The 101,929-nt window shown below is 37.7% G+C and overlaps 1 protein-coding gene across 4 annotated transcripts; it reads left to right on the forward strand.

Annotated features, from left to right (window-relative positions):
• The first annotated feature begins 10,055 nt into the window (after positions 1–10,055).
• Positions 10,056–89,135, forward strand: COBLL1 (cordon-bleu WH2 repeat protein like 1). Of its 4 annotated transcripts, none has more exons than XM_066190036.1 (14): positions 10,056–10,360; positions 53,430–53,609; positions 58,482–58,683; positions 59,573–59,801; positions 61,498–61,536; positions 62,400–62,494; positions 62,619–62,858; positions 70,913–71,057; positions 71,999–72,067; positions 77,338–77,599; positions 80,082–80,167; positions 81,498–83,110; positions 83,742–83,924; positions 86,662–89,135. In XM_066190036.1, exons 1-14 carry the CDS (start codon positions 10,287–10,289, stop codon positions 86,746–86,748), a joined length of 3,504 nt encoding a protein of 1,167 aa, XP_066046133.1. In that variant the 5' UTR covers positions 10,056–10,286; the 3' UTR covers positions 86,749–89,135. The 4 variants fall into 4 exon arrangements, with proteins under 4 accessions (XP_066046133.1, XP_066046135.1, XP_066046134.1 ...); XM_066190037.1 differs by lacking the exon at positions 10,056–10,360 and adding an exon at positions 10,387–10,477; XM_066190039.1 differs by lacking the exon at positions 10,056–10,360 and adding an exon at positions 15,937–16,027.
• The last annotated feature ends 12,794 nt before the right edge of the window (positions 89,136–101,929 follow it).

Below are 101,929 nucleotides of genomic sequence, written 5' to 3' on the forward strand. Positions count from 1 at the left end.
ACCTGCTTTTGAGAATTTAAAGGGCAATAGAGATTTCAGTATCTGCAGCCTTTGAGAAATTAGACTTTCAGCAGCCTTTAAAACACTTCTGCATGCACCTTGAAACATCACATAGATTTGCATCCTTAGGAATCATAGAGGTTCTTGATCTTGGCCTTGAAGCCAATAGGCTGGAGTTCACCCATGGTGGTATTTGTTCTGAATTGGTGAGTCAGTAGAATAGCGCAGAAGAGGTTCTGTTTTGCTACAAGAGTAATTTCTATTATGTTTAACTGGAGAGGCATTACATGTTTCTGTGACATGACTTGGAATAGAACAAATTTGCTTTTGTTGTTTGCTTTGCTTTCATCGGAACACATACTTAGTGTGAGTTGCAATTCAGAAGAATCATAATAACTGTATAAATTGTATCCAGGTTAACTATCACTGGTTTAAGTCTTCATTAACTAGAGTGTACTTTTTGCATTTCCTTTTTACAACAGATACAATTTTTATCATAAGGTGTAAAAATATGTTATTTTATTGAAAGTTATGGGCAAAAATAATTTAATTTTATACTTACTAAAATTCCAACCAGAAATGACAGTTGTCTAGATATAGAAATTTTGTTGTTTCTGCTGTTTCAGTTTGAAATACATAATCCAGATTCAAATTCAATACCTTTCAAGTTTACATAGGAATGATAGCTACTTGATACAGCTGCATCACTTTCTTCCGATTTTTTCATACATTGAGACAGTAACAAATCTGATTTGCTGCAGACTTGATCAAAGTCGTTGGAGCACAGATCTTGAAGAGTACTAACATTAAGCTCTTTCAGTCCTGACAAAGGATGAAGTTGTGGCAAAATTCAATTGTGATTTTCTTTATGCACTCAGCAGTTTTTTTCAACAGTGGCACATGAAGTGGAAAAAAGTGTGATTTGGAAAAGTTTAGAAAAGGAACAGGTATTATTATAGTTGTTGTTATTGCTGTTTTTGTTGTTTCTTATATAAATACTATGATAGTTATACAATCTATCCTAAGAGTCGTTCTGATCTAAAGAGGACAGAGTGACTTGGGGATTAAAGCCTCAGTAAGCAAAGTTAACCATGTGTCCAGCTCAAGGACATTACTTTTACTTGTGCCATGAATTTATTCCTATACCTTTGTATTCCTTAACCATGTAATCTGGCCTTGCCAGACATTTTTACCTGTTGATTCTCCCTCTCATCTCAGTCTTCATATTTTATGCTGAAAAATGTCATGTTTCCTTTAAACCTTGATAAGCACAATCTGTGTTTTAAAACAATTTCCTTCAACCCTCACAGAAATCTAGCTTCTGAGCCACTGTGCAGCTTTTTCTTCCCATTCTTTTTCATTCACTTTAAATGTTTCAAAAATTTTCTGCCCTTGGGCCAAGGATTTTCTAAGGTGCATCTTGAATTACTTAAAACGAGTTATGCAGCAGTGTTCTGTCTTTAAAACCAGGAGACAAGAGTTCACTTAAAACGTGGTTGTGTAACTCAGCTCCAATTGGTATAATTTTGATCAGAGTCTACAATTCCATATTTCTCAAATGCAGTTTCATAAGTGGAAAAATAATAAAAAAAATACAAAATATTTAGGGTGACTATTTACCCTTTCTTTTCCCCTTCTTTCTCCTGATTCTACATCTGGGCAGCTCAATCCTGTTTCAGTCTTTTCTCTTTAACTGTTTGGCCTAAATACACTGTGATGCATTAATTAGCATATACATGTTTATCTTTGTGAATCTTAGTCTGGAATGAAGCCCACGAACTTGTATTTGCCTATAATGGCCTGACTTTTAAGGTTCAGCCCAGTCAATAAGCATTTCATATCCTGCTAGAGAGAGATAAAACATCTCCTTGTCTTGGTGCCATCTCTCAGGCACACTGACCTCAGAGTTGTTAATGAAGCCATTCAGCAGCGCCACTTTACACAGCATCTAAAGTCAATACCCAAGTAAGTCATTCAGCGAAGCTGTAATTTACCTTCTAACACCACCAAACTGCCTTCACCAGCTCTTTGAATGCTTAAGTGCTTGAAAGGTGTGGTGCATTATAATGTAAAAAATAAGACCGAAGGCAAAATCTTGAAATAATAATTACAGTAGGTTCAAAGAATCTGCATACATCTATGCACTGTTTTACCTTTATTATAAAAGGAGATCTTGCTGTTTTAAAGTCAGACTTCCAAATGTATCTAAAGAACCACAAAACATGAGAATGGCCTCTCAGTGTCAGACTGAATGTCTTACCTAACCTGGTATCCTTTCTCAGGCAGTGTCCAAAAATGCATGTTGAGGGGACACTAAAAAAGGGGAGGAAAACGTATATACTCCCATAAATATTCCTATCATCAAACAGTCTGTGGTTCAGGAACTTCCTGAGCCAGAGATGGTGCTTTGTATTTAAGAACTCTTGATGAATTTCTTTACTGTTAACGTTCCCGGTCTTCTCTAGGAAGAGATAGGGGAGATAAAAATAGTGCTCTTTTCATTTTCTAACCTTTATTTCTGAGAAAAACACTGACCCTATTCCACAAAGTCAGACGTAGCTATAGTGCTGTTATAGCAGCTCAGTGGCCTATAGCTTCAGTTAAAATGATAATGGTAATTCCACGTCTCCTTGCACAAATGCATGACACTGGAGCTACACACTGGTCATGGAGTGGGACTGACTGATACATTAAAAAATCCTTTTGCTGCATTTAGTTGGGTTTTTCTTTCAAAGGAAAAGCTTAAAAATACCTTTAATGAGTTACTTAAAAGCTGAATCTTCAGATGTTTTAATTGTGCAGTCATACTGCTATTAATAGAACATCTCACAGTCTTCTAAATCTGGTCTAATGCCCAAGTCAGATTGGGCAAGCTAAGGGTATTTCTTTTGCAGATTCCATATGGAGCATTTAAAGCCCTATCCTAGCTTGTTTATATTTCTACTTTATTTTTTAATGAATATATTTGGACAATTTCATGCAACATTTGTTTCTGATTAGTACACAGTACTTACCTAGAGTGAATTGATAGATGTTAGTGTACAGTAAAAAGCAATGTAAATTGCTGCCTGTTGTCCTGGGTTGAAGTATATTCTATCACCATCTTCATGAACTGTTGAAACCAGGTGAGGCAGTGCTCCCTGCCTCCTCCACTCTGGCTTATCTTCTGTTAATGGGCCCATCAGCACCTTTGCTACACAGCTCACAGATAACCCCCTCCTGGACTACCTCCTGTTAATGGGCCCATCAGGCCTTATCACATGACTCACCATCCCATTGTGGGATGCTCCGCCCAGAGGGAGAAACCAAGCATTCCAGCCTGGATATAAGCTGAGACTCTGAACACCAGAGGGGCGCTTACCCACTGGATTCCCAGAGGACCCGAGCTACCAGACCTTTCTACAGGATCACTGCTTCAGGAAAACCACCTCATCTGGACTGCTTCCATCACTACGCTCAGGTTGTATTCTGACTCTGTCAGTGGTCTTTTGTATTATTGCATCTATTTTATTTTACTTTCTTTCCTTTTTTTTCCTATTAAATTGTATCTCTGACTTGGAGCCTCTCATTTGTTTTGCTTTCAAACCACTACTCCTGTATACATAGTAATTAGCACATGAGAACATTATATTCGTTTTTATGCCATAATAAACAGAACAAATCCAAACTAGATTGTTAAGCTTTTTTTTTTCCCCTACTGACTGTGGCAAGATACAAATGAAACTTTCCAAACTATGCGTTACTCAGTGGATAGCAAGCAGTGATTTTAGAATAGCAATTTGGAAGGTAGGAAGTTTGAAAGAACATCTCTGGTATCAGGAAGAGTGCACCCTATGATGTATAGACACAATTCCTCCACTAAAAACAAGTGGGGAAACTAGTGCTAGAAAATGCTTCAAACATTTCTTAGATAAAATTAAACTTAGCTAAAACTCAACTGCTTAAATTAGAAGCATTTAATGATGCTGAATATATGCACTGCAGTTTGGTACCTCAATAGCAAATAGGTGGATACAGGTTCTGTTTTTATGCAACATCTCACAAAGGCAAGACAGCTTTCTCAGTATGTGTTGCCAAGGGCACATTGTTAATTGCAAGACTGCTTTGCTGCTTAATTACCATTTTTTGTTTACAGGGCAGATACAATGATATATATACTGGTGATTCGTACCAGAGAATATACCTTGAGCTATTCTATCCTGTGTACTGCTGCTCAGCATAGCCAAGGAGAGAAATAATTTCACTTCTACATTCTCCAGAAACCTGGCTCTGAAACTGAACTGTTAGCCTGAGCTGAGCTTCATGCATATGCTAATTTAAAATTGTCTTTGACATGTCTGCACAAGCCCTGTTGACTACGCATAGATGCTCACTAAAAAGGTAATTCTACAAGGAGACAATGGCAAACTGCAAAAAAGAAGCAGTCAAAGCTGGGCTTTGAAATTACTAGAAATTATTTATGCAAGCTCTCAAACTCAGAGCAGTAATAATTTTCATATTAAAACCTCAAAGAATTTCTGTAACTAATGTTTCATCTCCCCGTGATGAAGCTTACACTAGACTTAAAGCCACATTCAGTTGTAATACACAGCCTTGGGCTCCTGTCCAGTGTGTTTGAAAAGGTTGGTGAACTCTGCCAGGTACTCTGACTGAAACCTTTGTGTAAGTCTGTATTTATGACTTTTATTCAAATGTTTACTGGGGGAAAAGAATCCAGCTTTCTAAAAGCTTAGAACACTAATAATTTCTGGATCTATGAAGCAGAATATGTGCCTGCATTGTGACTTAAATAAAACTTGGTGCATTTGTATTCTTGAAACTGCCAGCATACGAAGGTGAGATGAGCTTTTTCCCCAACAAACACATTTCCCCAGGTCCTTAGAATTCACTATGTGCGCATATGTGATGAAGACTATCTTTGATTTGCCTGTGCTGAACATCCCAGTATCATCCTGTGTTTAAAACAGACGTGTTGTGTCCCTCTGGAGCTCGGCTGTGGGTCCTGTTCCAACCGTAGGTCCCTAAAGCACACCTGAATAAGCACAGTGCACGCAGAGCAACTTCACTTTCTTGTTAGCATTCCAGAGGAGGAGCATCTCTTCCCTCTCTCCTCCCCATTTATTCAGTTGTCTAATCAAAGTACACAGTTCATATCATCCAAGTGAAGCATTTAACTCCTTTTCCATGCTTCCAAAGCATCTTAACATATGGCATTAGATGCCACTATATGTATGTAGCACCTCTGGGGCTGTCCAGAAAGCATGAGGGCTGTAAAGTTACCCAGGCTAGTTCTGAGCAAGCCGGCTAAGTACCAAGAGATAGAAATTTGTGCAGCATAAGGCTTCTCCTTGGCTAATATATATTGTTTTCATGCCACAGTACAACCATAGCAATATAGATTTTGGAACCTAAGATAACTCATCTGCTGATGGCTTTTGCTACATTTTCTCTATCTCTGTAAAAGAAATCCCCTGTTCCCTTTGTATCTAAGTGTATTTTTCTAATAGAAAAAGGAGATTGTGTTTCTTGTAGTGCTATGGTATATGATACAATAAGCCATAAGCTAATGAATTACTAATCAATTGAACAGATATTATGAATGTATTTCTTTTCAGAGATGATTTTCTTCAGAGATATTTTTTACAGTTTAGACTTTGCAGACTTCAGTGTTGAGTATTTTGAACACTATGTGCATTCTAAATGTGGAAATTTAGTGCATGAGAGCAATTTAGTGAACTTGTAGTTTCTTCTAAACCCCAGCTAAGATTAACATTTAAGTTAATTCTCATCTATCTTTCATTGCAACTACTGTGGCTAACATGGTTTGAAAGAATTAGACAAAACTGTTTTAAAAATTAATTAACTTTGCAAGGATACTTCACAGCATATGTGATTCTACACCTTATATCGCTCACTACTCAGCATCGTCTGAAGCTTTCTACTATTACTCAACTGCAGTGTTAATCCACATGAATATCTCACTAATTGTTATTTAATGCACCCCTAAAAATACTGCTCGGCAACAAAACAACTTAGAAATCATGATTTGTGAGCAGTAAAACATTTGCTTTCATGATCCAAAGGCAAAAATAAAATATTATCAGAGTGAAAACACAATGGTAGTAACGAGAGTACATTATAGTATCATTATGAAGGTCTTAAATATGACCTAAAAGGACAATGCATCCCTAATAAAATAAATGCCTGTAATGTCCCAATGCACATTAGGATCAAAAACTATTTAGGGCAGTATTGACTATTGGGCAAACCTTATACAAAAGGCAGAAATTACTTAGTCCTATATCTGAAAGTAATATGGGGTATGTTTTTGTAGCCTTATTTTTAGTCTGTCTATCAGGCCAAAGCCAGATATGCCCCAGCACGTCAATGTCTTTCTTGTAGTTCAGAACAGAACACAGGATTCGAGGTGTTGCCTCAGCAGTGCTGTGTACAGGGGACAGTGCTCTTCAGTTAAGTGCACAGTTTAAATGGGCTCCCAAACCTGTCCCCGTGCCTACAGCAATGCTTTCAGTAGCTGTGTACATGTGTGTGCACGCTTCCAAAACCTAACCCGCATTCTGGAATGCAAACACAGAAACAGCAACTGTTCAACAGGATGCAACGTAAGCTGATCGACTGCTCCATAGAAAAAGAATTACATATGGATTTAGTTTTCATTTAAACAAAATGAAGAATCATTCATTTCCTTGCTTTATCTTTATAGTATAAAGGTAAAAACCTGATTTTTATCATGTCTACTATACATGATAAAACATATAGAATAAACAGCTCAGCTTTAATGCATTTAATTATGCATCAGAAAAGTAATTTTACAAGGAAAACATCTTTCAGTTCCATAATCTGTTTAACACCTACTTTGCACAATAATATTCAAAACAACTATAGTGTGCCACAGGATGATTTTCAATGTACAAAACCACATTAGGAGTGAATTCAGGTTACATCCTTAAATCACAAAACGTCACTATAACCTGTTATGTATTAAGAAATTTAAAAAGACCTTGTAAGTAGACCTTTACAATAGTGAAAATTATTGTAATGCTGCTGTGGTCTATTTAGCACTTAAAAAAGCTTTCACCTTATGCAGTAATGGGCATGCCTCTTTGAAAAATCATGCTGTCCACTACATTCTAGAGCATCTCTCATTCAAAAATATTTGTATTCAGGTTTCTGGCAATCTCTTGAACAGAGGAGAGCAACCAGAAGTACTGAAGCCACCTAGGACAACTTCTGACTGTTATGAAAAATGCCATGGGATATTGCTGCTTTTTTAGAACAGGCAAGGCTTTGTTTTTAGTAATTTAACTTGTATAAAAATCCCATAGTTAGTAATATCCCTGGAACTTCATATCTCTACCTAAGACAGAAGTTCTCCTTCAAATATCACTTGGAATTAGCTGTTCTCGCTGCCTGCATAATTTGAATGTTATGCTAACAGTAATCAGAACTGGGTATTAATCTGCAAACATTTACACTAAATATACAATAGCACTGAGTACATTCACCAAGTGCAGCAGGTGGTAGCTTGCCACATGGATTAATACCTCCAGATAAATGATTGTTTTACCTCAAACCATGGACAATTGCAACAGTGCAATTAATAACCTACCACTTCATTAAATTGTTACAATGATATCTTCATGGATCAGCTTGAAAAATCTAGGGAACTTTAAATGTTTTGTTGGTCCCCCCCCCCCCCCCTTTGGCTATTCAGTAGAAGGGACAATGAATAGTGTGTTAACTTGGTATTCTCTGATGCAGTCTTCTGTTTATTGTGTATGAGAGTTATGTTTGATTTGTATGAACAATGTCTTGAGCTCAGGACAACGTTGGAAACTTTATAAACATAGAAAAATTTAAAAATGAGCATTTGATTCTGTCAACAACTTTTGAAACTCAAACACAGAACTGATTTTCTATTGATAAAGAAACAAAGTGCCATAGGAGTCCAGAATCTGTCCCTCAAAACTGAGACCTTGAAGAGAAATGGTATCTCCAGAACCTCACAAACTCAATTATTTTAAGTCTAGTTATAGTAAAACTGCCACTGCAGAACATGGCCTGCAGGCACTCAAATTTAGAGCCTACAGTGTTTCTAGTGATGAGAATTTCAGATGTGTTTAGTTAACAACTGAGATAAGAGGAAGACATGTGGTAGTGTAAGACAAGCGTAACCTCTCCCCTCTTAAAGTGAGATTGGCATTATTTGGTGAACTGCCTTTTTAGATAATCTCCCAGGCTCCATTGGAAATTGTCACCACTAATAATTTTTTGTTGTTGTTGTTATTTCCCTAACTTTTCTGCCTGGCATTGCTGAGTTTCTATTATGAGCCCATGTGAGCCATTCAATAGATTTCAATCTTTGTGGCATTAATACTTGCCAAAAGAATTAGACTATAGCATATGTTGGTTTTCAAATGAGATTATAAAGGGTGTGGTACAACAGCTCCTTATCTATTTGTGGTGAAACAAAGTTTATTAGAAGGGATGACAACATGACACGAATATGTGTAATTATTCTAAGTAATACACAATCAGCTACAGGGTCTTCAGTGGAAACATCATGAGACTGTTTAATCATCTCACACCTTTGCAGCATCGGAGTTTAATTAGTGTTTAGAAGGTGCTGTCACATAATGGTTTTGCCCAAGAAGTAGCTGGTTGGAAGCAGAGAATTCTTTCATACTTAAACTAATGCTACAAACTGAATGCACGAAGTTACTGTGCCCTGATTGCAGGAACAGTCAACATACAAAAGAATTTATTAACCTTCATCTCTAACCTAGGAAGTGGCCGAACAATTTGAGGAGTGTAAGAATAGAAAGTGGACTGTCAAAAGAGAAAAGGCTCCAAAATTTACATAAGGTCCTCAATGAAATTGTTTCTGAGATTCCTAATTGATCAATTCATTGAACAGTGCCTCTCTGAAAACTGGACCATGGAAAATGCATCTGACTCACCAGTGATTAATTTTTTGGTTTAAGAAACATGCACAGATTAATGGGGTGTGCCTGATAATGGCATGTAGTTATTCAGGGTGTGAACAACCTTTAGGGTCTGTCAAAACAGGTGGCTTCAGGGTTAGTCTCCAGTGAAAAAGCAGAAAAGCAGAAAAGAATCTTTATTGAAGAAGCACACTGCAGATGAGAAGGCCATATTATTAAAGTACAGTGTCTCTTCAATGCTATATACAGTATTGCACTAGCTATGAAGAATATTAACATCGAGTGTTATGAATATTAACATCGAATGGTCAATTATACTGTTTTCCCCCAGATATATAATCTTAGAACTAGTCAGAAAAAGGACTTCTATACTTGAATGCAATGTTCCACTTTTTTTCCTAAGGAGAAAAAAGAGAAAGGTATAAATGCTTTGATGTTGGTTATTTTTCAACTTTTGTTAAACACTGGGCAAAATATTACCTGTGTAAAGAGCTGTATGTACTGGGCCAGACCATCTGGTCCCACAGCACAGCAGGAAGGGCGCTCTGTGCTGGCACAGGTATGCGGCGCGTTAGTGCCCCGTCTGCTCGGTGGCTAGTGCACAGAAAAGCTGAGGTGCCGTCATGCTCAGCGAGCAAACTTCAGATCAGCCTGAAGCCGCTCCTGACGGCGGGAGCTCGTCACCCGTGACACGGTGGGGCTCGGCCGAGTCCCGGGCGCGCCGGGCAGCGGGCACAGGGCGGCCCAGCCCCGATGGCCGGCCAGGACAGTTTGCCCGAGGGTGCCGGACCCCACCGCGGGGTTCCAGAGCATCCCAGCCCCGGGCTCTGCGCCTGGCTCTCCCCCACCTGTGGGGATTTCGTCTCGCACCCTGGTGGCTGGAATGGGAAAGGGCTGAGCCCGAGGCGGCCGCCGGGACGCTTCCCTCGGGGAGAGGAAAATTCCAGCCCAGAGGAGCGGCCCTGCCCCCGCTGGCCGCTGACAGCCCGCGGCCGGGGCCGAGCGGAGTCCCCGGTCCGGCCGCAGCTGGAGGGACAGCCGGGTGTGTGGGGGCGGGAAGGAGGGAGGGAGGCGCTGGGATGGGAACAGGGAGTCTCTGTGTCTCCGCGCGTGCCCGAGCGGGGAAGGTTCCGCGTTTCAAGTTTCTCGCCGCGAAGCTCAGTTTTGCTTTTTTTTTTTTTTTTTCTTTCCCCTTGCTTCTGTGTTTTTTTCCCCTACGCCCAAGGTGTGGTTCCGCGAGCGGCAGGAGCCTGGCGCAGCCGGTGACCTCGGCCGCCTCCCCAGGCAGGCGCCCAGCGTCCGCCCCGTAAACAGCGGGGAATGCCCGAGCTCGGGGGCGAGGCGGCGCCGGGGGCTGCGGAGCGGGGCCGCCCTCCTCAGCCCGCCCCGAGCAGGTGAGGCGGGGAGCCGCGGCTGTGCGGGCGGGTCCCCGGCTTGCGCCCGCCCTGCGCTCCCTTGGCCGCCGGCATGGACGGCCGCGCTCGGCCGGCGGCCGCCCCGCCACCCTCCGGGTAAGCACAGCTCCGGGCGCCGGCGGGAGCGCGGCCGCCCCCGGCTCTGGAGCGACAGCCGGCGGGAGCCGGGGCCGCGCGCGGGGCTGGGTGAGGTGAGGTGAGAGCGAGGGGGCACCTCGGGTCGGGGAGGCCGGTGCCGTGCGCGTCCGGCTGTGAGGTGCGGCGCTTGGGAGGCAGCCAGCGGCGAGAGGCGGCTCCCCAGCGCCGGGGGTGGGCGTGCTCCCTGTGCCCTTCCCGGGGCTCCTGCGGCGGGGGGAGGCGGAAGCCCCGGGCGGGACCGCGGGCAGATGGAGCGGCGCCGCCGTTAAACGGCTGCGGGAGCGGCCGCGGCGCCTCGACGGCACCTCGGCCCGTTCTCCTGGCCGGGGCTGCGGGACCGGCCCGTCGGCCGCCGCCCGCCTTGGCCGTGCCCGACCGAGCTGCGGCTGCAGCGCCAGCCCCGCGGGCAATTCCCGCGGGGACGAGCCGCAACCCGCCCGCCGGCGTTGCCGTCCCGGTGCCTCTGCCGGACCGCAGCGCTGCCGGGACCTGCCGAGTGCACGGCACTGCCGGGATCGGCGCCTCTGGCAAATCCTTGCAGGTCAGCACTTGCCGGTCGTAGCATCCTTTGGTGTGCGGAGTCAACTTCCAGCTCTCTGGGCGGGAGTGGTGGCGGTTGGAAGGGCTGCGCCCTCCTCGGTGCTCTGGGAACTGCCGACGCTGGGGTAAAGAAAACAAACAAGCAGCATCTGTTTGGAGTAGTAAAAGCGTTGGCTTGTTTATTTTTACGTGTTAGGCCCCTCTGTTTTTATTTTGCTCATAGTAGAAAATCTAACGTTAAGGAGTATCTTTTTAAAATCTTAAGTAAAACTACCCCAGTCATAGATCAGGAGTAGGAGGATTTTTCCTTTACGGGCCAGGTACGTTTGAAGAAAGTTAGTTTACTCAGTGACTTCACTAGGAACTAGAGGGAATCAAAATACTGGTAAGACTGCTGAAGTTATGTGTAAATAGAATGGACAAAATGCCTGGTGGGTGTATTTTTTAACACGAACGTTTTTGTGAAGCTTCCATACTATTTGCAAAAATGGATTACTTGGATTGCTGACCAAGTGGCTACAGGATAAACAGGTGCAGATGATGGCAATTTACTGTAGTATTTGCAGTAGTAATCTAACCAGTTTGAAGTCATGACTGTAGTGAATATGGAAGACTCATAAAGGGAGGGGTATTTATTCACTGAAGGCCTTGTCACCATTCTGTATTTATATGTAGTCGTTGAGAAATAATATCCTTAATCAATATAGAAGGTATAATTATGGTTTAGATAATTATTGCATTTTTAAGACTCTGTGTACTTAAGCAGAGTGGGAAGGACTGAGTGTAGGATAATAGTGTTTTTTTCCAGGTTAGGGAGTGGCAAAAACAGTATGCCTTGGAAGTCTTCAGTTTTACTTGTGAGCAGGCACATAAAAACAAGCAAAAAGACACAATTAAAACTTTGGCTGTTCTGACAGTTCCTCTAGGCCTGTTGCCTGCCATAAAGCTGTTTGGTATAGTGAATTTTGGCTGCTGCTTGACATCTGAGTTCTTTTTATGTGACTTCAAGCATCTGCCAGCATCCACTTCTCAGTTTTGAGAAGCATATAGCTATCAGTAGTGCTCATTGCATTAGCCCTGCAGAGAGATTTTCAGGCCTTTTATCAGCTGTTCACATATAATTTGGTACTTAGAAAATCAAGTTGCCATGCCTTTCTTACTATAAAAGTTCTTTATTGACAGTCTTAACTATTTCTGTAAGATGGTCTCATTTGCTCATGAAATGCTGGATTTGAGGAAAAAAATGTGGATATACCAGAAAAGAAGACAACTCCCAGTTTTACTGAAAATGGTCCACAGATACATTTTTGAATAGTATGCAGTTACTGTTTCCTCTCTGAGATTATAGGAAAATTTGTGCAATCTGGGAAGAATTTCAGTTGAAATAGTATTTTTCTTTAAATGTATTACCAAATGATGTAATACAGTGCATTACAGTTCTTCTTTACTTGTCTAGCCAGGTTGAAAATGTTGTTAATCTGCAGCTGAAAACTGTTTACCAGCCAATGTGTTCCTAAATCACTGTTTGAAGTTCTGTGGAGTAATTGCTGTTAACTCTTAACAGCTGAGAAAGTTGGTTTATGCTAACTACTAAGAAGGTAGTGCTTTGTAAATTTTCAAGCACTGATGTTAGTTAAAGCTTGGAACTCCTACATTACTTGATCTCTGGTGGCACTTTAATACAGAATTTTGTTATCAGATATATGGGGAAAAACTTTGGGAAAGGATGCTGTCATATCTTCTTTTTTTGCATGCAGGATTATGCTTTTCTGTTGAAAATTCGTTTATTAAAACCGGTTGTGGATAAAAATATTTGTCTAAATTCGGTGAGAAACATGCCCATGTTATTCTCTCTGTACATTCAAGGTAAATAAGAAAAGAATTTTTTAAAAAATGCCCTCTGCTGGATTTTTTTTTTTGTTTGTTTGTTTATAATATGGTGAATAGAGAGTGTGCCCAGCAACTGGCTGGAATATTTTGGAATATGATGAATAGGAGGTGTGCCCACTAACTGGCTGGCCATGACACATAGTTTCTTCTCCTGGCAGGAGAAACTTGGCTGGACGGTTAGGCAGTTTTATAGCTCATCTATTCTACCCTGAGTCTGAGCAGCACTCAGGGCATAGACCTCCCCCCAGGCCAGTTGCCAAAGTCTTCTCCTGTTCATCACAGAGCTGAATTTGCTTTATGAAATGATAGGAAAATGTGTGATTTCATATTTGTAAATAAAAAAAGAAGTGGCTGTAGTTGGTATCCTACCTTCTGAACACAATTTTCCTACTGTTGCTGGACAGCAATCCTGTAATGTGGAGCTTTTTTACATTACAAGTAGATGTCAGTAGCTGACACAGGATTTTACCATGAAGAACTGTATTATGGCTTAATATGCCATTAGAATATTGGAGCAAGTGTGAATTTTAGTAAATGTAATATTGATATCCTTTGAAATACCAACCTTCATGTTGACATCCACCTTTAATTCAATTGTGATGTTTCTGAGAATTTAGTGTTATTTCATTTGTTCCCATAAATCATATTTAAAGCTATATGTTTGCATACAGAATAACAGCTTCTGACTTGCTTTACGCAAGCAAACCCCCTTTGTTTTTTTTCATTTCCATTATGTGTAACAAAAACATGCTGAGGAGATGGAGCTACTCTCCAGGGCCTGGTCCTGTGGGGAGAGGGGCCAAACAGCTTTGATTGGCTCAGTGCACTTCTCATGTGTGTCTTCAGGTTCTCATTCACTGGTGCTTGTTGTAGTGGATGTAGCTGAAAAATTTAAGGAGAACAGGAGAAAAGCCTTTTTCACATGATTTTCAGGGCTGTCTCAGGAATTGAGAGATGTTTTCAGAAAACCCAAGAAATTTACCTTTTCTCTTGCACGTAACTGAGTTTTTGTCAAATCATTTCAGTCACATTACAGAGACATCAGCTGTGGCACAGTGTTGGCAAATGCCTGGTGTCAAGCCTGGAATACTGATTTGAGCTCTCTTCCTTCTCTTTCAAGTGTTCGTTTGAGTCAGCTCACAACATAGCTACAGGTTTGTTCAAGTATAAATGAAAGTCCTTCTGTTGCAGAGTGTGGGAAGGGGCAGCAAGCGTAGCAATAGCTTCAAACCAAGCATTCTGTGCCGCAGCCACAGCCCCAGAGTGGGTAGATGTCTGAATTTGCTCAGTTTGGTGAAATTTACCTAAGGGTGAAACTACATTTCTCTCTTGCAATGAGTTAGCTGTTTCCATTGCTCTGTATATTGTATACACGTGTTTATCATTAAGTGCAAGGCCTTTTATGCTCGTGCTACTAAGTGGTAGCGCTGTCTAGGATCAGAGGTTAGGCCATTATGGGTCTAACAATTAGTCCTATCTTAGATATGCTTTGTTTCTTAGACCCCGAGGACTTCAAGATAATACTTAGTGTGTTCTTCTCACCCCATGACCCTGATGAAGAACAAGTAAATAAGCACTAACAAAATGGAAAGAATTTTGAGAATTTGGGTCTGTAGAGCTTGCTGGATGTTTGCAACTGGGAGTTAGCCCCTTTGTGGGTGAATGCCCATCAGGAGCCACTCGAATGCTGATCATTCCAGGGGCCAATTTGCCAGTTGAGTTCCAAATGGACACATAACTCTTCTTGAGCGGATTATGCTGTTCTTCTTAATGTATCTGCCTTAAGCAAGGCAACCTCAATAGTGGCTGTTAAAAGCTGTTTACTCAATCTTTGTCAAGTCTGAAGTCATAGCTGGGTGCCTATGGAAGAGTTACTGGTAATGTTCCCTGTTGGAGTGTGTTGCTGTGGGAATGAGATCAAGAAAACTTAAGGGGGTGGAATGTAGATACTGGGGTGAAAAAATGTGTAGGAGGGTAGTGCACAAATCGAAATCAGCAGAGTTGTTTCCAAGCTTTGTCTGAGTGTGCTGGTATCCTGTGAAGAAGAAAAGTGAGAGCTAGATAGTGTGGTATCGAAAGCATTTGAAGGGAAAAAGCACTTGAGACTAGTAAGTGAGTTTTGGTGTTACCTTAGGCTAGGTTCTTTTCTTTCTGCAGTTACTGGATTTTTTCTTAATGTACTTCTAATGGGACTACAGTGTTTACATAAACCTGAAGATCACTGTTTTGAGTAGGTCCATCTGTATTGGGTGGAAGAAGAAAAGAGTCCATTGTAGGGGACCAAAACCTTAGATTCCAGAGGAAACTGAAGGTCTTTACTGGACATCTGTCATCTGACAGACAAAACAATTGAGTAGGAATATTTTAAAGTCACAAACAAATTATTTCTCCTGTAATCTGGCAACACCTAAATAGGTCTCCCTTCATAAAGTGCTGTACCGTTTCTGACTATCTTGACTGTAGCTTGGAAAAAACTTGAGCATGTTGGTTTTTCTAGCCTGACTGCTGTTCTGAGCTGCCACTGTTGTAGTTTTATGTGTGCTGGGGAAAGCAGATGCCCGATCATCTAGCAAGCCCTTGGAGCTCCAAGAAGGTTAGCCTGCTCAGCTAAATTTTTTTTTTTTTCTAGAAATTACCAAGTTAGTATAATGAGTTGCTATGTTAAGGTAATGGATACAAGGAATGCCAGGTGTTCTCTTTTATGGCTGCTTGCAAGTTAAACCGGATCTGATTGTGCACTTTCTTTTTTTCTCACCTGGCTCTCACTTGCTTCCCCAGCAGCAGCCCCTGCTACTGTAACCTAAGTTCACAGAGCTGTCTGCAGTTTAAGAAAGTTGCTCTTCACTGTGAGTAGCTCTAAAAGAGCTGACGTCAGGGCATTAGAGGATGACAAGAAGCCGAGATGTTGGCTCCTAGATTCCTGTAGGGTCCTGTGGCTGTGCCCAGCATTAGCACAATAAAAAGGAAACTCTGTGCAGCTTGCAACAATGGAGGGCTCAAGGAGGAAAACCACCCCTGCTGTTCTGAGCTCTAGCAACCAATTAAAAACTTGATGCTTCACCTGAATTCTCTCCCGAGGTAAGGTCTCACAATTAAAAATGCAGCTCTTTATGAAGTGAATTTAAACACTTACTAACTGGAGTTTCAGTAGATGTGTTCTGACTTAAAATCCTAATGTGACAGACTGATGGATATAACTGCATTTTTTCATGGCTTAAGAAATGTTTTTTTATGCAGAAATGGAATACCATGGGAGTTCTTACAGAATTTAGAGTTCCTGGATTTGTTTTTATTTGCTAGGAGGTTATCCAGTTCAGAAGGAGCATGTGCATTTGTTTGGTTGTTGAAATGATCAGAGTGCTATTGGTGATCAAAGGATGAGTCTCTAATCTATCTATGAAATATCTTCCTTGGGAACTTGTATTAAAATGTCATCTCTGCTCCGTGTCTGTGGTTGTCAGGATTACTATTTTCAGTTAAAGAAAACAGAGCATATGACTATTTTTAGCTGGGCTTAAGCTTTCTTCTGTGAGAAAGCATTGGTTTTGTTGAGAGCTTTAGCTCTACAGAGGTTCTCATTGAAGAAAAAGTACAGCTTGGAAGCTTTCTAAGCTGTGTTTTAAAAACACTTCCTGCACGTTTATTTGATTTTCATTTTTCTTCTGGAAATAGAGCTACTTGGTTTGGAATCTTAATAATAGACAAACAAACCTCTCCTTCCCAAACAATGCAAACCGTTGCTCTATGTTAAACAAGAAATGTTGTGATTTTGAATTTTCCTTCAACAGAAAGAGACAAAAAACCTCCAGCAAGGAAAACACCGTCCTATCTCAAAAGAACAGCATTAGAAATATGTGTATTTTTCTTTAAAATCAAATCAATCAATCTAATATTCCTGAGTTACTGATGTATTGATTTAACATTTTTTTTGTTTTTATGGGCCTTGGTTTTCTGTTGAGAATTAGTTTTCCCTTTTGGTATTTTATTTTACTTTGATGTCAGACCTTCAGATGGATTTTCTTCCAAAGACAGGAGCTTTTCTATTAATGGGGCTTGACAGGTAATTTTTAAACATTATGCAGTGGGAGAGCATAAGCGTTTTCTGCTCTGTCCTTAATACAGACTTACAATTGACGAAGTTTTCCAGAGGAACTGCTTCTTCTATTTTTTTTTTTTTTCCACTAAAGGAATTAGATTTTTTTGTTCCACTCAGTTTGAATGTTTGCTTATTTTGTTCGGATTTTTTGTCCATCTGTGTCCCCTCCTTGCCCACCCCCTCCTCTTCCCCCCTTCCCTGTTTGATGTGCTGGGATCTTTGCTGAATTAAATGAGTTAAATAAGAATGTTCAAGGAAACGGGGCCATCAGTAGCATAGTGTTACTATTGCCCAGAAACTTTTTGTATGTAGGTGTCAAAATAATTTAAAGGACATTAGGGAAGAATAGGGTGTGCCAAGTTTGGTTTGTGGTTTTTTGGTTTTTTTTTGTCCTTCACTGGTTTGCCATTAAAGTATCATTGTATTGCTCTTGATTTTTGTAAAACTTAGCTCAGTCCTTCTGTACTGTCAAACTACTCTGACAAAACAACTGGGCATAATGTTGCAGGTTTGGGATAATCTACTGAGTTGGCTATTGTTTAACTGTTCTTGTGACAGCAATGTTGAAAGCTCTTATTATGTGGCAGGAATAATGCTTTGTCTCTGATCTACTAAAAAAAAAGGGGGAGCCAAAGCATCTGTTAGTAACAAAGTTGAAAAAACCAAATGTTTACAACTTGTCATGCTGGGTGTAACCCTTTGAAGCCAAGATGGAGTGCTTCTCTCTTTACTAGTAGCTACCGACTTCAACATTCTGTCCTTCTCATTAAAAATAATGTTGTGCAGAATTCAAAATGTAGCCATTCTGGCCTTGAGAGCATAGAAATTATTTACATGGATGGATGGGGTTTTTACTTCTTTAGTTAGTAAAACGAACAAGGAGTGTGTTAGTTGACAACAGTAGTCTAGTAGGTGGAATTTCTGATAATTTTCAGACATTTGTGTAAAATCAGAAATTCAACCTGTGCCATCAATTTGGGCTTTTATTTTTAAAATTTTTGATTTTTAAAAATATTTTCATATTCAGAATATTTAATTTCTCATAAATCAGGTATTATTGTATATGTTGAAAGCTGTTTTCAGGTTCCCAACTTTCATTTGTGAAGAGTTACTGCTTTTTCCATTTACCCTCTGAAGTCTCCAGACATAAACTTTTCTGTATCCTCTGCTGGTCTCTGATTCATGGTCTCTTACTTCCCCTTGCCTGCAATTTTGATCCTCTCCTTCCACCCACATTACAAATCAGCCTCACTAATTCCATCCTTGGCACCCTCCTTGAGCTATATTTGCCTCATTCACTTTTGAAAGTACTCACTGCTTGGAGGAAGTTCTTTTTGCTCAGTCTTAAATGTTTGTAAGTCTACAGCTACTAGTAAAGAAAGATATTCTTCATTTTTGCCTGAAGGGGTAAGAACCCAGCAACCTGAGTGGATCTTTTGGCATTCTGGCTTTGTGCATTCTTTTAAATCTTCAGATTTAGAAAAAGCCTGGCCCTTCAGCTTGGTCTTTCCATAAATATTTTTTTCTGCCCCCCCACCCCCCTCATATCCCATTCTGTCTGTATATAATTCCTCTTCCCCAACTTCACTTTGAAACTATAAATTCTTCTCTTTATAAATATGCTTTTTTGTTTAAAAATGGTGTATTTTGTTTTACCTAGCTCAACGCATCTGATTCCCTTGTACTTATATGGGCATTGAGAATATTTTTCACTACACTGTTGAAGGGCAGAAGGGTTTCCCAGGCCCTTTTATGTGGCATTTTAAAGTGGGGTCATTGGCTGTCTTTGTAGTTGCTGAGCTCATCTGCTTACTTATCTGTAGTTGAGTAATGCCTTGGACATTGCAGGACTTCAAGCTGAGGTCTTAAGGCAGGCAGTGATAGCTACAGACATGAAATAGGATTTTTTTTTCCTTTATTCAAGCAAGTCAGAGTTTACCAATGACTTTGATGGGCCAGTGGCAGTAATTTTATTCATGTATTGCATGCTATTCTTTCTCAGAATTAGATGTCTCATGACACCTGCATGATAGATTGTCAGGAATTTGTCATAGAAACGAACTGATGGTTCTGGGTCAGATGTGTCTTTACTCGTTCAGGTTCTTCATGCTTCTCTCATGTTTCCTGATGGTTGATTGGGGTTTTTTGGAGTAGGGAGGGGGCTCAGTTTTTCTGCCAAGTGATATGTGCAGGGATCAGAGGATCTTGAAATCTAGATAGTTTTTGTGATATGTTTTGATGGTTCTTTTGCAGTGCAGGGCACAAAATCCTCCCCTGCCCCATCCTGGGTACTGTTGAGGTATTCTCAATACATCAGGAAATGCTTGTTCACTTTTGTAGAAAAGCAAGGTGAAAATGTAGAAGATAGGGAAAGCCAAACCATTTTATATGCACTTCTTCAGAGCTGGTTGTCAATAGTGAGGGGTATAAGAGAGAATCTGAAGAGGCTTATTTTGGAAAAGTCATAAGGATCTGACATCACTGTCTGAACTGTTGGAATCTCTGTCTGATTTCTAAGCATCTTTCTTTGACTGTTCTTATATTTCCACTGCCCAAACATTCTTACAAACTTTCCAGTCTTCCTCCCAAAATACACTGCTGTAATGCATCTTTATCCATAAATCTTAATAAAGAAGGAGAGGAATGCAATGAATTGTAAATGTTGGATGAAACCTTAAAAGTATACAATGATTTACTTTGGAGAAGAAAAGGGGATGTGGTACTATGATAATTTTAGAAATAGTCAAATCAATTGGTTCTTGCTTTTTGAGTGTGGTGGTTTGTTTTTTTTTGTTGTTCTTGTTGTTGTTTGTTTTTTGTTTGTGGTGGTTTTTTGTTGGTTTTGTTTTGGTTTGGTTTTTTTCTGATGGTGTTTTTTAAGATATTGCTTATGGGCTCCAGTTGGTAGGTTTTCTTCCTGCTTTTATTTGCCCCAAATTTTCCTGGATTTTGTAGTTGTAGTATGTAAAGCCTGCCAGCTAACAGGTTTACAGGAATTTTTTTTCTTTTTCAAGACTTCTTAATCCAAAATAAGATTTTATGTTAGAATTGAGACTGTTTGGAAATAATGACACATAACATAATTGTTGAGATTTTATCCTATACTATGCTGCTGCTATAGATGCAGTCTTTGGAGTGACTTGGTACCCTGACTGAGTGGTCTTGTGGAAAGATCTCTGTAGTGTTGGTCACTGCTCTGCCCCTCTGCATAAGAGGCAGCTATCCTGCACTCTATCTCCACTAGAGAAGAACAGCTGGATATTCCTTCTCATTTCCTGAATGAAATCTGTGTATTCTCTGACTGGTTGATGCTGCCTCTTCCTCTCATGGTGGAGATGGATAGTAGGAAATTACGTGTCCAGTGAATTGTTTATTTTGTAAAAATGTTTGTCAGGGCCACTTGTAAGAGCTTTAACAACTTTATGTAGAAACGCCCTTGCAAAATTCTACTCTAGTTCATTGAGAAGTGTGCAATTAATTTGCCAACAACATACTCTTGGTAAGGAAAAATGGTTAAGTATTTAAAGAGTCCTTCTGTTACAGGAAAACAAAAGCTCTGAGTTTAGAAGTACTTTATAATGTTTTAACTTTCATTTAAATTTTTTTTTTTAAATCTTACGAGATCTAGAAAACTTTATATATACACTTATTGGCTTTCCCACATCCTGTCACATCATATTTCACATCTCAGTCATAGACTGGCTGTTTCCTTGAGTCAGTTTGTGGTATCATGTGAATAAATGCTCAACATGATCTAAAGATCTCCCATCTGTCTGTAAAAGAGCATGTGATCCTTTATCAGAGACAAAAGGGCATAGCTAAATACGGCATTGCATTGGCTGGAATTAACTCAACTTAAAAAACTTTGCTTCTGTTGATAAAATGAGATCCATCAGAAAATGTGAGTCACGTTCTCAAACTGATGTAGCTGTACCACTATGGTGTACCATTATGATTACCAGTGACTTGGATTAACAAATGTTTTCACTTAAGTATTTAAGTGATGGTGAGAAAGAAATGACTTGGTCTCTTGGTCTATGAGAAAGGCTGATTGATTCAAAGATCTGACACTGGATGTGGAGATTAGTTTGTCCTCTTCTCCCCATTTTTTTTGTTTCTTTGTTTGGATTTTGATAGTCATTGAATAATTGACAGGTTGCATACCTCCCTCCCTTATGGACTCTCTAGGTAGAAGGCAGTTTGTGTGTCTTGTTCTCAGCTGAATAGGTTTGCTGCTGCTGTTGAGCTGATGGATTCAGTTTGTTGCAACTTCACGTCCTCTTCTTCAGTCAGAAGAAGCCAGTGATAAGTTGCTAGTAATCAAATCATGGAAGTGTGGAGAAGTTCCTTTTTCTGTTTTTAATGTTAGACAATGCTTTTGTTTCTTTGTCTGTATTCACCTTAGGATATTGCAGTTTGTGATATTTTTGAAATGTCAGCTCTGAATTTCTCTATCCAAAAACCCTTTCAGCTTTAAGCCAACAGCATTATGCTGATGACTTTATATCCATGTAATAAAAATTTCTAAAATTCTGATCATTGTCATTTGATGTGTGTCAAAAGAACAGTGGGATGGCAACTAGCCACAATTTCATTCTCTGGTATGAAGCCAGAGTTCTTTTCATGGATTTCCTCTGTTGGGAGGCATTCAGAACCCAACCCATACTTATTGGGAGAGATAAAATGTGGTACTTGGGGGAGGTTGATGGGCTTTAGGTTACTGACACTTAATTTACTCAGCAGGGTGAGGGTGAACTCTGGAAAAGTTCACAGATTTGCAGCTGAGTTTTAGTGGTCCTTTGTTTATGTCTTGTTCTCCTTTATGATATGTATAGATAGATGCTCATGAACTTTTTATCCAAATTGACTGCTCTGGTTTTCCACTTGTTGACTTCATTTTTATGACAACAAGTGAAGCACTGATCTGCTGCAGTTAAATTTGGGGAAATCATGACAAATTGTAGAGATTTTAGAAAATGAAATTATCTGCAGCTGGTCCCTGGCCTATCTCTTACCATTAAGGACAGGAGCAGACACTGGTCAAGGTGATCTGATCTGCATCCTTGTCACTTTGGCTTCTTCTGCTGTACAGTGTTGGCAGTAATTTTTCCTGTTCTTTTCCCCTACCACAGCCTGTCTTCTGGTCAGACAAATCCAAGGTTCTCTGTTGGGCTTGAATCAGGGCCATTGACTTCTAAATAAGAGATTTGTTCTGTATTGGTATTAGTAATTGCCTTTTTGTTTTCACTGAGATTGTACTGATATGCAGCTTACCACTTGCTTGAGGATAAATGGGTAAAAGATGTGGATGTCTTATAACTAGCAAAACTTTCCTCGTTTTATAAGTTTTTAGTGATTTAATATATTCAATAAGCAACAATTTCTTCTAAAACTTTTGAACAAATAAAGTGGTAAACAGTTAAGCACTCTTGATCTTTCTATTTCTAAAGTGTGACAACATGTGAATGGCATGTTCATGAGTTACTGCATGGTTACAGAGTATGAGCATGTAAATAATTCAAAATGCTATTTGGCTGGTTACTTAAATGGGTAAGAATGTGGAAAATACTGCATTTCTGACAGGATTCCGATGGTTGTGATAACACAGGATAGAGAATTATTAAATAATCCATGTTATGTCTGAAACATTTGATCAGACATATATTCTTTTAGGCATTTTACAGAGATTTACTGTTATATTCAGGGAAAACTTCTAAATCTAGGGAGAACTTAAAGAGATGGTTTCAGATATCAGGAATTTTTGTGTTTTACATACTTTAGGAGATCTGGCAGCTGAGATATTTTTGTCATTTCCTTTGAAATCCATGAAGTAAGAAAACCCTTTTTGTATGAATTTTCTTGGGTGGCTTTTTAAATGACTTCCTGGGTGGGAGAAGTGTGTTACTGTATTTAGTTAACATTTATAAACTTAAGTCACATTGTGTCAAAGTTTGCAGTAAATGTCTATGTGCTCTGTGGGTCAGGTAGGTGCCATGTAAGAATTTTCATAAGGAAAAACCCAGGAAGATAAAATGCTGCTAAGTTGAAGGGTGCTGTTTCTCATAATGACAAGGCACTCGGTTATGGGGACTCTGATAAATAAAGCCTGTAGACAAAGTGCCCAGCTGTACTTTAAGATGAAAACAGGATGTTGGTTGTATTGCTGCAGGACTGCTGTATAAATCAAAGGATATGCTGTTATTGCTGTTCAAGGAAGCTGTACTCCCTTAGAGTGGGTCTGTGTATAAAAGAATGGTAATTGCTGTCCTTATCAAGGACTGGCAGTTCTCCTTTTCCAATTGTGACCTGGTGAATCCACCTCAAGCTCATGACTTAAAGCCTTGCCAGTTATTTTAATCTCCTATTCAACAGGACAAAAGGAATGGGGTTATTTTTATCTCTTTATGATTGCTTAGAACAAGTAGAAAACCCCTTTTCTATATTTAAGTCAAAGGTGATTTTACTGAGGAGGATGTGAAATATTTCCCCAGTGCCTGTTAAACCCTGTTGGTTCAAGCTGTGTCCAGTTAGTCGTGGCATTTGGAAATGGCCAGGTGGCTTTCTCCCCGTGCCAGTGTCCTTGCTGGGGTTTTTTTTTTCTTTTTTTTGCATTCACTTGTAGCCTCTTTGAACTTTTTTTTTTTTTTTTTTTTTTTTTTTTTTGATAGCCTAAGCCATTTTTAGTTTGTTCTCATAGTCTCTTTTAAAGGACTTCTTTGCCCTGTTTATACTGTTCCTTAATGCCAGCTAGAATGGTGTTGCCTTTTTTTTTTTAAATTAATAGTTTTTACGCTTCTAAGCACTACATCCATGTATACTTTCTCTCCTCAGGAAGAACGTATGCCCAGATACTTTTCTGCTTTTGATTTCCACCAGTTTATTTTTGTCTTCAGGGAAATCATAAAATTATTTGGCTTGGAAGCAACCTTTGAAGATCATCTATTCCTACCCCCATGGTAGAGCTGTAGTGCACTGTACAAGAGCCTAGATTGTTATTTAGGAAATACAAGTAAGTTTTTCTTAGGCAGAAGTAGCTGAATCTGGAACAACAATAAGTACCTGGATAAAGGTTGAATTGGTATTCCTGTAATATGCATATGTTTTCATAGAATTTTTTCTGGCTAAGTCCTCAAAGCCAGAACTATTTTGGTGGAGTGATTTTAGCATAACAGCTTACACTGATTGGTAGAGTGTTGTCATCCTCCTAGCATTTGTATTCAAGTGCAGAGTTAGCCTTGCTGTAGTGAGGATCCTGACCATGAACCAGTTGGGAAACCATGCTGCTGATGGAAGCAGAGGAACAGAGAAAGAGAGAGAAAAGACAGCAGCGGTGAGCCAGGTGTGCAGTACTGTAAGGGAAAGCAGATGTAATCCGCTCTTGAAAGAATATTCACACAGCACAAACTTAATATGGTTTTAATATCAATTGTGCTTTGTACTGAAACATAGATTCATCTTTCAAATGCATAGTTATGCTCATAATGACTATTCCATTATTTACCATCACTTATCTACATTTCACTGAAGTTCTGTAAGGGAAGGATATTGCAGGAACTTTGTAGGCAATATGTAGGCCTAAACTGTGTTTAGGCCCTTGAGTTACTTATGGGTATTGCATGTTCATAATTCCCGATTCCTTAGGGTACTCACTTCTCAGTATTTTTTATCAAAAATGTTGATAAAATAACTTCATATTTAAAACTAGGATTTGGCTGTATTCCAATAACAAGTAATGAATGTGTTTTTGATGAACTAAAGCCTCTCTAATCTACTTGTTTCTGCTTCTTCACAGGGGAGGAAGGAGTTTCAAAATCTTAAATGTGTTTATTTTCTTTACTGCTTGTAAAGGAATTAAACAGGTGTGAAGTCTCTTTTTGAAACACAAGGAGTTTCTGTCTCCAGTACAGATCAAGTTATGTTGGGTGTACTTGGGAGGATACAATATTACATACAGAGATAAAAAACTTCTGTGAAGGGGAACCTTTTCTGGGGCCAGAAACTAAGTTTTGAAAACATATTTTTCAGTTATCAGATGCTCTAGTGTCTGTAGCAGTGGTTTATTAAATAGGGGTAATGTATTAGGGTTGAACAGTGATTTTGGAAAATGCCCATAATATCTCAATAGTCATGCTCTCTGGCTATTAAAGGTAAACTTTAAATTCTAGCTGTTCATATAAATGTGTGGTTCTTTCACAGGCCAGAAGCATGGTTATCGGAAGACATGCTGTGGAATTACCCTGGTGTGACCTTTTAACTGATGGATTTGAAAAGCATTAAGCATTATTTGAACTGGTTCAGTACTCTGAAGGCCTCTTAATTGTACTGCCAGTATTCTTTTTCTTAAAACTTGTAATGAGGAGGATGTTTTCTGCAGTGCTTGTCTCAGTTATGCACTCACACAGGCAGCTCTCGCTCTGCACTTGTATTGTACCTTAAAATAATTCCGATTTGTTTGGTTGTTTGGTTTATTTTAATTTTGAGCAAGTGCTATGACTTTTCATCCACAAAGCAAATAGCTGTTGCTTTTGATTAGTAACTTAAACCTTGGCAAGTACGTAAATTCCTCAGCAGGGCACTGGTTTTGAAGAGCCGCTTATGTTCCAGGGGAAAACTTTTGAACAGATTGTTTCAGAACATGTGATTTTTATTTTTTTAAAACTTTTTTCCTGCTTCTGTGCTACATTATCTGCACTGATTTACTCCTTTCCTCCAGGAAACACATTTGCATTAAAGATCCGGTCTTCTGTTTATTTAGTTTCTGCTGCTTATTGCTTCCATGGGGTCCTCTTTGACCTTACAAACAGAAAAATTACTGATATCCTGGGAATTAAATCAAGAAGAAATTAAGTATAAGGAGCTGATACATTCTGGTGTATTCTTTCGCTGATCAAACATCTCTTTTGACATGCTAAGATACTCAGTAGTAAAAATAAAGAAAATTATTAAAAAAACCCCTAAAGGGGAATGTTTTTCATAGAACCTCTGATGCTTCACTTAAGGCTTTAAACTACAAGAGTCAGGTATGTCACCAGTTCCTATTGTTAAATGTTGGCTTTGTCATCAGAAAATACCAGTATTTTCTGGAAGGTACTCTAACCTGGCCTGAATCCATTCTTATAGAACTGAGCTGTTTTGACTGACTTTTAGGTAGAATAGTTGAATTGCACCATAACATTTCATAGTCTCAGCTGATACACCCCGACTTCTGTTTTAATTTGGTCAGCAGATGTAAGGACTCCTGCTGCAGTTAGTGCAATACTGAAATAATTGTAAGTATAAGAGATCATTCAGTTTGCTTTTAACTTAATGATATGCAGCAAATCCAGTGAAATAACAGTGAGAGTTCTCCTTTGTTGGTTTATTTAAATTGTATTATGTTATTATAATTTTGTTGGAAATAAGCAAGACTGTTAAGAGATAAAGCTGTCATATCAAAGAATTGAAAGGGTTGACCACAGTGTTGTTTGCTTAATGTCACTTTAAATGTCTAGACTTCCTAATTTAGTCTCATTTGAACATAACAGTGTCATGTTTGGAGACACAGGATGCCAAGAAAGGAAACAGATGACTTACATCCCTTAAGCTTCCATAAGTGACAGTTTCAGATTTTAATTTGACAATGAAATGTTGGGATTTTTCAAAAAGAGCTACATGATTAAAGAAGGTGGGCTACCAAGGCCTACAACTGGATGCCTTGGCAACTAAGCTTGTATGTACTTTTGCCTTTTGTCTTTTTTATTATTAAAAAAAAAAAGAATAATATGAACAGGAGTGACCAACCTGAAAAGGCAGTTTCATTCTTCCAGTGGAGAAGCTAAGAACCTGGCAGTGTTAAGTTTATGGCTGGACTTCATGATCTTAAGGGTCTTCTCCAACCTAAATTTTTCTATGCTTCTGTTGTTCCTTCACACAGTCACTTAGCTTCATCACTTAACATCAATTGTGATGAAGTTATGCAGTCATGTAATTGTAAAAAGATAGAGAGAAATGATAGCTTGGTCTAGCTCTAAAATTTTTCTTGCAATTTTCTCAGAAGTTTTTGTCATTGTTACTATTCTTTGCTTTTGACAGTCACCTGATACCCTTGTTAGCCAACTTTGACACCAGAAAGCTAATGGTATTGAATATTTTTAAAGCTGTTGGGTCATATTTGCAGTCTGAAGAAGTGTTTCACATAGTCTGCAGTGTTACTGTGGCAGAGGTATCCCTCATTCAACCTTATTTCACATTGGCAAATATGTAGAAGATGGAACTATGGGAATGTAAATGATGGTGAGCTTGAGAAACCCTGTGATCTTATGCACAGAAATAGTGTGCTGGTGTGAAGTGTTTTATGCACAGAAATAGTGTGCTGGTGTGAAGTGTTTTATAAACATCCATGTTTTAGCCAGCTTAGGGTTTGTTCTGTTTAGCAAAGAGATTCAGCTGGGCCACTGGTGAGTATTTAGGAGGTGTGATCTCGTGATTGGCATCATGATTAGCAGTGGGGCCCAGTGAGGTTGTGTAGCCACTGGCTGCTCCTTAGATCACGAACATGGTGAGAGGCTGGTGGACCTTATGAAGAGGCATCCAGCATCACTCGGTTTCCTCTGTCTTTACCTACTCTTAACTCCCAATTTGACATGTGAATTCTGGTATCTCTTAGCAGCAAGTCAACACCTTGTTTGAGGCTCTTTACATAAATGAAGTGACAAAGCTGTATCCTGTTTTTCTGCTCCCTGTCAATATGTCTGAGTCAGTACTAGACCAGCTGTATCCAAAAAACTTAATTTGTGGCTGTCCGAGAACTTTCAATACAGAACCACTTGTGTGTTATGATAGTGGCAGTAACATGATTGCATCAATTTTCCATCCATCTTCACTCCTCTGTCCTACTGAAATTGCTAGTCTTCATGACTTCTGAGCAGAAACTGGGACAGGGACAAGATTGTCAAAGTGTGATGGGACTTCTGCATTACAGATTTTGGACTCCTCCCAGGATGATTATGATGATAAGAGTCAACTGTCTTAAGTTTTAAATTTGGCAAATTTGTACTCATAAGATCATTTCACTGAACATTACAAAACTGGCTTTGCATGTGTGTTTAGCTTATGCTGTAAAGCATGCCGTACAGCCATACAGATGGATATTTTTGTCTCTTCTGGATTTTTTTTTGGATCATGCAGTACTTGGTTGTTCATTTAAAAGAAAATATTTGTGTTCTAAAAACAAATGACACACACACAGCTGTGTGGCCAAGTGACCCAGAGAATATGAGTTCCCATCATCTGTGTGTATGTGCAAGTGATGGGGACCAGAACTTGTTCTTTGTCCAGTAGTTCAGTTGTGCCTGGCCTCAAGGGAACATGCAGCCATGCTCCTCATCCTGTTAACTCTCCATGGGAGTGTAAGAATGTGCCTCACAGTGCTGGTTGTGTGCAGGGTTTTGTTCCGCATTTTAAAATTCCTTATATCTAAATTCATGTGGGTTGTGCAGAAATTTGGACTAAATATTGATTGGGAAAGGGTGTTAAATTGTGTGATACTGCAGTTTTTAAGAACTGAACAGAAATGTTTTGCACTGACAAGAGCTACGCAGCCATTTATTTTCTGTCCTTTATGTTCTTAACAAATACTTCTGTTCAGTGATATTTGAAAAATGAAGGGAAGTGTTTAGTCATCTGCATAAGTAAATACCTTTGAAGAAGTTCTCAGATACCCAAGATGTGAAAACATTGATTATATTTGTTTGGGTTTTTGTTCCACATTAGGTGAGACAGGACTAGGATTGGTAGAATCCTTTCTTTGGTATTTGATTTTATGAGTCAAATTTTGGCTATTTGATTTTTTTTTTCCATTTTGTGGGATTGTATGGGTGTGTGACCTCTTATCTACATTCTCTATGAAAATTCTATAGTGGCATATCAGAGACCAAGTGCTGTTTCAGTCACTAATGTCCAACTAGGAAAGCTTAATGCATTGGCTAATTTCTGCTGCCCACAAACTATTCCAAAGCTGTGAAAACTATGTACAAATTAACTATGAGCACTAATATGCCTTAAATAAGGAAATTAAAAAGTAGAAGAAAACATAATTCAAACAAAAGTCATGCTGGTTACTTCTGGGTGTCTTCTTAGACACAGCTTCCTCAAAGTCCATACTTCTAAGGATATGGCCTTGATGAACACTGTACTTACTTCCCAAATTTGTCCACTTTCATTTAGCTTTCTATTAATAATGTTAACCCGTGACGCATAGGTGTCAATAGAGTGGCACAGAGTGATCTGTTGGAAGCTTATTAGATTGCATCCAGTGTGTCTATTTTTTTACTTAAATGGTTACTTTATTTAGAATTGATGGAGTTCACTTCCATTAGTTGCATTCAGCACATGACCTTGCAGTGTTATACGTAAACAGTATCATAGTTGATGTTGAACTGATGAACTGAGAAGTTGTTGTATGAAGTGTTGGAAGTACACTTGGAGTCCACACACCAACAATTCAATAGAAGCCCTTGCTCTTCCACTGTAAGCGGAGGATATAATAACAGAAAAATCTTGACAGTAGTAGGAATTTTTCTTTGAGTTTTCTGGTTGGTTGGCTGGTGATTTGTTTTGGGTTTTTTTTGAGAGGGAGGTGCCTTAATTGCTTTTGTACTAAATACATGATTTTTAAGCAATATTGACAGCAGGCACTGATGTTTTGGTACCAAAATTAATTTATTTTTTCCAGGTCACTAGCTTTTTAATTTGGTCTTTGTAAGCAGAAACCCTTTATTAGCAAGCAGAGTGCTTTAGTATGAGTCTGCAAAGTAGGCAAATATGTGCTCAAATCAAATTTATATAGCTTTGGCAATCAATACTATTACATAATCATCTGTCTTATCTAAAGTGACAGCTATATTGGGCTATTTCTTTGCCCAGATATTAATGTTATGCTATCTAATAGCAAAATAATCTCCTTATACAAACAGTTTTTAAAATTCAGGGAGCAATCTTCTAGCAGAAAGAATGGCTTATACTTACTTGGCTGTTGGAATAATTGCCAGTCCACTCTTGAACTTCTGAGGGGAAAAATTAAAACTTTCTATTTTTTAGAATTCTTGCCCTCTGGAGTAAGACAAATGATAGTAGATGAATTAGTGTTCTAATTTATGTTATGGTGCAACCGAACTGAAATACAACTTTTTTTTTTTTTCCATTTGTTACTGATCGTACTTTAAAACTGAAAACTTAAATTGATCTAGGACTTCAGCAACTAAAATAGTTGTGCATGATCATATAGTGTTTGTTAGTTCAGAATCTACTGAAATATCAAATTTATACCTTGAAGGGACTTTTTGTTTTTTAAAGTAGAAAGTTACTCACAGTCCTGGATGACCTCCAGCTGTCCTTTGAAAATTGTTTAGTTCACTAAATGAACAGGAATAGCACTTTTTTGCAAATGTTTCTGCTTTAACTCAAATGGCAGGGATTTGAAATTTGGGAGAGAAGAAGCCAAAGCAGATTAAATAGACTTCTAAGTTTAGCTTTGAAATACTGCTGTACTAAGTCATCTAGTTTGGATGAAATTAAGTATGATTCTTTTATATATGAGAAGGAAAGGGTTTTTTTAAAGCATATGATGGTATTGAATGCTGTGTTAAAACTTTTTTTTTTGAAGTTAAAACTGTCCTTCCTTTCAGAGAAAGAGAGATCTGTTTGAGATTTTGTCATCTCAACATTGATAAAAAGTCATGGTATGAAGAAAATTTTTTAGCTTTTTTGTGAAAATGCACATGCTTTGGGAAGATTTTTTTGTCTTGAATTGTTTCAGAATGAACTGAGAAACCCAAAATAGGTATCAATTCCTAGCCTGTCTTTACGATAGCATTCTTGTGTTAATGCTCTTAAATACCTTTTTATGAATTTATAAAATACCGTGACAATATTAAAGTAGGTGCCTCTTTTATAATATGATTTATATTCTTAGAGTATTTGTTGCTGGAAAAGGCGTTTGAAGAAAAACTACTGAACCACTGTTCTGTTTTATACAGATGGGATTAGATATGCTCTGATTTGTCTGGAAAAAAAGTAAACAGCCAAGTAGTTTCAAAATACAGCCTACTTGCAGTGCCACCCTGTGGCTTTCTTTTCTCATGGCTTCTGTTAAAGCAACCAGTTTCTGTTGCCTCATCCCCAGGGGAAAGTTACCTGTGAACTTAGAAAATGTCTGTGCTCCTAGCTGCAGACCTGGTCTAACCAGGATAATACAGCACATTTTTTTGCCTATCTTTAGCATTCTTTGTCCTTGCTGAAACCTGCTTAGAGGAAGAACCAGAAAGAGAATTTCTGAGCAATACCAGTTCATTCACCTACTGCTTAAAATCACTAAGGAGTGCCTGTTTTGGTGATTGAAAAGGAAAGATCACACTGGAGCTGGAAAGCAAAATGTGTCACTTTCCAACAATAATTTGAAGGACTATGGTAATTGCTCTCATCACTCCCAGCAATGTTGCATATGCAAGTATTTTATTTCCAGGTAGTCAGTTTTCTAGGCAGATGGTTTAACTTTAAAATTAGACTGTCTAGGTAGACACAACACTGCTTATGGAGGTAGTTGATTTTATTTTGTATTCAAGACGTCTGCATTTTTGTTGACTTAAACTGAAGGATGTCAGAGAGACTTTGTTTTTAAAAGCAGTGTTATACTTTGAAGTAGTAATGCTTTGCCTTACACCTTTTTAGAGTTGCTCAGATCTTGGTGGGATAAGTACCTTAATGTTTAAGGCTGGTTTTCTTATGTAGGAAGTAATATAATGTGAAAAGTATTTCGCACCAAGTAAGCACAGAAGAAGCAACTTTTCAGCACTGTTACTTGCTTGGCATATCTTGGAGAGGAAAAGCTATCCTTCCTCACGGCCAGCTGAGGTTTAGTAACATATCTGAATGAAAAGCTAGGTTTTACCTGTGTATTTTCTTACTGTCATTCTGGCAGGGAACAGCAGAAGAGCCCCTCCTGCCCAGGCAGGAGCAGTAACATCCCCGCTCAGGGTGGCCTCAGCAGCATTCCCTGCGCTCACGGCCATGGCCTACCACCTCTGCCCCGCGCCCCAAAGGCTGGCCCTTGCCACTCCCTGGGCCCTAGCATATTTGAGTCAGTGCTCTTAGAGTTGTAAGAGTTTTTATTGTAGTACTTTGAACAGGCTTTCAGTATTTTCTTGCTGCAGGAGTATTTATTTGAGCGAGAGGCCCTTCCCACGCGTGCTGGGCCGATGGCGCAGCCCGGGTTTTGCTGCCTGCTCCAGAGCCGCGCACGCCGTGCGGAGGCAGGCCAGTGACTAAGGGGACAAATCAAGTCTGGGCTAGCAAAGCCTCAGCATGCCTTACCAAGACACCTCTGGGCTTCAGCCTCTTCGCTGAGGGAGGACTGCGTGTTCTTCAGTAATAGAACTGAAAAATGTGAGAGCACGGTAAGTATATCAAGCTGTATACTTAATGGGTCTAGGCTTTTCTGATAAGCAGGTGCTTACATTTACATTAGTCTCCTAATTACAAAAGTTATACTTGGTCTTTTTTGGAAAGTGGATGCTTCTTTTTTCAAATTAACACATTTTGTGTGTAAATTGTAAGTGGAGCTGTATGAATGTGGTATCTGAGTTCTTGCAGAATCTTAAAACCAGCTGTGGAAATATCTGCTGCCACAGTCCATACTTGCAGTTGTACTGTTTGTTGGCAAGTTTTGTAGTAAAAGTTGAGAGAGACAAAAATGCAGTTTTCTTCTTCCAGTGTTATCAGGATGATTCCATTCTTTGTCAAACAGGCTTGTGCTTTTTTATTTATTATTTTATTGTAAATTACATCTAAACAAAATGATGAACAAAAAACCTACAAAGAAAGAGTTAAAAACTCTGTTTTTGTCAAACAGTTTTGAGTGCTATAATGCTTGCAGTTAAGTACACATTTTGGTAAGTCTGGATTTCTGATTTCCACGTAGGACAGCCAAAGGTAAAAGTGGATGTGAGGAGCAGGGACAGAGAGGTTTCTGATTACTTATCTTTATTTAGGAAGCTTGTTTGGTCTTTCTACTGCACATCAGGCTTCTGAGGTAGGGAGGGTGTGTAAACTTAAGTGTATGTGATTTAAAGTGCTTATTGCAGAAGTTCTTCAGGCTTCTATAAATTACATTTGAATGGACAAGTTAATTGTACTATAGATTTTGGGGTTTGTTTTTAAAATGACTCAAGGATAAGTCATGGACATTTCTGATTACTCCTCCTTAAAACAGAAGACAGAATATGGAAATGTACATGTAAATGTACGTTCTTTTGTATTACAGGTCCTGACTTGAGTCCTTCCTGTATTAGAATTTTGCCTGGCACAATGTTTCCTTCAATACCATAGATCACAAAAGGGCTGTAATTGCATCTTAAGAAAATGTATTTCAAAACTTGTATAGAGTGTATCAATTTTCATTAGTCTTCAGCATTTGGAATAAAAGCCTGTTAGTGGCTTTTCACTGGGAAAGAAAATCGCTGCTCCTTGTTGAGAAAGTGAAATTCATGACTGTGCTGTCAGCCCTGCCGTATCCTTTTGATAGGTACTTTTGTTTGTGTCTTTCTTTAAAATAAAATTCAGCAAACTGTTGCAAGAGCTCACCTCTGAAACATTCTGTCTCTAGGAACCTTTATGAAAAGACACAATTTGGATTGTACAAACAGCCAACAAGGGGAGAGGAAAACAGCAAAAAACCCAAGGGGGGAAAAAAAAGATACATGCTGTTCTTGAGTTTTGGGATATGCTGTCTCTCAGTTGGACTGTCTGATGTTTAATAGGAAAAAATATTGCCAGAAATAGTCACTTACTGTAACTGTTTGCCTTTCTGTTGAAGGCTTGCAATGTTTACAGGGCTACAGTAAAACAGTGAGTCATAAAAACTTGGTATATTGTATTCTTAAGTTTGAAACTAGATAATGCAGATAAAGCAGACCAAATGTTCTGTGACTGTAACCATAATAATGTAATGTTTTTCTAGCAGCAAATCAAGACAAGACTTCTAGAAACATTTGTGAACTTGCTATGCTATAAGAGGCCTATTACTGCATGAGTAAATATATTTTTCTATCTCTTTCTCTCTTCTTTTTCTCTTTTTGTTTACATTTAGTAGATTTTCAGTGTTTGTAGTCCACACAATAGAAGTGTTTGAATATTTGTATCACCTCCTCTTTAAATCTTTTCTGAGCAGGTAGAAAATATACTTTTTTTCAAGTAGATGGTCCAATTATGTGAAAGGCATGGTCCAATTATGTGAAGAGCTTTTTAAGAACTTGGAATTTTTTAGTGTACAAAATTTTGTTAAGCATTTCTGTGCCATTACACAGAGCAGACAGTCTGCACAGGCAGTATGGCACTATTGGATGGGCTGAATGGCCCATGTAATGAGGGAAGGTTGTGGAGCAGATCATCTGGAGTGATACTGTGTGGCATGTACAGGACACCCAGGGGATCTGTCCCAGCCAACATGCTTTTGGTAAAGGTGGGTTCTGCTTGACCAACATATTGTACTCCTATGACAAGATCTAGTGGATGTTGCTTACCTGGGCCTTAAAGCTTCTCATGCCATTTCCCACAGCATTCTACTGGAGAATCTGTTGTTGCTCATGGCTTGGATAAGCATATTCTGTGCTGGGTCAAAACCACATGTAATAGAGCCTGAATGCACTTGCAGTTCTGAATATTAATCTAGAATTAGGGTTTGAAGCAGAGAAAACCAAATGAGCCTTTAAAAATCTTTTTTGGTACAAATAACATTTTCATCATGCTATTACATTTGACCTTCTTTGAGATATTTTAAGCTGTTTTTTAATGGTACCATATAATCTCTCCTTTATCTAGAATAAAGCCTGTATTCTGGAAGGCATATTTCCTTTTATATATATATATTTTTTTTTTTTTTTGGCTTTGTTGATTTGAGCTTTTTTCTACAGAATGATAGAGAGAATCCCCAAACATGACTAGCTGCTCCTTCCAGAAGCTGGTGTGATACACTCCCAGTTTAGCTGTCTGTGATACTGATTCCAAAGATAGATGCTTATCTGAATTAAGGAGGTCATGTGTATGTATTAAGTAAGAAAGAACACTGTATTGTTTATCCTCATTCCTGTCTTGTGGGTAGCAGGGAACCTGAGGCATGTTCCTTCCCACGTGCCATCTTTTGCTCCCCAGACAACTTCTTACCCCTCTGGAATGAAGACCCTCTCGTAAATCAGTTTCAGCTTCTGTAAAACAAAACTCTTATCTGAGTTGTTTGATGTCATTATTAAAAAGGGGAGGACTTTCTATACAGATTGTAGTATTTATCCTTGTAGTACAATTAGCTGTATAATTTTTCCGTTGTCTTGTGTTTAACTTAACTTTGAAGAAGTACCTGAAACTTGCATGACAAAGCTTATAACTGTGATATAACAATCAATCTTTTTCTTTTTTCTTTTTGTCATTTGATAAGTACAGAAACTCAAAACATTATGAGAACTGTTGCACCAGATGGCCTGTTCTGAAGAATGAAGTGAGGGAGTGCTGGGTGAAGCAAACGCAAGGTGTCCTTGCTTCACAAACTGCTGTTTAGCATTGAAACACTGCAATTATTTTTAACTTATTGTTTTGGAAGGAGACGAGCAAGTGTTACTGAACTTGACCAGAGGTACAGGTTTATAAAACCCACATTATACTGTGTGTAAATATTCAGAACAAGAAACTTGTTTAACTTCGTACTAAAGCTACGTCTAGATTTCTTACTGCAACACTCCCCTAGAAAGATCTGTCACAGTACAGACTGTTCTGTCAAGGAATGGGTATGATTATGGAAACTTGTATGTGAAACTGGATCTAAAAGTTCCTGAATGAAAAAATAGGATTTTTCCGGAAGAAAATCATTGCAGGAGCTTTATTTTGTCCGTTTGTATTTTTTTTTTTTTTTTTTTTTTTTTTAATTGGCTTTCTAGGCTTCTGAGAGTGATTTAAGTAAGCACTGTAACTCTGCTGTTTGGAGCTGTAGTTCTCAGATCTCTAAAAACACTGGGTTTTTTCAATTTTCTGGGTATACTTGGCTGTTGAACCCAGTCGTGACATTAAGTGTTCCAGAAAGTCTCTGCAGTAGCTGGCTCTCACTTCTGCTAGTTGAGGAAGATAATACTGCTTCAGTTCTCCTTAATGTCAAAATAGAAGTGGAAGGGTTGCAAAATCTTACGGAATAGCAATAATAATAATAATAATAATAATAATAATAATAATAATAATAATAATAATAATAATAATGTTGTGTATGTAGAGAATCCAAGTTTTCTTTCCTGCCACTTTTTGTCATAAGTGAGTGAGCTTGCTGGGCTTAAAAGATATTTTTAGCATTACAACTTTTAAATATTTGGATACTGTCTCTTTTTAGCTATGTAACTTCAGTTACAAGTCAGGTTTTCCACATTATGTTGCTTTCATGATGGTTTGGCAGTGGCTATCCTCTTTTGAACCTCTAACACTTCAAAGAGCTGTATGGTTGTTTCCATTTGTGCCTGGTAACAAGGGTGTCACAATTTCTCAATGTACTTTCTTGGTGATGGCAGTTAAAAAAGGCAAAAAATCAGCAGCAGCCCTCAGTAGTATTTTGGGACAGTTCTGCCAAGCCACCATGTTCCTTGTTGTCTAGCACCGTGTGTGGGTTACCTGGAGGCGTGGCTGAACCACCTGGTGAAAACACAATGGGACCAGGGTTTGGCTTTGGCTTTGGCTGCAGCCTTAGCCTTACAGCATGGGGAGCACAGAAATGAGGGCACAGTTTCATCAGTTAGTGGCTAGTATGTGGTTACTAAAATCCAGAGGGTTTTTAGTGCTGAATTCCACATCTTTCATTACTATTTTAACCATTATTTTTAATAACACAACTTACAGCTGGCAGCAGTTTAACTTGTGGAAATAATCTGAGCGCAGGATTTGTGGTGGTTCTAGGTTTTTTTTTTTTTTTTTTTTTCTCTTTCTGGATCAGAGATTTAGGGATATCGCAGTATGCTGTTAACCATATGCCATATGTCAAGCTTTGGTAGATGATTACAAACTGGGATTAAAAAAAAGTAACTACTTAAGCATTAAATCAATGATCTTATGATAACATTGTAGCAATAGACCCATAGTTGTTGCTCCTAGCTTTTCTGTAGAGGGTGTTTGGTGTCATGTGTATTGGCTGAATTCTCTAAGTTGGTATCTTCAAAATCAAAACAAGCTGAAGCTTCCCAGAGGCAGCTGAATTAGGCCTGTTCACAGCTTTCCTGCCCATGTGCTCTGCTAAATAAAATAATACAGTTGTTTCACAAAACAAGGGAGAGCTATAAAGGTAGCTTTACTGTGACTTTAAATCTGTCTTCAGAGCTTTTCCAGAAATTTGAATATAGTAATTATATGATTAAAAAATAAGGAAACTTTTTGGGTTGTGCACTTCCTCAGGCTATTAACCTAACCACTAATTAACCAACAGGAAATTCCGGACCTGAAAGTTTCATTATTGCTATACTGAACTGTGAAAATATAAGTGTGTTAATGAGGATTTCATTATAGCCATCTGTAACTTGTTTTTAAATTGTGTCAAGGCAGGAAAAACATAATATACCATCTGTTACCTAGCTATATCAAATTAACATGAAAAATATTGGAAAAAAATCTCCCAGTTTACAACCCTGGTTGTCTCTTATTTCTTATCTTTTATTCCTGGCAACCATTAATCCCATGTCAGTAGTACCTACCAACGTGTAGCAACCTGTCATTTACTCCTTAAATGATGTATTTGGTTCACTTAGACATTTCTGTATTGTAACTTGTGTACCTGGGTTGGGAGATGCTGACTTCCCAAAATGACAATTTCTGGATTATTAATGACCTCTTAATTTTAGTGTCATGTTCTCTCAAGTATGTCTGAATCACCAAAACTCAGAAGTTGAGGATTGTCTCACAATTTGCAGTTCTTTTTGGTTTTAAGTGAACAAAACTTCTGGATAACATCTCTTAGTATGCTCTTGTTCTCTGACCTAGTGAGCGTGAATTGAAGTATTTTGCTCGTCAGACCCTTTCTTGGGGGTTTTACTGTTTTTGCCTCAACCCTTGTGTTCCTCTGTAGAGCCTATTTGTCATAAACTATCCCAAAGTACCTTGATTTCTGGTTCTCTTTGACTTGAACAATGAGGAAAGTTGTCATGTATTACCTGGCACTTACCAAGAAATACTATGGATTCTTGATTGTCAGATGTTTGTAGGTGTAATGCAAGTGGAGCCATGGGTTAGAGGTGGCCCTGTGGAAAAGCTACAGAACTTGCTCTTGGAGGGGTGGGACAGAGAATTAGCACAGAAGAAAATACTGAAAGATTTTTGGAATATTGAGGAAGATCCTTTGTAGCTGTGATGAAATAATGACTCAGTAAGGTCAAAAAATGTGCTAGTGTTGGCGTAGTACCTTTTGTATTGGTTGGATCTATAATGTTAAAATTAGGATAAAAGGTGGTAATTGAGGTAGAGAAGTGAAAGGGTCAGGCAGGAATTTCTCAAAATCATACTGTCAACAAGCAGCCCAAAACAGAGGCTTGTCCTTTGGTCCACATATGCTTTCTGAGTAGACAGTCTCTTTTTTTGTTCTGAATTTGCACAGCAGCTAGAGCTAGGACAGCTTTGTTGAGGGCTCTTAAATACTACCTTATTCAGGACAATGTATATTTGGTGGCTGAATTTAACAAAAATCTGCTTCTCTGCAGACTCATGCAGCAAGTGCTGTTAGAATAAAATGAGGATCTCTTTGATGTAGCAGTGTATCTACAATGTAAGTATCTTAAGGCTGTGGAAAGAGAAAACAATCTTAAGGGCTGTGGTGACCAAATGTATGAGGAAAAGCCTGCTGGCACAGTTGTGCTTGTCCTTCAAAGGCTTCTCCTGGTCTCTACCTAAGCTTTTTAGGAAACTAAGCAAACATGGCATAAGACAATAAATCCTGCATGATTATATAATTTGCCCCATAATAAGAACAGTGATATGGGAAATGTTCTGCTATGAAGGTGTGGGCATGCCACCTCTGAGTTCCCTAGGGATTTGTGCTGGAACTCTTAGTTCAACATGTAATAATGTGGGGAAGCAGCTGAATAGTAAGGTGAGACTTTGATGACAGTAAAATTTCTTATTCATTGTAATAAGAGGAGATATGACTCTGAAGACTTGCAGAAAGGCTTTTCTAAAGTAAATGGATAATAAAATGAGATTAAAGTCACTTGAGATAGACTTACTACAAATCAGTTTGCCATGTGCATTAGCAAAGGAATAGAGAACAAAAGGGAAACTAGGATTTTGCCAATGTATAAATCTCTAATGACATAACAGTGCATGGTTCTGGTCTCTGCCATATCCACAGGGATGTAGCAAGCAGAAGGTTTGGAGACGATGAAGAGAGATGGTCAAAGGTGAGATATTGCTTAAGGGACATGAGAGCTGTGACCATGTCACTCTGTTCTTACATTTACCTTTTATTCGTGTGCCAACTTGTCATGTTCTAACTGTTCCAAGTAAGTGAAAAGAACATTCAGCAGAGTTGTCTAATGATGATGCATGAAATCCTTAAACCAAATGTTAACTAATGGTAAAATAATTAAGTCCCACTTACTGTTGAGTGATGACATAATCTAAACTCAACTTTCCTCATTGATGTGTGACTTGCATAAGAAAAAGAAGTTCTTGGTCTCCTTCCAAGCCATTTGAAAGCCTCTTGTCTATATTCTCTTCTCCAGTTCTTTTTGATCTAACAAAACTATTTGTCTTTCCTTGGAGACTTGACTGTGTTGGTCTATCACAGATGAGATGTCAGCTCAGTAGGTACAAAGCAACTGAAGAAAAGAGTATTTAATAAAGCAAGAATTTAATCTGGAAGAATGCCATTTTTATCCTGGTAATCTGTGTTTCCTGCTATTCTTGCTGCTTTCAGACTTTAGTTTCTCATGAATATTTAATAAAAATAATCATTACTATTTCAGGGTTAGATGAAATATCAGATAGTTTTAAAAAATGGTCTTTTGTTTATAGCAATAGAGACAACAGGTTCAAAGAGTTCCCAGCTCCACAGATATGTCCCTATCAGGGATTTTTAAAACCAGATAATTCTGAGAAGCTTTTCCAAATGCACATTATTGATACACATCCATTGAGTTCTAACAATGCATTGGGCTTTTGGAGTTGTGGTTTGGGTTTGTGGGGTTTTTTTTCTCCCATGGTGAAGGTACTAAATGCTCTGGGTAATCACAGACAAACGAATCTGAAAGTATTAAAGATCTAAAAATGAATACTGGGAAACTTTTGGTTTATTTTCCTCTCTAGTACATACAAGTCTTAACTTTTTTGGTCTTGGAAACAATCTGTGGATTAAAGAGCATGAAAGACCTGTACTCAAATGTGACCTGAACAGGCACCTCTTTGGGAACTGTTTTGTATTTAGTCCTATATTATCATTCTATTTAGCAAAATAGAATTCTTTTGCTTCTTTTAAGTATACACACTAGAAATTATAAAATAAATTGCAGTTTATGGTGCATTCACATACATTGCCTTTCATTGCTGATACTGTTCAGGTGATGTTTCAGTTTTAGGGAGTGTTGCTACACAGCAATGCCGGGATTTGTAATTTAAGTAGATGCTTTATGAAAAAATGAGAAGCACTTTAAATCCTAACAGAACTTTTAAATTCCATTCCTTTATATGGTGGTTTTATTTTCTTTTTTTTCCCTAATACTGTGTATATATCTCCTCCTTCCTTATGTTTTAAAATTCTTACAATTTTGCCTTCCACAAGTATTCTGGGAACTTAAAAGACAAAAACAAAGCCACAAAAACCCAAACCCCTAAAAAACAAGTAATCTATGCTGAGTGATACTGGGGAAAAAAGTAGAGTAATCTTTGTCAGATGAAGGGAAAATGGCCAGGTACATACTTGTAGAAATGGAAGACCCTTCTGTCCTTTCAGGTTACCTGAAATGTTGGACACTTGCTTGTTGTCAGTAGTGTTAAATTCTATTGTCATTCCCTGAATGAAAGCCCTGTGATTTTTCAACAGTGATAAATTTACTGCTTAATCTGTGAAAGCTGTTAGTTTATTGCTAACTAAATAAAATATATGTAAAATAACCACAAGATAACAGCAGAACTAAAAAAAATCAGATGTTTTATTACTGTGAATATTAATTGTGTATTTCTGGCTGTAGCCCTTAGACCCAGATAATAATTACTGCCTCCAAGTGAAATTCTCAAATACTGTTTCCTGTGTGGGACATACCAGCCACAGGCAATATGTTGGTGTTTAAGCCAGCACTGATACCCTGTATGCACCAAACTTTTCCTACAGGCAGTCTTGTCCTGCAAGCCTGGCTGTGTGTGCATTATTGCCCTCTCCAGCTTATCAATCCACCATCTTATCAATCAAGTGAAAAGATTTTAATTCTTTTATTGTTAGCTGTTGAAGTTTGGTTGCAGAGTGCATTTGACTTGGAACACAACTGATTCATCTAATGGTTTCATTCAACCTTACTCCCCTTTAGGCAAGGCTGACTTAGATTTCTGTTTCTTCTGGCATTCATGTGGGATGGATGCTGGTGACAGGACTTCTCAGGTAGGAAAGGTTAGATAAGGAACTGTCAGAAATGTTGGTTACTCAGCACACAAGCACTCAGGCAGATGTTTTCCTCTCACTGAAGCAGTACTCAAGCCACTTTGAAACACTGTGGCCTGATACAGATCTAGAAGCAACATTTGCCAATGATAGAAACCTGCAGGATGTTGCCACTGATGACAGCACTTGCCCAAACGGTTTGTTGACTGCATTCCTTCAAAGTCCCTGAGTAGATTCAGCTGCAAGCAGCCCTCCCATGGCTGCATGCATTAGGGCTGACTTTGGGAACAGGTAACTGAGTCAAGAATTGCTTTTAAGCTGCTTTTAAGCAGCTTCTGGTTTTAATTGACAATGAGGTCAAGCTTCTGTAAATTATCCTACTTTAAACACTTCTGAGCTGTTTTTGGTTTTGTGATAGCATAAATATTGTACTTGGCTTGTGAAATTGGTTTGTGAAAATCTTAAATTTCAATAATTCTGTAGGTAGTACTGATGATCAGATTAACTGGATGTAAATGGGTATTTGCATCTGTTGTCTAAATATTCCATTAATCCCTAGAATATGCTCACCTGAGGTGTTTAGTTGGATATCTCACAGGCAGAGAAATGGGGAAGGCTAAGAAGCAGTCTAAAAAGACTAGTCCTAATTCTAAAAATTCCCATTAAACTTGTTTTGTGCAAATAAAAGGGGTGCACAAAACAGGATTGGATTCTTTTTATGGTATAAAGACACAGAAGACATAACAAAGCTACTTAATACTCTCTTTTGAATTGGCTGAAGTAGATATGTCAGGATTACAGGCTGTACAAATCTCTAGATGTACTCTGTAGGCTGTTTGGTCAGGTGGTGGGATTATAAATAGGTAGGCTTACTGATGTCAGCAGTAGCGGAAGGCAACAACAGTGAGCTTGCCATGCACACACACACACCCTCCCTTCTACCTCCATATGCTATTGAAGGAAACTCACCTGATATTAATGGAGAAGAACCACCTGTGCTATCTTGGAGGTAAGCAGAAAAGTAGTGTAATCAATCTTAGCTATTATTCTTCCTTCTCCATGTTTAGAGGCTGAGAAGAATGGTTCAGGGTAATATTTGTGTTGTATTGGCCTAACACCTGCTGTGAGGAAAAAAATATTTACCAATAATGATATACCTGCAGTAGCATGTAAGTCCTTGCTCTTGGAGGGAACGAAGAATTCAGGTGTAGGGCAATACAAAAAATTGCCAGAACTTAAATATAGGCCTGTATGAAGAAAGAAGAATTAATGTCTGTTGTCCTTTTTCAGACAAAGTATGTAATAATTCTACAAAAGGTTTTTAAAATTCTGTCTCTGGCTAAGAGATGAGGGTGTGTAAGGACGTTTTTCCATTTGGACAGATGGCTAAATTTTCAGTGGTACATTTCTGGGTACAGAAGCTATTGTCTGTTTTATTTTAAGTTGAAATTTTGTGCTTAGAAGCTCAAATCAGGTTTTTGAGATTATTTTAAATAAGGAATGCTGTTATTCCATGCAGACTGTAAGGTTTTTCTGATTTCTTTGATTTCCATCCATCAGATTTTGATCTAAAATTTTGTTAGGGGGAAAAAAGCCCCATTAGTTGCTTGTAATACCTTGTAAAAGTTGATTATTTTAGTGTTTAATATTGTAGAGTCTTTGCTGTGTATTCTGTGTGTTCTTTGTATGTTGTATACTGGTTTCATTTATCATGGAAAGCATTAAAATATTTTTAATACCTAAATAGACTAAATTCCTAAATAACTGCACAATGGCAAGATGGACTTTGCTTACAGTAGCAAAGAAAGAATTTAAGGAACAGTGTTCAGTTGAACTTCTTGTAGAAGTCAGTATTCTGCTGGCACTGTATCATTTGTTAGCATGGTAAAAACTCAGCAGTCAGGTATATTGGCTCTAAACTGGATGTGGTAGAGAAAGTTGAAAAGGATGCAGGGGTGAATATAAAAGTGAAGTATAGTAGTTAGAGCAAAGCATTCATTAGGAAAGTTTCTTTACATTCCCCAGAGCAGACTGCTGATGATTATAATCATTATTATATAAATAAGGGGTTTTTTCCTACTTTGTATTTAATTCTGAATTCTTGTACTTTTTTACAGAAAGTGCTGAGGCTTTCCAATGGAAGTAGTTGGTCATCCAAAATAGCTTTGGTGTTACCGTCATGCAGGGAGCCAGCTTTCCTCAAAGAAATATCTCCTTTCTTCAGGGAAATCTTTTTTCCTTGCCTCTTGCCCGTTGCCAGAATCCAGTGAGGAGTGGATCCAGGGGATTTTGAGTGTGCAGATATAAGCAGAGAAAGGGGATAATGACAGCTCTTGTGTGCAGATGGGGATGAGTTTGGAGACAAAATAAGAGCATTCATTTGGGCCCCTCAGCTGCCAGCCAATGAGGGAGGTAAAGTTAAAGTAGGACAAAGGGGAGGGAGCTCCTGCTGTCAGTGGCTGCAGAGGTGGCTGTGAAAACTGCTGGTCAGGTTTATGCTGTGCAGAGAGCTGGGATGGGACTGGTGGCTCTGCTTTGTACCACCCACTGCCCCTCACAGAGTGCATGAGATGGGGCTAGGGCTCCAGCAGCAGCACTGGCATTTGAAGAGTTAGTAAATGTGACCCTGTTCCTGAAGGTAAAGGTTTTTCCACTTTGCTTTCTGAGAAAGATGCAGGCAGGAGGGTGAATGTTGAGGAGGCAGCTGTAAAGGATGAGCAGGAGAATCTGGTGGCAGGTGGGTACTCAAAGCATTTCTTAGTTTTGCAAGCAGTGTTAGCCTGAGATGCTCGGTGTTTCTGTTTGGGGAACTGTAGCTACAGTCCTCATATATTAGGAGAAACCTCTTTATTACATCAGACTTTTCCAGATACTAACTGCCAATATGCTCCTCTTGAAATCTAGTAAAGAAAATGCTTAGTTTAGTACAATTTCTTAGCCTAAACTTAAATCTTTTTTTCTCTTTCTTTCATGTAATGAGCAAGAATGCCTGATTTGCTGACCTGGTTGTCTGAGTAGGAACTCTCTATACATCCATCATGTGTCTCATAGCATCTGGGTATAACTGCATATAGACATACACACAGAGAGAGATATTTATACTTTATGTTGCTCAGGATAGGAAGCTTTTCCTGTATCCCATCCCCTTCCAATACTTAACATCATCTCTGTTCTTCAGTTTAATAAATTCTCCTGTTTCTGAGTTATGTGAATGTACAAAAGATTTTAAGTGTTAACAAACTCTAGGTAGATAAAGGATATAACTACTGAGAGAAAGTTTCTGGTGAATGAAGAACTTTCTAAAAGGCAGAAAGCTTGTTCTATTAAAAACACCTGCAGGAAAAATGAAAATAAGTTGCAGTGCTTTCTAAAGTTGCATTCCTATCCTTTCTCAATTATTCCTTCTGTATCTGAATTTTCAGCTGGGAAATGCTGCTGTTGTAGTTGAACCCAGCTTTCCACAGCAGGTAAAAGGAGAGGGCTTGGATTTTGTCTTCCCTGTTAGTGCAGAGTTTCTTAGCTGCTGTCATGCAGTACGTTATCTGTTACCCTCCTACATCTACACCCCTGTGCATGTCAATGAGGGAAAAGGGAAGGGTCTGTTTTGGTCTCTTTCCTGGCTGCTGTGATACTGAGCAGCTCTGCTTTTCTTTTCCTTACCTTTCGCAGTCTCTAAATCTATCCAGTCCCTGCCTCCAGTGTTACTTCTAAAATATGATTTTGAACAGGAGAAAAAAGCAACAGCAGCAAAGCTCAGATAATTGACAATTCTTACTTCTATTGATGTTCAGAATAGCAGCTGGAAAAGCCACAAGCAGAGCTAGGTGCTTCATCTGCAGGCTTTGAAAAGACAGTGGCATACCTGCTTTCATGACTGGGGGTAACAACTAGAAGGACAGATTCAGGTTATGTTCTATTTAAGAGCCCTTAATTGAACTTTCTTACTAGTCATGGAAGAAAAACCAGCTGTATGAGCAACTGTTTTAGCAGTTCTTGATAAAGATTTGAGGGTTTATTTTTAGTGGAGGTAACATGGTTTGCTTGAGTTTTAGGTATTTGTTAGATTTATTAGTGGATCAAAGTTTAAGCTCCCCCTTTCAGATCAAGCTGCTCTTTGTTTTCTTTTCCTGTTTATTCAGCCAGTTATATATTACTCAATTACTGTTACAGATTTACTGCTTTCTCTTCTCTGCTCTCCTTCTTTTCTGTCTGGCTGTTTTCGTAACTGTAAATATAATAAAAGCCAACTGAGCCTTACAAGGTTTTAATAGTTTTAAATGCCATTCAGAAATTTTGGTTTTTTTCTTTTTGTAGCAAATCTAGGTTACTTTTTATGCATTTTTTTTTTTTTTTTTTTTTTTTTTTTACTTTGAGAAAAGATTGCAAAAATTGATACATGTATCTGCTTTCTGCAGAGGTCGGTCACACATGGACATGCCAACTTCGTATTTGTATTTTGTGTTAGCCCTATTTACTTCAGAAGTCTAAGTTCTCAACCTCTTGAGAAGTAATGTCATTGGAACTAATTTTCCACTTCATTTTTAAATTTTTTTTTTTTTTGGGGGGGGGGGATGGTTCAGGAGAAAAAGAAGTACTTCTGGCACAACAGAATGTGTTGTAACAAAACTTTTGTATCAGAACACATTTCTATAATCCCTCAATAATAATAATAATAATAATAATAATAATAATAATAAACAACTTTATACTAATTTAGAGGAGAAAGTATTTTTTCTTTTTTTAAATCCTCTGTTGCCTGCTTGGATTCTGAGCTTTTGGCTCTCTTCCTAAGAGCAAAGTGATTCTTATGCCTAGAGGGGAGCTGTGTTTTGTTGGATGGTACAAGGCAACACTAAGTCAGCAGCTTTCTGTTCTCGGGAGTTGGGTCTTTCATATGTTTTAAGTGAGCTTGAATAGGTCATTGTAATATTAGTTATGATTTGGCTTTGAAGGGAAATTAATTAATATTTTTTCTAGAGAAGTTTTAAGTTTGTACTTTAATTAAATTACATGTGTATACCAGAGTTTGTGTCCCTTTAGTGCTAAGAGTGGCACAGTTAAAAACATGCCCATAATACAGATTTGTGTTTTGTTGTCTCAGAATTGCCTCTTTTTCCTTGTAATGATGGAAAACATTTAATGAATTATGGCTCAAATACAGTCGCTTCTGTTTTCAAGACTGTCACTGCCATGGGGACAAATAATCAGAGGGGGCAAGTGTCTGTTTCAAATGGTCTGGAGGGAACTGAAGGATTCATTTGCTGCTTTCTTGCTTTTAGTGTGAACCAGACATCCAGAGATTCCATTAAGCTTTCATCTTACTGTCATGGTTACCGTCCCAATTCTGTGATTTATTTCTCTCTAGGATAAGAGTTAGAAAAAAAAATCTTCAGAGCAATGAGGCTAGCTAGGGGGTAAATCCACACATCCCATTGACTAGGGAAACTTTTTCTCTCACAAAATCTTTAAAAACATGTCCTGATTCCAGGGATGCCTCCTTTTCTTGATCCACTTTTTGTATTGAAAAAGAGTGGAAATGCATTTTACCTTTTTTTATTGCTTTCTTTATAGCAGAATAGAGGCATGAGAAAGAGAATGTCTGCAGATGATTTGTTGTTTGCTGGAACCTCACTGAGTAAATCCATAGAGATAATCTTCAAAGATCACTTAATTAGTAATATTATCACCCATAGCATTACTACTGCCATGTCAGTTGATATCTCAGTTGCACTATAAATTATTTTGTTGGCAGAGCTATATACCCAGTGCCTTATTTTATGCCATATTATTTTTTTCTATTATTGTTAAAGTACCAGTATTATTTACAATGTTTGTATCCTTTCAGTCTTGGGAATCTGTATAGAGAAATGCCCTGTAAAATTAACCTATTATCACAAAAGATTTACAAACTGTTCATGTTTGTTCCTCTACCTGGAAATTGAAATTAAAGTGTGTTTTTGAACTTGCTTTTTTTTTTTTGGTACCTATTGAGACACCTGCAAGACTCAATATCTGTACAATATGACCTCACATTCTTCCCTAGATAAGTAAACGGATGAGTTTAGAATCTGCAAGATTGTATTTCTCTCTGGAGCAGATACAGCAAATATTTTTCCTTTATATCATCCTACATTTATCATAAGCCTGGCTTGAAGGGATAACCCAAGAATGGACATTGTTTGACTCTCATTGATCCATACCTTGATCTTAACATCTAACTGGTGCTTTTATAGTAGAAATAAAGAGAGATTGTATATCAAACAGTGATATTGATGTTGAGATGAAAGCCCAGTATCAAGGTTGTAGTCATGTTATATAGATGCTCTGGGACTGGCACAGCAAATATTTGGACTGCTTAATGTTAAGGAAAAATATTAGAATACTACCATGTGTCTAACTTTAAAGTAACCTTTTCTGAATCACTTAGTGGCACCCCAAATTTTGTATAGAAACCTACGTGCCTGGTAATAATTTAGTGAAGATGAATAGGATTTATTTTTAAAGTGTTTTTTCATCTATACTTCTGCCTGAAATATATAGGAGTCATTTTTTGAGTGACCTGCCTTGACAACTTCAGTCATGTGCTGGACTATGAGGAGCAGATCAGATAGTAATGCTGCAGTTGTCTCCAAGCTTTCTCCTAGCAAGTAGTGTTTGATCTTGAAATCTTGCAGTGGTGATGCTGTGAAGCCATTATCCACAAAGAGGGAACAGAATAAACTCAGTGTAGAAGATAAATTTGTTCTGTGAGTGTTAAAGATGAGTATTGGGCTGGGGGTGCTGATAGGTGAAACTAGGAGCCTAAATATTTTGTATACCTGTTGGCCAAAATTGATGTATCATCATTAAAAAAAAAAAATCAATTTTTTTAATATAGGCCTGAGGCCTTGTTCAGCTGTTCCTTGTTTGAGAAGATTACATGTGAGGTTTTGGCTGTCTGCTTCTATAACATGGCAGTGAAACAGCATTATTGTAATAGTCAGGAGAATATTATAATAATGGCTTGGGATGAGAGGTTGAAGACAAGAAAAGCTCTAGAAGAAGCTTAGTTACAGTGGATGTTTTCCTCTCATGATATGATCTTAGTAGAGTTAAATCCTTTTCTGACTCTGAGTGAAAATAAAGTGCTGCTTGTAATTTTGGCAAATATAATTTTGTGAAGTTTGATTAAAAAAACCCCAACGAACTAGTTGCTTTTTCAAAAAAACAGTGTTCTTCATAGTGTCCTAAGTCAAATTAACCAACTGAAGTGTATCTGTTGTGCTTAGGAGGTTTTTAATGCACTATGTTTAATGAACTGTTTCAGTACCTGAGAGATGACAGAATTGCTAGTGAGATCCTTATGACCTTTCCTGTCCTAGGTGAATGCCACAGAAAATTTGAGAAAAGGTTCTGATGTTGGAGGTTATATTCAAAATAATTTCAGTGAGAGTGCTATCAAGCTGTATACTCTCATGTAATTGTGTTCCAAAGAGGAAGTTAAATGCTGTAAACAGTAGTATTCCTTGATGCTGTAGCCTTTGTGCACTAACCTAGCAGATGGACTTCCTCTTTTTTTTTTTTTTTTTTTTTTTTTTTTTTTTTTTTTTTTGTTCTCTCCTTTTTTTGGGAAAGAGGTTCTTATTGAAAGGAAATTCTGGTGGAAACTGGAATACCCAGATTACTGTAAGTTCAAGTATTGCTCATTATTTTATAGTGCCTTTCTCTAGTTACGGATAGGTAAAAAATATACTGCTTGTAACTTCCTAGCAGGATTTTTTTGAAAATCAAATAAATAGATGTGTTATTTATTTACTGTGTCAGACCTTTATTTTAGAAAGGCTTCTATGCATCCAGATCACTGATGCTGTTATTTTTTTTCTTTGCAAGCAGGAAAGTTGTTGAGATACAGCAATGACATTCTGTTGAAGTGGGATCTGAAGCACATAAAATGTTGACCTTATGGTCCTGGATTTGATTTAAAGATGCACTGTTTTTCTTTAAAAATGATAGTCTTCTATTTGCATTTGGCTGAAAGAATTCTTTAATACAGCAATTATATCGTCACACATACTGGCAGGAATTGCAGGTGGGACTTCAGAAGTTTAAATTTCTAAGAGATACGAATCAGTTCTCTGGGGAACAATATAATCTCTACTAGATAAGAGCCGGCTGAATGCCTTGGCATAAACAGTGGGTTTCAGGTGCTCTGGTAACAAGGGAAATAGAAACTCTGCCCAGGCTGCGCCACCTTGTGTTTGTGGGTTCCTGTGAGAGCATTGCCTGTCTCCCTCTGACAGCCTTGCCCAGGGCGAGGAAGAATCAGAGAAGAAACATTTATTTACTTTTTTGCTTTGGCTCAAGCAGTAGTTTAAACAGAAAATTTATGTAGAAGATAATATGTGGCTGGAATTGTTTGTCTGATGATAAACAGTGGGGAGCACATCTCTTTCAGGGCTTGGGCAGTTTCAATGTCTGGTGTATAGGGAAGGTTAGCCAGTTCATGGGACTGGGACCCATGTGGACAAGGAATGAGTGAGGACCCATATGATGTAGGATACTTCAGCACAATTTCTAGAGGAGTTCTTATTGTTATTGAGTTGTGACCTCAGTTGGTTAAAATTTCTCTTTTAATTCTCTCTATATTAACTAATTCGTAGCTAAATGAGCTGCAGTTTGGTTGTTCCTGCAGCTTTCCTGTAATTCTATAGCAGCCATGAAAATGAAGATCATGTTTTTGGTTGTTCTAACCAACCTTCTAATGTGTATTTTGAAAATTAGAACAGGCTGGCTAAGGTTCTAGCACATATGGAAGCTGAACGTGAAAGATGCTGTGAGATCACTTACTGAGCACCTTTTTTCTGGCCTCTGAAGTGTTGTTTATATATGATGGGGAATTACTCTCTTTGTTATGATTGTATTTTGTCTTACTAAAAATAACAGGTTTTGTTTTCAGGAGAAGAAACTTGATTAACATCTTTCTCTGTCTTTTTAGTAAAATCATTACAAATCAACAGCTCTCCTGGTTTGCTGAGTACCTGGTATAGGTTAAGAGGCATGAGAGTAGTAGGCTTTTGTTTGTTCTTTATGATGGAGAAGTATTTGAATTGATGGTATAGACTTGGAATTACTTTTGGTGTTAGGATAAAATGATGTGTGGAGGATCCCTTGGTGAGAAAATCACTTTCATTGGCTTCTTGAATTGCAGAGTGGGACGAGGAGGGTTTGTAGGTAAAAACTACCTCTGCAAGCGTATTCCCACCATCACCTGTTTATGTAATCATGGTCACCTGAATTGTTCTTGCTGTTCACTACCGGTTCTGGGGCTGCGAGTGCAGCCCAGCCTGCCTGTCAGGCAGCTGCTCTCCTGAAATAATGGAAAAGCAGTGAGATCACATGCAAATACTATGGGCTGAGAAGGAGAGATGAGAGAATCAGTGAGAACTGAAAAAACCCCATGGCATCTGGAAACAGAAAATGAAAGCATTGGGATCCCTGTTGTTTAATAAGATGTTGCCAAAAACTTGGCATGACTTCTGAGAAAGTACACTTAGGATTTTTGCTCTTTTGTGTGGGGTAGGACAGGTAAGCATAACTAACCATAAAACACATTCAAATTTTCTAGAGAGGGGTGGGGGACACGAGGCTTCAGTGACCTTGTTGGACTGCCTGACCCCATGTGTGTGTTCTTTATAAATACGTAGAACTTCAACGTGAACATGTGTTTTGATGAGAGTATTTGGTCACTTGTAGCTCTTTACAGTTTAAGTTTGAGACTGTATGAATAAATCACATTTATTTCTGTGTGTCATTAAGCACTCTGGTAATAGTAGAGTTCCAGTGATAAAACTGCATTTGTTTACTTAATGGAAAATCGAGTCCACTAGCATTTGAAAAGAAATCTTTCTGAGACACTTCTTCAAAGATTCAATTCTGTGATAAATAGCTTTTAACAGTCATTTGAAGTTAAAGATGTAAGAAAGAGTAAGAAAGGAAGGACAAACAGTACTAATTCACTTTGAGATTTTTTTGGTATTAATGTCATAGAGTAAGTTTTTATGTTTTGGGGATTTTATTTCTACTACTAGTATTGATGCTCTGTACTAGATAATAATTTATATTTGCCAGTTATGTGAAAGCTAAAAATCTTGCAAGAAGACCCCAAAGAAGCTGGGGAGGAATATAAAGAAGTTTGATTTATACATTTTATCATGTTCGTGTAACCCTGAAACAACCCAGGCAAGCTGCTGTTGAGACCAAAGTCAAATTTTCAGTTCATGTTGCACATCACGAGTTGCATATAGAGCACACCATACTAATTAAAAACATTGAGAAAGGAGGTATACATTTTGAATGTGGATCCTCATTCAATGTTTTTGGAGGCCAGTGAGTACTCCCGATTAGCTCGGAGGGGATGTGAATAGTTAATTATTCAGCACAGAGTTCTGAAGTTCAAAACTCTTAAGCACTTTCAGCAACAGATCAGTCATGTGAAGCCTTGTTACCATTTTTTGCAGTGCTGCTCTGGACCTTGTTTGTTCTTCATTGTGAGTGACTTTAAACTTTGTTTTCTCAAGAAAGGTGTGTGTTTCTAGTTGTATGCTAGTGGTTTTTTTGTTTTGTTTTAATTCTGTAGGGCAATTGTAAGGGTTAATTTCTTTTCTTAGATTTAAAGTAAACAGACTTTGGTACAGCTCCATCTAAATGACGAGCATATTTTTGGGACCTTTGTGCATTATGTTTAAATGTATTTTAATTTTCTGGTAATGTGGCTCCATTCAAGAATGTTTATAAGAAATTCAAAAGCTCTCATGAGGTAATGCGTCTTGACTGTTTTGGTTTTGTTTCTAACGGTAAAATTCTTAAAAATAGTCTTTTCCTTCTGAAAATATAGGTTAATTGTGAAGAGTTATTTAAATAAAGAGAGATATTGGACTAGATGTTGTAGGACATGAGAGTCCTGCATTCAGAATTTACTGTAACATACATATATTAAGAGATATAGAGGGGGTTTATGCTGTTTTGGAATTTTTTAGTGAAATAAGTGCAGCTTATTTAGTGATCAGTCCTTGTATTCAAAAGTATACTAACTGGTCACTGACATGGAACAGGGTATTGAGGAAATTAAAATAGGAGATGGGCATAGGTGAGGGAAATAAATGAAAGTATTTTGTGAGTGAAATGTCCAGAAATATTACAACACAGTAGAATTGGTTATACTGTTATTTTATTACTGTACAGAAATTAAATAATGTAGAACTCCTAGGATTTCTTTGAATAATTTTAATAACCGAGCAAAAACTTGAGGAGGAAAAGTGTCACTATTTGCTCCACTATCTATCCTGTATTAAGGACACTGGTAGTACAATTGAATTCATACTGCATAGTACAATATTTCTGTTTATACTAATCCAGTAAATCTCTTTGGAGAATGCACAAATAGGGTCTTTGCATAACCAAGGGAGAAAAAAACCCCCAGCTAATTTACTATTACATTAAAGAACATAAAATACATTAAGGAACTCTTCTTGACTTGATGTTTATTGGCTGTTTTTTTTATTTTTTTTTATTTTGTGATGGATACTGTAGCCTGTTTTGTCTACTGTCACCACCGATTGTATATTTAAGGTATTCTCTTAGCCCTTTGTTGCACGTATTACTTTAGGAAAGAATAAAGTGTCACTTGTTTCTGTTTTGAGACTTGTTAGTTTGCCAGTTTGGAATCATATCTATAAAAGCATACTTGATTTTTAATTTTTATCAATTTATTTCAGAAGAAAATCTAAAGCACCACCTCCTCCATCTGAAACAAAATCCATTGCTATTTCTCCGTTTGATAACACAGAGCCAACCAACCTCATCATGGAACAGAAAGAGAACGTAATTGATAAAGATATTGAATTATCAGTGGTCCTGCCAGGAGATGTGATCAAGTACACTACAGTTAACGGGCGGTATGTTACACAGTAGAATATTTTTGTTTAATTTTGCTTTTTTGCTAAAGTTACTTCAACCTTTATCTGTGTTATAATCATTTGGTAAAATGCATGACTTGTGTAAGCCTGAACATCAAGTGTGTCCAACAGAGGAGCAGCAAAGTGAATTGTCTGGATCACAAACCTTAGGAGGGTTGGGGTTACCGGAGGAGCTGAGGCTGTGTAGCCTGGAGAAAAGACTCAGGAGGGACCTTACTGCTCTTTGCACCTACCTGAAAGGAGGTTGTGACCAGCTAGGGTTTGTTTCTTTTCCCAAGTAACAAGTGATAGGACAAGAAGAAATGGCCTAAGGGGAGCTTTAGGTTTGATATTAAGAAAAATTTCTTCATGGAAAGGAAGCATTGGAACGGACAGCCTAGGGAAGTGGTTTATTTGCCACCTGGAGGCAATGGAGGTATTACCTGGAGGTATTTAAACAATGTGTAGATGTGGTACTTAAGGACATGGTGTAGTGGTGGGCTTCACAGTGCTGGCTTAATGACTTGATGATCTTAAAGATCTTTTTTGAACCTAAATGATTCTGTGATTCTATGACAATTTTTGGGTAGATATGGAAACACCCTTCTTTATACATTTACGCACCATTTCAGAAGACTGTTTTTTTTAAGATTCAGAAATTCTGTATGGTACCTGTCAGTATGTGTAGCTACATCTGTTGTTTTTTCTAGTCACTAAAAATCTCTATAAAATATCAATTTATATGATTCAGTGAATTTTCCCAAATAAGTTTTGCTTTTTAAAGGTGAGTTTGTTTATCCTGTTTAGGTTCAAAGTTATGTGTTCAGCACTTGCTGAGCACTGCTACCTGTAGGCTACTAACAGTCATCAAAAAACACGTCATCACTTCAGACAAAATCTGTAATGCTTAAAAAAATTTTATAGCTACAGCTTTGGATTTCTTTTGACAATTATATTTTGCTTAAGCTCATTTTAGTTTGAAATGCATGTTTCAGGCTGTTAATTGGTAGGATAGATTGCGCATGTAACTCTCAAGTCACCTTTTGTTCAGAAGGACCTGAACATTTACTGGTGAACTCAAATCATAAATCCTGGGACCTAAAATGTAGGTCTACTCAGAAGGGTCTTGTGCAAGGCTGTGTATGGATCACAGCAATTTGGATGCCAGTTTGTTTCTATCGTAAGCTGAAATAAGACAACCTATTTGTATACTGCCCTTGTGTTAGTCTATAGGCCATGTTTCTCCTACTGAAATCAAGCAGGCTAACTTATTTATTCTTCAAACCAGGTACTGTAAATGTGTGCTTATACCTACTTCTTAATGAGAGATGAAATCTGGCTTGAGTCTGTTTGCACACTGTCATTTTCTGGAGTTCATGAAGTTGTTGCTTAGACGTCAAATATCAGCTTGTTCACCAGAGCTGCAGTGGGTCTTTTTATAACTCCCCCTGACTCTGTGATTTACAAGATAACTTAAATATGAGATTTTACTTCTCAGAAGAAATTTTCTGAAATAATGTGAAGACTTGATGCTTTATGCTGGTTTTTTTTTTTCAAACACATTTATAGCAAGGAATATTGCAGTCTGTAAATATGATGCCTTCCTCTGTTTTTAAACCTTCTTAGACATGAGGCTCCAAGTGTACATTATCAGGAACTTCTTGTTCTTTTTGCTCCCTTGGTCCAGTACCATGGGCCCTCTCTCATGCTTTGCTCAGAACAAAATGCCAGAAAATAATGTTGCATCTATTTTCACTTGGTCAGGTTACATTGTGTATACTTACTCAGTATTCAGGATAGGCCTTACAGGCTTATCAGGAGTTGCACTCATTTCCCAATCAGTTTTATTATCCCACAGTTACTGGATTTTTCAATCAAGATACTGTATGTGATTGATTTAGTAAGTGACTGTCTTGCAAATAAGAGCCAGTATTAGCACTGTTAGGCGCATCTCAGTATGAGGGGAGATGTGCAGGACCTGCAATTCACTGTGAAATATATTTCAAGCTATCATTTATTCTAGCTTTGCTCTGTCTCTATAGTTCTGTATTGTGAACAAATAGGCATGATCCCTCTAGAAATGATATAAATAGAGAAGTTGTTACTTTGCTTCTCCCTCATTCATAATTGGAGGTGAGCAGCTCTGAAGGTCCCAAGGAGAGAACACCTTTTTAATCTCATAGTAAAAAAAGCAAAATGGTGAGTTTTAACATCTGTGTGCTCAAATTCCATAGTCCACTATAAGAAACTTTTCTTTTTTTGGATTAAGTTGGGTTGCTTTGCTCCCTGCTGTGGCACAGTGGGTAGCAAGAGCTATGTAGCACAAAGCAAGGTGTTAGTGTGATAAAAATCCTAAGTATGTGGAAGTCGGAGTATGTAAATACATTTATGCTCAGAGATTTCCAGAAAACCTAGAGCAATCTGATGAAGTTAAGTTGCAAATAAATATTTTACTGAAGTTGGATAAAGGAAGACAAGCAGATGGATGTACTCTGAGGTAGCTGATGGCCTCTTCTTGGTGCTTTGCTAAATATTCATTATGGAAGCTGTTAAATGTACTGTGATATATCTATTCTTCTACCTATAATCACTGCAGGAAAGCAAATTTGCACTGAATCACTGTTCTCATGTACTAATTTGCATGTACCTGCTATTTGTGAGCAGCTCTTTCTCACCATTCTCACTTACCAGTCACTGTGACTCTGGTCAACACGAGGGTGTGCCCCTGTCACTGTGGTGCATTTTTATAGGATGGCTTTCTGAGCTCCTTGCTTGTCAATCCTTGCTCTGGTCATCTTTGATATTCTTACTCCTCTCCAATAACCTAAGGACAGCTTTTAAAGCCAGCCAGTGTATAAAAATTCACCAGAAAAAAGGTAACGGGTAACTTATTGGATACATTGGCAACCAGAAAGGTCACTTCAGAAGCAGTGTCTGCTGCTTTCTCTGGCTGCCTCCTCCCTGGCCCTGCCCTGCTCTGCCCCTAGCCAGACAGGGGAATGATGAGATTTGCTTTTGCAGCCCTTTTCTTCTTATGGTGGGATGGATGTACTTGTTTCATAAGGGATTAGAAGTACCAGAAATGAAGTATTCCCTCCTGTCTTGTAACTGAAGCAGGTTGGGCTATATGCAGGAGATGCATTGAAATAAACTTTCTGGTTTAGAAATGTGAAGAGGGAGGAGCAGTTCTGCATTTCTCATGTTATATATCATCTAGATGAAAGCATGGGAGTATATGACATTCTCCTATACCTCTTCAGACCATCTGATAACTACTTTTTCACACACTGGAGTACCATTTCTGTATGGTTTTTTTGTTTTATTGTTCCTTCTGCCTTTGTCTCATGAGGCAGGTGTTCTCCTGCCACTTAAGCAGGCAGAAGCTTTCCTCTGGAAAGGAAATATCTGTCAGCTTTCAAACAGTTATTGTCTTCTGGAACTGCAGCATGTGCACCAGAGTGTCCAGCCCTGCTGCTAGAAGTCGGAAGACAGTTTGCTCATGGAACATTTGTCCTTTTAAGATGAAGGGAAATGGGAATGACAGTCTATGGCAAATTAAAGGGGGAAATTCAGTGTTCACAATAACTTGTAACACTGAGTAATTTTTAATTATTTTATGGAACTGTATCATATGAAAAGTCTGCTTTAACTTACTGCTTAATAAATAAATTAATGATCTTTGTTATCTAGGATTCTGCTTAATCTGATGGTTCTTTGTAAAAGCTATTTCCACATTTGGCTGTGCTACCAGAATACTTGCCTCAGTTATGAGATTACATCTAGAATTTAAGATTTCTGATAGAGCCATACCAGCCAAACCCTGTATTAATTTTCTCAGAGACACTTCAGCATTTTTTTCAACATACCATTTGATTGCTTCACAGACTTTTATTTTCATAATATCCTTGTGAGACAGAGCAGTGATGGATTTCCTTGTTCTTACTTGTAACTGAAGGATGCAGAGGGTGTCACAATGAAATTGTCCTTAACCAACTCAAAAAAAAATTATTGAGGAATGATCTGATGTTGCTATAACCTAATTCAGTTCCATAACATGCAAAGTTAGGATGTTCTCCTTACTCTTGGTGTATTTAAACATCTATGACATTTCTGTTTATAGTACAACTTTATTAAATGAATTTCTCAGCCTATCTTAATACTCTGTTATGCATATTCTTCATTAAGCACTGAGGGAACAAGGACATACAGGTACTGACTACATCTTCTGGCAAGTATTGTTGGCCATTCTTCATTGTGGGAAGGACATCTTACATTACCCAGAGCTTCTCAAGAAATGGCATTTGCCTACTATATTGTCATTTAGCTTATTTCTCGCTGTTGGTATTAACCACCTAGATAATTCTGGAATCCCTAATGCAAGACCTGCTTAAAATGTGACTTTCTCAAACTTCATTTCTCCTGCATCTTCCAAGTGGCTCATCCACAGACTCTCTGAAAATAAAGTCCCATGTAACTCCAAATGGATATAAAAAGGCCAAGCTTTGCAAAAGAACTGTTCTTAATGAATAACAGAGTATTTATCACCACTGTTAAAGTTCCCACTAAATGTCAAATGAGGTAACTAATCCACGTGTCCCTGCTGACCTTAGGAAAAGCTTCACACAACAAGAAGCTCCCACTCTGTTCAAGTACTTGGCATACTTTTGTGCAAGCTGGTTTAATTTTCTTTTTAGTGGCTTTTTTTTTTTTACTTAAGTTTTTTAAAGCTCGAAGATATTTAAAGTTGGTGTCTAGCAGTAATTATTTAGTTCTGGAAGGGAAAGGACGACTTGAATTAAATGTTTAGCAGCGCGTCTTGTTATAACCTGCTTAATTGTCATCTGTTGTGACAGTTCCATTTGTCTTTTACAGGAAGCCCATGATGGACTTGCTGATCTTTCTCTGTGCACAGTATCATTTAAATCCATCAAGTTATACCATAGAGTTGGTATCAGCAGAAAATAGCCAGATTAAATTCAAACCCAACACACCAGTGGGAATGCTTGAAGTGGAAAAGGTGATTGTAAAGGCAAAACAAATGGATAAGAAGAAACCTGCTCCAGTTATACCAGAGGTGAGAACTAAAATTAAGCATATTGAGAAATTAGAATTACTGCTGTATTCAACAAATTGAGCTGGTAGTTCATCCTCTTGTTTCAGTGTTTCCTTTTGTCTTTCATCCTCTCACCTTGAAGCTCTATGAAATGCTTTAGTGTTTTTGACAAGCTCCTCTTAGGTAAAATACATCTCAATTTGTTGCAGCTAACATCTTTGCTGCTGAAAGAAGGAAATATTACATTATTTGAAATCCCATGCTTTATCGGCCTTATGAAAAATTCTGCAGATGAAGTGTGGCTGAGTACAGCCTTGAACAAACTGAAAATCAACATCTTGTACCATCTGTCATGCTGTGATATATGTACCCTTCTGATTGTATATTCATTTTCCTTCAATACATACTGTTCTCTCTTGGCTTTCTTTATATACTCTCAAGAGGGCAGGAGCTTTAAGAAGCACTAAACCAATTTCTGGATGTTGCCTGAATCTTTCCTTCCACCTTTGTCGTTCTGCTACGTAGAAGAATACTGACTTTTATTTTATCTAAAGCACATACAGAGGGCCCAGAGAGCTCTTCTGCTTCCCTCCTACACGTGTGTTCACAGGTTCTCCTTGTGGCTCATCTCCTGACTTCCACAGCTGCCCAGAATAACACTCCAGGCACGTGCCCTGCTGCACAGGCAAATGGCACTGCTGAAGGAGAAAGCAGTCTGCTTCATGTGTCCTTTTCTTGCATGGAAGGGAATAGCAAAATAATTCCTATTTTCTTATGTAATGTTTCTGAACCTGTGGCACTGGTCAAGTTGGCCATAAGTGGAATTCTGGTGATTGCTGTTAGGCTATTGTAAAAACACCATTTCTTTCAGAATTTGTGCTGGTATTTATTGGAATTTTCTTCTCTTTAGCAAACAGTAAGAGTAGTGATAAACTACAAGAAGACACAGAAAACAGTAGTAAGAGTTAGTCCACATTCACCCCTTCAAGAACTCATACCAATTATCAGTAGCAAATGTGAGTTTGATCCTTCACACACTCTACTGCTGAAGAGTTACCAGTCTCAAGAACCCCTTGATATGACAAAATCTCTTAATGACCTTGGACTTAGAGAACTATATGCCATGGATGTCAGTCAAGGTAAGATAACTTTTGTTAATTGCTGTTAGATAAAAGATAATTACTTAATAATTGTATACATGTTGTTGGGTTTTTTACTTATGAAAATATTTTCTAGAAATTATATATATATATATATATATATTTATATATATATATATATATATACACACACATATATATATATATATATATATATATATATATATATCGTTGGTCTTCCACAAAATTGAAACTGACTCATGTGTACCTGGACTTTTGTTTTCAGAAGTGCTGTATAAAAGTTTTATTTTCTAACCAAGTGTTCACTGCCAGCAGAGTTAGCTGAGTACAAATCCTCCCTTAAATGTAAAGCCTTCTCTTCCTTCCCTCACACCTTCCCCACAAAGTCCAACTTCCTATTTCCCTTAGCTCCTACATGACATCATGATGACCTGAAAAGGATAGAAATGTTACAGAAAATTCATTTTCTTTAAAATAATGTAAAATTTTGAAAGCATTAGAGTATTCTGATGATCTTTATGTATATTTGAGTGCTGCTTGCTAATTTTATAGATTGTGAAGGAATAATAATTGTCTTTTAAATTCTGGTCCAACAGGAACACAATGCACTAACTTTCTAATATTTGTACAGGTATTCCTGGGCCAGATTTTAACTTCATCTGGACAGGTGACAGATTTACTGTACTGTAATTAAAAACTTTGTACAGTGTGGTTTGTTTCATTTCAGACATTTCTCACAGGAAATTTTACTTCAGTGTAGAAAGCAGTAATATTGATTGACTCACTCCTGTTATTGACTACTGTTTTATTTGCTTGATTTTAATTGTGCTTTAAACTTGTGGGGCTTGTTGGAGTTTTGTTTGTCTTTGCGCCTCTTTCTGCCTAAAAATGGTAACCTTACTGTTTGGTGGTTACAGTTTCAAGAATCTCTGTTTACTTGGTAAAGGTTAGAATGACGGATTTGGGCAGTATTTCATTTTTCCACAGAGAAAACAAAAATGAAATATCTTTCTCTTCCACACTGGAAACCAACATATTTTAACTTGCCTAAATATTTTACTTTGACTACGTGTGCTCCTGAGTGCATGATTTGGTTTTTTGTCTAGTTATTTACTGCTTTCATCTATGGACTGGAAAAGCTGCTTTTTGTGTGATAGGTTGTGTGTTTCACTTGAAGCAACAGCCAAAAATACCAGGGCATATATGCTTTCTACACAGCAGTGCCCTGCTAGTAAATATAGATATTCTTCAGTTCTCTTAATAAGAATTAGTTCAGCATTTCAGTTTTGCAGGCAGGTTCAAAGCTCTGAATTTTCCATTATCTTTATGATAGTAAATGGTGAGATGTATCTTAATAGAATTTAAATTCAAATTTTATTTTATTAATATTATATTTTTTTTTTAAATTCCTCTTTGTTTACCAAGTTTGGACTGCCTAACCATCCAAACCAGAGCAAACTATTCTATGTACTGATTATTCTCTTTGCTTCAGAAATTAAAGTGGAACCTCTCTACTTTTGTACATAGTTGCAGTCTATGTTGTGTGTCTTCCAGCTCAAGTTCTTGAATGATTTAAGTATTAGGCCTTCTGCAAAGTATCCAGTTAATTTTTCCCTAATGTTGAAGATCCAGTTTGGCTTTCTGTGTTTGTCCGTTGTCACCACATCCTTGATTCAGATTCACATTTTCTGTCTTTCTTTTTGTCTTTCTGTAGCTGCATCACCAGTTGATTTAAATTTACCATCTTTTCAAGGTATGATTTACTGAAATAGGCAGTGAAACTTAGCACTTTTGGGACATTAGCACCTGGCTTAACTGTGGCATGAGTGATCTCTCTGTCCTATCTTAAATGCATATTGAAAATGATAGTGCAGAATTGGATAGACACAGCTATATAGAAAGTATTCTTGTATAGTTTTACCCTGCTTAGATCAATTTATTCAATTTCGGGTCATGTTTATATTGATACTCTTACCGGACTTGCTGATTTCTGTTGCTCATTATATGTGCATTCAATGGGAGAATTTCTTTCAGAAAGTTCATTCTAGTAAAATCAAAAAAAGTCAGTAATGAGATTTAGAAATCGTCTGCATGAATAAAGCAATTTAATGAGGACAAATTCTGCAAGATAATGAGAATAGGTTTGACTCTCTTTACTATGAATGCCACGCAGTTGTGTGTGCACTGATTGAGTGTTTGGGTGATCTTTCTCCATCCCCTGCACACCATGTGCAGGCTGGGACCTGGCTTGTTCCACTTCACACTTTGCCATAAAATTAAGCCAGTAGGAATGGAGAGCTGAAAAGTCTGAAGCTCTTTTTCCCTTTTACTACCTTTGTGATATGAACTATAGCATATGACAAGTGGGGTGGGCTGGATTAAGTGCTGGTATTAAGAGCAGCTGAAACTCATCTGTCCTGGTTTCTGAGGAGAGGAAGAGCATGGATGACAGGCAAACTGTTCATTTTGCAGCACCTAGAAAAAATATTAATATAGATGATTTATTATGTGTTTTGTGTGTTGTTGCAGGAGGTTTATGACATGGTGAAGTAGTAAGAATGCAGGAGCAATAATGCTGCATGAAATAACATCTAGAACTATTGTTTTCTATTTTAGGCTCCTACCAATCTGAAAACATAGATGTTCTGAAGGAGAAAGAAAACAAAGGATTTTTTAGCTTTTTTCAAAGAAATAAGAAGAAAAGAGAACAAGTAAGGTGTTACTTTGTATAAGGAAAACTTCTAGAAACATATTCAGATTGAGCAATCAGTACTGTTGATTATTTTTCAGAAAATCTATACAACTTGGATTTCTTTTTATTTCCCACACCTCAAGGCTGCCAGTGCCCCAGCAACTCCATTGATGAGCAAGCCAAGGCCAGCATTTATCACGAGGTCTAACACTGTCAGCAAGCAGTACGACTCCAGCACTCTGCCAGCTGAGATGCCCAAGAAGCGCAGAGCTCCTCTGCCACCCATGCCCAGCTCCCAGAGCGCTCCCCAGGAGCTTGCGCGAGCCCAGCTCAGACCCACGTCTGAGATTGTGAAATCCAACAGCTTTGGTAGGAGTGAACAGGTCAGTTACGTTTGCTCCACTTCTCCTAGGAAGTACAGACATCATAACCCTGATAACCCTGTTGTTAATATACAATGAGGCTTGAAATAAATGGAAAGTAAAGGTAAAGTAATTGCTTCAAAAAATTTAGCTGGAAGACAATTATAGAAATGGAACGATGCATTCCTTTTAAACTTTATAACCGAAGTAGCTGCTGTATTTTCAGACGGTAAAACCAACTTCCTATATAAATTGGTCTTGTAAGCACCTTTTTGTTCTTTTGGATAAATGCTTTATATATTTAAATATGAGGAGGTGGTCTCACTTTATTATAACTAGTAACTATTCCTGGTAATTTTGAATGTTTTAGTTACATGGGGTAATGACTAGTTTGTTCTTTACACTATATTGTAGAAAAAATGGACATAGGGAGCAGTCTAAACATTGTTCCCAGCAAGTTAAAGTAAGATTTTTATTTTAAAAATTGGGCTGTGTTTTATTGAAGCTATGAGATCTGGGCTGCGTATTTGAGTAACCTATATATATGTCCCATGACATGCAGAAATTCTGCCAATAGAATTTGTGAAAATTGATGCATTAACTGCTATCCTGGTATTGCACATATTTTCAATTGTGAATTCCAATAGAAGATCAAGGTTAAAATTTTGTTATATATATTTTGAAAAATTCATTTCATATTTTGCTTTGAATACAGCATCCAAAGGTGGTCTTTAGATATGAGGTTACTGACATGCTAGAAAAATTAAATGCAGAACTAAATGAAACCCAAGTCTGAGGGATTAATTTTGAGTTAGACTTGGCGACAAGATATTTCAGATTTATACCTTTATCTTTATACAATGATTTAGTATTTCACTGATGCACAGAACCACAAGAGAGCACTGTTTAACAGAAGTTCTGCCTTTGTGTATTGTGTCCTGCTGAAAAGCTTTGTCATTTGAAGAAGACAAAGGTTTCTTTCTGAATTTTAGTAAAAGGAGCCTTTGGGGAGAGTAAGAAAATTATGAATTTTTTTTTTTAATTTACCATGTTTCTCTTTTAATTGAATTCAGTTTCTTAAAAATAGATTATTAATGTTAACATGCTTTAAATGATTAATATCCTATTATATCTAAAAGTAATATATGACTGCTTGACTGTCACTCAAGCAATTGCTTAGATTTATTATTTTGTACTGACATTTCTTACTGATCTAAAGTGATCTGACTGAAATTGAATAGTTTACAAAGAGAGGACATCCAGATCAAGTTACATTTTTTTGTATGTTTTCTATTTTGTACTAGTTTGTGCAACTCACTTAAAACTTAGAGGCTTTTGGCACGCTTTTTTTAAGGTGACTTCTCTCTCATTGGGATTTGATTGCATAGTGATTTATCAGAAAATGTAGCACTTGGGACTCAAATGTGGACAAATATTTCCTCTTTTCTTTGAATTTTATTAATTCAAGTAAAATATTTTGTCTTTTGGTATCTACCTTCCTATCATCTAATGAATGAATTTGGCATAGTATGTATTGTTTGACTAATCAGGGGACTCCTGATAAGCATCCTGTGAGAGGCTTCCTTGGAGAATAAATTCCTTGCTGCTTGGAAGAGTACTGAAACACTTTCAGAGACAGCCTTCCTGTAGTACAAGAGTAGTCCATTCTCCTAAATGGGAATAGGAATAGACATAAAAACAAACACTTTATTGTTTTTAAACAGTCTTATTTAAATATGCTACTGAAAGAACTCAAGTGCAAAAATCAAAGGGGGCAGAACAATGCCCAAAAAGAAATACATAGATGCTTCTTAGACATGCAGCGTTTCTCTTAGGAATGCAAAAGTAAGCCTGGTGCTCCAAGTGGCAGAAGAGGTCAAGAGCAAGAAATTTGTAAATTACTGGCAAACAGAAATCCAGGGATAAAGGATAAGGTCATTACGTTTTATTTTAGCAAGATGTTTGTCACAGTCTACCTCAAACTTTATTGAGAAAATGAGATACAAACCACACAGACGAAACACAATATAGGACAAAAAGTGGCTGCAGTTCAAACAGTGAGGGTAATGGCTCCAAGACAGATTGGTTGTAATGTCGAGTTCCCAAGAAGTTGGAAATATGGCCAGTAGTGTTAAATATCTTTATAAAAAATCTACATAATGGAAATGAATCCACCTTCAACAAACTTGAAGTTAGGACCAAAATGGGCAGAGGCAGGAGCTCCAGCCACCACTCAGGGAGGCAGTGACAGGCTGAATGAGATTTAAAAAGGATGCATATGAAATTCTCTATGTGGACTGAAGTAATCCAAGCACAGGCTGGGGTCTGGTCATGCCATCCACCTTGAATCCAGTGTACTCAGTAATTTTATGTTACACCTGCACTACTGTGTCCAGATTTTTTTTGTGTAGTTCAAGACAGAGATTAAAAACAGGCCACCATGATGTTTAAAGGTTTGGAGAAAATAAATATTTTAATGGAAAGAAGGCTCAAATAGTATGTAATCACATTCTTCTGATATCTGGGCAGGGAAATCAGCGGTGTATTCTTTGCAAGGGTACATGTGGCAGGATGAGAACCAGTGGGCATTAACTTCTCCAGAGGAAATTCCATTCAGAGGGAAGAACAAAACTCACCACTGTGAGAACTGACTGCTGGAATAGGTCATACATAAGAAATGGCAGAAGCTTCTTTGGTGGAAATGTTTGAGGTGTTCCTTGACAGGCTCTAGAAATAACCGATAATAAAGTGTAAGAATTTGTTTTCAACAGAAAGTTGGGCCAAATTATCTCAATGTCTCGCTTAATCCAGGTCAGCTCTCATTAAATGAGGCCACTACAATAGTCACTCTAGATCACAAGTATTTAATTGTAAACAGTATAAGAATTTGGTCTATCATATTCTCTGCTGTTGAAAATGTATGTCCTGCCGGTAGGACTTAGTCTCTCTCAGGCTGCTCATTAGGCTGATTGGTGTGTTCATTGGGATATATAGTATGTCTGCAAATTTCACTGCAACTTCAGCATCCAATGAAGTTAATTTATGAAAATGAAGGTATACTTTTTTTTTAAGGGTTACTTTTTATCTCCTTTTGCCTTACAAGAAGTGTTTCATTGCAAGTCATATTGCTTTTAACAATGCCTGAGTTCCATAGCCTGCCCTTCAGTTTACTTGACACACTGGATACATAGTTTATTCCTTCTATGGACCAGGATGACCTTCTGCATGGGCCCTGTTATGGACAAATATTTTTTGTAATACCCACAAGGAAGACAAAGTGAAATGTCAGTTTTGCCGGGGTGAACTGATTGCCTAGTTTTGAGAGAAATGTGTCAAAGTTTTAACGTCAAATTTCACGACAGTGAAATGAGCCAACTTGAAAGGAACAGAGTTCCCACTGTTATCTTTCTTCAAATTCTCAACATACTGTAGTCCAGTTTCTCACAGTATGAAAAAGGGTTTAATGTTTACCTTCTACAGCTTCTTTGCTACTTTTCCATCAAAGAAACTGCATTCTCTTCATGTGAGTAGTTACATTCTCAGATGAGGGTTTGGATTTTTTTGCCGCCATTTCAAGGGGATTATAGAATTAGTTTTTAGGGACATGTTCCTATTTTTAGAGGAGAAAATAGTACAGTGGATGTCAGGGTACCTTTTACAAGTTATTACATAGCATGATTTGCTTATTTTTCTACATGAGATCTCGAAGATGCCTAGTAAGCTTAAATGGTTAATGTTTGTCCAGCAAATTTCTAAGTTCAATCAGGTGGAAAATGAGCATGTTAGTCTCTTAATATTGAAATCCCTCACTTACTTGTCAGTTCTAGTTCTGGGCAAGATGACTCTTGTCAGAAGTATGTTTAGAAGTAGTGAGTTTAAATACACTTGCAAGTAGAGAGGACTCTCAAGGGTTTTTGCAGTGTTGTTGTATAATCTAGTGTGTGTATCTTCAGTTTTCATAAAAGTGGTTGCAATTTTCTAGTAATAACACTTCTTCAAAAGAAAAGCATTTGATTATGCCCAAAATACCACAGTTGATTTTCTTCCTACTTTATTTATAAAAGCTGGACTGATACATCTGCATTTTACCCCTTAATGTTTCTCTCCTTACCCTGTTTACAGTTATTGAAAAGAGCATGCATGAACTATACTTGGGTAGGAACAATTAAGTGAAGATTTTTACTCAAAACATTTACAGTTTAAAATAATGGATAGAACTTCTCAACTGTAGAAATAGAATTGCTGCTACTTACACAACCCTAGCTCCTGAAGAAATCTAAACCTCCAGGTTTTTCTTGAAAAAGGAACGGAAGAAGAAGAAGGGAGAATGGTGGAAGGTTGGTAAACAACTAAACAATAAAGTATTTCTGAAAAGATTTTTTTTTTGCCTTTGTCACAGGACATCTTAGTTAGGATTTCTATGATGAGTGAGTTTCATGCTCTTCAGCATGGAACTTACACCAGAGCCTTGGTTGCCTGCAGCTTGATGGTCACCTCATTAAAGGAGTAGTTGGGCAATGATGCATTGAGCACTATGGACAGCAGGGAAGATTTGGGTGGAGTCAGGGTAACCAGGGAGAACAGAGTGCTCAGGACTACCTGAAGTTTGCATGAAGATAATCTGATATTATTCTGAGATGTTTCAGAACAGGTGGTGAAAGAAAGGAAGATGCTGCATGCATCTGCTTTTCAATATATCAAATGCATAACTTCACTCCTTTATTGTGTTTGCTCCTGTACCAGCAAGATAAATCCTAGGAGAAAATAGTCATATTGGTTGTTTGACAGAATATGACCAGCTGAGTTTCTCCAAATATATTCTGTATGTCTTTTCTTTCCAATGGATCAAGAGGTATATTTCTTCCTTTGTAGTATTTAGGATAAGTTTAAGTATTTTGGGAAGCTTAAACCATGTAATAGAAATTGGGTTCATGAGTTATTGGAGGAGCAAATACATATATTTTTGCTGTTACTCCTTGGATATATGTTTGCCTGCATACACAAAGGGAAGAAAGAAATATTAGCAATATGAATAGCAATGTGCTTTGCTATCCCTACATGATACAGTCACCTATATATCTCTGTTAAACATAGATATGCATGGAGCAAAAGATGTAGGATGTGGTGATATGAAAATCTGTCTAGTGACCCTTGGTGTGAGGTAGGCTTTCCAGCACACTGAAATGCTCTACTACTGCTATATTCTTTCCCAAATGCTTTTGGTTTTTTGCTTCCATTGCAGCTTCGAAATTACTGTGCTTTAATTACCTTTATTTGCTTTTTTGAAATGATAGGAAGGGCAAGGCACTATGTCTGCCACTGCTTACAGAGGCTGGAACTTGGGAATCACTGGCATCAACTAGTGGTCTGTTTGCTTTGGGAGGGATTTGGTGCCAAATTTGAGACTAAAAAGTTTTCATATCCACCCTTGCTTGTTGCAGGATGAGGAGGGTGTATGGTGTTAAAAGTAGAACTCCCGCATATGTTATAGAAGTTATGACAGAGTTCACTGGTGTTTCTGCATAAACACAGTTAATTACTTTAGTGATCCTAACAAGAATTTTAATTTAAATGTAACTGATATAGCACTGGTTATCATAGGCAGTTGGTATGACACATGAACACCCAGATGTATATTCCAAAGCTTTGTCAGATACATCTTAATAACATTATTTTAATTTTTTTCCATCTGTTTAAAGTACTATTTTAACATTACAGCCTTTGTTAGGATTTGAAAGCTCTTAATATTCATATGTTGAATAATTCCTGAGAAAATCTGTTCAACACTTGAACCTTTACTGGAACATTTAGTACTTTCTTGAAATCTCTCTTTGCAAAATGTTTGTTTCTTTGGATGCAAAGGGCAGTGGAAAGGCTTATAAAAATCTTCTAGTAGCATTTGTGCTCTTGTGCTGAGAACATTGCTCCCCCCCTACACACACACACACTTGTGTTGTGCAGAAGGGAACTCTGGTGACATCTGCTCAGCTGAGCGGGCGTGCAGAGCTGGGTGCCAGCCGAGCCACCGAGGGAGCCCGTGTGGAGCACAAGAGGTGCAGACCTTGAAACAGGGAAATGTGGCTTTGTGCAGAGCAGAGGGGCTGCAGCCTGAGCACAGCTGTCAGAGAGGAGACAAACACAGCTGCCCAACTGTGAGAAGGAAATACTTCAGCAACAAAAAAAAGCCTCATTTGGGGAAATAATGTTGTATTTGATATCCACTCCTGAATAAATTCAAAGGGGGAATTAATGCTATTAATTATTTTTACTTTTTGAGAACTATTTTGGAACTGTGAAAAAGAAATTATCAAAGTGTAAATTGTGTCTTGTTGTGTGACATTTTAATCTAGAAACTGACTTGTTTAAAAACTACTCAAGCATGCAAGTATTTTTAATTAGGAGTGCTGTGTTCCTATCCTCTGGTGTTCTTAAAAGAACATTTCATCTTGCACTTTGTGTTTTCTCTCTTAAAGTGTGACTCTTGCTTTGCTGTTAAAGGTTTGAGTTGCTTGCTTTGGCATTTGAGTGATGGGTAGAATTGTGTGTACACTTTTGCGCAGTGGTGCTCCTTACAGTGCAGTATCTGTGGCTCTGTTGTACCTAATATCAGGGTGGGACAAAGCAGATGACTGAGGGTGCCCAGGGTGGCTCAGAGGATAGTTTTTTCTTTCAAAGCCCTGCTCAGTCATTCAGATATTGTGCTGCAATCTCATGGGAGCTGCCAAACACTGCTGACTGACACCTTGTGCCAGTATCTTTACTGTTGTGATTTTCTTCATAGATTTGATTGTATGCAATCAAATACTCTAGCTTTTGGTCTTTAATATCCCACTTACTGTGGAATCTTTGGATATTTGTTCAGTGGAGCTTTCTAAATGATAAGCATCTTTTACCACGGAAATTGACACAGTCAACAATTCTATTGTTTCATGTTTTTGAAAGGATTGTCAGTGAAACAAGAATATCTTGCTCTCTTTATGCCTTCTCTGTTCCTTGATATTGTGCTTTGTGAAGTGGGCTGGTCAATTGAAGCACAGAGAAGTTCTCTGGAGATGACCCCACACCCAACTGCTGTGTGGATCCTTCTAGACAGAAATGAATGTCACTGCAGGATTTTATTATACTGTTGCGTAGGCAACTGATAGGAAGCAGAATTACTACAGAAACAGGCAGCTGTGTCCAGTTTCAAAATGTGTTCCTTTATTGCTGGGGTCCTAAACGTTGTCCATTTAGTAGATGCGTATATAATTTTCCTCAGCATAACTGTAGTCAAGAATGGCAGGCAAATTCACAACCATTGTCTTTGAGACAGAGAATGTGTTTCTAAAACAGCTTAAAATGCAATTGGACTGCTATGTCATAAAAATATGAGGTCTTCAGCAGGTATCCTTTGTCCATTTTTTAATTGTTTTGATTATTTTTGAATTAAGATTTTTTACTTTTGCTACAATAATGAGGGTATTCCTATGCTGTAACATCAGTAGGTTCTATAACCTTTTTTTTTTTTTTTGCAACTTACTAAATTTAACTTTGTTAAATATTATGAAACAGTTGTATTTGATAAGTTTTGAAATTAGGCATTCCAAAAATTTTTATGAAAGTTCAGGTATTTCAAGGAGGGAAGTAAATTCATAATAATTATGTATACAGGGCAGTTAGGATTGCTGTTGAAAGAATGGAGAAGGAAACACTGTGTTATGTCGTTGTGGTGGGGTGTAGTTGAAACTTCTTTCTACAATGATTTTAGCTACTTCTAGAAAGGATTTATTTTGGGTTTGTAGAATAGCCTTTGGGCATAAAAGAATTCAAATTCTCTTATACACTATATGTAACAACTGATTTTCTTTTATTGCTCTATTGCACCTCTGCGAATATATTCAATTACTCGAGAAAATCTTTTTTTTTTTTTTCAAAACAACTCCTTGGAGGAATTAAGATGAAAAACACAATACGTTTGGTAATACGTTCTCTTTCCCAAACGTATATTATAGATACTTTTGGAGAATAATTACGGGAGCTGTTTCACTGTTTCTCACTGATTGCTAATAATCTCGCTGCCCTGTCTCCCTGCCCAGGCCCCTGTGGGATTGGTGCGGAAGGGTTCCCTGCCGCTCAGTGACACCGCCTCTGTGAACTCCTCTCTGCGCAGGATGAAGCGCAAGGCGCCCTCGCCACCCTCCCGAGCGCCAGGAGATCAAAGTGAAAGCAGTAATGAGCCTGGTAATCTTTTTATGCTGTTTAATTGGAAGGCAACAGAAAGTATAGCTGGCTAAACATTAAAGTAACACCACCTTATGAGATAAGAACCTCAAGTGAGCAACCACCGAACTGCAGATGCAAAGAATACATTTCATTTTGTTACCTTACCAAGCAGGGTAGCCTTGAAGCAGCACCTGGGCAGAGGCACCCAGGTGGGAACACGAGCACCACAGAGCTGGGGCCATGCCAGATGACTGCCAAACCTGCTCCCTTCCCTCTGTGTCAGGGATCCACACAGGTGTATTTACGACGGTGCTTTGATCTTTCCCACAGCAGGGCAGGAATCTCCAGCATGTCCCGTAAGATGCCTTGTATGTCTATCACAGGCCTATGTTATCTGAACACAGGTGCTCCACTTCTCAAACACACAAGATTAAAGAGCAATTAATATAAATGTGGGGCTTTGCACCCCTACAGCAAGCCACTTGCGTGTGCTTATGATCCTTGTCACCAATCTTGTTTTCCCATGAGTGTGTGAAAGAGGTATTTAGAGCATGCAGATCAGAAAAAAACCCAGACAATACCAAATTAGTTATAGTTAGGTTAAGTAAAGAATTGTATTTATATTACTCAGGGGAACTGCTAGGGGTGGGGAGAAATGATTAGCTTTTCTGTATCAGAGAGAGTATAATAGCAAATGGACTGACTAGAAGAATCTTAGAGAAAGTCCACTTGTTTTTCTGTAATTCTTCCATTTGATCAAAAATTGAGTTTTCTGGTTCAAAAGTACCTAAGAGTTGAGATTAAAATATCTGGAAAATGTGACAATGAGCACTTGTTGCTTCAGAGGGGTTTCTTGAAAAAATCACTAGTCTGTATGACCGCAATCTAACATTTGATCTATGACTTTTGTTGGTGCCAAAACTGAGAGGTGGTAAAGGTTGTTGCTTCACTTTTTGCAGTAACACAGACAACAGAATCAGCCTCCACTAAAGCAGAAGGAAGAGCCACTGAAATGCAGCCTGAAACAGGTTGGTTTTTTCTACAAAAGTACTGATAAAAATTACTTCATAGAAAGTTATAGTAATTCATAGCAATAAATTACTATACTATAGAAGTGTCATATGTATAGGACTAATTTTAATGCTTCAGATCAATTAAATTTTCCTTTGAAGTAAAAATACAGCTTTCTAAAACAAGGATATTTTACCTTTGTTATCTACAGACTCAAATACAATATATTTTGTATTGGTATCTGTGCTTTATATTTAATAAACTAAACATTATCCCTGTTTTCTCTCCTTTCTCAGAAGTTACAGAGAAGAACTATCCAGAATTTCTGTGATTTTCTTTTTTGTATAACAAAATAACAAGCTTTTCAGAAGCTAAAGCCCAGTGTTGTTTTTAGAACTCTGCCTTGTGCTGCCCTTGACCTGCATAACATAGGGGCAGGAGCAAATCTGTGCCTGGCTTTTGGTTGGCATCTGAACAGCCTTTGAAAACATAAGTTGTAAATCTAAACTGAATGCATAAATAGTTGTTTATACATTAAATTATTTGTTGGGTGTTTTGGGAAAAATGTGATATATGAAAGTATAGCTGTTTAAAATACAACTATTTAGCTGCTGAACATAATGCTTTTTTAATTTATGCAGTTTGTACTGTGAAATACTGTTGTTTGTAAGCACCAGACTGTAGGGTTCAGCTACGAGATACAACATCTAGAAGTCTTCTAAAATTTGCAAAAAGCCTTTAGAATAATCAGTGCCAGTGCAGTCTGAAAGAATAACTCTTCAATGCATTTAATAAGAATGGAGTATAAAAATGCTAAGCCTGTGGAGTGCTACTGTCATTATATGAGGCTAAGTGCTCAGTTACTGTGCCAGTTGGCAGGAATTTTTAAGTTGTTTTCCAGTTGTTTTGTTCTGAATGCCAGTCAAATTATTTGGAGTGGTAAAACAAAAATGTACCACAAGAGCTGAAAAAGTCATCTGCTAGGATGCTAGGTCTCTGGCAAAGGGGGAAAAATAAAAAATCAATAATCAGTAAACTTGGGCTTGGTTTGTGTTTAGGGCAATTTATGTAAATTACTGGAAAAGACATTAGTAGAAACAATATGTAGCATAATAAATGGGATTATGAACCTATACTAGGGAGTCTGGGGTTGAAGATCTGATGAAATTGTAACCTTTCTTTGTCATAGCTGTTATAGCAGATGAAAGAGAATAATTAATTCTGAGTGAGTGGTTTGTTTATTAGTACTGAATTTTCTATGTTGAAAATTGTCTATATACATGCAATGGGTCTAAGAGGAGCAAGTTTATCATACTGTGATGTTAAATCAAGTTTTTTTTGTTTTCTTGTACTTGTTTCTATCTTAAGATTGTTGATCTGTGCTAGAAATTTTGCCTTTCCCATCACTGTAATGTCCAAGTGCTGTGTAGGTAAACAACCTGAACTTCAAAGAAATGGTTTGTTTATTTTTCCATAGATTTAGAAACTTTTGCTTGAGGCCTTTGAGTTCTGTAATTAAATATTTTAATTTAAGATGTAATGGAAATAAATAGAAAAAGGTACTCATCTTTACTGGGCTTAGGGCTGTCTGTGCTGAGCTCTTGGATTTACTTCTGCAGTTAGTGACAATATTCAGTCTCTAGTTTTCCTCATGTCTTCATGCAGTGTCCTTTGCTGAAGACTTAATTTAGTGCAGTTTTTTTAAATGTACATACAAGTCACATAGCACAGCTTCATTGCCTCTTTTTCTCATGGGATACTGCTGCTCTCTGGTGGCATCTCTGAAACTGTTGTGAGGCCTGTGTATAAAGGGTGCTTTTAGCAAAACCCCTCATGCTGTGAGAACCAATATTAACCTATTAACCAATATTAGGCAAAATCAGATGCACTACACCTGTCCTATTCCTAGTCTGAAAATTATCCATGTTTGGGTATTGTTTTAGATGGATCAAATAGTTCAGTATCACTTAAATTGCAAAGCTGGACATAATTTTAGCTTTACAAAAAACCACAGGACTTCATTCCATTTGGATTAATACTGCTTTGATTGTCAGGCATCTGGGAAGCATTGTGAGGTTTTTTTCGGCTGTGACTGGCATTCATTCCAGAGTGGTTCTGTTATGCAGTGCTACTTCAGCACATAACCAAAAAACCTAAGCTGCAAATACAGTGTTACCTTTTGCCCTAAAATGAACCACTGCCAATGTTCAATTTGGTGTCTGTTAGTTATGCACTTCTTAGGCACATACTCCACATTACGTGGAGCTGTATAGGATATGGAATAGGCAACATTTCTCTTGTGAAATGACAGTTTTCCCATGGTGTAAAAATAGTATGTACCTTGACAAAAGTAGTTTGAAGACACACTTCTACTAGAGTAAGCATTGACAGAGAAGTAATGTGAACATTTGGGATTATAAACAACAGTTCTCTTTATCAGTTATGATTTTTTTCACCTTCCCAAAGTTTAATTAATCCTTAGTCTTTCTTTTTCTAGGGAAGACGGTAAAACAATATTCAAAACAGATTTTGAAATTAGAGATTTTTAGAAAACTTTCCATCAAACAAATCCCTTGATATAATCCTATTGGTTACAGTATTTCTTAAGCACTTTGTTAGGGGCTGTAGAGTCAAGAGCAGATTTGCATGATGTAGTCAGGCTTTCCAGCTCTGGTGCTTATGAGCATGAGAGCTTACAGAGTAGCACCAGCTTGTTCTGTCTGCTGCACAAAGGGTATTCTTAATGCTCAAAGGAGACTTGCAGTTGGTATGCCAGCCATCAGGGGTGTGTGTGTATATACACGCATATATGTGTATATATGTGTGTGTACTTATCTATATCTCTGTCTTCACAGTGACACACGGTAACTCTTAACTATGTTGGTTTAGGGCTACTTAAAACTCAGTGACTAATATTCTAGAAGAATAAACTATATGCAGGCAGAAATGCAATTCATATTACATATAGAACTACGGATAGGGTGTATAAGCAATAAGGCAACAGTATATAGCCAGTATTGCTGTAAGTTCTTCCTAGCAATGTGTTGCATGTAAAAGCTCTAGACTGAGGGTTTGGAAACAAATCAGAATCTGAACTGCTCCCCCAGGGAGCAGTTACCTGCTTGACGTAAGTGAAGAATGGTTGTTAAATGTTGCTTGTGTTCGAATGTATTCAGATTTTTTCTGCTGCAGCAGTGACAGCCCAGGTCTGGAATGAGACCCAGTAACAGATGAAAATCCACTCGCAAGCAAGGCTGATCTTATGCTGACAAATGAGGTAGAGCATTTTTGAAGAAGTGTGAGGGCTGTTTTTGTTTGGTATTATCCATTTGTAGGTCAGGGTAGTCCACCCCAACGCTTGGAAGTGTTTCTAGCACAGCAAAGAACAGACTTTCACATAGCACGAACATCAGGAATGTCTCCTATCAACCTAAGTTTTCATCCCAGGAGGATAAATACAACTCAGCCTTTGTTACACTCCTCTCCAGAGGAAAAGCAGCAGAGGAATGACAGCAGTGCCTGGGCACAAAGCCAGAGCAGCTCCAGAATGCTTCCATTTCTCTTGTCAGAAGTTCTGATTATTCTTTGTTGTATAATTCAGGTTTCCATAGAGTATTTAGACTGAAAATCTGTCTTTGTTCCTGTAGCTGGTGATGGCTCAGGCCCATAGCATAATAGGTCTCACCAGTGAAGGAGGCAATATTCTAGAGAGCCAGTTATGGGCTGTGGGATAATCTTAGCCAGTTTAATGTTTGCTCACATTCTGTTATGCTTTTTTTGTTCATTTTGATGTATATATTTAACTTGTCACACTTAAAATGATACTGCCATCACTAAAATGATCCCCCAAAGTATGAGACTGCTGGGTATGAGTTTTTCCTAGGCAGAAAAGGGGTTGGTGAACAATGAAAGGAAGAGAAGGCCCTTATGACTAGTAAACCTGTAGGAGTCCTTGTAATACCAGTGTGAAAGGAGCTCACCTGCAGCACTTTGCAGTTTTGCCTTTCTTTCCTGGGGATCTAAATTGCCTTTGCATTCAGCACTGTGGCACATGTTGATCACATCGCTTAATGTGTAACTAGAAAACACTATTACAAGATTGCAATATAAAACCAAGAATTAAATAGATAAAATGTTTGGCTTTTGTAGTTTTTCTGTAACTCTGAATGAGTATCTTTGGTATTACCAAACTCTTAATTAATGACCCTATTGTAAACATCTAAGTTTCTGTTCTGTACTGAGCCTTTCTCCAATACATACATTCTCTTATTACTTTTCTATGACACTGTACTTCTCTAGAGGTACTGGAAGCATTGTAGGATACCAGCTGCTAAAAAAAGTCAGTCTGTTTTTTTTTTTTTTTTGTCCTCTGTGATCTGTGACTTTCCAGTATAACTTTTTGTTTTCTTTGTTGACTTTGGTTTACACTTGGAAATTTACTGATACTGCTTAGACTGAAATCTAATTGTCCAAATGCAAGGCTTGTTTCTAGCAGGTGTCAGTGCACCCAAAGCTGATGGGAGTACCCTGGTCAGGTGTATTTATTAGTCCAACTTCAAGTACACTGATTTATCTGTGTCCTAATCCAGAAACTCAACCTTTTAGTTTAACTATGCTTTAGCTGCAAATGTCAGTATTTTTATGGATCAGCACTTTTCTATGAACTTTTTTTTTTCTACTGTAACATGAAGCACTGCACAAGACACTTCAATACACTTAGGATGGTTATGGGAAATTTTTGGTAGTGGTGATGAAAATTGTTCAAACCATGGGCAAAATTGATACTTGGGTTAGTCTTTAGTTCTTGAACATTCCTGTTCTGATATAGAGGAACTTTGTATTTTAAAACTCACTGGAGAGCTAATGGGAGTACAAGAGGTCTGGGTAAAAGCAACTGTCCACTTCCATGAAATTCGGGGTTATGAGATAAAAAATATATTTAACAATCTTAATTCAATACCTGGGTTAAATATGGAAAATGTTTCACAGTAGGTACAGATACAGAACCAGATGGACAGCAGCATGGTGATCAGCATATCCTTGTGTCAATAGAGTGAATTGAAAAGAACCAGAGAATTCTGTGATATCTGAATGGATATATTTTTTAAATTATTTTTTAAACATTTACCTGGATTATGAAAAAAGTCAGTCTTCCTTCTTCAAACTATTTAGGCTGCCTTGAACAATTCTTTTCAATCTGCAACCTGCATTGAAAGCTGTGGGTTGGTTTGGGTTTTGTTGGTTTGGGAGTGTTTTTAATTTCTTTTCCTTTCTTTTGTGAGTGTAGATGTTAAGAGCTCAGAGCACAACCTGGAAGAAATTGATGAAAGGGAAGAAGAGATAGGTGTGCAACAGGGAGAGGACAGTGGAAGTACCAATACCTCTCCTGGGATGGGAGAGGTTACTGCAGCCTTCAGCTCTGCTGAGGTACCACTGGAAAATGACAAAAATGATCCTGCTTCATCAGCTCCTGTTCCTGGCAGTGTTCCCATAGACAACTCGCAAAGCTTCAAGGAAGAAAAACAAGAAAATATGAGCACAGATGGCAAGTAAGTACGTTTTGTGACAAAGAAAGGAGCATTGGGGGGACAATGGGGGAGGAAAATAAAATGCAGAGTGCTGTTACATTGTGAAGCACAGAATAGAGAATTGTGAGTGAGGAATGAGCTTTAATATGCTTAGCTTTCATTGTAGCACTCTTCTGTGCACAGTAATTCATGAAGCTTTTCAACAAAAATGACAGTGAAGTGTTCTGCAGTCTATTCTGTTTAATCTTCCTTTTCCTTACTACTCAAACAACTGGAACCCAGAAAAGCTGAACCCAGCTCTAAAATGCCCAGTATATTTACTAGAGCAGCATGCTGCAAAAAAATTTGGATTGATTAGTTAAATAAAAATATACAAATTCTTTCTTGCAGATGGGGGAAAATGCATAGATCAGCCATTTCTGTTCTTTTGGGCATGATTCTTATTGCTTGCATATTTGTTTTTGCTTTAATTTTTATTTTTTCTTTTCCTTATATGTGGTCTTGACCTGTCTCAATCCATTTGCTCTCAGGAAAACAGCTTTTTTAAAGAATAAACACATTAGTTTCCTTAACCGCTCTTTCTCCCTTCTGGTGATGCTGTACCTTTGCCCTTCAGCATGTTTGTTAAACTACCTGACTCAGCAGGTTTCCAACATGAGTTAGTGCCTGCTTGAAATAAATGTTGATTGTCCAGAGAAGTCCCATTGTGTTAATGTAATTCACTATTTCTCTGTTCCCTGGGGCAACTAAGCTGGCTACTGTTCCCAAATTAAATTGAAAGAACTATTTTGATTATTGTACTGAAGCCAAAACGTGTGACTGCCCTAGTAGCCAAGAACTTTCAAGGTAGTAAAGAGAGGTTTTACTTGTATTTGAAGGGACATTTTTGTCAGTGCAAGGCCAAATGTGGCTTTGCAAAAATCTTTGATACTCTGTCCTGGTAAATATTGTCCCAGTTGCTTGGATGTTCCTCCTCTTTGGGGATCTAATAAATTGTCTTGAATTTGCAATTTATCAGGCCTCTGTTATTGGGCCAGTTTGCCTAATTGTCCAGGGGATGTTTCTTATCTTCTCTCCCTATGAATTGGTAGTAACCTTTCATGTCTTATAGTCCTGGTGACAATCAGCTGGAAGGTACTGCACTCTGGCTTTAGAGTTTGGCAATTACTTCCTGAGATATCTTGGGGATTCCAAAATGAGGGGTAGGGTTTCTCTGACACTATAGTTCTGGAAAACATTAGATAATTTTGATCTTGTATATAACATCAAGTTACATTGAGAAGGTTTTTTTTAATCAAACCAGGGATATATGCAAAATATTCCAGTCAAAATCACTAATTTCTATAATGATACTCTGTGGTGTTTGGTGGCTTTTGGGCTTGGTGGCTTTTGATTTGATTTTTTTAAACTCCTATTAAATATCTAGTTCAGCCTGTTGTTAATAGTTTTAGCTCAGTCACCCAGCTGTGTTAAATTGAATAGAGCTGAGCAAGGGTACAGAGTGCAGGACTGAGCTTTAACTTTCTTCAAACAATAATTTTGAGAGCATGAGCTCCTGTTAAGTGGTTTATGGGACACTTACAGTATGTTTGCAACTATACAGGCAAGACAAGCATGGATGGTTATTGAGAAATGTATCACTTTAAATGATTCAAAGCAGATGTGTCACCTCAAGGCACTGGTTCTGACAACTAATGCATTTGATGCAGCAAATAATTTGGAATCTTCACAATGCCAGTATTTTTAACTATATATCATAAAAATATCTTGAAGGAAGTTTGGAGTTTTAGTAACTTTTTATTAAGAAATTTTAAGTAATTTTACCTTTTTCATTTGCATTTTGAAGCCAAGGACTTCATATGTCTTCCCCACCCCCAAAAAGATGAGTTGTTTATTCAGCATTTTTTCAGTTCTCTTGTCCCCCATGAAATGAGGGAAATAGATATTGCATGCATTTCCAAGATATTTAGTACGCCAGTAACATGCTTTGTGTGTTTCTTTGCTGTTTTCAAGCTAATTCTTGAAAGGGACTACCTTGAGAAGTCTGTACTGCTCAGTTCACGTGTTCATACACAGTCAGTGTCTCATGCAGCATGGTGGGGACAAAATCAGGGACATATTTTAGATTGGGGGGTGGCAGAACACTTTATATGAGTGAAAAACCATTGTGGCTTCACTGGAATGGAGTTGCTATTGGAAAGTGGCATGTTCCAACTGCACATGTAAACAAAAGGAGGGGGAGAAGAGAAGGGAAGACTGATCATCTGCTTACACAGAAGCAAGTGGAGCTGCATGTCATTTTGGTAAAATATCATGGCAGCATTTCCTCATGGTGGGTTTTTTTTTTTCCCAAAACAATTCTGTTGAGTATTCCAGCGTTTGGCAGAGCGGTTCTGTTTTGTCCATCTGTGTTTGGAGAATATTGCCAGTTCTCTTGCATCATTCCTTGTGTTTACTGAAATGAATGATACCAGCATATTTAATGTACTGTTGTGCTTTGCAGAGGACTACAGACTAAAATAAGCAGCGTGGATGCTGGATTTCAAACAGACAGGAAGCTTAAAATTTTAGATGAAAATAAAACTGATGGTGAGTAGTTCCCACTTGTTAATACTTGAAGCTTGAACTTCTCTATTCCTTTGAAGAAATGACTATACAGTCAACTCTTGTATTATCATCAGATTATTTTCTTTACTCTTGCTCTAGCTCTAGTGTATTTTCATTGAGATGAGGTGGCAAGAATTGGCTGCAGTTTTGGGGGTTTTTGGATTTGTATTTAATGTATTTTTGTTTTAGCAGTAGTCAAAGCTGCATCATGCTGTTACAAGATGGTGTGGGTGGGACAGTGCTGAGGAGGGGGAAGGCTGGACACAAAAGTAATCCTGCCACGTGGGGTGACATGGCTGCCACATCCCACTGGGGAAGAAGCAGCCATCAGTTGTTCTTTGCTTATGAAATTAGGGTGAGTTTTCTGCATGAAAATGCAAATATTTTTAAGCACAAATAAAAGTGACACGCTGATCTGAAGCAAAATGACGACATCCTGTGCATCTAATGGGTCATAAATTTCTCTGTGGATTTAGTGACCTGACTGATTTATTTTACTCTTTTGTGACACTGATTTTCAGATTTATATATTAGGCCTTCTATAGTCTTTCATCCTCAGTACACCTCTCTTAATAAATCATAACAACACAAGTCCTGGGTATATGTGATATAAATTTTAACTGCCATTTTATAGCATACATGAAATGAGGATTTTCCCCCCACACACAAAATACCACTCCATATGACTATTCCTGAAGAATTTAATTTTTCCCAGTATTGTGTTTAAAACAATTTCACTAAAATATTCTTGTATTTGGGAGATGATCACATGTGTAGTCCAGGGGTAGAAAACTGAATTATCAGACCAACCCAAGGGTAGGAAAAATAGGTTTGGCCGATTACCCTTGTCCATATGTTTTTCAGTTGTTTCCTTGTACAAATGCATAAGGTGTAGTTGACGAGATCTGTAACATTAAAACTAAAAAACAGAAGCCACAAATGTGTGGAACTAAATAAAAACTGCATCTAACTCGATATTGAATAGTCCTTGAGCTCTTGAGTCACTGAACTGAAATTCATCAGCATGTTTTAAATTGTTCTATAATATTTTTTTCTGTTAACTTGATGCATGGCATCTGTAATCTGTTTATTAAGGAAGAATACCTGAGTTGGAACACAATTATTTGGCAATATTAGTCAAATATAAATGTATCTTTAAATGGCCTTTTAAAGGCTTAGGGAAAATATTAGCATCAGTGAGAAGGTAGTAATTGTGGTTAAATACACTGGATGCAGAGCTTCCTGATGTAATGAGGAAGATTGAATCTTTTTGGCATTTGTATTAATTTTGGAATCTTTCTTTAACTTAAAGATCACAGTGATACAAGACTCATTCCAACAACAGAAGAAGGGAAAGAACTTCAGACAGCTGAAATTAAAACAGTAGATTTTAGAGAAAATAACAAGCTTGAAGTTGACAGACTATCAAATTGCCAGGCATGTAAAAATGACATCTCTGTAAGTCATAGGAATTATCCTCAACTGATTTCAGAAAAGCAAGATGACAAAACAAATCAAACTGGCTTGGACACAGTAAAAACTCAGGATGTTGGAATTCAGACTTTCGATGGCAATTTGGGAAGGACTGCGCAGAAGGAAATTATTGTTCCTCAGGGTGTTGAATCATGTACATTTAGAGAACTGGTCCTTCAACACAACAGAGACAAGAACAACTCCCTTGTTCAAGTGATGCGTGGAATGCATCAAGAGAGTGAAGATACTTCAATAGAACAAAATCTTGAGAGACAAGAAGTTACTCATAAAAAAGTAATTCCAGTAAAAGACCAGAGTCACATCTGTATAAATGGCAGTGATATTGCTTCACCAGAAACAACTGCTGAAAGTCCAGATGACTCTCCTGTAAAAGGTCACCCTTTTTATCGACAGGACACCAAACCTAAACCCAAACCTGCTAATGAAATTACAAGGGATTACATACCAAAAATTGGGATGACTACTTATAAGATAGTGCCTCCAAAATTCTTAGAAATGATGAAGAGCTGGGAATCAGAAGTTCTATCAGATCATAAGGATCAAGAGGTATCTACTTTAGAAGGCTCTAAAGAATTCATAGTGCAAACTGAAACTCCTCATTTGTCAAAAAATGTGGGTCCTTTACAGGTTGGTTCACAAAATGAAGCTGCAGCAGCAAATGGTCTGCTGCAGAGAGTGAACAGCATTTCTGAACATGCTGTGACCTCTGGGGCTGAGATTACTGCCGAGAGCAACCAAACGGAAAGAGAGTCTTTCAAGCAGCGTGTCCCACTGACGCTAAACTTGGAAAATACAAGTGCTTCTTCTGAGACTCAGGAGAAGTCAAATGCATTGAGTCCATTAAGTCCTTCAATGAAGCCTAGTTCTTTTTATCTGCAGATGCAACGAAGAGCTTCAGGTCACTATGTGACATCTGCAGTTGCCAGAAGCACAGGTTGTGCTCCTAATTCAATTCAAAATGAAGTTAAGAATACAGAGATGGGTAAAAAAATCTCATCACCTGATTTGACTTCTTTGGCTTTACAAAAAACAAGTATTCCCTCTCTTCCTGCAGATCAAGAAAAAGTTGATGATGGAAAAAACATAGAATCTTCCACTTCTCCTGTTAAAAGCAATAAGCCATTAAGTTTTCCTTCCTGTCCTCCAGCACCGTTGAATCTAAGAACTCTTAGAACTTTTGCAGTTCCAAAGCCATACTCCAGTTCAAGACCATCCCCTTTTGCTCTTGCTGTCTCATCTGCAGTCAAAAGGTCACAATCATTCAATAAGACGCGTACAATCACTAGCCAGGCACCGAGAGAGGAATTTCCAGTGGAACCCTCCTCTGTCCCTTTGGCAGCTGGATTCTCCTCAGCTACCTCCATGCCTGAAGTGAAAAGTCCTTCCTTACAGACCGTAACAGTGGGGTCACAAAATAGTCTAATGGATAAGGTAAACTTTTTTTTTTTAATACTAATTGACTGTGGATCCAGTGCCATCAAGTGCAGCCAGTGTAAAGGCTTGTTTCTGAATCACTCTCTGGTCAGAAAGCACTGTATTTGTGCAGGGAAAACACCCTGTAGTGTCCGCCAGTAGCACAGCATTATAATGAAGTGCAGGAATACAGGGAATGTTAAAAATGAGAGCAGCATCATTCAAATGATTGGAAGTAATTATTTCCTGCCATAATTAGCATCCTACTTTAAAGAACTTTAAATTAAATAGTCATTTACCCTGTATAATACTTATTTTTATGTTTGGAGTGCTTATGATTTGTTCTTTATATTTCTGTGTGTTGGTTTCTTAAATTTAATTCTGAGTGATGTGATCAATTTGGCTTCAAGTGGTCATGCCACAAGCACTCTTGAATGGAGATAAAAAGTTTTGCTGGCATAATTACTTGTGAGAGAAACTGTGGTATGATGGAAATGTGGCTGATCTCAGAAATCTTGAACCAAGCAAACACTAGAATGGCAGCAGTTTGCTATGCAACCTTGTGCCAGGTTGACTCAGATTTCCATTTATAACTAATTCAGATTAAAAGTTTTTGGCATCTTTTCCCTTCCACTTCCTCCCTTTATAGAAAGGCAGCCATGTGCATAGTGAGCAGAAGAGTCAGGCGCCGTCAGGTGCTTCCCCTGACCACCCACGCCCTGTCACTAAGAGACAAACCGCGATGACGCTCCCGCGCGCTGACCCCGAACAGATCCACCAGAGCTTGCTGGCTGCAATCCGCTCTGGAGAAGCTGCTGCCAAATTGAAAAGGGTGAGTTTTCATCATTGCATCCAAAACAAGGAACTCATGGTACTTCCTTCAAAATTACCATACTGATGCCTGATTTTAAAAGCAGTTAGTTTTGGCACAAACTGCTGCCAGGAGGTCTCTTAACAATGGGAAGGGAGGCGGGGAAGAGGGTCAATTTTGTGGAATAAACTGGTGAATGCCCCCACAGAGCTTCAAATGTCTGTATTTTCATACAGTAGAAATGTAACCAGAATCTTCCTGAAATGAAATAGAAATCCCTAGATGGTCAGTGAAGTATCTCATCCATAAAATCTGACTTGTTTGTGTTTACATGGTTTGAAATGATATGGCTTTAGAAACCTGCTGAGCGGCTTTGTCCTAGACCTGAAGTGGCTGCAACCTTTTGCAGCAGATAACACACAGTTCTGAAGACTATTTTCCTCTTTATTAGACTTTATCAGGTCCTTAATCTGTTAGGCATCAAAACGAAGCTATTTCTCAATGTTTTGTCAACAGTCCTGAAAGGGACATCTTCCCCTACTCCCTCTGGTTAAAATCGTTCTCTCCTAAAATTAACTTACATATCTCTCATTGGGTAAAATAGTCTCCATTTCTAAAATCTGTACTGTTTTAAGTTTGCAACCAGACAATAATAGTCTCACAAAGTTTTCTTGATCTCACGTTAGTATTTTGCATTCTGTTTTGAGGGATCATTTTTCATTTCAGAAGGTCAAAGAAATTCAGTAGTTTTTTGTTTTTCTTCCCTTTTCCACTTGAAAGAAACTAATGATGTGTGGTTCTTGGATACAAGGGACATTTTTGTTTGTTTGTTTTATGGAAGTCTTTGATTCCCTCGGGTCAAAATCTTGCAGTGACTGGTCAGATAGTGGAACATTCCATTTCACAGGTTTTTGTTTCAGTGTAGTAGTGCAGCTGCCTCTCTGAGGTTTGTAAATCTCCTATCCTTTCTAGAGTGAATAGAAAGACTGAGTTTCCTGGAAAAGTTGCAAGCATGTTCAAGTAGGGTTTGATCTCTAGTCAGTAAAAATAGCATATAATACAATTCTAGTAGAATTGCTTCTAACTACATGCCAGTAATCATATTAAAAACAGGGTAAGTTTAAGAAAATGCTGTATTGTTCAGAATCCGTTAGAGGTAAAATCTGTTCTACCAGAAATACTGTTTGGATTTTATTTGCATATATTTTTAAGAATTTTTTTTTTCTAGTGCATAAAAACATTCTGAATAACATGACACTTCATTTATTAATTTTTTTTAAATAGAAATGACCCATATAGTCTTTATCAGTCCAGGTACAAGCATGGCATGGGGAAAGGGAGAGAGATCATGACTGAAATGGGTTTTTCCCTCCCTTTCTCTACTGTGGGTGGGAGATGTTCTTTGTCAGTAAATTATATGTTGAGACTGGGGTGATGGAAGGGCTGTACTTTTTTAAGAAGAAATTATAATAATGAAGAAGCTGTAACCATAAAGAAGAGCAGTCTGCAGCACAGAAATCTGAACCAGGCTTAAAAAAACCCCTGGAACACAAACAAAATGCAGTGAAGAACTCACTGAAGTTTTGCCAAGCATAAAATTGTACATGCTGTTCTTTTCACTCTCAGAGTGCATATGCTGTGGTACAGGTATGTATATCTGACAGCAGAAAGAGATTTTTTTGGCCTATAGCAAATTTAATAAAAAACATGGTCTCATTTTATGTTTAACATGGAGAACTGGCAGTAGTAGGACAGGGAAATGAAGCATTTTGTATCAGTTATTTGTAAGTAAGTTGTTTGCACCCAAAAGTGCTCTTGAGAATTGAGAGGACTTGTAGAATGCATACACCTCATAGCTTCCAGTATCGTGCTGCAGTCAGGGAAAGGAGTAATAATCTGATTCATTTGAATAATGAGAGAGAGACGTCCCTCAGGTGCTTGCTTCCCTTTTTTACCTCTTACCATACTCTCTCTTCTTGCGGCTCTGAGAGTTATTTAAAAAATAAAATCCTGGCATCACTTGCCAAGTTTTTGAATTTTTTTCACCCTCTGTTTTACCTAATATGCTGTGAGTATGCAGTGCTGAGATCTGTGGCCTTTTGTGTTGCTGGTCTTTCCTGTTCAATAGGGCCCTCAGTAATTACTAACCTAAAATGGGTCAAGTGAGGTTTCTTTTTAACAATTTTTCTCTTGAGAATGTTTTCATTGTGTTTAGTAAACTGCATGCTGTGGTATGTGGTTCTCATGGTTGTGGAGCATCTACAGCTCCCATTAACTCCAACTGGAGCTCTTGGGTTATGCAGTACCACTGAAAATCAGGCTTTGGCTATCTGTGCTAAAAGTTATGGTTTCTTCTGATAAAAGAAACATGAGCGTGGTATAAAGAAGTGTTAGAAGATTTACTAAGAAATCAGGTCTGTTCAATATTTAATAAAAATGTTTGGTATAGTGATTTTTTCAAGTGCTTCTTTGCAACCAGGTGTGGAGAAGGGCTAAAAATTATGCGGCTTTTGAATAGCTATACATAAAATTTTTAGTCAGGATAAAATATGTTTTTAAGTAGTATTCTGTTTCCACTTCTGTAGACTATATGCTTAGTTAAGAAATCGTATAGGAGGTCTTCCATTGCAATGAGAAAAACACTAAATGAAGTAACACTGTGTAACATATTAGAGAGATAAAAATCTGAATATTTAGTTTAACATTTTGTTAATTTTTTTTTCTTTTTTTTTTTTTTTTTCCCCTATCCTGCCTCCAGGTCGGTCCTCCATCAAACACCATAGCTGTCAATGGAAGAGCCAGGCTTAATCCTTTGTATTCCACAGAAGCTAAGGCTAATCCCTAGATATTATACCAAATATTTTGCACTTTACTACTGCTTCATAGGCCAACTTAATACTAACTACAAATTTTTGAAAGTGTAAATGCAAATATATGTTAATATATTTTTGTCAACGGTTATAACAATTTCAAGCTGGGTCTTTTGATGCCTTGAAAAGATTATTAGAATGTATAAATTATAGTAATATTTTGCCTTTTTCTCTTTATAAAGCTGACTATGCTGCTAAGAAGTTTTAAGACGAGATGTAGGTGAGCTTTGCTTATGACAGACTGAGAATTGAAGTTTCTTGATTTTAGCCTTGAAGACTGAACAATATTGTAGCACTCTGCTGAAATTACAGATTGGAAGCGACCTAAAAGTTTTAGATCAAATAATTAATTTTGGTTGTGTATTACTTTAACAGATTGTATGAACTTAAATCTTCCACATGCTGCCTCCATATTACTTTATTAATTGTAATAATTAGAAATCTTAATTCAATGCAGTACTTTGTTTTTGTCTAAAAAATAGATGTTTTTATTCCTTTAGCAGAGGGTAATTGGGATATATATTTTGATTTCTTTTTTTTTACTCTTCTGTAATTTTTTTTCGTGGTAGCACACACACACAAAGTAATCAGGACATAAATTATTGGAAACTTTTGTACTACTCTAAACCTTTTCTTAACAGTAGCACTACGTGATGTTTCTCAACTACTCTTTAAATATCTCTATATAATATTTACCTAGCACTCAGATAAGCAATATTTTTTGTGAACTAATTATATTTTTAAGTAGTCAACAACATATAGTCACTACTAAAAAGCAAATTCCAGTTTTGATACTTAATGAAATAGAATATTTTTTTCACTAGGAGTATAACTAAAAAATGAACTGCTTTGGACTTATTCATATAAAATATTTTAATCTAAAAACAGCACAAAAACACATAAATCATGTTTGTGTCAGAGAGCATCTATTTATAGATTAAGCATTAAATGCTAAAATGGGAATATATATTAAAAGAAAATGTTTCACGTTATATTTTATCTATTTTGAGTTTCTTGTCAAGATTATGCATTTTGGGGAGGGGGTGGAAATATGATCACACTCATGATGAAATAGCTACATTATGGATGCATGCAGCAAGTCCTGGGGTATTTGACATTAAAATATTTTCATACTGGACTTGATTTAAAATTAAGCAATTGTGTTTAGTTTCTGTTCTTTAACAATATATATATTTTGTACTTTGGAAGCAGTATGTAACTCAGCTTCAGAAACTGATCTATATGTGCATTTTCAAATTGTTTGCTGCCAGGTTTTTGTGCAATAATCTCAAAGAGGTCTAATTACTTTCCTAGTACCGAGTCAATTATCGATTACAAGTTACGGTGTTAATGCTGAAACCCTTTAAGGAATGTTTTAGGAAATAAAAATTCATAGAGATCTGATGAACATTTTTTCATTGTTGTTCTCTCCTGTATCTTAGTCCCTTGTCAAGATGTGTTACCACTTCCATCTCCTTGTTCTTGCCTCCAATCAAGAGTCCATTCTGAGCATGGGGGAAGCTCACATGGTAGCTCAAAAGATCTGTTGCAGTGTCTGACTGCAAAAGAAAGTTTCAACCTTCACTTGAAAATAGTGAAATAGAAGATATAGGGGCTTTTCTAGTTTCTAACTGGGGTATACATTCTAGATTTCACTGTGTCTTGAGTGACAGACTTGAATGTAACTTGCTCCCTGTATTCTAGTCTGCTCGTTGTGAAGTCTGTGTTTTAGGCATTCCTATACACCATGCTGATCTGTAACTGCCAGAGAAGGGGCTGCATTGTGAAGAGTCTCTTCCTTATACTTTGGGTCTGGCGGGGTTACAGGTTTTTCTTCAAATGTTGGTACTCTCTGCCAAGGTGACCAAAGTTATTTCATAAAATTAGTTTAATCTCCATCTGTGCTAATACAAATATATATGATATTTCACTTTTTCAAACAAATCAACAAAGTCTGATTTCTTGTTTTGGGGAAAGTTCAAATAACCATACTTTGTTCTCTAGTTTTGACTGCAAAACTGTATTACTGTGTGTTTCTTAGTCCCATATATTAAACTGCCTTTTCATGTGAACCTTTGAAGGCAAATATCTTATGTATCAGAGATTAAAACCACCTTGCTTGAATTTTAAGGTTTCCTCTTTGTGTTACTGAACTTGATAACTAACTGAAATGTCTACACATGCTATAGTACTGTGAAACTCTTCAATGAGACTTTTTGTTACTAGCCAGCAATTTTGTTTAGCAAAACTTTTTTTCCCTCTTCTTCCAACATGTGTATGTAAGACATTTTTAAATCTTGCTATTGTATTTCTACAGATGCTTTTTTTCTTAAACTCTTCTATTAAAGCCTACTAGAGAAACTCTTGTTGATGAACTTGATGTGTTTGTTTATTATTCAACCATAAAAACATTTCTGCTCAAGTAACAAGTAAGTGTTTCTAGTAACTGCAAGCCCAAGCAAGACAGCACTTTGTTGAGACATAATTTTTGTTGTGAATACCTTATATGCAGGGTAAACAGACTATTCTTTGAGCCCAAGAATACTTAAGTTTGGACCACATGTATCACAGATATCTTCCAACAGGAGGCAACTAGTTATGCCTTATCTCTTATCTCTTATAGTCCCCTTGCTTTTGCATGACAGTCAAAATGTTTGGGAATGAAAGTCAGGATACTGAAGTAAATGAAAAGTCAGTGTAATTGTCCAGACAAAACATCAAGCCCCAGTGAAGGTGCATTATGACCTACTGGTACCAGTCTTTTGAAGAAGCAGCAGGTGTCCGCATAGCACAGTGCGTAGTTCAGACTCCAGGGCTTTCAAGTTAAGGAGGGCTAGCAAAGCAAAGAGAGGTAGTAAAAACAAACTTGTTAGCAATTATAGAAAATATATTTTTAAATTTATTCTACTGAAGAATAAAATTAAGACTACAGATGTACCTGGAGAAAGGAGCAATTCTGCTGAGACAGCATCACCAGATAACTTTTGGAAATACACTTATGACTAAAGGTTGTAACGCCGAGGTAAGACTCTCATAGTTTGCAGCTGCAAGATGTTAGACCACTTAGTGTCTCCATTTTTGGCTTGTACATTCAGTAATCAGTGCCCTAGTTTTTCCAGCTACTTGTAATTGTAACATACAACATGATGATCTCCAAGAAAGATGTGAAAATTATGTGGCTATGGACCAAGCATGGTATCACACATGACAGCTCCTAATACTTCTAACTTTGTTTATTACAGGTAGTTCGGCTGTTACCAGCTGAAGCAAACATTTTCAGTTGGAGCTGCTTAGAATCCTATTTTAAGTTCCAAAAGGTTTGCAATACTTCTGTTAAATAGAAACAAGGAAAAACTACTGTTGAGCAGTAGGATGTACATCCTTGAATGCTTGGCCAGACTGCATCCTATAAGGTGTTGGACAACTACAGCAAGATAAAAGACTAAATGTAAATGACTAAGCAGGGGGGTTGGTAGCCAAACAAATAGAGCTCTTCGTAGAAGGGAATATGTCTTAATTTGTCTGTGTTAACTGACTATGAGGCTGAAGTCAAAATGGTGTGTTTGGACTGGAGCTGTCACAATCACGGGCCCAAAACTGCTGATGCTGTGAATGGTCTGAGGCTCTGGAGCTCTGGTGTTCTGTTAGTGCTTGGCTGCTGATGGTGTAGCTGAAATATCACTTCTTGTAGACAGATTGCTTATGAAGTCTATTTTGGTGATAAAGCAAAGCTGTAGCAATATCAATAGAAATGTTTCACAGCTTCTAATTGAAAATCATGCCTTCTATGGGGGATTATTTTATACAATCCAATTGAAAATAACAGCTAAGATGGATTTTTTTCTTTGAAATTTCTGATTTGGTAGCTTTGTGAGACGAAAGGTGTCCTTATTAAAATGACTTGAAATTTGCAAGTACAGGAAACTATGGTTGTTAAAATCTTAAATACTTAATTTCATTTTGTCTTCCTTGAAAGAGCTATGTGGTATGGGAACTAACACAGAAACTCTTTGTCAAGAGTCTGTTGCAGTATATTGTACATAAAGTTGCATTACTTTTTGACATCTGTTCCTACTTATTAACACAAGCAATTTACTTTTTTGGTGGGTTTATGTCTTCAAGGAGCAATTTGGAAGAGATGTATAGTTATCTCATTTTAGCTGTATTAAACCTCACATTCACTAACAGTACAACAGCTAGTGTTTAAGTGAAAGAGGTGATGGTCCCTCCATCACCATGAGAAGACCACTGAAACCGTTAATGGACTAAATTATTCCTAAATTATTTAAGACAGTTAAGAGAAAAAAAAATAATGGGAGGGAAAAGAAGAAGGGATGAGGTAGAGATAAAAGGAATTCTGCTGTTTTTTGATCTGGATGCTTTTCTTGGATAACATGTTCCACACTTGCTAATATAGTGATGAAATAAAATAGCATTGGGAAAAGGAAAAAGAAATGTATCCAAAAAGGACACTAATAATTTTAGGAAATTTCAACTTAGTAGTAGTATTGTTAGTATTATTTCAGAATGATTGTGCATGTATGGACCTGGAAATAACAAGGGCTATATCATTCCCAACTGAAATAGAACTTTAGTGCCAAAAAAGAATCCTGAAGAGTCTAATTGGAATGTAAGTTGCTAATTCCTCTGTGAACTTTCCAAACTTTAAGAACAGTCTCGTGCCCATGACATAGCAGTGTCATTGTACACAAATGCCAGTGATGTTTGCTTGTTACCGGTTTGTCATTGTACAATGAGTGTATTTTTAGTAACTGTTTTGTTGATAGCAGCTGTTCTGGGCAAAGAACAACTGTCTTCTGTTTCAACATACCTGCTTGGTGACTTCTAAAGCATTAGTTTCCATGAGTGTCTGGGCATTCCCAAACAATGCTTCTAACAAGAGTTTTAGGGGTAGGGTGAAAAGTTTATTCTTAAGTTTACCCTTAGTAAATTCAATATTCTCAGAACAACTGGTACACTTTTTACTGAGAGTTGAGTCACTGTTAATGCAAATAACAAACATGATATGTAAGCTGTCATTTTTAAGATAACACTAGAATGCATTCTTCAGAAATTCCTAGTCTTCTGGACTGATAGGATAAATTTTCTTTAGCCTCTTCATCTATTCTACCAGTTGTTCTCCGTACTAAGCAGGGCAGACTTTGCTTTGCCTGTTATGTTTGATGTCAGCCCAGCCAGAGCAACAAGCACACACTAAAATACCGGACATCCAAGGAAATCTTCACAAGTGACAGAATAGTTTAAGGAATGTGAATATTGAAGACTAGGCTTCTGTATGTGGTGGTGAATAACCAAAGGAGTATAAAGGAATTGAAGCAGACAGTCAGCTCAGGGCTGAACGAGAGTTAAGTCCACAGAACCTGTAACAGCTGTTAAAAAAAAACCTGGCCAACAGTGGCTGTTTGCAAGTGCTAGTGTACTTAGTGTGCTAGTGCTGGTGTACATTAACCACTAGAGTACTTACTAATGGTTACAATATTTCTAGTTAAAAAATGTTTAATAAACTGTAGCTGGACTCAGAATTTTGTAATTTCCCCATAGCTACATGTGTCTGTCTGCCTGTTTGTTAATGTCTTTTTCCTTTTCCCCCCCTATGTGGTCCTGAGCTAGTAAGACTGCAATCTAACAGGCTATAGTCACACTTAATCTGAAGTGGCAAAGCAAGAAAAAAATCATTTATTTTACATTTGCCTAAGGCTTTACATAGCTCTGATTTATCAACAATGCAATAAAAATAGTATTTTAAATAGTTAAGCTGATTGCAGTTTTCTAAATTAAATACTTGAATTAAATGGGGAGATGGAATGCAGAAGGAGTTGCAATTGGTCACCTTTGGTTAAACAGCATGATTGGTCTGATCAGCAGACACTATTCCATTGCTTCAATTGCTAAGAGCTAATTAAACTTGCATTCTGCTAACTGAAGTGTATTTGGCCACCTGCAGTTTCAAAGTACATGCACTAAAAAGGAAATCCCTATGCTATGAACGTCAAGCTGCTGCAATTCTAAACTTCAGCACCTAAGTGAAACAAGGAGGTGAAGCAAAGGTTGAAGAAATGGATTGCAGAAAACTTCCTTTTTAAATTGCAGAGAACCTAAATTGGGAGCAAGCTGGGCACCCAGGCAGCTGCACAGGTAGGTGCCTCACTGTCAAGGATTAGCATAAATTAACCCTTCTCAAAAGCAGTGCTAGTGCCAGGGTGGTTCTTGAATGGTCAGAAGGCAGTTGAGCTGCTGGTGGCCCCAGCTCTTTAAGCATGTTTTGAACCATCTCTTACACATCAGTATAACCTCTACCTGAGCTCTACTGTGAGCTTTGTTAAGAGCTTTAACAGAAGCTACCATGAGACACAGGCAACAAGCTCTCTGTATCAAGTTCACCTAGGGGCTTGGTCCCTCAGGAAAAGGAACCCCAAGAGAGGGAGGTCTGGGGGACATGGGCTGCACGGTTCTACCTGTAAATGGTGACTTTAATTTTTTTTTCATTGTATTCAAACTCTCTCTGCTGCTGTGTTCTTTTAAAGAAAATTTCCAAAGTAAAAAAAAAAAACAAACCACTTTAGACTGTTAGGTGTGCTTGGGAGTTCAACAGAAATAAAAGACACAGTCTTTGCTGCCAATTAAAGATAAAAGGCTGAGAAGGTATAAGGAAGGGTCTGCTAGACCATATTGTCAGGAAAAGGAAGTAGGTGTGTCTTGTGTATCTATTACATTACTTTAAAAACATAATTTGGAGGTGATGTGAAGTGTGAGTTTCCTGATCATCAGTGGGAAGAACAACATAAGCAACAATTAAACAAATCTCCAAGTGAAAAATAAAGACATTAAAAGCAGCATAATTTTAGATTGAAATTTGACTCTTTAGATTGCTTATCTAACAGTGGAAGGCAATTTGGGTGAGTGAATAAAACAAGACCTTTAGAAACCGTGTCAAGAGAGATTAAAGAAAAGGGGTTGCTTTAGTTAAAAAAAAAAAAGGAAAACTGAGTAGGATGACATAACCATGTTTCAACACAAAAGTTGCTACATGAATGCAAGTGATTAATTGTATCTTCAAGCAAGAGGCTGCTCTAGCTTTAGAGCATAAAGGAAGAATAGTTATTCTGGGTCACACTGAAGGTTTATTTAGCTGGTTATCTGGCTTTTGACAATGATCACAAGTATATGCTTAGGGAAAAACATAAGATTATAAAATACACAAAGTAATATTTACTCCCAAGTATGCTAAACCTTCAACTAGTTTTAGCTCTGAGTATGCCAAAGTGAGGATTATTCCTATGTATTTAATAGTCTTAAATTGTCTTGTTCAAGAGCTTGGCAACTTATTTTTTCAACTCCCATAAATTTTGAACAGTGATACATTGCTGTGTGACATGGAGTTCTGTGACTTAGTGATACACTGTCTGAAAAACGATTTTTTTGTTTAGTGTGAACTTCTACTTGCTAGCCTAATTTAATCCTCCCCAATGCTTTTCCTGAAAGACACATTAACTCATCAATCCCCATTCGTACTCTCTGTGCCACTCATATCCTTACATAACATCAGGAGTTTTGCCATAGGCATTTGAGGCTTGTACACTTTTGCTATTCTATCCGTTATATGTCATCAAGGTTTGCCAAAACAAATAATGTAGGTCTGAGCATGCCTTTTCTTTATTTCCGTCAATATCTTGGGAAAAGGATTTTTCTCTCTTAGACACATTTATTTTTTAAATCTGTCTCCTTTTGCTATTTGCTATAGCAAGTCACCTACAGGATATGCCTGTTCTGTACAAGATTAAACTTTGAGAAAAGTTTGTGTGTCCTGCTTCTAAAGCTCTAAATATTGCTGAATAAAATCTTGTGAAGTCCTATTTATTCACAGATGTGATCACCCAATTCACAGGTGATCTTTTCAGTTCTTTGGCCAGTGAACAAAAGAACTTAAAACCTTAAGGATATTATATATACTTGTTCATTAATTTCAACTTAAGTAATGGTAAGTACTTTTGTCTACAAATACAAGTAGCTGTCCAGAAATCTGGAACAGGGTGAATGTATTGCCTTTAGTTCAAACACTCTAGTCTGGCTTGTCATCAAACACTATTTTTTCCTGAACTGTTTCTGCTGATTCATTGTTACCTTACTTTGTATTGCAATGTTTAAGTGAAACATGCTGCTTTAACCGTCTTTAAATGAACTGCCTTTGTGGCAATGTTTTTTAGATGGGTCTTTTGATGCCTTTTTAATAGTACATTAAAACTTAATGAATGCTGAGTAACACTAGAATACCTATGGAAGCACATATGGTATCTGCATTAATACTGAATGAATGCATAATCATCAGTAGAATTTCAGTGATTTCCACATGAATCAACAGTGATGAGCCACTTAGTGTTACACTCAATTACATCATGTTTAATTTATGTAGCATTGTTTGGACATTATGTTTAAAATGTCTTTAGTAAATCATTGAAACTCTAATTGAGCCTCCATTTCAGGGACAAATTGCAGTGTAAACATAAAATTCATTTTTTTAACACAACAATTAATTTATGTTGAAGCCCACTTGTAAAGGGTCAACAATTTGATATATTCTCACTATTACTCCCTGAAAAATGGAATCCTAGTATGAAAACGAATTTAGTAGCTGTTAAATTGTTTCTGTTCCCTTAGTTATGCAGCCACCAGACAGTGGAAATGCATTAATCCCCTGAACTCTGGGAACAATGGCAATACCTCACCTGCCCTATATGACTGCTGCCAAGCAGTTCAGAAGACCTTTTCAGGTCAGAGTATCCTGCCCAAATCTACACAGCAGACTCAGAAGCGTTCTCCACAATGCCTGACTAACAACACACCACCTCTTGTGTTTGGGAGGCCCTTCTGGCACGTCCATGACTCCCTTGCAGCAAGGTGTACCAAGAGCTTTTGGAGAGTGACCATGCCATCATCTGCCAGAGGTAGACAAAGAGACGGTGAGGGAACCTACACCAAAAGCAGACGCTGTCTTTCAGCTGTTCTCCCACCTTGTGCAGGACCAGGAAGCAAATGTGGTGTTGATTGCCTCTGCAGAGGAATATAGTTTTGCCTCACTTCCAATGCATCACACAGATATGAGGACCTACTGCCTCCCTTCATCTCCCCTGTTCCACATTGTAGCACACTGAACACGGGCTGTTGCTTGACCCTGCGATGAAGGCTGGAAAAAGCTGCCAGTGGCAGCCCTCCACTGAAGTCTTCCACAGTAACCACTACAGCAACAGTATTTAAACAGGGCCCAGACTTACCAAAGGATGCTGTGCTGGACTCTGTCTTTCCAGACTGACTCCACATGGAAACTAGAGATACACATATATCTGATCATAGCAAAAAAACAAAACAAAACAAAACACCCCCCCCCCCCAAACCAAAACAAAAAAACCCAAACTCCCCCCCCCCCAAAAAAAAAAAAAAAAAAACCAACAAAAAACCCCCAAAACAGATAAAGGTGCTTTGTGTAAGAGAAAATGGAAATAAAGCATGCATCCTTCAAACTTCCCTAGGAACAGGAAACTTCTTGGCTTCCACTTTTCCTGATACCTTTCAGCAGATAACACTCTGACACACAGTTTCTGGAGGTGTCTGCTTGAGGTGGTTTTGGACAGGTTCCATAGCAGGTCTGTAAAGATTCGTTCCTAGAATAAAGCTGAGTTTGCCTCCTTTACTCTGTCAGCTTTTACTCAAAGAGCCACCTAAGTTGGTCTGACTTGTGGCAGAGAAGACAGTGCCTTCCACTACTCCAGAAGGGGTCTTGAAGACTGTTCTCTCAGTCCTTCTCACTGTTAGTTCAAGCCAGCAAGGTCTTATCAAGGGTCATTTTGACTTTAATATTCATCCTCAAATCCCTGTTCCAAATACAGTAAACTGTAGACGTCTTGGCTGAGGGGAGTTTTAGTTCTGTGAGGTTGTCCAGTCCAGCTGTCTTAACAGAAAAAGACTAGAGGGAAAGAGGACTGTGTTAGGAGACAAGATCCTACTAGCAAATCCATTAATTTATTTTTAGCTTCAGAAGTTTTTTTTGTTAGCTTCTAGCACTAGGCACCACATCCAGTTGTTTTAGTTTATAGAGGATTTAACAACTATGAGTTCACAAGCTATAATTTTAATTTGCTGTTCTTTTTGATCTAGTATAAGATTATGTGATAGCAAGGCATCTAACAAACAGCTGACCAGCAACTTCGTTTGAATATCCTTAGACAAAGAACTTTATAATGATAATGATGATAACAATACCTGCTCTTATTTCCCTAGATTGCTGAAAAATGCAAATTCAGACCTTTAATAATTGCAGCTCGGGCTTTCATTTCTGACAGCAAAGTGAGAGAAAAAAAATCTTTCCATCCTAAGAAACTGTAAAAGAGGCTATCAGAGGGTTTTGGGTTTTTTTTTGTCTTTTTTGTGGGTTTTTTCTTTTAATTATAATTCACTTAATTCAAGAATTTAATAAATGAAGTATAAGAGGGAAAAGAGAGAGAAGACACTTATGGAGAACCTTTTTTTTGCTTTAAAAAGTTCTTTTTTTGGTTTATGTTGATCATTTTAATGATTTTTCTCATGATTCAGGAATTCTATGCCATGTTAATTCATTTTAATCTGAATTGAATAAAATATATGCTAGCTTGCTGGCTATGATGATAAAACGCATATACTGCTTAAAGAGAAACTATTTGAAATATACAAAATAATCTGAAATGCACTTCTCTTCAATATATGCCTAATAGATTTTAATGATGTAATTATTATTAATTTTTTTGTTGATTTATATTTTTAGAACCTGTCAAGTAAGAATATTATTTGGAATTAGATGTAATGAGGTTATAATATTACTGTAGCCTTTGGAATAACACCAATATAAGGAACAGTAGAAGAAAATAATTGAATGTATGCCTTGAGCTACATGATGACTGTTCAAACAGACTTCACAGAAAATTAGATTTCCTTGAATAGTGTTGTGGTTACAGTGATATAATTCATGTTTCATAACTCTGAAGAAATAATGAAGACATTATAACCAGAAATGTGTCAATTTGAATAAATTTATTATGAATTGCTTTGGTTTAAAAGCTCCCAATATGTTATAATAGAAGCCTACGTTCTTGCTTGAGAGCCAGCCAAACTGGGGTTTTAATATTTTAACAAATCACTTAATGGTAGATTCTTCTCTCCAAATAAACAAAAGGAGAAATGTTCTGAAGGGACTGTGTAATAAAAGATATTAAAATATACCTTTCTTACTCCCCACGGAAATTCAAACAGCTTTTGCCTGAATCCAAGTTGCAATGAAGCAAAATTCAGCCCATGCAAGAATTAACTCCCTTCACCCATTGCTGAACTGCAGTTACATTTGGATCGAATGCAATATTCAATGGGCTACCTCCAGCTACACTGCAAAATATCTTCTCCAAAAAAAACCACACAGGCTGGGAATGTTAATTGGAATTTGCTTAAGGGACCTGCACGAAGTCCAGAATATCAGTAAGTTTCATGTATCACCCTCAGCCGTACCTCCTGGCTTTAATATGATTAATAGGTGGTATTGGCTCTGTGGCCAGGGCTTGACAAAATGCTAAAATGGGCTTGAGGCCTTGAAGAGCTACCACAGGAGAAAGAATCCTCAAACACACTTTGTTAGTTCCAATTCTTTAAGAGACTTTCAACGGTTTGAACTTTTACCAGTAGGCTTTTTGCCAGATTAGTTACTGTCTGTCCTCCCACAGCCCATAATGAGAACACAAACCCCATAAAACTACTACAGATTCTTTGTTGTGTGCTGTGGCAAATTTGACAGAACTGTGCCCGTGTGCTTAGTCCATCTGTGGGATGAATATGTCATCTTGAGGGATCCAGTAGCACAGAAATCCTGGCATAAGAAAGTACGCCAAGTTCATGTCTAATGTGGATGTAAAAAGACCTGGACATTATAGAAAGGGAATGTATTAGTCCGGCAGTTTTTCTTGATGGATAGGATGAAAGCTCAAGTGGATTTGAAGTCTGAAAACATCACTGTCTTATACAGTGAGTTTGAGTAGTTTAAAAAAAAGAAGGAAAAAAAAAAACCATGCTTTTTCATAATTTTGAGACAAGTGTAATGAGTTGGGATAAATTTATGGAAGTGGAGAACACTGAAGGTCGAATTTGAAAGGGCTGAGTGGCTATAGTAATTTTCCTAATTTTAGATATCATCTCAGCTTGTACTCCTTCTTCCCAAATACTTCAGATACACCAAATGTTAAATTTCTTTGAAGTTGGGTGCAAATTATTTATGAACTTGTTCAGTAGCCAGCATTTTTCTCATTCTCCCCCTGTCCCCCCACCCCAAGGGAAATTTTGTAAGACTTTTTGACTGTTAAAGCAGAATTTATAAGGTCACTATGTGCAACATAATTGTCTGGAATTATCTTCTATGATATTATTCATATATTGTGGAGTATCTCCTTCATAAATATACAAAAGCACACAAGATGGTTTCTTACATTTAGTGTTATGAAATTGTTCTATTTGTCATGGTAAAATTATTAGACTATTAGAAAAAAATCCATTTTTTAATTCTAGTAGCTGCTAAACAACTCCAGAGCACAGCTTCAATAAACATGAAATCAAAGGAAAAGGTACTTTTTTCTCCAGCTCAAAGGAAAAATGCCTTTTGGACCAGATTTAAAGCTGATTTATTGTTTGAAGTGGCAAAGTATTAATGCACTTTACTCTTTTATTATTTTTAGAAACAAAAAACCTTCATTATACAAAGGACAGCCTGATTGTTAGAGTACTAATTTTGGACTCAGCGTTTGCATTTCTTACTGAGCAACCAGTTCCATTCGATTTTGAGACAATCACTTAGCAAATTAATTGCACTGTCTAATTTTCAACAGCAAACAGAGATGTTTAAGTCAGAAGACAGTTCTCCTAACGTTTTCTATGTATTCAGAGGAAACAAAAAGTTGCTCTGGGATGGTTGTCAGCACTAAACCCCCTGTGTTTTTTATCTGACATCTGGAGTCTTCTGTTTCTCTCCTCTGTGATGGCCAAGCTAACATGGTATAGTTGTCTAAAGTCAGGTATTCTGAATACCCTCTTAGGGTTACTTTTTAAACATGCTCAGGAACATAAAGATGCAAACATTTACTCATCCGTACGGAGGGAATAAATACATTAAAATGTTAAGTGCACTGATGTTATGATAATTAGGTCCATAATAAGTGCTGAGATTGGCTTTGTTAGATAGGGTTCCTGAATTACAGACACTTGCATTAATAACCTTTTAATATAATAGCTTCCAAGTAGGCAGCACATTGCTTTTAAAATATGAACGGTAGGTTGGTTTTTCAAAGGTTTGTTGAATATCTCATTTCCTGAATATAGATTTCTTGGAATAATTCTTGAGACAGAGCAAATGACCTTCTCTGTGTGATTAATTCATTCTAAAGAGTGCTAAATGTCCTACCAGGTGATGTATTAAAATGGTGGCAGGTATGTCATCCTACAGTGGCACTACCTCCGGAATTCCAGCTGGACTGATGAGCATTTGTTTGGTTTCAGTCATTTGGCAGAAACATAATGACTCCATCATCAGGGTTCAGCAGAGCTTTCCATTTCAGAGCCCATTTTCAAGGCATTCTAAATTGCACACGCACAGGTAGATTGATTTGGAAATTGCTTTGCTCAACCAGGGCTGGTGCAAATTTGAGGGTGCAAATCTGGGCTAGATTATTCCAGTGATTTTGGAAGAGAAAATTTCCTCCTTCCCTCACATGTATGCGGATTTGCATATGAACACATTTCAAATTTCTTACTGTTCCCAGAATTAGAGAAAATCTCCTTAGATCTGATGAAAGCTTTCAAAATCCAGTTTCACACTGCAGTATGCCTGATGTTCCTAGACTTTGTTTCTTAAAGCCGTGGCTAGTTTTTTTGCAAGCTGCATATTACAGAAGCAGAAAAGAAATAATATGAGTGAAGTTTAGGCACCTAAATACAAGTGACTGGTGACATATTTAATACTCAATAATATCTGAAACATCCACACAGAACAGACCTGTGTGACAGAGGCTGAACAGGAAATCTATGCCATCTTAGGGCATGGTAGAATAGGGATCTAAATTTATATGAAATGTCTGCATTTAGGAAAAGAAATCTCTTCTACATCAATTCTTCCAAAAAAAGAATTAATTTTGTCTTTCAATTGCATCTCTCAGACTTGTGCTCTGATAACAAAAGTGTAGTGCTTCACGCCTTGAGTCTGACCAGGTATGTTGTTGCTTTAAGTCCAAAAGCCTTCCTTTTTGCATGTATCTGGAGACTCTTACTATGCTTTGTCTAGTTCTACTGTTTCAGCGTCCTTGGCAGCAGCTCAGAAATGGCTGAGACATATGAGTGGTGTGGCAATTTGTGAAAAGTCATTTTAGCTCTACATTTCTTGGTGGGATTTTTTGGTGGGATTTTTTGGTGGGTTTTTTTTTTTTTTTTTTTTTTTTTGTTTATTTGTTTGGTTTTTTGGTTGGTTGGTTGGTTTGAGTTTGTTAGGGGGGGTGTTTGTTTTGCTTTGTTTTTTAATGCTTGTATTTTGTTTCCCACTCTACAAAATGACTAGTGTTAAAGGATCTTGAATCTGATTTCCCAACAACTCACATTACGGAAACTAAACTTCTACGTGCTGGATAAACACATGGAGTACCAGATAGCACAGTCACCTGCAACCTTCCTTCCACAATAATTACGTGTTTTTGTGCCGTATTTTGAAGGCATGTGAGGTCAGAAATTATGTTTTTTGTGTAAGGTGGAGTTCCAGAAATAGGGCTGTAAAAAGTATCAGCAGTACTCTGCTGTTGTGAAACATCGCCTGTTTAATTTATCTAAATGGTTAATAATTTATGTGATGTTTAAAGTCATCCACTTGTCAATTCCCTTCCAAAAGATTACATCTAGTACAGTAGCTGTTGTGGTACTAGGGGTAGTTATGGCCAAATGAACCACATAATATACTGCTGCAGTAATTTCTGGAAGTGAGCACACAGCCTCCAACTACCATTAGATGCAGACGTAGCCACTGTAACCCCCATGTATGTAACACTCACCCTGGGCTATTACAGTTCTCTCTAGGAAGGAACTTTAGGCCTC

The sequence above is a fragment of the Chamaea fasciata genome, unplaced genomic scaffold, assembly GCF_029207755.1.
Source record: "Chamaea fasciata isolate MVZ Bird 193981 ecotype frontalis unplaced genomic scaffold, bChaFas1.0.hap1 SCAF_8, whole genome shotgun sequence".
Classification (NCBI taxonomy): domain Eukaryota; kingdom Metazoa; phylum Chordata; class Aves; order Passeriformes; family Sylviidae; genus Chamaea; species Chamaea fasciata.

Coding starts and splice junctions, on each gene's coding strand:
- COBLL1 (XM_066190036.1), top strand. CDS start 10,287: ATGCCCGAGCTCGGGGGCGAGGCGGCGCCGGGGGCTGCGGAGCGGGGC. Junction 71,058..71,998: donor TGAAAGCAGTAATGAGCCTG/GTAATCTTTTTA, acceptor CACTTTTTGCAG/TAACACAGACAACAGAATCA. Junction 83,111..83,741: donor AAAATAGTCTAATGGATAAG/GTAAACTTTTTT, acceptor CTCCCTTTATAG/AAAGGCAGCCATGTGCATAG.